This window comes from Rhinoderma darwinii, chromosome 1, assembly GCF_050947455.1.
Source record: "Rhinoderma darwinii isolate aRhiDar2 chromosome 1, aRhiDar2.hap1, whole genome shotgun sequence".
Classification (NCBI taxonomy): domain Eukaryota; kingdom Metazoa; phylum Chordata; class Amphibia; order Anura; family Rhinodermatidae; genus Rhinoderma; species Rhinoderma darwinii.
Window position 1 is genome coordinate 399,178,609 of NC_134687.1, and position 144,179 is coordinate 399,322,787.

The 144,179-nt window shown below is 43.3% G+C and overlaps 1 long non-coding RNA gene across 1 annotated transcript; it reads left to right on the top strand.

The window, feature by feature from the left end:
* Positions 1 to 18,258: 18,258 nt before the first annotated feature.
* LOC142742614 (uncharacterized) lies at positions 18,259 to 119,976 on the top strand. The gene is made up of 3 exons (XR_012881412.1): positions 18,259 to 18,471; positions 83,171 to 83,247; positions 119,762 to 119,976. It is a non-coding gene; the product is annotated as an uncharacterized LOC142742614 (long non-coding RNA).
* The last annotated feature ends 24,203 nt before the right edge of the window (positions 119,977 to 144,179 follow it).

A 144,179-nucleotide genomic window follows, 5' to 3' on the forward strand; every position in this document is an offset into this window, starting at 1 on the left:
TGTAGACCATACCATAAAGTACCGGTAGAAAATAAAGGATAGTGTGGAAAGGAACAAACACTAGAGGATAAACTAAAGGGAGAGGAAAGACATGTGCTGCTGTACCTGTAAGGATATCACTGGTATGGGTTGTCCGCCGGATATTCCCTGTGTGTCTGTGCTATGTGAGTTGCGTCTGTGTTTATACCAGACCAACCGGAACTGATACGTGAGTGCAGTGAATATTCATGAGGTAATTATAGCAAGGGACCGTGAAAAAGAAACCTTATGGGAGTATTGACAGAGCCCTCTAGCTGCTGATATGTGAGTGCAGTGAATATTCATGAGGTAATTATAGTAAGGGACCGGAGAAAGAGAGCAAAGGGACCTAGCAGCTGATGTGAGTGCAGTGAATATTCCTGAGGTTATTATAGTAAGAATGTGTGTTAGTGTGTGTGTATATATGTGAGTGGCATGTAATGAAGGAATGTAACTATATAGAGAAGTATGTTGACAGAAACTGATCGGATGCTATCTAGTTGCCATGACAACGAACCAGAGAAGGAAAGGGACCGTATCAGGGGCGTAACTAGGAAAGACTGGGCCCCATAGCAAACTTTTGACTGGGGGCCCCCCCCTCCCCTGGGTGTCACACAACCCCCCCCCTTGTAGATAGTGCCTTTTTTACAGCCCCCCCCCTGTAGATAACGCCATACAGCCCCCCTCTGTAGATAGCACCATACAGCCCCCTGTAGAGAACGCCATACAGCCCCCCTGTAGAGAACGCCATACAGCCCCCCCTGTAGAGAACGCCATACAGCCCCCCCCCTGTAGAGAACGCCATACAGCACCCCCTGTAGAGAACGCCATACAGCCCCCCCTGTAGACAATGCAGGTTTCAGTTTTTATACACACCTTTTTTGCTATTTTAGAATTTTTATTCATAAAGTTTGAAAATAATAGTAAAAAAATAAGCTTTTTTACATTTCAGCTATTTTTTTTGGGTAATAACATAGTTTTACCCTAAAATAGACCTTTTATTTGTGATTGTCATTGTCTACCGTAAATTTTAATATATTACATGTCTATATTAGGGTAATTGGGTCAGCGCTAGCGTTACAACAATGATTGGCGGGGGGGGAACATTTTTTTTTTTTTGGGGTGGGTATTTTATGTGTATTTATTATTTAATTTTTTTTTGCACTTTACTTTATTATTTTTTATTACTATGGTCTGTCCCCCAAAGGTCAAAAAGACCTTTGGGGAACTTTATATATTTTTTTTCTTTCTTTTACACCATGTTTTTCCACTGTAACTGGGGCTGCACAGCAGCCCCAGTTACAGGGGAAATCAGCCCTCTCATAGTGACGATTGTCACTAATAGGGCTGTGCTGGGTCTAGTAAGACCCAGCAGCAGCCTGCCACTAACGGCACCCGGCGATCATGTGACCAGTCACATGATCACCGGGAGGAATAGAGACAGCGCTGCTGCTGTCTCTATTCCTGTACACAGCGCGCATTCAGCGCTGTGTACAAGTGATCAGAGAAGACAGAAGCAGCGAAAGCTGCTCCTATCTTCTCCTCAGGGTCCCCGGCAGTCACTGACAGCCGGAGACCCGACATTCAGCTGCCCGATCGCGCGGGCAGCAAGTTAAAACACGAGCCGTAGAAAGTCTATGGCTCGGGTTTTAAGGACCCTGACCGCTGGCCGTAAAAATACAGCCAGCGGTCGGGAACCAGTTAATGGCAGAGCGGGGAGATACCTCCCTGCTCTGCCGTAGTGTTCAGTGGCGTCCCGCTGTAGCAGCCATAGCGGCTGCTAGCGGAGCCTCCGGCCATGGTGGGGGCCCGTGCCGGCGGGCGACACGGGCCCCCTCATGCCGCGGGCCCCGTAGCAGCCGCTACTGCTGCTACGGCGGTAGTTACGCCACTGGACCGTATGTCTGAAAGTATAGATGATCTCAGCCCATGTGTATGGGATGTCAATGTAAGGATAGATGTAGGAACGGTATAGAAGGTGATAGTAGTCATGGCAACATATAGAGAAAAGGGAAAATTAGAAAAAATAGAAAAAATAAAAAATAAAATAAAAATCAGAAAAATATATATGTATAAAAATGAAGGAATAAAGATGAGATTTGACAGCCGGTTTTATGGTACTTTTACCTGGTCCATGTGGATGTGTTTTTTTTCTAGCGTGTCTAGAAACAGAAAAGACAACAAGTTAGAATATGCAAGTCAAACAAGATATAGGAACTGGCATTAATACATGAACTGCACAGAAGATAATAGGGTTTCGTATCAATTCATTAGGTCAAATTCCCTATTGAGACCCCTGGGACTTAAGGTTTGTAATGTATGTATCCAGCAGGATTCCCGTTCCTTAAGTAAATGTATGTGGTTGCCACCTCTACGTGGTTGAGGAACGTGTTCAATTATCTGGAACTGAAATTGGGAAAGTTGATGATTAGCCTTACTGAAGTGGTCTGGTAATGGTAGCCAGTTTTTATTACAGCGGATAGTAGATTTGTGGCTTGTTATGCGATCCCTAATGTGTTGTGTGGTTTCGCCCACATATATTAGCCCACACGGGCACTTTACCAGGTATACCACAAAATTGGTATCACAAGTATAGAAGCCTTTTATGGGAAAAGATTTATTTGTGTGGGGATGCTGGAACCGATCACCCTTGATAACGTTGGAGCAGCATGAGCAATGGAGGCATGGGAAAGTTCCATTGTGTCTGGGTCGTAAGAAAGTTTGTCTGGGCAATTTAGTGTTGCTGCCAATGTCTGCTCTAACCAATCTATCCCTGAAATTGGGTGGGCGTTTGAGGCACATCATAGCAGGCGACTTAAATTCTTGAATGGTCGGGTAGGCCGTACTGAGGTGGTGCCAATGTTTTCTAATAATTTGTTGGAATTTTGGAACCAAAGGGTGATATGTATGTACAAACGGGATTCTATTTAGTTTAGTGTCGTTGCGGGTGGTACAAGGTGTGTGATCTTTTTGAATCGTATTATGCAGTTCTTGTTGAAGTATCCGTGAAGGATAACCTCTGTCTTTGAATTTGTCAGTCATTTCTTGTAATCTAGTGTGTCGTGTTGTCTCATCTGTTACAATCCTAGAGATGCGTTTATATTGAGATTTAGGAAGTGAGGTTTTAGTTTTATACGGATGGTTACTCTGGAAATGGAGCAGGCCATTTCTGTCTGTAGGTTTGGTATATAGATCGACAACTAGATGGCCAGTGTTATTTTTCTTAACCAACGTGTCCAGGAAGCTTATCTCCTGTGAACTCAGATTTAATGTAAATTGTAGACCCTCACGTATGGTGTTAATTTCCTGGACAAAATCTATGGCAGATTGTTCAGTACCTTTCCATATGCAAAATATATCATCTATATACCGATGCCAGCAGATTGCATTATCCCTGAATCTAGGATTGGTGTAAATGTGGGTAGATTCGAATTCTGCCATGTAGGCGTTGGCATATGGAGGAGCCATGTTAGAACCCATAGCAGTGCCATTGATCTGTTTATAAAAGTTGTCCCCAAATAAGAAATAATTCTCATTCAGAATTAATTTGAGTAGTTCTAAACATAATGATTTGGAATTCATGGACATATCGGTAGTGTCCAGGAGGCTACTTGTGGCTGCTAGGCCATCTTGATGTGTGATGGATGTGTATAAGCTATTGACATCCAATGTAATTAGGAGGCTAGTAAGCTCAATCTGATGTAGACTTTTAATAATCTGTAAAAAATGGCTGGTGTCCAGGAGAAATGATTTGGTTTTTTTAATGAGGGGAGTCAATATTTTTTCTAAAAAGATGGCTAATGGGGATGAAATAGAGTCGGTGGAGGCAACTATTGGTCGACCAGGGGGATTGATTAAAGACTTGTGAATTTTTGGTAGGACATAAAATACTGGAGTTATTGGAAACGGATTCTGTAAAAATTTGTGTGTTTTGTGATCAATTGTATTAATATCAAGGTGATGATCAATGATGGAGTTGATTTTATGGCGTATATCGGAAATAGGGTCTCTTGGTATTTTGAGGTAGGTGTTACTATCAGTAAGTTGGCGATTGACTTCAGAGACATAATTATTATAATCAAGTATTACAATGGCCCCTCCCTTATCGGCTGGTTTAATTATGATTTCCCGGTTATGTTGTAAATCCCTTAAGGATGTCCTTTCTTCAATGGACACATTTTTTTGATGGGGATAGTAGCCCAAATTATAATCGTGCAAGACGACATCAATGTCTCTTTGTACAAGTTCAATCACCGATTCTGTAGCGTGGTAGATTTTGGGGGGAGCAAAATTGCTTTTGCTACGGAGGCCCAAATTAGAAATAGAAATTTCTGAGCACACGTCTCTAGGTTGTTGGGAAGTGGATAGATCAGTAAGTCCAAAGTGTGCCTTGAGTCGTAATGATCTGTAAAAATAGTTCAATCAACTCCATCATTGATCATCACCTTGATATTAATACAATTGATCACAAAACACACAAATTTTTACAGAATCCGTTTCCAATAACTCCCGTATTTTATGTCCTACCAAAAATTCACAAGTCTTTAATCAATCCCCCTGGTCGACCAATAGTTGCCTCCACCGACTCTATTTCATCCCCATTAGCCATCTTTTTAGAAAAAATATTGACTCCCCTCATTAAAAAAACCAAATCATTTCTCCTGGACACCAGCCATTTTTTACAGATTATTAAAAGTCTACATCAGATTGAGCCTACTATCCTCCTAATTACATTGGATGTCAATAGCTTATACACATCCATCACACATCAAGATGGCCTAGCAGCCACAAGTAGCCTCCTGGACACTACCGATATGTCCATGAATTCCAAATCATTATGTTTAGAACTACTCGAATTAATTCTGAATGAGAATTATTTCTTATTTGGGGACAACTTTTATAAACAGATCAATGGCACTGCTATGGGTTCTAACATGGCTCCTCCATATGCCAATGCCTACATGGCAGAATTCGAATCTACCCACATTTACACCAATCCTAGATTCAGGGATAATGCAATCTGCTGGCATCGATATATAGATGATATATTTTGCATATGGAAAGGTACTGAACAATCTGCCATAGATTTTGTCCAGGAAATTAACACCATACGTGAGGGTCTACAATTTACATTAAATCTGAGTTCACAGGAGATAAGCTTCCTGGACACGTTGGTTAAGAAAAATAACACTGGCCATCTAGTTGTCGATCTATATACCAATCCTACAGACAGAAATGGCCTGCTCCATTTCCAGAGTAACCATCCGTATAAAACTAAAACCTCACTTCCTAAATCTCAATATAAACGCATCTCTAGGATTGTAACAGATGAGACAACACGACACACTAGATTACAAGAAATGACTGACAAATTCAAAGACAGAGGTTGTCCTTCACGGATACTTCAACAAGAACTGCATAATACGATTCAAGAAGATCACACACCTCGTACCACCCGCAACGACACTAAACTAAATAGAATCCCGTTTGTACATACATATCACCCTTTGGTTCTAAAATTCCAACAAATTATTAGAAAACATTGGCACCACCTCAGTACGGCCTACCCGACCATTCAAGAATTTAAGTCGCCTGCTATGATGTGCCTCAAACGCCCACCCAATTTCAGGGATAGATTGGTTAGAGCAGACATTGGCAGCAACACTAAATTGCCCAGACAAACTTTCTTACGACCCAGACACAATGGAACTTTCCCATGCCTCCATTGCTCATGCTGCTCCAACGTTATCAAGGGTGATCGGTTCCAGCATCCCCACACAAATAAATCTTTTCCCATAAAAGGCTTCTATACTTGTGATACCAATTTTGTGGTATACCTGGTAAAGTGCCCGTGTGGGCTAATATATGTGGGCGAAACCACACAACACATTAGGGATCACATAACAAGCCACAAATCTACTATCCGCTGTAATAAAAACTGGCTACCATTACCAGACCACTTCAGTAAGGCTAATCATCAACTTTCCCAATTTCAGTTCCAGATAATTGAACACGTTCCTCAACCACGTAGAGGTGGCAACCACATACATTTACTTAAGGAACGGGAATCCTGCTGGATACATACATTACAAACCTTAAGTCCCAGGGGTCTCAATAGGGAATTTGACCTAATGAATTGATACGAAACCCTATTATCTTCTGTGCAGTTCATGTATTAATGCCAGTTCCTATATCTTGTTTGACTTGCATATTCTAACTTGTTGTCTTTTCTGTTTCTAGACACGCTAGAAAAAAAACACATCCACATGGACCAGGTAAAAGTACCATAAAACCGGCTGTCAAATCTCATCTTTATTCCTTCATTTTTATACATATATATTTTTCTGATTTTTATTTTATTTTTTATTTTTTCTATTTTTTCTAATTTTCCCTTTTCTCTATATGTTGCCATGACTACTATCACCTTCTATACCGTTCCTACATCTATCCTTACATTGACATCCCATACACATGGGCTGAGATCATCTATACTTTCAGACATACGGTCCCTTTCCTTCTCTGGTTCGTTGTCATGGCAACTAGATAGCATCCGATCAGTTTCTGTCAACATACTTCTCTATATAGTTACATTCCTTCATTACATGTCACTCACATATATACACACACACTAACACACATTCTTACTATAATAACCTCAGGAATATTCACTGCACTCACATCAGCTGCTAGGTCCCTTTGCTCTCTTTCTCCGGTCCCTTACTATAATTACCTCATGAATATTCACTGCACTCACATATCAGCAGCTAGAGGGCTCTGTCAATACTCCCATAAGGTTTCTTTTTCACGGTCCCTTGCTATAATTACCTCATGAATATTCACTGCACTCACGTATCAGTTCCGGTTGGTCTGGTATAAACACAGACGCAACTCACATAGCACAGACACACAGGGAATATCCGGCGGACAACCCATACCAGTGATATCCTTACAGGTACAGCAGCACATGTCTTTCCTCTCCCTTTAGTTTATCCTCTAGTGTTTGTTCCTTTCCACACTATCCTTTATTTTCTACCGGTACTTTATGGTATGGTCTACAGTGAGGACTCTTTCCTCTCCCCACCACAATAACAAAACTAAATCAATATATGTAACCTAGGTATTGCATCACCATCAGAGGTTTCCAGATTGTTTATGCCACATACAGTTATATACTGCTAGATCCTCCTTGAGCATATTTAACTTCATTTTTTTCTGACTATTCAGCCCCTAGTCTTGTTTTTTATAGATCATTATGACTTATTCTTTCATAGATGATTATGATTTCCTTAATTCCTGTGTTAAGTGTTCCACTAATTGATCACGCAATTTTCTTTATACAGTTCAGTATTAAAATATTTTTATTTTTCCTTATAATGTATAATAATTGTTCTCTGTGTATATCTGAGGTGACAGCGCTATATAATTTCATGTAAACAGAGATAACTCATCTATATATGTTATCTTCATATTATTTTTCATTTGTTCATACTGTATTTTTGTAAATTGTATTGCCAACTTTGTAAAAGCATTTTATTCTTTATCATTTTAGCGACCGTGACAAAGGCCGAGGTTCGGCCGAAACGTCTTTACCAAGTCGCTTTCCACCTCAACTTTACCATCTTTTGTTACAATAAAACTTTAATTTGTTTGCATCTGGATTTTTTGCGTACCTCTGTGTGTGCTGGGGTTATATATTTCCAATATTGTGGGATTCTCGTCCCTACCTTACTAGCACCACGCCAATTGATTGAGGAGTGCATCCCAATATCTATTTTTGACTGTCCATATTTGGACGGTGAAGTCAGGGACTTCTCCTGGAGTGGATCACCAGCCACAGCGTCGCTCACTGTGGCCGGGGATTCCACTTCAAGAGAAGTGCCTGACGTCACTGTCCATAAATGGACAGCGAAGTCAGGGACTTCTCCTTGAGCGGAACGTGCCTGGCCACAGCTTCGGCATTGCTGTGGCCGGGGATTAGGGATTCCGCTCCTAAAGGGAGCAAAAAATCTCCTCCTCCTCACATGCACTTAGCACTGTGAGGAGAAGAGAGAGAGCTGAAGAAAGCACGGCCTCACTCGGATCACATCCAAGTGACAGCCATGCTTTACACGGCCCCATAAACTTTTATGGGACCTGTGCGGCTGGCCCAAAATAGGGCATGCTTCATTTTTGGAAGGTCCTCTAATAACAAGATACTGCCTCCAGGATGGTAACAATTCAAACAGGCTATTACACGGGTGTGAACTATCCTCTAAGATTTTTGTTGCTCTACTTACACATTACTCCTCATAATTGCTTGATGATCGCACAACATCCCATCGAATAATGGCTCCATCAGTTTAAGCCACGCTACATACCAAATGCCTTTCTTTCACCGATGCCATACCAAACCAAACTGTGATGACGTTAGTCAAAACACTCTCAATGGATGCCAGAAATTTCATTACCACCTTTACTCGATTCCCGCCCATGCTAATGCACAAAATGATCTGTTTCTTTGACTTTTTCACATTAAGGAGCAAATTATTCTCCAGAGATTATTGTGGTAACCTCTGAATCTCAGATCAATTAGATTTTTTATTCCCGTCCGAGATCAGACAAAATCAATGTCATGTTATCTGCATATTTCAACAGGATAGTATTACTAAAACATGTACTACAGTCAGCAGTATAAAAGAAAAAACATGCAGGGCTCAGACACGGACCCTGTGGTACTCCAAAATTCAACTTCCTCGGGGCTGGGAGATGCTGTGCCTTCCATTCTAACCATTGGATGTTAGTAAGTCAAGAAAATTGGCAGTCCCTTGCATAATTCTCATGGCAACCGAAGAATCCCTAGCTTAGCCACAAGAAGCGAGGGCACTACGCAGGGGCGTAACTAGGAAATACTGGGCCCCATAGCAAACTTTTGACTGGGCCCCTACCCTGGGTGCAACACACAGCCCCCAATCTACAGTGCCCCCTGTAGATTGTACCATACAGCCCCCCTGTAGACAGTGCTATACAACTCCCCCTGTAGACAGTGTCACCCCACTTGTAGATAGCTCCCCCCACCTCCACCTTGTAGACAGTGCCATACAGCCCCCCTGTAAATATCGCCAAAGGGCCCCCCTTTATATACCGCCATACAGCTCCCCCTGTATATAGTGCCACACAGCCGCCCTCCCTTGCATATAGTGCCACAGCCCCCCCTTAGTAGATAGTGCCACACAGCCATCCCCTTAGTAGATAGTGCCACACACAGACCCCTGTAGATTGCGCAACACACAGACCCCTGTAGATAGCACCACAGCCCTCCCCCTTGTAAATAGTGCCATACAGCCCCCCTAGTAGATAGTGCCACACAGCCCCCTTTAGTAGTGCCACACAGCCCCCTGTATATAGGGCCACTCAACTCCCCCTTGTGTATAGTGCCACACAACCCCCAAAAAAATATATATTGTACTTATCTTGCCCCGTTCTTGCGACGGACGGAGCGCTGCACAGTATCCGGTCGGGACACATGCACAGACCAACGTGATGCAGTGACGTCATAATGCCGGCCTGCGCAGATAGTCTTCCCAGCACCTTATAGGCTGCAGGCCTAAAGTGGCCTACAGCCTCAGGGCCAATTCAAGCTTTTCTGCTGCCTGAGTCGAAAATTAAAATGGCGCCCCCCACATTTTGATTGACATCCCCCTGGCTGTTTTTCATCACTACCAGCCTCCTCAAACTTTTGCGGATGCGCCATTGCCTGGTACTCCTCTGGCATGCGAGGTGCAGCGATGAAGCCGGGCAGAGTACACCTTGCTGCACGGTGCGTGCCCAAGTAGTACAAGGCAATGGCGCATCTGAGAACGTTGTATCAGCGAGGGGGATGTCAATCAAACATGGAAAGGTGGGTTTGGAGGCAGGACTATGTGACTCTTCAGGATAGTGGCACCGCCCCATGACCCTTTAATGAGTAATCAGCATATAGTGTGCGCCGTTTTAAAAGTTGATTTTATAGATTTTGCTGCATCTGAAAAAGACATACATTTGGAAATATTGTCAGGTCATGTATTACCGCATGGTGGCGGTTTAAGGGGTTAAAACTACCAGACAGGTTCCCATTAAATATACAATGAATTGAAAAAATTCCATCTGCCCTGAAATTTTGTTATTATAAATATATTCTATATAATTACAGTTCCAGAACCAAGCTCAGTACATAAATACAGCCCAAGAACCAAGCTCAGTACATAAATACAGCACCAGCACAAAGCTCAATACATATATACAGCCCAGGAAAAAAGCTTAGTACATATATACAGCACACATGATCACGTTCCCGTGCCGCCCGGCGGCAATGCAGACCTGCTCTCTTCTGCTGGGGCTGAACGATGTAAGTAGCGCGATTATGTCATAGCATCGCGCCGCTAGCATCGTTGAAAGGCGCTGATTGGCAGGGCAGAATGACTTGCCCCGCCAATCAGCGCCTTTCAACAACGGAAGCGGAGCGATGATGTCAATCTGCGTCATTGTAAGGCGCTGAATGCATGTATTTGTATCTGCGTGATATAGACACAGGTACGATTACTGCAGGAGGCGATGGCAGCAGGGGGGCAGCAGCAGCCTATAATGTTTATTTGTATCTACGTCCAGAGGACACAGATACAAGTGAATGTGGATGTCGCTAGCATCAGGGCCCCCACCTGGCATTATGACATGAATGTTAGAGGCCTGGCGGCCGGGGCCCCGTAGTAGCGTCGCTACCGAAGTACCAGCCATAACGGCTGCTAGCGGCGCCACCGGGCATGGGGGAAGCCCCCGTGTCAGCGGGCGGCATGGGCCCCTCATGCCGCGGGCCCCGTAGCAGCCGCTATGGCTGCTACAGCGGTAGTTACGCCACTGGCACTACGATGTTAAAAGTAAGGCTAAAATCCGCAAACAAAACTCTTGCATAGTTTAAACCCGAATTAACATCAACACTGTGGACTTATAGTTCCTATATGCAAATTGAAGGCTATCTTCTCTACCAGCTAATATCTTATTAATGTGTGACAGGACCATTTTTTCAAAGCATTTCATTCCTTCAGTTGTCAGGTCTACAAAGCTTTAAATACCTTAGGTTCCTGAAATAGTCTCTCAGTACCCAAAGCCTCCCACTCTACAGTACCATCTTGCCCTAAAGTTTTAAACTGTAAATAAAAATAATTTTATTGGCCCGTTAACCCTATATTTCCTCACAGAGTTCCCTTTCCATTCCTTACCATTCCATATACCGTCTGTTAAAAAGCGTCTGTGTCCTTAAGATCGCCATGACTACTGATCTAGCTTCTGGGTCAATCTGTTTACTTCCTGAGCCTATCCCACTTCTCTGTCTTCTTCCTGTCAGGTGTTGGGTGGGGTATTTATACCTGGCCTCCTCCCTCTTTCTTTGCTTCTGAATTTTCTCCTTTCTTAGGTGTGGTGATCAAGCTTTCACCTACCCTGTGCCCTAGACTTCTGGACTTCTTGAAAACTGACCTCGGCTTGTCTCTCGTTAACCCCTTGTTTACCGATTTTAATTATCTGCTCCTGGCTGGTTTTGACCTCTGCTGTACACTAGCTCTGTTTTGGACTTTCTGTTTACCCTCTGTCTGCCTGGTTACCTGTTCAGCTATAGCCTGTGTTGCACCCCTTATCCAATGCTGAACTCTGTTAGAACAACCTGGGTTCTGTGCAGCAAAAACCATCCTGCCTTGCGGTGGGCTCTGGCAAATACCTCAGAGTAGCCTTAGATTCTGTAGATCAGAGTTGTGATGGATTTGGGGTTGCGGTTTAATTTGCACGCTTACTCCTGACAGTCTCCAGCAGCCTTTTGGGAATTGCGCAACCAGTGATTCCATAACATATCCACAAGCCCATTTATATAATTTTTTCACTATGGAACCTATGCAAGTGGATTAAATGCATAATCTGACTCAGCTGGTACAAGGTCTGGCTGTACGAATACAGCAGCATTAAACAGCGCATGCCAAAGCAGTCCTCCCAATCGCAACTTTGTTTGAACCAAAGGTGAATTTACCTGATCATTTTTCTGGTGATCGTAAGTCTTTTGTCAATTATCGGGAGAGTTGTAACTTATATTTTCGACTAAAACCTATCTCCTCTGGAATGGAGCAACAGCGAGAGGGTATCGTCATGTCACTCTTGCAGGGCGATCCTCAAACCTGGGCCTTTTCGTTGAGACCTGATGCCCCTGTACTTTCTTCTGTCTTTGGGGACTTGGGTTTAATATATGGAAAACCAGATGTCACTGCAGTGGCTGAGGCCAATCTGTTTTCGCTCCAGCAGGGATGGCGGCCTGTTGAAGATTATTTCTCAGAGTTTAGATGATGGTCCATCTCTTCACAATGGAATGATGCTGCACTCCGATGTCAATTTCGCCGAGGTCTATTAGAAACCTTAAAAGATCTCCTTATAAATTACCCAACACCCTTTTCTCTAGAGTATACTATGACCTTTGTTGTGCGTCTGGACTGACGACTATGAGACCGCAAAAATGAGAGATCGGCAATGATCACCCCCCTTCAATGCACTGAGCTCGCTTCATCTGATGCACAAGAGCCCATGCACTTGGGCTTCACTATGTCGTCTCAAGAACGGAGACTTTTTCGCACATCTGGTGGGAATGTCCATATATCTTAGAATTATGGAGGAAAATAGGACGTTTTCTGTCACAAATATGTGGTTACCCAATTATTCTAGATGCCCCACTATGTCTATTGGCAATTTACGCCGATAAATTTGATCGCACTCATAGGGGAGTTATTCTACACACTATTATAGTGACGAGATTCAAAATAGCAAAATACTGGAAATCCAATAAAATCCCGTCATTGACAGAAATTATTCAGGGAATAAACAACAACTGCTGGTTTGAATCCATGATCACCTCTTCCTTAAATAAAAAAAGAACATTTGACAACATGTGGGATGTTTGGACCTCAAGTCATTACTTTAACGCGATACACTAAATACACAGATCTACACACTTCTTAAACCTATAGTAATGTGCAAATTATCTCTGAGCTCCTTTTGATCTATTCCCTTACACATTGTTCTATTGTACACAAAGCTACGATAATGTATTGATGCCTATGTAAAGTTATTTTTATTTTTACTATGTTATGTTTTCTTAGTAAGCTCTGTTTCTGCTTTACATGTATGTATGATTTGAAAATCTCAATAAAAACAAATGTGATAAAAAAAAAAAAGAACGGAGACTTTTTCAAAAACACAAGGGGCTGTGCTTCTACTGCGGGGACGCTGGTCATACAATCAAGAACTGTTCGAGGCGTCCCGAACATCCAGCTCCAGAAAACTTCAGAGCCTAAATGGTCCCTGGGAATGCCATCTGGGCAGTCAGGTTTTTCCAACATTTAAAAAATAACATTTTTGCCTATTAATGCATGGTTTAATAATATTTATATTTCTGGCCAAGCTTTCGTAGATTGTGGTTCTGTGGCTAATTTCTTGGATTTTCAGGTTGCAAAGAGATTGGCTATCCCCCTTGTTCAGTTAAGTACCCCAATCAAAGTCTCTGCTATTGATAGTACCCCTCTCGCTCAGGGGTCGGTCAAGTTCTCTACTCCGTCTGTTACATTGGAGGTGGGTACTTTCCATACTTTCTTTATTCTAGAAAGTAGAATAAACTACTTATAAATTACTAATAAATTACTTTCTTTATTCTAGTCAACTACGCTATTGATTCCGTAAAAACGACGGAACCCTTGCACAACTGAGACAAATGGAAACCATTGGCACCGGATCCGTCACCATTGAAATCAATGGTGATGGAAACGGAAACCTTCCCCTTTCCGACGGAAAGCTCCGATGGAACGTCGGAACGGGACCCTAGCTCAGATGTGAACAAAGCCTTAAATGCATTATACTGGCAAGTAATAAAACTGACTTTGCTCACTGCTGCTTGCCGTTACCTACAATTTTCTAGATAGCATTGTCTTATTCTATTGATTCTCACAATTAATCTAATTAAAAACCACACACTTAAAAAGTTTATTTTTGTGTAGTTCAATTATTTTTATAATAGAAGATGTTAGTGCTGCATGATGTGAGGTCATTTCCTTGAGTCTGCCATGTCAATGTGATATGGATGTTAAGGTTATTTTTATAAATAAAGATGTGCCTTTAGGGAGCAGTATAATGATTTGCAGCTGCTGTTGGAAATTACGTTCTGAGCAATCTGTGTTAATCGTACAAGAAAAGGAACATTCTTATTAATACATTTTTGCTGATGACACAAAACTTCTCAAAACTCAGCTTGACTGTAAGGTATTACAAAAAAAAAATGGATAAGCTGGCAGCCTGGGCAAGTACATAGCATGACAAAGAGAGAAAATGCAATATACTGGTTACCGGTAAACTAAGCAGCACTCAATGTCAAGTAGCAGCTGCAAAAGCAAACAAGATTTTAGGCTGTATAAAAAGATAGATAAAACCTGAGATAAAAATTTAATCTTGCCCATTTATAAATCTCCTGGTATACTGATCAGGCGTCACCCCTTGTGTTCCTAGCACTGTATATTAATGTACACTTCCTCCTTCCCTGCACAGACTATTATTTCTTCTTCCCTTGTCAGTTATATTGTATTAGCCATTTGTAATGCAACAAGAGTAAGGGTATGTGCACACACACTAATTACGTCCGTAATTGACGGACGTATTTCGGCTGCAAGTCCCGGACCGAACTCAGTGCAGGGAGCCGGGCTCCTAGCATCATAGTTATGTACGACGCTAGGAGTCCCTGCCTCTCTGCAGGACAACTGTCCCGTACTGTAATCATGTTTTCAGTACGGGACAGTAGTTCCACGGAGAGGCAGGGACTCCTAGCATCGTACATAAGTATGATGCTAGGAGCCCGGCTCCCTGCACTGTGTTCGGTCCACTACTTGCGCCAAAATACGTCCGTCAATTCCGGACGTAATTAGTGTGTGTGCACATACCCTTCAGTTCCTTTTAAAGGATCTACGGGTCCTTTTATCCAACTTTACTCAAGCAGTGCTTTATTGACCTACATGCAAAATAATAAATCTTTTTAATTTTCAAATTTTGTAGTCCAAGATGGAGCCTAATGACACCCTGTGAGTAAAGATTTGAAGGCACATGGGCATTTTGCTTGGACAGTCCTGGTAGCAACATTTAGAAACATGTGCAAGGTAAGTAACCAAAAATGACATGTTTCATGTGCATCAGTGTAGGTTTATGTGTTTTTTGTCAAATGCTGCAGTTTTGTTCGAATCATAAGGCAGCAGTTAGCATAAGAAGATCATAGGTTGCCCTAGTACCCCTAGAAAAATAGCATGTGAGGAACAGTAACTATAAAAATAAAAAATAATACTTAGGTATGTTTATTGATCCAAGTTGGGTACATTTAGCAATATCTTTTATTAAATTGTGGGCACCTATTGTTTGAGCCTAAGAATATGCATTTTTAACATGCAAAAGCACCATGTACACTGCAGAGCCATATGGACAGAGACTGTACGGCAGTACACAGTGTGGATCAATATGGCCTCCGTGTGCTACTGGAATGTGAAAATGAGGTTTAAAATAGACATGGCATGGAAAATGTGTGCCTTATGCATGAAGCCATTCTCCCCTAGAACCATTCTAAGAGAGGATACTTTTGTACATACGGTATCCAATAAAACATTCCTCAAAAGGTTCAGTCTTCTTCATGTGGAATCGGAGTGTATGCCTTTATATGAAATCAGAACCATACACTGCATGAGCCCTAAGGCCAAAGTTTAATACTTTTTTTGTAACATTCTGGAAGCTTCAGTGGGCATTTTTGCAATTAAAAGATCTGTTCCCACAATATGATGTATTTAATCTCACGACATACAGACGACATACCGAACCTCTTTCTTAAATCTACACCTCTGCTTCAGCCGTTCTGGCAATAGTGGTTTTCTGTGAGTCAAGTAAAATAACACATGATAAAAGCTCAAAGCCAAAAAAAATAATATACAATCAGAAAGGCATCTGTAGACTTTCCCTTCGTTCTGACCACGGACATATCTGCAAATTTTCTTTGTGTATTAACTACAAAATGATTATTTTCTGCTCCCTCAAGAAATCATTTACCATGCATTTCCATTCATATTAACAAAGATGTTTGGACACCCTTTTGGGATAAAGTCTTATAAAGAGTTCCAAGTATTACATAAGCAGTTTATTATTTTTTGGCATGCTTAACTAAATTTAAAATTACTTTAAGCAGGTCTAAAACTATGTTTAAACACTGGAAATGTCAGATGAAAATTTCCAGTATTCCAGATTCATATGCGGGTTCAGATGTAGATTTCCTCATTTAATTGAAACGGGTGAAAATAATCTCCAATGAATAGGACATGCAACCGTTTTGAAAACCCAGAGCATATCTTAAAACCTGCTGCGATTTTTTTTTTATTTTTTTTCAAAAAAGTCTGAAGGGATTTTTTGAAAGTGTACCCAAATTGGTAAATGGAAAATATTTCATGTTTTTCATTTTATTCAGCTTTAGCAGTGGTTGCAAAACTGTTACATTTTAGGATTCCTTAAGCCCCCTGTACATGGTAGGTAAATACTGCAGATTTTCTGTGTGGATTCATGCACAGAAAATCCACAGCGGATTACAGTACCAGTCATCTGGATGAGATTTGAACAAATCTCAGCCATATGCTGCAGAACATTTACGGCACGTAAATTAAAGCATGCTACAGATTATCAAATCCGCAGCATTCTCATTCTGTTACAGATTTTCACAGCAGATTTTATCCTTTTCTATGTAGAAGGGATGAAATCCACTGTGATTCTGCAGTAAAATCCACACCAATATCCTCATGTAACACTTTTGTATTTTTCTGCAGAAACTCTGCAGATTTGCTGTGAAACATCCACAGCTTGCTCATTCTGTCCTGGATGTTCACTGCGAATTTCACTCTTTTTCAATGTAGAAAGGGTGAAATCCGTAACATTTCATCTCGTTGTTTATCAAGCCAAAAGTTTGTCGGTTTAAGTAATGCTGCACAGTTAGGTCGAGTTCACATAAAGTTTTTTGGCACTGATTTTGACGTGAAAATGGCGTCAGAACCAGCACCAAGAAAAGCACCAAATCCCCCACCATTGATTTCAATTGGAAGCAGAGGCGTTTTGTTCCCGGCTTCTGGCCGCTCACGGAAAAAAAAAGGCAACATGCTCTTTCTTCGAGCGGTTTCCGCCTCTGATCTTCCATTGAAATCAATGGGACGCAGAAAAAAACTGCGGCTCATTTACAGCATTTTTTGCAGTGGTTTAGGCCCGTGGTTTTTGCATTAGAGTCAACGGCCGCAGGCAAAAAATGCCAAAAAAAACATGAAAAAAAGCATCTAACACTGGCAAGTCAAAATCTGCCTCAAAATTCCTTCAAGATTTTTTTCTGCCTCTCAAAAAACTCAGTGTGAACTAGGCCTTAAAAGGGTGCTCAATGAGTTAAAATTTTACTCCATCAACTGTATAGTAATTCCAATAAATTACAAACAAATACAGGAAAGACAAGCTCAGCACAACCACTAAAAAAATGCATGCTCATAAAATGGAAATTGCATTAGATATTGGCCTGTAAAACAATATACCGTAACAAAAAGTCAATGCAGTTAAAATTCTGAAGCATTGTGTCAGCTAAACTCAAGTAAACAGAAGTTCCATGATGGTATAGTTTTACAGATGTGTCTTTCCTTTTCTCTGATCTTAAAATATCCTGAGAAATATGGCACGAGATAACCAGCTTATGAAAAAAAACATAATTTTGTGATATCCTGTCACGAGATGTTTATGCTATATGTGTAACCATCCAGTGGTTGTGATGTTTATTGCAGTCTGTCAAGGGTTTTTCTGGTATTTTGCAATATTGTGCTGAATTAATTTCAGCAGAAATTGGAGTCCTTAACCAAATTCAACAAAGGTAAGGGTGGACATATCTGTATAACTTATTTAAAGAAAGCAGCCATTACTGCACTTTATTATCACAAATGTATTATATATTTTTGTAAGTTTGTGTGAAGCCCAATTTTTCATTGGTTTAAAATGGATCACGTCATCTGTAAGCCATAACAACCAATCAGATCGCTGCTTGGATTTTTATTACCTGCTTTGGAAATTATAAAAGCTTACCTGATTGGCTGCTGGCAGGGATGTAACAACCAGAGTGATGTCACACTGCTGCTGCTGACATCATAATCTGCCTCCCGGTACATTATTCAGAGACCAGACACACATATAATACACTGCCTGCTGCCACCAGACTCCACATCCAGGAGAGGACGCACAATATTCCTCACAAGACCGTACTCCATCTCCTGCTACAAAGAGAAGCCATCTCTGTTGTGTTTTCCTGGGACATGATCAGAACAACTTCCTACAGGTAACATGGGAGACATCACAATCCTTCTACTATACTGGATAAAGGTTAGTATATATAGGCAGGTTATGTATTTTGGTATATTTGCCAACAACCCCATTTTGTGTGAAACAGTCCAGCAAGCCGGGTTAGGAAAGGTGGTGTTTATGCAAATTTGTGTTTTCAGGCAGAAAGTGGGCGAGTCATCAATGCTTTGCTACTATGGATTTGGGTTGATTGGTAATGATAAATAGTACGGGGGATGGGTATGAGTGAGATTATAACCTATTTGTTCATCCACACACTAACGCTCTGTGCATTAACGGGACGTCTCTGTAATGGAAATGTCTCTAGATTTATTATTGACACAATCCATTATAACGTTCATTTTTATATCCATGTTACAGACAATTCTTTTGGTTATTGATATAAATTAGACTTTCAATGTTAGTGTTTACTGAAAATTACAATGTTATATATGTCTGATAATGAGAGCCACTGTAGTTTATATGAGAAGAATGTGTTGTGCTGGTTACTATGGTGATAGCAGTCATCTTGGGGCTTATGTCAGAAGAATGCATTGTGCTGGTTGCTATGGTGATACCAGCCATCTTGTGCCTTATATGAGAACAATGTGTTGTGCTAGTTGCAATGGCAGACATCTTGGAACTTATGGGAGAAGATTGAACCTCATTTAACACAACTGTCTAATAGAAAAACTGGATTTGTTGACCATAGCAACCAACCAATCACAGTGAAGCTTTCATATTTCCAGCTCAGTGGAAAAAAACATTAAAGCTGAGCTTTGATTGGTTGCTATCGGCCACAGGATATGTTTTTCTATTAAACAGTTTTGATAAATGCGACTCAATGTGCTGTGCTGGTTACTATGGTGACGGCAGCCATCTTGTTACAGTCAAAGGCAGTTGGTGCGAGCAGCCTGATACTGGATAGAACTATATAAAGTTTGTTTTGTTTGAAGCCCGATCAGGGAATAGCTGTTTTTGATTGGACATTGAACAAAGTTTGCCTCCTTTTGTGATTTTTGATTGGATTAAAAATCGCTTATACTTAAAGTCACTTTTACTGAAATTTACTTTTCACTGCCATTCACTTTTCAATTTGCATCGAAGTACACACTTGCCTGATCTGGCTGAAGGAGAAGATCCGACCAAAACAGATCGATTCTGTCATTAGTGCAGAGATTCAGTTCGGAATTTTGAGGCAGATTTTCCTCTGCCTACATGCCGATTGTCGTGGCGTTTTTTGCCCGCGGCTGTTGAGCGCCGCGGGCATAAAACGCAGCGAAATACACTTTCTCTGCCTCCCATTGATGATAATGGGAGGTCAGAGATGTAAACGCCCCGAAGATGGGGCATGTCCATTCTTTTTCCCGCGAGCCAGTTTTTACGTTCCTGGGAACAAACGCCTCCACCTCCCATTGAAATCAATGGGAGGCGTATTCGGCCGTTTTTTGGCGCGTTTTGCGGTGCGATTTCCCGTAAAAAACCTCGTAAAAAAACTCAGTGTGAACTCCCCCTAAGGGGTTCTGCCCCATCTAGGATCCCTAATGTAGCAGATTTCTCTACATGCTGACAGCTGACTGGCCTGTATCTGATACTACAGCTCAGCCCTATTCAAGTGAATTGGGCAGAGCAGCACTTCCAGGCACAGCTCATGAACGGGACTGGAGAAAATGCAGACTTTTTTTTCCTAATCTCAGACAACTTTAAACTAATTCAGAGGCAGGACACCCCTAGACTTGTTTGCTTCTAAGTAAACTTTGCAAATAATAGTAAAAAGTCTCATTGGGACAAAAAAGAGACACAAATACTTTTATGAGAATAACATGTCAAAACTCTTTACTATAATCTATTATTTTAGCATTAAAAGGTAACAAGATATAATAAAAAAATGAATTTTCAGCAGTTTTTCTCAAATAGCTTTTTAATATATATTCAAAACGCCTAGCAAAATGCTTGTAGAAAATGTCACAATTAATCAAACGCCATAAAAACAGTTGTTTTTTTGACATATTTTAAAAAGCAGAAAATCCTGTGTGAACACGGCACTAAACCTACAAAAACTTCTGACATGTCAGAATTTCTGATCCGTGAGGGTCTGAGTACTGAGACCCCCACCGATCGCTAAAACGAAGCGACGGAGCGCTAAGCCGCATAGTTTCTGATCTGCTTTTTTCGGAAAGCCGATGTAGCGTAGTACGGGCCCATAGGCTTTCTATTGAGTCTGTACTCCGCTACATCGGCTTTCCGAAAAAAGTTGATCAGAAACCAAGGGGTTCAGCGCTTACCCGAGCGCTTCTGCCACTTCGTTACAGCGATTGATGGGGATCTCAGTGCTGGGGCCCTCACCCATCAAAACTTCTAACATGTCACTATGACATGTCAGAAATTTGTTGAAAGTTTAGTTACCCTTTAAGATTATTTTACATTTATCGAAATGCTGGTTCTTTTGCAATATTGGGTTTAAAAAGTATTTTACAATGAGAAACCAGCTAAAGTCTATGCGTCAGAGGGCTATCCGTTTCTCATCCTGTCTTGACTCTGAACTTTGTGACTACATCTGTGTGGCGGTCACAAAGTATAAGAAGCTGGTGGGAAGAACATATTTGTAATCGACAGTGGGTGGTTTTCTCCAGAGAATTGTTGTTACTCAGCTACATGTTTCTTTACTGAAGGGTACTTTACTTTCCCAAGAAACGGATAAAACACAGCTGTCCTACTGATGTAGCCTTTTGGAATCTTTTCAAGACTTTACTTTCCATATGGTTTTGTTTGTTATAGAATATTCTATCAATGCTAAAATACATAATTTATTAAGTCATCATCAACTTTTAAATTGAATATTGATAAATTTATGTTTAATAAAAATCACTATTGAAGTAGTAATTTAAAAATAGTTTAGCCTTATGTTCCATATGTCTTTAGATAAATAAAAAATGATTTAACTTTGCTATACACAATACTAAACTATATTTGAATTACCTGAGAGGTCTGAGAAAAATGATTATTCTATTAAATTTAATTTTTTTTACTTTATGTCTTAGGAACGTAACAACTCTAGATAAGATAATCATCTCTTGGGGTCATGTATCATTTACCACCACTTTGCATCACTTACCTGGCGTAATTGCAATGATAGGAATTCATATGTTTGAAGTTCCCCTCCCACTTTACCGATACAAACAACTTTTCATTTGTGTTTGTGTGCAACTGACTTGCTACATATTCGGTGACATTTGTCTTTTTAAAAATGAGGCAGTGGACAATGATGAGACTTGCATTGTTTAGGCTTCATTCACATCTGCGTCAGGGCTCCATTCCGTCGGAATGGAGCCCTTGCACGACGGAGACAAACTGAAACCATTGGCACCAGATCCGTCACCATTGAAATCAATACTAATGAAAACGGATTCCTTTGGTTTCAGTGTGTGTCAGTCAGTGCTCCGTTCCGATGGAAAGCTCCAACGGAATGTCGGAACGGAGCCCTGATGCAGATGTGAACGAAGCCTTAATCATTAAATTAAAATTGTCCTACATGTATATGTGTCAGTATGTCAATCTTTATAAATGACCTTTTCTGTCTTTTTGCATGATGTTTTTATAATTTTCTCACAACCTTATTGTTATGTATTGATTGTCATATTTTGGATGTCTATAAGTGCCCTAAAATCCTCTTTAGTTGGCTATTAGACGGCGCTGTTGCTGGATGTTTGTAAAGCTATTTCCGTCATTGGTAAGTTCTTTTTGTCATATATTTAAGCTTTTATTAAACATTGTAATAAGACTTAAGTTACAGAATTAGACTTAAAGAGGCTCTGTCACCAGATTTTCAAACCCCTATCTCGTATTGCAGCAGATCGGCGCTGCAATGTAGATTACAGTAACGTTTATTTTTCTTTCAAAAATGAGCATTTTTGGCCAAGTTATGAGCATTTTTATATTTATGCAAATGAGCCTTTCTTAAGTACAACTGGGCGTGTTTAAAGTTAAGTCCAAGTGGGCGTGTATTGTTTGTGTACATCTGGGCGTTTTTACTTGTTTTACTAGCTGGGCGTTGTGAATAGAAGTGTATGATGCTGACGAATCAGCATCATCCACTTCTCTTCGTTAACACCCAGCTTCTGGCAGTGCACAGACACACAGCATGTTCTCGAGAGATCACGCTGTGACATCACTTCCTGCCCCAGGTCCTGCATCGTGTCGGACGAGCGAGGACACATCGGCACCAGGCGACAGAGGCTACATCGACTTACCTGTAAACGCCGATGCTGCTGCAGAATCAACTGTAGCCTCTGTCGCCTGGTGCCGATGTGTCCTCGCTCGTCCGACACGATGCAGGACCTGGGGCAGGAAGTGATGTCACAGCGTGATCTCTCAAACACGCTGTGTGTCTGTCCACTGCCAGAAGCTGGGTGTTAACGAAGAGAAGTGGATGATGCTGATTCGTCAGCATCATACACTTCTATTCACAACGCCCAGCTAGTAAAACAAGTAAAAACGCCCAGATGTACACACACAATACACGCCCACTTGGACTTAACTTTAAACACGCCCAGTTGTACTTAAGAAAGGCTCATTTGCATAAATATAAAAATGCTCACAACTTGGCCAAAAATGCTCGTTTTTAAAAAAAAAAACGTTACTGTAATCTACATTGCAGCGCCGATCTGCTGCAATACGAGATAGGGGTTTGAAAATCTGGTGACAGAGCCTCTTTAACCCCTATCCGCACCAGGATGTAACTGTCTGTCCTCGCGGGAGGTTACTTCCCGCACGAGGACGTACAGTTACTGAGTTTTTCCCGGTGCACACTGTCGGCGACAGTGTGCACCGGGAACCGGGAGGTCAGCTGTCGCCGACAGCTGACACTCCCCTCTTGCCGGCCAGCGGTCCTTTGCCGCTGATTTCGGCGAATTAACCCCTTAAATTCGGCAATCGGGTGCAATCGCCGAATTTTAGGGGTTTCTAGCATATCGGCAGACCCCCGTCCGAAATCGCGGGGTCTGCTGATAGTTAGTATGGCAAACGGAAGCCAAGCAATGGCTTCCGGGTCTGCCATGGACGGAAGCCCATCAGGACCAACCTTCGGCTGGTCCTGATAGGCTTCCTGTAATGTGTCGTTCCCGATGCACACTGTCGGCGACAGTGTGCATCGGGAACTTGGAGATCAGCTGTCCCCGACAGCTGACGCTCTCCAGTGTTGCCGATCAGCGGCTCATCGCCGCTGATTTCGGCAATTAACCCGTTGTTACATGCGGGGCTCTATTGCGATCTCCGCATGTAGCAGGTTTGTAGCGCATCAGCAGCCCCCATGCAATCGTGGGGGCTTCTGATGCTTGTAATGGCACCCAGGGGCCAGACAACGGCCCCCAAGTCTGCCATGTATGTCAGCCTATGAGGATCAGCCTCTGCTGATCCTCATAGACCAACTGTCAGAGTGACTGTGACGTCACACTGACAGTTGGAATACATTACACTACCTAGGTAGTGTAATGTATTCTAGCAGCGATCAAAGCTGCAGGTCAAAAAAAGAAAGTGTAAAAAGTAAAAAAAAAGTGAATAAAAATGTTTTATAAAAGTGTAAAAATAAAAGGTTTTGTTTTCCTATAATAAGTCATTTATTATAGGGAAAAAATGAAAACGTTAAAAAAAGTACACATATTTGGCATCGCCGCGTTCGTAACAACCCAATCTATGAAACTATAATGTTAATTTTTCCGCACGGTGAAAAAATGCTCACTATACCCCTAGAAAAATTACTTGAGGGGTGTAAATTCTAAAATGGGGTCACTTTTGGGGGGTTTCCACTGTTTTGGTCCCTCTGGGGCGTTGCAAACCCGACACATGGCACTGAAAACCAATCCAGCAAAATCTGCGCTCCAAAATCCAAAAGGCGCTCCTTCCCTCCTGAGCCTTGCTGTGGGTCCAAACATCAGTTTATGACCACATATTTGGTATTGCCGTAATCGGGAGAAATTGCTTTACAAATGTTGGGTGGCTTTTTCTCCTTTATTCCTTGTAAAAATGAAAAAATTCCATGTTTCCACAGAAAAATAGGTGATTTTCATCTTCACAGACTAATTCCACTAAATTCTGCGAAAAAACTGTTAGGTCAATATGCTAACTATACCCCTAGAAAAATGCCTTGAGAGGTGTAGTTTCCAAAATGGGGTCACTTTGGGGGGGTTTCAACTGTTTAGGTACCACAAGACTTCCTCAAACCTGACATGGTGCCTAAAATATATTCCTAAAAAAAGTAGGCCCCAAAATCCACTAGGTGCTCCTTTGCTTCTGAGGCCTGTGTTTCAGTCCATTAGGACACTAGGGCCACATGTTGGATATTTCTAAAATCTGCAGAATCTGGGCAATAAATATTGAGTTGTGTTTCCCTGGTAAAACCTTCTGTGTTACAGATTTTTTTTTATTACAAATGAATTTCGGCAAAAAAAATGAAATTTGTAAATTTCACCTCTACTTTGCCTTAATTCCTGTGAAACGCCTAAAGGGTTAAAATACTTTCTGAATGTGGTTTTGAATACCTTGAGGGGTACCGTTTTCAAAATGGGGTGATTTATGGGGACTTTCTTATCTATAAGGCCCTCATAGCCACTTCAGAATTGAACTGGTCCCTGAAAAAAATAGCCTTTTGACATTTTATTGAAAATATGAGAAATTGCTGCTAAAGTTCTAAGCCTCGTAACGTCCTAGAAAAATAAAAGTACGTGAAAAAAAATGATGCAAACATAAAGTAGACATATGGGGGATGTTAACTAGTAACTATTTTGTGTGGTATTACTATCTGTTTCACAAGCAAATACATTTAAATTTAGAAAAATGCTAATTTTTTCAAATTTTTGCTAAAATTTTACGTTTTTCACAAATAAATATTGAATTTATCGACCAAATTTTTTCACTAACATAAAGTACAATATGTCACGAGAAAATAATATCAGAATCGCTTGGATAGGTAAAAGCATTCCGGAGTTATTACCATATAAAGTGACACGTCAGATTTGAAAAAATCATCTGTGTCCACAAGGCCAAAACAGGCTGTGTCCTAAAGGGGTTAAGGTAGAAAGTGTACAATTCCCATATAAGCAGAGAGTACACCACACACAGGTCATGTTGGATCAGGGAGTTTTTCATCCAAACAACTTGCTGGTTATCTCATATAGAAAAGAGAGAGAGTCTTTTCAAAAAGTCCCAAATAAGTAAGGGCAATCAACAATGTCCACAAAGTATAGTCTAAGAGCATATTCTAAGATACCTATCCACTTATCAGAAGAAGGTGTGGATCTATTATCATATTAATGCATAAAAAGAAACAAATATAACATAAAAGAAAACTGTTTTCAATGACTGAATGGATGGGGATGATGTAATGAAAAGATTTGGGTGACTGCCACCTGAACAGCCAAATGAGATTATATATCATATTGTAAAGGTCTATACATAGGCCCATAAGATAATGTTTGGCATAATACATGTAATAAAATAAAGTACATTCATTACAGAAGTAATTCAGGTCCTCCCAGACGTGTTCAACCACGGTTGCTGGTTTGCCATGAAACTATGTCTGTTTTTGTTTTCCCAACCAGCCGATTATTCCAGTCTACAGATTTGGTGTAATTTTAGTAGCCACTGATTGGTTATATGGGCCAACTTCTACCTCCATTTCATCGGGATAAGTAGTTTAGCAGCAGAGATCATAAAGTTTTGAAGGTTTTGGTGTGAGGGTTTGATCCAGTTGCGGGAGCTATAGTAAGATTAGTACTGCTGTTATTTTATATTAGTGGAGCAGACCCTATTTATATTGGTTTTACCAGTATTGTTTCACTAAGAGGCAATTCCACCAGACGTGTATTGGTGCCAGGGCTATTCCCAAATCTCCATCAAGTATCTGTAAGAGAAAGGCCAATCTTGGTTGGGAAGACTTAGGGCCCATTCACACGAGCGTGATTCTCGTACGTTTGCTGTGTGTTGAAACAACGGCACAACACATGGCCCTATTGATTTCAATGGGGCCATTCACACATGCGTGAGTTTTCACGCAGCGAGAGTCCGTTGCGTGAAACTCACTGCATGTCCTATATTGGTGGGTTTTCACGCACTTACGTACTCATTGAAGTCAATAAGCACGTGAAAACCATGCACTGCACATGAATGCACATCTGTGTGCTGTGTGTGATTTTCGCATCAATTCCATTGGAAAAAAAGAAGAGCTTTGCGAATGCGTGAAAAACACATGCCACTCGCAAAGCACACTCATGCATAACGCAGCGCAGAGATTTACGCGCGTTACTTACGCGTGTAAATCTGTCACGCTCGTGTGAATGTAGCCTTAGGTACTATTCCATCTGGAAGTGGTTTTATATGAGTTTTCTTGCAGGCAAAATTACTCCTGGAAAATCCATGTGAATGATGTAAAGGACCAGTGAAGTTTACATTCCCACTCCGCTATGTATTTAGGCGGGGGCATGGTACGATCTAGGAGAAGCTTTGGATAGGATCTTTGGGGCGGAGATGTTAACAGTGTGTAACTTTTTTAACCACAGGGTCAGGATATGGATTTTGCTGGAATTTCTTAAATTTCTGGCAAGTGGTTATAAAATCATAAGTTTGCAAGTTATTGGGCTAAACCTTGGTTGGAAGGATACCCTTAGATATGTAAAGTGTCTGGGTTTGCTGATAGACCCTCAGCATACCCCTACTTCAGGTCACTAATTAGAGTATCCTTTCCCGGTAAGGGAGATTTTACCCATACAAGATGCCGTAGCTGATCGCTCATAAGCTTAAGTTCTATATCGACATAAGGAGCTGTCATGTGTGGATTAGCTAGTTGTGTCCATTTTAATTAATTGATTGACTTTAGAGCATGTGGCCAGGAAGTGCTATTCCACCTTCAATTTATTCCATGTCAAAAGGGAGAATACTAACCTAGGGTGCTTTTCATTCCTTAGAAATCGAGTGAAAAGACTTTTAAACTTAGAGAAATATCTATTGGGGATGCTTATGGGGAAAGCCTGGATCGTAAATAGAACCTGCGGGAGGCTATACGTAGTAAACAAATTCTTCCTACCCAACGAGGAGATTTTGAATCTTGAGTTTAGAGACACAATAGCATACTTTGTTAAATAATGGGGAGAAATTTTATTTAAAGAGGAGTGTAGGGTCAACTGAAAGCATAATACCTAGGTACATAATTGCGATGGGGGGCTATTTGAAAGAGGAAGCAGTGTTGAGACAAGAAATTTGAAGTGGATTGACAGAGAGATTTAAAGCCTCAGACATTTCAAAGTTAATTTTAAAGTTTGATATATAACCATAAGAGTCCAATATCACTAGTGCGAGACTAGACATGGACCGCACATCCACAATACTAGTCCTTCTCAATTAATTAGAATATCATCAAAAAGTTAATTTATTTCAGTAATTCAATTAAAAAAGTGAAACTCATATATTATATAGAGTCATTACACACATAATCATCAACATTAAAGCAAAAAAAATGCTGGAAATAGATCACTCTGTGTGTAATGACTCTATATAATATATGAGTTTCACTTTTTGAATTGAATTACTGAAATAAATTAACTTCTTGATGATATTCTAATTAATTGAGAAGGACTAGTATATACTTTGATCTATAGCTGCTAGGCAAAATTTATAAACCTGAACATGAGGTTCTTTGTTAACATTTTGATCAAAGTGTATATAAGCCCACTTGCTATTTCAAGGTGACCTCTTTAACCTCTTCGTTCGCACATCGCTCGCGCTCCATGACGGAATATTACGGCACATACAGGAGCTGTGACAACTGCTGTGTCATACAACAGTTGCCGCAGCTCCTTCGGGGGGAACGATCGCAGTGTCCCCGCTGATTAACCCCTTAGAATCGGCGTTCAATAGCGATTGCGGCTTCTTAGGGGTTAAACCAACATTGACAGCCCGCTACATGATAGCGGCCGGCAATGGTTGCTATGGCAACCGGAGGCCTAACAATGGGCTCCGGCTATGCCATCTATGGAAGCTTAGTGGGTCCTGACAAAGTCAGGACCCACTATGCTTGCTGTCAGCAAGTAGCTGACGGCTCTAATACACTGCACTACGCATGCAGTGCAGTGTATTAGATTTGCGATCAGGGCCTCCTGCCCTCAAGTCCCCTAGTGGGACAAAATAAAAAAGTTTAAAAAAAGATGTGTAAAAATAAAAAAATAAAAGTTTGAAAGTAATAAAAGTAAAAATCCCGCCTTTTTCCCTTTTTCAGTCCTTTTATTATTAAAAAACAAAGAAATAAACAAATAAACTATACATAATTGGTATTGCCGCGTCCATAGCAGCCTGAACTAAAAAAGTATTTTGATATTTATCCCACGCGGTGAACGCCATAAAAGAAAACAATAATAAACCATACCAGAGTCACAATTGTTTGGTCACTTCACCTCCCACGAATGGAATAAAAAGAGATTAAAAAGTGGCATGCACCTAAAAATGCTTCTGATCAAAACTACAGTTCGTTACACAAAGAAAAAGTCCTCACACAGCTTTTTTGATGGAAAAATAAAAAAGTTATGGCTCTTAGAATAAAGCGACACAAAAAGTAAATGATTTTTTATAAAAAGTATTTTATTGGGCAAACGCCATAAGACTTAAAAAAAACTATAAACATATGGTATTGTCGTAATCGTATCGACCCACAAAATAAAGTGAATATGTAATTTATAGCGCACAGTGAATGCTGTAAAAAAAATTGAATAAAAAACAATAGTAGAATTGCTGTTTTTTAGTCACCATGCCTCTTAAAAATAGAATAAAAACTGATCAAAAAGTCGTATGCACCCCATGAAAACAATGAATTCCTCAAGAGGTCTAGTTTCCAAAATGGGGTCACGTTTAAGGGGTTTCCCCTGTACTGGTACCTCAGAAGCTCTGCAAATACGACATTGCGCCCAGAAACCAATCCAGCAAAATCTACATGCCAAAGAGCGCTCCTGCCTTTCTGAGCCCTGCCGTTTTTCCAACCAGCAGTTTATGACCACATATCGGGTATTGCCGTAATCGGGAGAAATTGCTTTACAAATGTTGGGTTGCTTTTTCTCCTTTATTCCTTGTCAAAACTAAAAATTTGTACCTTTTATCGGAAAAATTAGATTTTCAATTGCAGAGCCTAATTCTACAAAATGCAGCATTAAACCTGTGGGGTCCTCGATATGTTCCTTGAGGGGTGTCGTTTGCTTAATAGGTTCACTTTTGGGGGGTTTCCACTGTTTTGGCACCACAAGACCTCTTCAAACCTGACATAATGCCTAATAAAAAGGAATCCTCAAAATCCACTAGGTGCACCTTTGCTTCGGAGGCCGGTGCTTCAGTCCATTAGTACACTAGGGCCACATGTGGGATATTTCTATAAACTGCAGAATTGGGCAATAAAAATTGAGTTGCGTTTCTCTGGTAAAACCTTCTGTTTTAAAGGAAAAAATGGAATAAAAAAGATTTTCTGACAAAAAAAAGAAATCTGTAAATGTCATCTCTACTTTGCCTTAAATTGCCGTGAAAAACCTAAAGGGTTGATAAACTTTCTAAATGCTGTTTTGAATACTTTGAGGGGTCTAGTTTCTAAAATGGGGTGTTTTCAGGGGGTTTCTAATATATAGTCCTATCAAAGCCACTTCAGAACTGAACTGGTACCTAAAAAAAAGAGGCTTTTGAACTTTTATTCAAAATATGAGAAAATGATGCCAACATATTGTAGACATATGGGAAATGTGAACTATTAACTATTTAGGGTGGTACCGTATAACCATCTGTCTTACAAGCAGATACATTTAAATTCAGAAAAATGCTATTTTTTCTAAATTGTCAAAACATTTTGCTATTTTTCACAAATAAACACTTAATATGTAGACAAAATTTTACCACTAACATAAAGAAAACAATCTCAGAATCGCTTGGATAGGTTTAAGCATTCTGAAGTTATTACCACATAAAGTGAAATATGTCAGATTTGAAAAATTGGCTCTGAGCCTTAAAGCCAAAACTAGGCTGCGTCCTTAAGGGGTTAAAGTGGGTCCCTACTCTATCGGTTGCAGCACCGCATAGTAGCCACTGCCACTGCAGCATCGTACCTGCAGAGGGAGCAACCCAGAGGCCCAAAAGCACCCATGCTGTCAGGACATGCCAAGCCTCCTTGGCTCTGGGCCACGTCCCCCTTCAAGTGCAGCACTACAGCAACAGACGCCACCCCACAGTACCGCAACATATGAACAGATTGAACAAGCTCACCTTACCATGCGCTCCCAGTAACCATCTGAGAGCACAAGTACATTTTGCTGTATCCATATGACAAATGCATGGCACCGGTTCAGAAGCTGAGTCGGTGCCATCATCACCGGATGTCAGCGATGTATTACACTGACATCCGGCTGTAATGGTGGGGACCGAAATTGGCTTTGATCCCCCCCCATTAACCTCTTAAATGCAGCGGTCAAAAGCGATCTCTGCATTTAAGGTGTTTGCAGCTCATAAGCACCCCAGCAATGAAATTGCCGTGGTTCCGGTGGCTGCAATGGCAACCAGAGGCCTAATACTGGCCTCCCGGTCTGCCTAGCAGGGAAGCCGTTCAGGCCCCACACGGAGGCAGGGCCTGAAAGGCCTCCGTAAAAAAACTAAAAATCTATACCAGAATTTCTGATTTTTGGTTCCCTTTGCCCTACAAATATTGGAATAAAAAATGATAAAAAAGTCGCATGTATCCAAAAATGTTGCCTATATAAACTATATCATACAGCTCCGTCAACTAAAAAATTAAAACATTATGGTTCTCACAACATGGCGACAGAAAAAATACATTCTACATAAAAAAGAGCTATAAATTTTGTATCGCCGGAATCGGACTGACCCGCGGAATAAAGTTAACATGTAATTTATAGCGCATGGTGAGTGCCGTATAAAAAAAAATAAAAAAAAATGCCAGAATTGCAGTTTTTTGATCACCTGGACTCGCAAAAAATAGGATAAAAAGTGATCAAAATGTCGCATTTACCACAAAATGGTACCAATAAAAACTACACAGCATCCCGCAAAAAAACAGCCCTTATACCACTACGTCTATTAAAAAATTAAATTTAGTTAAGAATCCAATAAGCCAGGAAAGAAAAAATATGCAGTTGTGCAGCCCGAGGGGAAAATTTCTTCTGTTTCAAGGGGCGAATTATCAAGGCCATAAAATTATGGAACCAAGAAGGGGCGGGCCAAAACATATCTGCTGGAAGCGAGGGTGCCCGTATTATACCAGGACAACACTTCCCAGAAAAATTCCCCAAAACTGCAAAGGTGCGGAGTGTGGACCAAAAGGTGGAAAAGGAAGAGCATTTATCAGTGTGACACTGGCCTGTGCATAAAAGATTGCTTCTCAGCGTAACACACATTTATGGATTATTTTATTTATTTTTTTACCCCATTATTATACCACCTGACTATGCCCCTGATGTACTCTGCCCAGCTTACATTTCCCCCCACATTATAAACCAAAATACCAGTAATACTCAAACAAAACTACTACCAAGTAAAGTCCGTGCTCCACAAGCCAAATGGCTATCCCTCCCCTCTGAACCCTAAAGCGTGCCCAAACAGCATGTAATGGCAGGAAGGTGAAGGGAAAGTGAGCCCTAATCTACCCACCGCCCTGTCCCTGCCTACTTGCAACGACCCGCCCTAGGCGACGAGGTACAACTGGGCGGCGGTCCCTACGCTGTCTAAGTGCACGGGAAAACAAACAGGGAACACGCAAGGGAAGGGGCAGTAGCCACGGAACGCCACGAGGAAACGGAGCGGCGAACGAACAGTCAGGACCAGGACGAAGTGAGTACACCCAAGCGGGCACGGAGACAGAAGCAAGCCAGGGGCAAAGCAAAGCAGGTCAAGCAGAACTGCAGCAAGGCAGAAGCACGGCAGAAGCAGGCTGGAGCAAGCAGCAGAGGCCAGGAATCCAAAAGAATTACAAGCACTGGGGAAGAGAACAGGGCAGGTAATAAAGGACAGGGGGCGGAGCTAACTCCGACAGACCAGGCCGCGATAGGCTATCCCACTCCTGAGCCTGCCACCCATGTTGGTGGGAGATGGTGTCAGTCGAACAGGTCTGGCCTCAGGTGTGGATTGATTAATCCCAGGAGTATACCTAGACGTAGTACCTGGCAGATCCCTAACAGTACTCCCCCTTTTATGAGGGGCCACCGGACCCTTACTAAGAGGACCCGGTTTAGTGGGGAAGAGAAGGTGGAACCTCCTGATCAATACCCCAGCGTGAACATCACGGGCAGGTACCCAAGTCCTCTCCTCCGGCCCGTATCCTCTCCAATGGACCAGGTACTGGAGGGAGCCCTGGACTATCCTACTGTCCATAATCTTGGCCACCTCGAATTCCACCCCCTCAGGGGTGAGAACGGGAACAGGAGGTATCCTCGAGGGGGACCAGGACGGGGAGCAGCGTTTAAGGAGGGAGGCATGGAAGACGTCATGTATGCGAAAGGATGGGGGGAGCTCCAGACGGAAGGATACAGGGTTGAGGACTTCAATGATCTTATAAGGTCCAATAAATCGGGGAGCAAACTTCCTGGACGGGACCTTAAGGCGCAAGTTCCTGGACGACAACCAGACCAAATCCCCGACGACAAACCGGGGGTTAGCAGAACGTCTACTATCCGCCTGAATCTTTTGTGCGCTCTGGGACGCCTCTAGGTTCTTCTGAACCTGGGCCCAGACGGTGCACAGTTCCCGATGAACATCCTCTACCTCAGGATTATTGGAACAACCAGGGGAGACGGAGGAGAACCTTGGGTTAAACCCGAAATTACAGAAAAACGGGGAGACCCCTGACGAGTTACTGACCCGGTTATTCAGGGAAAATTCAGCAAGGGGAAGGAATGAGACCCAATCGAATTGACAGTCAGAGATGAAACACCTTAAATATTGTTCCAGGGATTGGTTAGTCCTTTCCGTTTGGCCATTAGTTTCGGGATGGAAGGCGGAGGAGAAGGACAGATCAATCTCCAACTTTTTACAAAAAGCTCTCCAAAATAAGGAAACAAATTGTACCCCTCTGTCAGAAACGATATTGACTGGGGCCCCATGGAGACGCAGGATGTGTTTCACAAACAAAGAAGCTAACGTCTTGGCGTTAGGTAGCTTCTTAAGGGGCACAAAGTGGCACATCTTGCTGAAGCGGTCGACTACCACCCACACCACCGACTTGCCCTGAGATGGAGGCAAATCGGTGATAAAATCCATGGAGATATGGGTCCAAGGTCTCTGGGGAATGGGCAAGGAACGTAGTAGGCCCGCAGGTCGGGACCTAGGGGTTTTGGACCTAGCGCAAACCTCACAAGCGGCGACGTAAGCCCTAACGTCTTTAGGCAACCCAGGCCACCAATAGTTTCTGGTAATGAGGTGTTTGGTGCCCAAGATGCCAGGATGACCAGATAGAGCGGAGTCATGGTTTTCCCTGAGTACCCTCAGCCGGTATTGCAGGGGAACAAACAGTTTGTCCCCAGGGACGTTCCCGGGAGCTGCACCCTGATCAGCCGCGATATCAGAAGCTAAATCAGAATCCGTGGCAGAGACGATTATACCAGGGGGTAAAATACAAGCAGGATCCTTCTCGGAAGGAGGATTGGCCATGAAACTACGTGACAGAGCATCAGCCTTAATATTCTTGGACCCAGCCCTATAGGTAACCAAGAAATTAAATCTTGTAAAGAATAGTGCCCACCGAGCTTGTCTAGGATTAAGCCTCCGGGCCGATTCTAGGAAAACCAGATTCTTGTGATCCGTAAGGACCGTTACCTGGTGTCTGGCCCCCTCCAGGAAGTGCCGCCACTCCTCAAAAGCCCATTTAATGGCTAGAAGTTTGCGGTTGCCAATATCATAGTTACTCTCCGTGGGCGAAAACTTCCTAGAGAAGTAAGCACAGGGGCGGAGATGGGTGAGGGAGCTGGTACCCTGGGACAAGACGGCCCCCACTCCCACCTCGGATGCGTCAACCTCCACAATAAATGGCTCCTCTTGGTTGGGCTGAATCAGCATGGGGGCCGAGATAAAGCACTTCTTGAGGGTCTCAAAGGCCTGGACGGCCTCAGGGGGCCAATGGAGGACATCGGCACCCTTGCGGGTAAGGTCCGTAAGAGGCTTAGCGACGACCGAGAAGTTGGCAATAAATCTCCGGTAATAGTTGGCGAACCCTAAAAAACACTGTAACGCCTTAAGGGAGGCAGGTTGGACCCATTCCGCCACAGCCTGAACCTTGGCAGGGTCCATGCGGAATTCATGAGGAGTGAGGATTTGCCCTAAAAATGGTATCTCCTGTACCCCAAAGACACATTTTTCAGTCTTAGCAAACAGATTATTCTCCCGAAGGACCTGGAGCACCTTCCTGACATGCTCCACGTGGGAGGACCAGTCCTTGGAAAACACCAGTATGTCATCAAGGTACACAACAAGAAAATTACCCAGGTACTCTCTCAGGATTTCATTAATAAAATTCTGGAAGACGGCAGGGGCATTACACAACCCAAAGGGCATGACCAGGTATTCGAAATGACCCTCGGGTGTGTTGAACGCAGTTTTCCACTCATCCCCCTCTTTGATGCGGATAAGGTTATATGCCCCCCGTAGATCGAACTTAGAAAACCATTGGGCTCCCTGAACCTGATTAAAAAGATCCGGAATCAAAGGAAGTGGGTACTGGTTCCTTACGGTGACTTTATTCAGGTTACGATAATCAATGCATGGCCTAAGACCACCATCCTTCTTCCCCACGAAGAAGAAGCCAGCACCTACAGGAGAAGTCGAGGGGCGAATGAAACCCTTGGCCAGGCATTCTTGGATATACACCCTCATAGCTTTACGTTCAGGACATGAAAGATTAAATATCCTACCCTTAGGAAGCTTGGCACCAGGCACCAAATCGATAGCGCAATCGTAATCTCTATGGGGGGGCAACACCTCGGAGGCCTCCTTAGAAAACACATCGGCGAAGTCCTGAACAAACTCAGGAAGCGTGTTTACCTCCTCCCGGGGAGAAATAGAGTTAACAGAAAGACATGACATAAGACATTCATTACCCCATTTGGTGAGATCCCCAGTATTCCAATCAAACGTGGGATTATGCAACTGCAACCAGGGAAGGCCTAAAACCAGATCAGATGATAATCCCTGCATCACCAGTACAGAGCACTGCTCCAAATGCATGGAGCCAACCAGAAGTTCAAAAACAGGAGTATGCTGAGTAAAATAACCATTAGCAAGGGGAGTTGAGTCGATTCCTACTACAGGGATAGGATAAGGTAAATCAATACAAGGCATCTTTAGAGACATAGCAAATTCCACAGACATGATATTAGCAGATGAGCCAGAATCCACGAAAGCACTGCCCGTGGCAGACCGGCCAGCAAACGAGACCTGAAAGGGAAGCAAAATTTTATTGCGTTTCACATTAACGGGAAATACCTGTGCGCCCAAGTGACCTCCCCGATGATCACTTAGGCGCGGAAGTTTTCCGGCTTCTTATTCTTGCGCCTGGGACAGGTGTTCAGTAGATGCTTGTCGTCCCCACAGTAGAAGCAGAGACCATTCATTCTGCGAAACTCCCTACGTTGTCGAGGGGACATGGAGGCCCCGAGTTGCATAGGTACCTCCGAGTCCTCCGTGGAGGGGCGAGGAGACGGGACCTCGGGGGGGATCGCAGAAAAGTCAGAGGGGAGCACATTGAAGCGTTCTAGCTGACGTTCCCTGAGACGTCGGTCAAGTCGTACTGCTAGGGCCATAACCTGGTCAAGGGAGTCAGACGAGGGGTAGCTAACCAGCAGATCCTTCAGGGCGTCAGATAATCCTAACCTAAACTGGCACCTTAGGGCCGGATCGTTCCATTGAGAAGCTACGCACCACTTCCTAAAATCAGAACAGTATTCCTCAACCGGTCTCCTACCCTGACGTAAGGTCACCAGCTGACTCTCGGCTAAAGCAGTCCTGTCAGTCTCGTCGTAAATGAGTCCGAGGGCAGAGAAAAAACGATCAACAGAGGAAAGTTCAGGGGCGTCAGGAGCCAAGGAGAAGGCCCACTCTTGGGGCCCTTCCTGGAGTCGGGATATGATGATACCCACCCGCTGGTTCTCGGAACCTGAGGAGTGGGGCTTTAGGCGGAAATACAGTCTGCAACTCTCCCGGAAGGAGAGAAACTTCTTACGGTCCCCTGAGAACCGGTCAGGTAACTTGAGGTCGGGTTCTAGAGGTGAGGTGAGGGGTACTACTAAAGCAGCGTCACCCTGATTGACCCTTTGGGCCAGGGCCTGGACCTTTAGGGAGAGGCCCTGCATCTGCTGGGTCAGGGTCTCAAGGGGGTCCATGATAGCGTCAGCGTAGGAGAAATGGTAGACTAGGTTCGGGGCTTGTAATTATGTAATGGCAGGAAGGAGGTGAAGGGAAAGTGAGCCCTAATCTACCCACCGCCCTGTCCCTGCCTACTTGCAACGACCCGCCCTAGGCGACGAGGTACAACTGGGCGGCGGTCCCTACGCTGTCTAAGTGCACGGGAAAACAAACAGGGAACACGCAAGGGAAGGGGCAGTAGCCACGGAACGCCACGAGGAAACGGAGCGGCGAACGAACAGTCAGGACCAGGACGAAGTGAGTACACCCAAGCGGGCACGGAGACAGAAGCAAGCCAGGGGCAAAGCAAAGCAGGTCAAGCAGAACTGCAGCAAGGCAGAAGCACGGCAGAAGCAGGCTGGAGCAAGCAGCAGAGGCCAGGAATCCATAAGAATTACAAGCACTGGGGAAGAGAACAGGGCAGGTAATAAAGGACAGGGGGCGGAGCTAACTCCGACAGACCAGGCCGCGATAGGCTCTCCCACTCCTGAGCCTGCCACCCTGGTTGGTGGGAGATGGTGTCAGTCGAACAGGTCTGGCCTCAGGTGTGGATTGATTAATCCCAGGAGTATACCTAGACGTAGTACCTGGCAGATCCCTAACACAGCAGTTTACTTCCACATATATGGTATCACGATACCCGGGAGAACCCTCTTAACAATTTTTTGGGGGGGTGTGTCTCCAGTGGCACAAGCTGGGCACGACATATTTGCCACTGAAATGGCATATCTAGGGAAAAATTTAAATTTTTACTTTGCACCTTTGGACCTGGGGATGAAAAGGCTCTCTACACCCCTTAATAAATGCCTTAAGGGGTGTAGTTTCCAAAATGGGGTCGCTTCTCAGGGGTTTCTGTTATTACTTCACATCAGAGCCCTGCAATTGTGAACCAATACTTTGTAAATCGCCAAATTAGGCCTCAATTTCGCATGGTGCACTTTCCCTCTTGAGCCTGGACGAATGTCCATGCAAAAGATTAGGGCCACATGTAGGGTGTTTCTAAAACCTGGAAACACAGCATAATAATAATAAGAGAGTTGTCTTGTTATGGTGGCACAAGCTGGGTACCACATATTGGCATATTTAAGGAAAAAAAAACATTTTCACTCTGCAACATCGAGTGCACACTAATTTCTGCAAAACACCTGCGGGGTTAACATGCTCACTACACCCCTAGGTGAATACCTTGAGGGGTAGAGTTTCCAAAATAGGGTCACTTCTGGGAGGGTTTCCACAGTTTTGTTCCCACAGGGGCTTTGCAAATGCGGCATAGCGACCAGAAACCAATCCAGCAAAATCTACACTCCAAAAGCCAAATGGCACTCCTTCCCTTCTGAGCCCTGCCGTGTGCCCAAAATGCAGTTTATGACCACAAATGAGTTATTGCCATACTCGGGAGATATTGCTTTACAAATATTGGGGTTCTTTTTTTCCTTTTATTTGTTGTGAAAATGAAAAATTTTGAGCTAAATCTACGTCTTATTGAAGAAAAGGGATTGTTTTTATTTTCACTGCCCAATTGTAATAAATTCTATGAAACACCTGTGGAGTCAAATGCTCACTACACCACTAGATGAATTTCTCAAGGGGTGTAGTTTCCTAAATGGGGTCACTTGTGGGGGGTTTCCACTGTTTTGCCCCTCAGGGGCTTTGCAAATGTGACAAGGCCTCCGCAAACCATTCCTCCTAAATTTGAGCTCCAAAAGCCAAATGGCGCTCTTTCCCTTCTAAGCCCTGCTGTATGTCCAAACAGCCATTTATGATCACATGTGGGGTATTGTTTTACTCGGGAGAAATTTCTTTACAAAAGTTGTGGTGCTTTTTTCTCCTTTTAGTCCTTGTGGAAATGAGAAAAAATCAGCTAAACCTACATTTTCTTTGAAAGAATGTAGATTTTAATTTTCACTGCCTAATTCCAATAATTTCTGCAATAAAGCTGTGGCGTCAAAATGCTCACTATACCCCTAGATAATTTCCTCAGGGGGTGTCGTTTCCAAAATGGGGTCACTTGTGTGGGGTTTCCACTGTTTTGTCCCCTCAGGGGCTTTACAAACGCGACATGATCTCCGCAAACCATTCCTCCTAAATTTGAGCTCCTAAAGCCAAATGGCGCTCTTTCCCTTCTAAGCCCTGCTGTTTGTCCAAACAGCCATTTATGACCACATGTGGGATGTTCTTTTACTAAGGAGAAATTGCTTTACAAATGTGGTGGTGCTTTTTCTCCTTTAGCCCTTGTGGAAATGAGAAAAAATCAGCTAAACCTACATTTTCTTTGAAAGAATGTAGATTTTCATTTTCACGGCCTACTTCCAATCATTTCTGCAATAAACCTGTGGGGTCAAAATGCCCACTATACCCCTAGATAATTTCAATGAGGCGTCTAGTTTCCCTAATTGGGTCACTTTTTGGGGATTTCCACTGTTTTGGTACCGCAAGAGCCCTTCAAACCTGACGTGGTGCCTAGAATATTTTCTAAAAAAAAGGAGGCTCAAAACCCACTAGGTACTCCTTTGATTCTGAGGCCTGTGCTTCAGTCCATAAGAACACTAGGACCACATGTGGGATTTTTCTAAAAACTGCAGAATCTGGGCAATAAATACTGAGTTGCATTTCTTTAGTAAAACTTTCTGTGTTACAAAAAATGTATTAAAAATGAATTTCTGCAAAAAAATATGAAATTTGTAAATTTCACCTCTAATTTTCATTAATTCCTGTGAAACGTCTAAAGGTTTAAGACACTTTCTAAATACTGTTTTAAATACATTGAGGGGTGAAGTTTTTAAAATCGGGGGACTTGTTGGGAGTTTCTAATATATAACGCCCTAAAAGCCACTTCACAACTGAACTGGTCCCTGGAAAAAAAAGCCTTTTGACGTTTTCTTGAAAATGTGAGAAATTGCTGCTGAAGTTCTAAGTCTTGTAACGTCCTAGAAAAATAAAAGGATATTCAAAAAACGATGCCAATCTAAAGTAGACATATGGGGGATGTTAATTAGCAACAATTTTGTGTGGTATAATTGCCTGTCTTACAAGCAGATACATTTAAATTTAGAAAAATGCAATTTTGGTGTCTTTCACAATTACATACTGAATGTGTCGAGCAATTTTTGCCAGTAACATAAAGTCTAATGTGTCACGAGAAAACAATCTCAGAATCGCTCCGATAGGTAAAAGCATTCCGAAGTTATTACCACATAAAGTGAAACATGTCAGATTTGAAAAATGAGGCTCTGTCAGAAAGGTCAAAAGTGGCCAAAGCGGGAAGGGGTTAAAGGAGCCTTCTCAGCTGGCAGCGAATGAGACTCCTAAGGCAGCCCAAACCCTGGACTGTCCTCGATGGATTGGAACTTTTCCACTCCAGCAACCCATACCTTTTTCCAAGTTTCCTACATAATAAATAGACCCTCTCTATAGTAACTCCTCATGAGCACTGAGGAGTTTCATTAATGATAAGAAAATGGGGCGGGCATTGAGGCATAAACACAGAATTCAACGGAGCGGGCATTGAGGAGGCTGTGAACTAATAGGATGCCTCAAACCCAGGTATACGTCAGAAGTCCCGGGTTTGAGGCATTCTATTGGTCCACAGCCTCCTCAATGTCCGCTCCGTTCATTCTTTGCTTCTACAGGGTGGGCCATTTATATGGATACACCTAAATAAAATGGGAATGGTTGGTGATATTAACTTCCTGTTTGTGGCACATTAGTATATGGGAGGGGGGAACTTTTCAAGCTGGATGTTGACCATGGTGGCCATTTTGAAGTCGGCCATTTTGTATCCAACTTTAGTTTTTTCAATGGGAAGAGGGTCATGTGACACATCAAACTTATCGAGAATTTCACAAGAAAAACAATTGTGTGCTTGGTTTTAACGTTACTTTATTCTTTCATGAGTTATTTACAAGTTTCTGACCACTTATAAAATGTGTTCAAAGTGCTGCCTATTGTGTTGGATTGTCAATGCAACCCTCTTCTCCCACTCTTCACACACTGATAGCAACACCGCAGAAGAAATGCTAGCACAGGCTTCCAGTATCCGTAGTTTCATTTGCTGCACATCTCGTATCTTCACAGCATAGACAATTGCCTCAGTGCTCATGCGCTGCCCGTCTGGAAAAAAATTGTGTCCATGGAAAACCCCTTTAAATACAGTTTAGCAAGAAAATTTAACTTGACTTTTTCAATGGCTTTTCAATGGCTTTTGTTGTGTGAAATCAGGCTGAAGCAAGTTATCAGAGTCAAGATAAGCTGTCATGATTTGTGGGTATGTGAACCCACTGGGCCATACCGCCGTAGCGGGATAGCAGCTGGCCAAACAGTGTACCAAGTCAATATCTTTATAGTCCAAGCACAAGGGTACCTGTAGCAGTTCAGACAGTAGTAACGGCTAGGCTCAGATGGGACCTTGGCAGCAGACACCAGGCATGGTGTAACACAGCAGGCGTGACCGATGGTACAAAATGAATCCAACTTTCTAAGTTACAGGAACAACAGTAGCACGGGATACAGGATACAGGTAGCAGGTACGGGAAAACTGGGAACAGGATAACACTAAGGGACCATTTGCAAGACTAATACGGGTAAACACAACAACGCTCAGGCAATGAGTGAAAGGGCAGAGCCTTTTTATAGTCCAGGGTGATCATGGGTTAATTCAGGGGTCTCAAACTCAGCCGGGTAAGTGGGCCGCATATTGAAAAAATGGGAAGTTGACGGGCCGCATTACTTTCGAATTTGATACAATACAAAATTATTGTTAATCAATTAGTTATTTTAACTACTATAACACTATATTACTATAATAATACTACATCACTACATTACTCTAATAATAGTACATTACTATTATAATACCGCTAGGTTTAAAACTTGAGATATTTGTCCACGTGCTTATTTCAACAATCCAATTTTCCAGTTTAAGTGTCGCTAAATGCAGTCCGGCGGCTCAGTTAGCAGCGTTTGGCAGACACACATGTCAAGATTGGGCAGCCCCTTTTTAGATAGTGCCACAGTGCCCTCTGTGGATGCTGCCGAAGTGCCCTCTGTGGATGCTGCCGCAGTGCCCTCTGTGGATGCTTCCGCAGTGCCCTCTCTGGATGCTGCTGCAGTGCCCTCTGTAGATGCTGCCCCGGAGTCCCCTATAGATGCTGCCACAGTGCCCTCTGTAGATGCTGCCACAGTGCCCTCTGTAGATGCTGCCACAGTGCCCTCTGTAGATAATGCCACAGTGCCCTCTGCAGATGCTGCCATAGTGCCCTCCGCAGATGCTGCCACAGTGCCCTCCGCAGCTGCTGCCACAGTGCCCTCCGCAGCTGCTGCCACAGTGATGTCAGGGGCTTGCCCAGAGCTGGAGTCCCGGAGCAGAGCCGCTTCTAGCACTCTGCCTGGGATTCCAGCTCTGCTCCTGACATCACTGTCCACATATGGACAGAGATGTCAGGGGCAACCCCAGAGCTGGAGTCCCGGGCAGAGCGCTAGTAGGCTCTTTTTGGGACTCCAGCTGTGCTCCTGAAATCACTGGGACTCCTGCTCTGGGGAAGCCCCTGACATCATTGTCGATGTATGGATACCGATGTCAGGGATACTAGCACTCTGCCCAGGTCTCCGCTCTGGGGAAGACCCTGACACACTGTCCATATATGGACAGCGATGTCAGGGAATTCCACAGAGTCCCGGAGCAGAGCCTATACTAGTGTTCTGCACGGGACTCCTCTCTGGGGAAGCCCCAGACATCGTGTGTCCAAACATGGATACCAATGTCAGGGAATTCCACAGAGTCACGGAGCAGAGCCAATACTAGCGCTTTGCCCGGGACTACAGCTCTGGGGAAGCCCCAGACATCGCTGTCCATATGTGGACAGCGATGTCAGAAGATTCCACAGAATCCCGGAGCAGAGCCTACACTAGCACTCTGCCCGGGACTCCGCTCTGGGGAAGACCGTGACACACTGTCCACATATGGACAGCGATGTCAGGGAATTAGACATAGTCTCAGAGCAGAGCTGATACTAGCACCCTGCACGGGACTCCAGCTCTGGGGAAGCCCTAGACATCGCTGTTCATATGTGGACAGCGATGTCAGGGAATTCCAGAGTCTCGGAGCAGAGCCTATACTAGCAGCTCTGTGTCCCACGGGCCACAGATAACAGCCCCAGGGGCCGCATGCGGCAGGCGGGCCGCGTGCTTGAGACCCCTGGGTTAATTGATGATTATTTTCATGTGCGCACGCTGGCCCTTTAAGGCTGGGCACGAGCGTGCGCGAGCACCCTACGGGACACAGTAGAACGGAGCAGAAGTGAGCGCAGATCCATGGATGCGGCCGTCGGGGGTGTGAGTAATCCCGTGGGTCCTCTTACGCCCCCTCTTCTTGGGACCAGAGCGAGAGAGGAAATTTTTATTGAGAGCAGGAGCATTGAGGTTCTCTTCTGGCTCCCAGGACCCTTCCTCTGGACCAAACCCCTTCCAATCCACCAAATAAAAAGTTTTTTCTCCTACTTTTTTGAAGTACAGCATCTCCTTAACCCCGAATACATCGGAAGAACTGCTAAGAGCAACGACAGGGCTAGGCGTTTTTGTGTAGCAGTTCAGGACCACAAGCTTCAGGAGGGACACATGAAAGGAGTTGGGGATCCTGAGGGTAGACAGAATTTATTTGTTGCAAGATCTCAAAGGGTTCGAGGAACCTGGGAGCAAACTTGTATGACAGCACCCTTAGCCGGATATTCCTTGAGGATAGTCAGACTTTGGTACCTGGAAGATACAGAGGTGGCTCTCTTCTCTTAACATCTGCTTTTCGCTTCATGCGATCGACTACCTGCAGAATAGAGGACTGGGTTTGCAGCCAGACCTGGATGTTGGCCGCAGACAATGTAGAATGGTGTGGAGGTGGTGGACTCACTTGTGTGGTTGTTGTACGAGAACTCGGCCCATGGAAGAAGCTGTACCCAATTATCATGCTGCATGGAGATGAAGTGGCGAAGATAATTCTCCATGATTTGGTTAATCCTCTCGACTTGGCCATTGGACTGGGGATGATAGGTTGAAGAAAAGTCCAACTTCACATCTAGGAGTTTACAGAGGGCTCTCCAGAATTTCGAGGTGAACTGAACCCCCCGATCAGACACGATATGAAGAGGCAAACCATGCAAACGGAAGATGTGCTGGATGAAGAGATTCGCCAACCGAGGAGAAGATGGTAGGCCGGTCAGCATGATAAAATGAGTCATCTTCGAGAATCGGTCCACCACCACCCAGACTGTATTGCATCCTGCAGAGGAAGGAAGGTCAGTGACAAAGTCCATTGCTTTATGCTGCCAGGGAGCATTGGACACAGGAAGAGGTTGGAGCAAACCGGCAGGCTTGGTGTGAGCAACTTTGTTGGAAGCCCACACAGTGCAGGATGAGACAAAGTCCACAATATCTTTAGGCAGCGTGGGCCACTAGAAACGACGGGCAATAATATCTCGGGTCTTACGAGCACCCGCATGCCCAGCCGGAATTGCAGGGGAACAAACAGCTTGTTCTCAGGAAGGTTCCCGGGGGCTGAACCTTGATCAGCCGCAATTTCGGAGACTAAATCAGAATCAATAGAGGAAATGATTATACCTGAAGGCAAAATGCAAGCAGGATCTTCCTCCGAAGGAGGGCTGGCCATGAAGCTACGCGACAGTGCATCAGCCTTAATATTTATAGACCCAGCCCTATAGGTAACCAAAAAATTGAATCTGTTAAAAAATAACGCCCATCGAGCTTGTCTCGGGTTTAGACTCCGGGCAGATTCTAGAAAAACCAGATTCTTGTGGTCGGTAAGGACCGTTACCTGGTGCCTAGCCTCCTCCAGGAAGTGGCGCCACTCTTCAAATGCCCATTTAATGGCTAAGAGTTCGCGGTTGCCAATATCATAGTTACTCTCAGTGGGCGAAAACTTCCTGGAGAAGTAGGCACAGGGACGGAGATGGGTGAGGGACCTGGTACCCTGGGACAAGACAGCCCCCACTCCCACCTCGGACGCGTCAACCTCCACGATAAATGGCTACATTTGGTTGAGCTGAACCAACTCCGGGGCCGAGATAAAGCACTTCTTAAGGACCTCAAAAGCCTGGACAGCCTCAGGAGGCCAGCGGAGGAGATCAGCACCCTTGCGAGTGAGGTCGGTAAGAGGCTTAGCGATGACCGAGAAGTTAGCAATAAATCTCCTGTAATAATTAGCGAACCCCAAGAAGCACTGTAACGCCTTCAGGGAGGCAGGTTGGACCCATTCCGCCACAGCCTGGACCTTGGCGGGGTCCATGCGGAATTCATGAGGAGTGAGGATTTGACCCAAAAATGGTATCTCCTGCAACCCAAACACACATTTTTCGGTCTTCACAAACAGCTTGTTTTCCCGAAGGACCTGGAGCACCTTCCTGACATGCTCAATGTGGGAGGACCAGTCCTTGGAAAACACAAGTATATCATCAAGGTACACTACAAGAAATACCCCCAGGTAATCTCTTAAAATCTCATTTATGAAATTCTGGAAGACCGCGGGAGCATTACACAACCCAAAGGGCATGACGAGGTATTCGAAATGACCTTCGGGCGTGTTAAACGCAGTCTTCCACTCATCCCCCTCTTTGATGCGGATAAGGTTATATGCCCCCCGTAGATCAAACTTAGAGAACCATTGGGCCCCCTGAACCTGATTAATAAGATCAGGAATCAAAGGAAGGGGATACTGGTTCCTTACAGTGACCTTATTCAAGTTACGGTAGTCAATGCATGGCCTAAGACCACCATCCTTCTTCCCTACGAAGAAGAAGCCAGCACCTACCGGAGAAGTAGAGGGGCGAATGTAACCCTTGGCCAGGCATTCCTGGATATACTCTCTCATGGCTTCACGTTCGGGACAAGAGAGATTAAATATCCTACCCTTAGTGAGCTTAGCTCCTGGTACCAAATCGATAGCGCAATCGTATTCTCTATGAGGAGGTAACACTTCGGAGGCCTCCTTAGAGAAAACATCAGCGAAGTCCTGAACAAACTCAGGTAGCATGTTCACCTCCTTAGGGGGAGAAATAGAATTAACAGAAAAAACATGACGTCAAGCATTCATTACCCCATTTGGTAAGATCCCCAGTATTCCAGTCAAATGTGGGATTATGCAACTGCCACCAGGGAAGGCCTAAAACCAAATCGGACGATAATCCCTGCATCAACCGTACAGAGCACTGCTCCAAATGCATGGAGCCAACAAGGAGTTCAAAAACAGGGGTATGCTGTGTAAAATAACCATTAGCAAGAGTGGAGTTGATACCCACTACCGGGACAGGTTTAGGCAAATCAATCAAAGGCATAGCTAGAGACATAGCAAATTCCACAGACATGATATTAGCAGACGACCCTGAATCCACGAAGGCACTGCCGGTAGCAGACCTACCACCAAAAGAGACCTGAAAGGGAAGCAAGATTTTATTGACCTCCCCGATGATCACTTAGGCGCGAAAGTTTTCTGGCTGCTTATTCTTACGCCTAGGACAGGTGTTCACTTGATGCTTGTCATCCCCACAATAGAGACCATTCTTCCTGCGGAACTCTCTACGTTGTTGGGGGGACACGGAGGCCCCGAGTTGCATAGGTACCTCCGAGTCTTCCGTGGAAGAATGAAGCAACGGAACCTCGGGAGGCATCATGGGGGAGTCAGAGGAGAAAACACAAAAACATTCACGTTGTCGTTCCCTGAGACGTCGGTCAAGTCGTACCGCTAAAGCCATAACCTGGTCGAAGGAGTCAGAAGAGGGATAGCTAACTAGCAGGTCTTTCAGGGCGTTCGACAGACCCAACCTAAACTGGCACCTTAAGGCAGGGTCATTTCACCGAGAAGCTACGCACCACTTCCTAAAGTCAGAGCAATACTCCTCAACAGGTCTCTTACCCTGACGTAAGGTCACCAGCTGACTCTCGGCAAAGGCAGTCCTGTCAGTCTCGTCATAAATGAGTCCGAGAGCAGAAAAGAAAAGATCAACGGAGGAAAGTTCAGGGGCGTCAGGAGCCAAGGAGAAGGCCCATTCTTGGGGCCCTTCCTGGAGCCGGGACATAATTATACCCACCCGCTGGCTCTCAGAACCTGAGGAATGTGGGGCTTTAAACGAAAATAGAGAGTACAACTCTCCCGAAAGGAGAAAAAAGTCTTCCGGTCCCCTGAGAACCGGTCAGGCAACTTGAGGTGGGGTTCAAGAGGTGAGGTGAGGAACACTACCATGGTAGCATCAGGCTGGTTGACCCTCTGAGCCAGGGCCTGGACCTGTAGGGAGAGACACTGCATTTGCTGAACCAGGGTCTCAAGGGGGTCCATAGTAGTGTGAGGGACCAGGGTAGAGTAGGTATATGGGCTTGTGATTATGTAATGATGGGGGTAAGGAAACAGACAAGTGAGCCCTAATCTACCTGCCACTCAGTCCCTGCCTACTTGCAACGACCCACCCTAGGCGACGGGGTACAACTGGGCGACTGTCCCTACGCTCAATAAGTGCACGACAGACAAACAGACAAGGGTACACAGAAGCAATGGAAAAGGGGCAGTTGCCCACGGCAACACCATGAGCAACAAGAGAGGTGAACGAGTCGAGTCAAACCAGGAGTGTACGAGGTACCAAACGCAGAGCAGGAGAGTAGTGAACAAGCCGAGTCAAACCAGGAGTGTACGAGGTACCAAACGCAGAGCATGAGAGTAGTCAGTAAGCCAGGGTCAATATGAAGCAGGGTCAAATGGTACAAGAAGCTGCAGCAGGGCCAGGAAACAAAACGAGAAGAATCACAAGCAAGGAGGAACAGGAAAGGCAGGTATAAATAGACAGAGGGCGGGAGCTAGCTCCGTCTGGCCAGGCTGTGATAGGCTCTCCCACTCCTCAGCCTGCCATCCTGAGTGGTGGAAGATGGAGTCAGTCTCGCAGACATAGAAGCAGGTGCAGACTGATTACCTATGGGCCTGGATACAGAAGCTGTGCCTGGCATATCCTTAACACAGGCCCAGTAGGACAGGTTTGACGGCTTTAGGCAAAAACAAAATAAGTTCAGTATGAAGAGCTCCAACTTGTAGCTTAAACGGCTTGGTTTCAGATACAATCGGGTCGGGCAGAGGCAGTCCATTCACCGAGGCAACAGCCAAAGACATCTCCAGAGGTACTTTGGGTAACTGGAGAAGATCCACTAGGTCTTTTTGGATGAAGTTTGCTGAAGACCCAAAGTCCAGATAGGCAGAGACCCAGTGCGTCTTCTTGCCGGACACTATGGTCACAGGGATAGACAGTTTTGAAGAGAATTTTTTTTTAGTCAGCGCCGTTCCACCTAGGGTTGTCTCTCCAACCAATCCTAGGCATTGGAGTTTCTTTTGCTTCTGAGGGCACAAATGCACAACATGGCCTCCGAGACCGCAATACAGACAAAGTCCCGAAGTGCGTCTTCGTTGTTTCTCCTGGGCTGACAATTTGAGCCAGTCCACCTCCATTCAGTTTCGCTCCTCTGGTGGAACAACTGGTGAGGGCAACAGGGATAGCTGGAAAGTAGGAGCCAGCTCCCGGATCCTCACGTCAATCTGGGTGGCAAGAAGAATGAGGTCATCCAGGGTAGGTGGCTGATCACGGGTGGCAAGTTCGTTTTTAATCTCGAAAGGCAGTCCCTGCCAGAATGTAGCCACAAAGGCCTCGTTGTTCCAGGACAGCTCTGCCGCCAGGGTGCGAAACTGAATGGCGTACTCGCCCATAGAGATGTCTCCCTGGCGAAGGGTCAGCAGAGATGCAGCTGATGACGAGACTCGTCCAGGTTCCTCAAATACAGTGCGAAAAGTCTGTAGGAAACACTGGAAGTCACAGGCTTCTGGTTCCTGACGTTCCCAGCTAGGATTCGCCCATGCTAGGGTCTTGCCAGTAAGAAGAGAGATGATGAAAGTGATCCTTGCGCCATCGGAAGGAAATGCTCTGGCATGTAGACTGAAGTGGATCTGGCACTGGTTCAGAAATCCCCTGCAGGTACTCGCGTCTCCATCGTAGCGAGAAATGTAGCGGCAGCGAAAATCGGGAGTCGGCACCGGTACTGACAGGAGGTGTACAAGGAGGAACAGCCAAACCAACAGGAACAGGTGCCTTAATGGCTGCAGCTTGCGCATCCAGTCGCTGTGTTCACTGCCAGGAGGAGTTGGTCTTGTCGTGACTGAAGGTCTCGCAGGTCTGTCTGCATGACTTGTGACGTCATCATGGTCTTGGGTTGACCAGCGGGGTCCATGGCCTGAGCGTACTCTCATGATCCATGGGTATTTGGACCCACTAAGCCGCACTGCCATAGCGGAATAGCAGCTGGCCAAACAACAGTCCTAGTACAAGAGTACCTATGATAGTCCAGTCAGTAACGGAGGCTCGGCATAGATGAACTTGCAGACACCAGACGTGGTGTATATCAGCAGGATACAGGTAGCAGGGCACGGGAACAACGGGAACAGGATAACACTAAGGAACCATTTGCTAAGACTAACATGGGTAAACACAACAATGCTCAGGCAAAGAGTGAAAACGCAGAGCCCTTTATATAGTCCAGGGTGATCATGGCCTAATTACAGAATTTACTCATGTGTGTGCACTGGTCCTTTAAGGCTGGACGCCAGCACGCGCGCACCCTACGGGAACCAGTGCAGCGATGCGGAAATGAGTGCTGGCGTCTCTCAGGAGGTAGATGCCGCCCGGCACTTAATCGTCCATGGCCGCAGCCGTCGGGGGGCAGGTAAGAATGACGGTCCGTGGCTGTGGACATTATACAATGTGCCATTCAGTTTATACTGCGTGCTCCTTTCTTCCAATCTGATGAGGCCAAGGTAGCAGTCATCATTTCTCTTCTCGCTGGCAAGGCCCTGACTTGGGTGAATCCCATCTTGGAACGGGAAGGCCTGGAATTCTCGGATCTATCATTATTTTTAGAGACTTTTCGTACTGTGTTTGAGGAGCCGGGTCGAACATCCTCTTTAGCTGCCACTCTGCTAATCCTCAAGCAAGGAGAGTAGACAGTAGGAGAGTATGCAATCTCCTTCCATACACTGGCGACCTTTTGGCACGTACTGACCACGCACATCAAAGATGAGCTAGCAGCTCGCGATCTTTCTTCCACACTGGATGCTCTTATCCTGTTGACAAGCCAGGTCGACATGAGGATCCAGGAACATGCTCAGGAGGTTCAGTGAGAGAGACATTCCCACAGACTGGCTCCCTCGTTCCAGAGAACACTATTGCCTTCCACTGTAATTCCACCTGAAGAGCAAATGCAGGTGAACAGAATCAAATTGTTCGAGTAGGAGAAACAGCGCAGACACTCTTCAGGTTTGTGTCTGTACTGTAACCTCAAAGGCCATTTTTTTGCGTCAATGTCCACAAAAGCCAGGAAACTCCAGCACCCAGGGTTGGTTGGAGAGACAACACTAGGTGAAACTACGCCAAACACCAAATCCTCTCCCAAATTATCTATTCCGGTAACCATATGGAGAGAGATCACACATTTCCTCTGCCTATCTGGATTCCGGAGCAGCTGCAAATTTTATCCAGCAGGATCTACTAGATCGCCTGCATCTACCCACGGTTCCTCTGGAGAGACCCCTAGCTGTTGACTCTGTGAATGGATTACCATTGCCCGATCCTATTGTGTCCATCACTGATCCGCTGACACTACAAGTCAGAGTTCTACACTCGGAGCAGCTTTGCTTTCTCGTCTTGCCAAAAGCTATCAACTCTATTCTGCTGGGACTGCCTTGCCTTCATCTACATGCTCCGGTTCTCGACCGGAGTTCCGGGGCAGTCCTCCAATAGGGATCCAAGTGCCTTCATCACTGCCTACCACAGGTTTTGTCCTGTTTTGCCTCCACTGCCTCAGTCACTCTCCGATCTACCCTCACATTATTCCAGTTTTGCGGACGTCTTTAGGAAGGAGTCAGAGACTCTTCCTCCCCATCGCACCTACGATTGACCTGTAGAATTGCGTCCTGACATCTCACCACCTCGTGGACGAGTTTAACCTCTCTCCCTACCGGAGACCATGGTGGTGTCTGCTCAGGTTAAAGTGAACCTTGAGAGAGGGGTCATCCAGAAGTTTTACTCCGCGTCCGGAACTGGATTCTTATTCGTGAAGAAGAAAAATGGATCACTTTGTCCTTGTATCGACTACCGAGATTTGAACCAAATCACGGTCAAAAACAAGTACCCCTTGCTGCTCATCTCAGAGCTCTTCGACAGAATTCGTGGGGCCAAGGTGTTCACAAAGTTGGATCTACGCAGGGCTTATAACTTGATCCGTATCTGCAAAGGTGACGAGTGGAAAACCGCATTCAACACCTGAGACGGTCACTATGAATATCACGTGATGCCCTTTGGACTGTGTAACACTTGAGCTGTGTTCCAGGCAAGACTGTGGCATGTAGCTTCTTTTCAAAATTATTCTCTGCTGCAGAGCGCAACTATTCCATCGGGGATCAGGAGTTGCTGGCCATCAAGTTGGCCTTAGAGGAGTGGAGACACGTGCAGGAGGGCGCTATTCACCCTATTATCATTTATACGGATCACAAGAACCTAACTTAAGTACAGTTGGCACAACGACTAAATCCTCGCCAAGCCAGATGGTTGCTGCCCTTTTGTACGATTTCAATTCTTGCTTCACTTTCGTCCTGCAGACAAGAATGTGAGGGCTGATGCCTTGTCTCAATCTTTTGAAACTAATGACTCTGAGGAAATTCCTCAATATATCATAGATCCTTCTAGGATTATTGTCGCTAACCCTCTGCAAATACGTACAGACTTTTGTTCGCCTTGCAGACAGGAAGATAATTCTATGCTGGGGAAACAGCTGGTGTCCGAAAGACACAGGACATCACAGCTCATCATTACTGGTGGCCCACGCTGCCTTGAGATGTTGTGGACTATGTTTCCTCATGTACGAACTGTGCCTCGAACAAGTCTACACGCTCCAAACCTGTTGGCATGCTCCTACCCCTGCCTGTCCCTGATGCTCCTTGGCAACATTTCACTTTGGACTTTATTACAGACCTTCTTCCTTCAGCTGGATGTACTACGGTCTGGGTAGTTGTGGACCGTTTCTCTAAAATGGCACATTTTATTCCTTTGACTGGCCTTCCATCTGCTCCTCGTCTGGCAAATCTATTTATTCTACGGATCTCCCGTCTGCATGGACTTCCTCTGTATATTGTCTCGGATTGGGGTGTACAGTTTAAGTCCAAATTCTGGAGAGCCCTATGCAACCTGCTAGATGTAAAGATGGACTTCTCTTCTGCCCATCACCCACAGTCCAATGGTCAAGTGGACAGGACCAATCAAATTTTAGAGAATTACCTTCGTCATTTTGTTTCCGCCCAACATGACAATTGGGTACAACTTCTGCCTTGGGCTGAAGTCTCTTACAATAATACAAGTGAGTCTACTGCCTCTTCTCCTTTCTACATTGTGTACAGCCAACATCCACGAGTTCCTCTTCCTGTGCCAGCCATGACTCAAGTACCGGCAGCTAACACTTCTTTTGGGATTTTTATTCACATCTGGCAGCAAACTAAGTCTGCGATCCTTCAGGCAGGGGACTGCATGAGAAAGCATGCCTATATAAAAAGAAAGGTTCCTCCTCAATTCTCTCCTGGAGTCAATGTCAGGCTATCCTCGAGAAACATTCGTCTCAAGATGCCCTCTCACAAATTCGCTCCTCGGTCTTTTCGAAGTTTTGCAACGTATAACCCTGTGTCCTATAAACTTTGGCTGCCCCCTACGCTCAGTATTCCCAACTCATTCCATGTGTCCCTCCTTAAGCCTGTGGTTCTAAACCGCTACAGTACGGTTCTTCTGGTGTGTTCGAGGTGAAGGAGATTCTGGACTACAGGAGAGTAAGAGGAAGGACTTTCTATTTAGTGGACTGGGAAGGGTTTGGTCCTGAGGAGAGGTCCTGGGAGCCAGAAGAGAATCTTAATGCTCCTATCCTCATTAAAAATTCCTCTTACGCTCTGGACCCAAGAAGAGGGGGTCTAAGGGGGGTACTGTAAAAGCTGCAGTCGTAGACCATTGCCGTTCCCCACCGTCTGAAGGCCGCGACTGCAGACTCCTGGACTTTTTTACAGTACTTTAGAGAAAAAAATCGGAAAAGCCTTTTTTTTTTAACTTGTCATATTTTTTTTTTTCTTACATTACTAAAAACGTTTAACTTATTTTTCCACATTTTATTAGTCCCCCTAGGGGACATAAATCAGTGATCGTTAGATCGCTGGTACAGTACACTATAATACTACTGTATTTCAGTATATTGTCATTTTTAACAGAGGCAGGTCTTAACAGGAGATGAAGAAAGGCAGTCCTTAGGCCCCTGGACTGCCATGATAACCATCGGCAACCCTCCCGATCACGTTGTGGGGGGACGATGAGTTATTGGAGGGGGTTACCCCCCTCTTTCTAACATCTTAGATGCTGCGATCGTGGTTGATCGCAGCATTTATGGGGTTAAACGGCCAGGAATAGCGTGACCGCTGTTCCTGGCCATCAGTCCCTGTTGACACCCACAGCATATGGAGAGGGCTCAGCGGGTGAGCCCGCTCCAAACATCACCCCTCGCACCATGACATGCTATTACGTCGGTTAATATAATTACTGTGGGTACTATAGGTAGGTATATATGCCTATGTAATAATATACATAGTGTGGCAATCCAGTTAAATATTCTGGACAGGAAGCCGGACAAGTTTGGAAAGTTTATAAGGATATTGATATTACTGATACATACAAAAAAAATAATTTATATTTTAGATTAATATATAGTATTTGAAATATTGTCATTTTTTAATTTGATTATTAGAGCAGGAATCATTTTCTATAGCGCACTATACCGCGCCACCGACTTCTGCGGCATTTATATTTTTTTCAGTCATGGAGGAAACCTATTGTTAAAAATGTTAATCCCACACCAAGTCGGTAAGCCTACAGCAGGGGTGGAGGTGGCCGTTATAGCCACCATAGCGCAGAAGTAGTTATTTTTGAATGTTCATTATGCTGTACCTAGCTCTGTACAGCATCTCTGTTTTGATGCTGCAAGGGCTTTCTGTGGATGGGATAGACATGTAAAGGACTCCAGCACCCATGATTCCTTTCCACTCTCACAGACATTGCCTATATTTACATCTGTCTGCATGCCCCTTTATTACACTGTGTAAAGTAGTGCTGTAAATGCTCACTGTCTGCTACTAAGACACAGCTCTATACAAATTCAAAGAAGCTTTATTGGCAGAACCAAATACACATTAGCATTGCCAAAGCAAGTAAGAAGTAAGGGAATGAGGGATAGGGACACATCTAGGGTGGGTATACACAGGGCCGGCCTTAGGATAGATGGCGCCCCGTGCGAAATTATCTTTCGGCGCCACACCCCCATCATGAAAAAAAATGCTCCATAAAAAAGTATTGTAACAGCTGCCGCGCCATTCCCCGCTGCTTCCACAGCCTCTGCTCCGGTTCCTGTACCCTCCATTCCCTCATGCTCGTCCCGAGCTCCACTCACCTAATCCGGACGCTCTGCTGGCTCTGGGCAGCATCAGGTAAGTGCATCTCCCACCTCCCTCCACGGCCATCATCCACGATGTGCGTCTACAGCCACTAGAGGGCGCACACGCTGACTCTTCCCTTCTTAAAGGGCCGGCATGTGCCAAAATTCTAAGACTTCCTATTTAAGGATCCTCCTCCCTCAGATCCTTGCTTGTTCAACCAAGTTATCCCTGTGAGCTTCCCTGTTCCCAGTTTTCCCTGTTACCTTGCCTTCTGCCTTTGTCTGGATTTCCCGTTATGACCTCTGCCTGAACTTGTACTATCCTTGACTGCCGCCTGCCTTGACCTATTGCTATCCATACCCGTAACGATGTCTGCTGCCTGTCCTGACTTCTGGCCTATTCAGCTGACTGCCTCTAAACCTGCTGTGCCAGGCATTGCCCGGGGTTACAAGCATCGTCTCCCAGATGACACAGAGGATCCACAAACAAACCGGTGAGAACCGTTATAAGTATAATGCGCCCCACAGTATAATGCCCTATATAGTGCCCCACACAGTATAATGCCCTATATAGTGCCCCACACAGTATAATATCCCCATTTAGTGCCCCACACACAGTATAATCCTTGCGTAGACCGGCATGATCCAGTGATGCTGAACGGCCTGTAGCTTAGTACAGACTTTCCCAACCTTTTCGGACTCGAGGCACACCGGGAAAATTTTTTCCTTAGGGCACCCCTACCAGAAATTGTTTAGAGAAAGACAGAAAATGGCTAAAAACAAGTGCTACACTCTTGGGGTATGTTCACACGGTGTTTTTTGTAAGGCAGAAAAATCTGCCTCAAAATTCCTTTGAATTAATTTTGAATTGACAGCGTTATTTGCCTTTTTCTTTTGCAATTTTTTTAAGCCGTTGAAGCTAATGCAATAGATGCAGGCAAAAAAGCAGTCCAAACGAGCACCGCAGGTATTTTCTGCTTTCTATTAATTTCAATTGGAGGTCAGAGGTGAAAACCACTTGAAGGCCATCAGCCCACCCCCACAGTAAAATCCCCATCAGCCCATCATTCACAGAAAAATCCCCATCAGCCCACCACTCTCACTAAAATGACCATCAACCTGCCACTCACAGATGCACCCTTGTAGGTAGTGCCACACAGCACCCTTGTAGGTAGTGCCACACAGCATCCTTGTAAGTAGTGCAACACAGCCCCCTTATAGATAGTGCCACACAGCCCACTTGTAGGTAGTGCCACACAGCACCCTTGTAGGTGAATGCCACACAGCCCCATTGTAAATAGCACCCCCCTTCCTGTAGAAAGTGCCACTGTAGCTCCCTGAAGGAGCGGAATCCCCCTGTGGCCGGGGATTCCGCTCCTGGATGGAGCCCTTGATGTCTCTGTCCATATATGGAAAGTGACATCAGGGGCAACTCCTGAAGCGGAATCCCTGTCCACAGAGTTGCCGACGCTGTGACCGGGGATTCCACTCCAGGAGAAGCCCCTGATGTCTCTGTCCATTTATGGACAGTGACGTCAGGGGCTTCTCCTGGAGCCGAATCACTGGCCACTGCGCCGGCAACGCTATGTACGGGGATTCCGCTTCAGGAGTTGCACCTGATGTCACTGTCCATATACGGATATATGGAATATGGATATATGGAAATGTATTCACCCACAGGTGTGACGTTTCAGTCCAACAGGACCTTTCTCCAGTTTTCTTGGATTTGCTGCCTTGCTACTTTTTTCTTGGATTCCATTTGTGAAACTCTGGATCAGGTCCCTTTGAGGCTTGCACTCACTATATTGCATATTGCTTTGGGTCTCCATTGCTGTGATTTTCTCCTTCTGTCTTTCCATATATGGACAGAGACATCAAGGGCTCTGTCCAGGAGCAGAAAACCCAGCCACAGGGGGATTCCAATACTTCAGGGAGCTACAGTGGCTCTATGCACAGGAATGGTGGGGGGAGCCATCTACGCATGTGGGGGTGCTATCAGCAAGGGGGCTGCAAAAAATCTCGTGCTCCTCAAATGCACTTTACGCTGTAAGGAGGAGGAGAGAAAGCACGGCCGTGGTTCAGAGGAGTGTAGCGGCACCCCTAAAAGGCTTCTCACGGCACCCAGGGTGCTGAGGCACCATGGTTGGGAACCACTGGCCCAGTACATTTCAGATAAGGGATATACCTCCCTGCTCTGCTATAGTGTCCAATAATATCTGCGTCCTAAGGGAGCAGATACTATTAATTGTGGCGTCGCTACCACTGTAGCAGTCACAGCGTATGCTAGCGGCACCGCAAGCGATGTGGGGGCTCATCCCGGCGGGCCGCACAGGCGCCCTCATACTCAGTGTCGCCGCTAGCAGCCGGTACGGCTGCTACAGTGGTAGTGACGCCACTGAGAGTAGAAGCACCCATGCGGAAAGGCAGCTGCTGAGTCGCCGGGCCCGGATGCTTCTGAAATACAAGCAGGGGAAGGGAGCCAATGCAGCACCCCCTTCCACCTGCTGGAGTGATGCGCTTTGTGCAATGGCACAGGTCGCACACCCTTAAGGCCGGCCCTGGGTATAAAAGTCCATGGCTTATCACGTCTGTCTCAGTCTATGGCATGCAGTGACATATTGGGCTGCTATGCCCGCTATGTTTTCCACTTCACACAGCAGGATGTATCGTTTATCTTCCTCTTCCATGGAGCTGAAATAGAATCCGGAAATAGATCAGAGAGTCTCCAGAAGTGAGTGTCCCTGATTGGTAGAAGGAGGGGTCACTCGATCAGACTTAGGAGCAGGTGCATACTGACTAACCACAGGCGTCAACGCAGAAGCTGTATCTGGCAGATCCTTTACAGTACCCCCCCTTTTATGAGGGGCCACTGGACCCTTTCTAGGTGGACCTGGCTTATTGGGGAACCGAAGATGGAACCTCCTGAGCAATACTGCAGCATGAACATCCCGGGCGGGTACACAAGTCCTCTCCACAGGCCCGTATCCTCTCCAATGGACCAGGTACTGGAGAGAGCCTTGGACCATCCTGCTGTCCACAATCTTGGCCACCTCGAAATCTACCCCTTCAGGGGTGAGAACAGGGACCGGAGGTTTCCTCGAGGGAGCCAAGTACGGGGAGCAGCGTTTCAGGAGGGAGGCATGAAACACGTTGTGTATTCGAAAAGACGGGGGTAACTCCAGTCGGAAGGAGACAGGGTTAAGGACTTCAATGACCTTGTACGGCCCTATACACCAGGGAGCAAACTTTTTGGACGGGACTTTAAGGTGCAAATTTTTTGAAGACAGCCACACCAGATCCCGACCACAAACAAGGGGTTAGCAGAACGTCTTCTATCTGCCTGAGTCTTTTGTATGCACTGGGACGCCTCTAGATTCTTCTGAACCTGGGCCCAGACTATGCACAGTTCCCGATGAACGACATCTACCTCAGGATTGTTGGAACCACCAGGTGAAACGGAGGCGAACCGTGGATTAAACCCAAAATTACAGAAAAAGGGGAGACCCCTGACGAGTTACTGACCCGGTTATTAAGGGAAAATTCGGCAAGGGAAATGAAGGAGACCCAATCATATTTACAGTCAGAGATAAAACACCTTAAATATTGTTCTAGAGACTGATTAGTCCTCTCCGTTTGGCCATTAGTTTCAGGATGGAAGGCTGAGGAGAAGGAGAGATCAATCTTCAACTTTTTACAGAAGGCTCTCCAAAACAATGAAACAAATTGTACCCCTCTGTCAGAAACAATATTGACATGAACCCCATGGAGACGCAGGATGTGTTTGACTAACAAGGTAGCTAACGTCTTGGCATTGGGTAGTTTCTTGAGGGGCACAAAGTGGCACATCTTACTGAAGCAGTCTACTACAACCCACACCACCGACTTGCCTTGATATGGAGGCAAAATGGTGATAAAATCCATGGAGATATGGATCCAAGGTCTCTGAGGAATGGGCAAAGAACATAGTAAGCCCACTGGTCGGGACCTGGGAGTCTTGGACCTAGCACAAATTTCACAAGCGGCGACGTAGGCCTTAACGTCTCTAAGCAACCCAGGCCACCAATAGTTTCTGGCAATGAGATGCTTGGTACCCAGGATGCCTGGATGGCCAGATAGTGCAGAGTCATGATTTTCCCTGAGTACCCTTAGCCGGAATTGCAGGGGAACAAACAGCTTGTTCTCAGGAAGGTTCCCGGGAGCTGAACCTTGATCAGCCGCAATTTCGGAAACTAAGTCAGAATCAACAGAGGAAATGATTATACCTGGAGGCAAAACACATGCAGGATCTTCCTCCGAAGGACGACTGGCCATGAAGCTACGCGACAGTGCATCAGCCTTAATATTTTTAGACCCAGCCCTATAGGTGACCAAAAAGTTGAATCTAGTAAAAAATAACGCCCATCGAGCTTGTCTCGGGTTAAGCCTCCGGGCAGATTCTAGGAAAACCAGATTCTTGTGGTCGGTAAGGACCGTTACCTGGTGCCTAGCCCCCTCCAGGAAGTGGCGCCACTCTTCAAATACCCATTTAATGGCTAAGAGTTCGCGGTTGCCAATATCATAGTTACTCTCAGTGGGCGAGAACTTCCTGGAGAAGTAGGCACAGGGACGGAGATGGGTGAGTGACCTGGTACCCTGGGACAAGACAGCACCCACTTCCACCTCGGAGGCATCAACCTCCACGATGAATGGCTCCATTTGGTTGGGCTGAATCAGCACTGGGGCCGAGATAAAGCACTTCTTAAGGACCTCAAAAGCCTGGACCGCCTCTGGAGGCCAGTGGAGGAGATTAGCACCTTTGCAAGTAAGAGGCTTAGCGATGACCGAGAAGTTAGCAATAAATCTCCTGTAATAATTAGCAAACCCCAGGAAGCACTGTAACGCCTTCAGGGAGGCAGGTTGGACCCATTCAGCCACAGCCTGAACCTTGGCAGGGTCCATGCGGAATTCATGAGGAGTGAGGATTTGACCCAAAAATCTCCTGCACCCCAAACACACATTTTTCGGTTTAAGCAAACAGCTTGTTTTCCCGAAGGGCCTGGAGCACCTTCCTGACATGCTCAATGTGGGAGGACCAGTCCTTGGAAAACACAAGTATGTCATCAAGGTACACTACAAGAAATACCCCCAGGTAGTCTCTTAAAATCTCGTCTATAAAATTCTGGAAGACCGCGGGAGAATTACACAACCCAAAGGGCATGAAGAGGTATTCGAAATGACCTTCGGGCGTGTTAAACGCAGTCTTCCACTCATCCCCCTCTTTGATACGGATAAGGTTATAAGCCCCCCTGTAAATCAAACTTAGAGAACCATTGGGCCCCCTGAACCTGATTGAAGAGATCAGGAATCAAAGGAAGGGGATACTGGTTCCTTACAGTGACCTTATTCAAGTTTCGGTAGTCAATGCACGGCCTAAGACCACCATCCTTCTTCCCTACGAAGAAGAAGCCAGCACCTACAGGAGAAGTAGAGGGGCAAATGTAACCCTTGGCCAGGCATTCCTGGATATACTCTCTCATGGCCTCACGTTCGGGACAAGAGAGATTAAATATCCTACCCTTAGGGAGCTTAGCTCCTGGTACCAAATAGATTGCGCAATCGTATTCTCTATGAGGAGGTAACACTTCGGAGGCCTTTTTAGAAAAAACATCAGCGAAGTCCTGAATAAACTCAGGTAGAGTGTTCACCTCCTCAGGGAGAGAAATTAAATTAACAGAAAAACATAACGTCATGCATTCATTACCCCATTTGGTAAGATCCCCAGTATTCCAATTATACGTGGGATTATGCATCTGCAACCAGGGAAGGCCTAAAACCAAATTGGACGATAATCCCTGCATCACCAGTACAAAGCACTGCTCCAAATGCATGGAGCCAACAAGGAGTTCAAAAACAGGGGAATGCTGCTTAAAATAACCATTAGCAAGAGGAGTGGAGTCGATACCCACTACCGGGACAAGTTTAGGCAAGTCAATCAATGGCATAGCTAGAGACATAGCAAATTCCACAGACATAATATTAGCAGAAGACCCTGAATCCACAAAGGCACTGCCGGTAGCAGACCTACCACCAAAAGAGGCCTGAAAGGGAAGCAAGATTAAATTAGGTTTCATATTTACGGGAAATACCTGTGCGCCCAAGTGACCTCCCCGATGATCACTTAGGCGCTGAAGTTTTCCGGCTGCTTATTCTTACGCCTAGGACAGTTGTTCACTTGATGCTTGTCATCCCCACAGTAGAAGCAGAGACCATTCTTCCTGCGGAACTCTCTACGTTGTTGGGGAGACACGGAGGCCCCGAGTTGCATAGGTTCATCCGAGTTTTCTGTGGAAGAACGAAGCAACGGAACCTCGGGAGCCATCATGGGGGGTCAGAGGAGAAGGCACCAAAACGTTCAAGTCGTCGCTCCCTGAGACGTCGGTCAAGACGCACCGCTAAAGCCATAACCTGATCTAGGGAGTCAGAAGAGGGATAGGTAACTAACAGGTCTTTCAGGGCGTTCGACAGACCCAATGTAAACTGGCACCTCAAGGCAGGGTCATTCCACCGAGAAGCTACACACCACTTCCTAAAATCAGAACAGTACTCCTCAACGGGTCTCTTACCCTGACGTAAGATCACCAGCTGACTCTCGCAAAGGCAGTCTTGTCAGTCTCGTCATATATGAGCACGAGAGCAGAAAACAAAAGATCAACAGAGGAAAGTTCAGGGGCGTCAGGTGCCAAGGAGAAGGCCCATTCTTGGGGCCCGTCCTGGAGCAGGGACATAATTATACCCACTCACTGGCTCTCAGAACCTGAGGAGTGGGGCTTTAAACGGAAATAGAGCCTACAACTCTCCCGAAAGGAGAAAAAAGTCTTCCGGTCCCCTGAGAACCGGTCAGGCAACTTGAGGTGGGGTTCAAGAGGTGAGGTGGGGGGCACTACCAGGGTAGCATCATGCTGGCTGCCCCTCTGAGCCAGGGCTTGGACCTGTAGGGAGAGGCCCTGCATTTGCTGAGCCAGGGACTCAAGGGGGTCCATAGTTGTGTCAGGGACCAGGGTAGAAAAGGTATATGGGCCTGTGATTATGTAATGACGGGGAAGGGAGACAGACAGGTGAGCCCTAATCTACCCGCCACTCAGTCCCTGCCTACTTGCAATGGCCCGTCCTAGGCGACGGCGTACAACTGGGCGACGGTCCCTACGCTCAATAAGTGCACGACAGACAAACAGACATGGGTACACAGAAGCTAAGGGAAATGGGGCAGTTGCCCACGGCAACACCGTGAGCAACAAGAGAAGTGAACGAGCCGAGTCAAACCAGGAGTGTACGAGGTACCAAACGCAGAGCAGGAGAGTAGTGAACGAGCCGAGTCAAACCAGGAGTGTACGAGGTACCAAACGCAGAGCAGGAGAGTAGTCGGTAAGCCAGGGTCAATATGAAGCAGGGACAAATAGTTCAAGCAGCAGCAGCAGAGGCAGGAAACAGGAGAATCACAGGCAAAGGAGGAGCAGGGAGTGAAGGTATAAATAGACAGAGGGCGGGAGCTAGCTCCATCTGGCCAGGCTGTGATAGGCTCTCCCACTCCTCAGTCTCCAAGCCTGATTGGTAGAAGGATGGGTCACTCGATCAGACTTAGGAGCAGGTGCAGACTGACTAACCATGGGCGTCGACACAGAAGCTGTATCTGGCAGATCCTTTACAAGTGTAACAGGAAGTGGGTCTCATTCTCCTTGGCCTCCTGGTCGCACTGTTAGCACAGTCTGCTCTCCCCCCTGGGCTTGTAGGTCTGTCTGTGCCAGCCTGATTCGATGACTAGATTGTGGGCACTCAGTCTATACCGCCTCCGGATCTGTCTGTCTCTCTGGCTTGGCAGTTTCTCCAGATATGGCGCCAGTTTGTATTCTCTTTGTAGACTCTGGTATATTTTCAGTTTCTGTGATGTTTCCATGTCATTCCTCCAGTCACTGATATACTCCTCTTGGCCCTTGTTTATTATTTTCTTAATTTCAGATTTTGTGAGGCATTGCTGAGTGACATTTTGGTCAAGCTGGGTCAGGGTGAATTGTTCCAGGGGCCTGGTTTACCTGGGACCCCATGGTGTAGCAAGGCTTTTAAGTGATAGGAACTGTAATGTCAGGGTAGGGAGACAGGTGAGCCCTAATCTACCCGCCATTCAGTCCCTGCCTACTTGCACGGCCCATCCTAGGCGACGGCGTACAACTGGGCGACGGTCCCTACGCTCAATAAGAGCACGACGGACAAACAGACGAGGGTACACAGAAGCTAAAAGAAATGGGGCAGTTGCCCACGGCAACACCGTGAGCAATAAGAGTAGTGAACGAGCCGAGTCAAACCAGGAGTGTACGAGGTACCAAACGCAGAGCAGGAGAGTAGTCAGTAAAGCCAGTGTCAAATTGAAGCAGAGATCAATAGTACTAGCAGGAACAGCAGAGCCAGGAAACCAGACAGAATCACAAGCAAAGGAAAAGCAGGAAATGAAGGTATAAATAGACCGAGGGCAGGAGCTAGGAGTCTGGCCAGGCTGTGATAGGTTCTCCCACTCCTCAGCCTACCAGCCTGAGTGGTAGCAGATCGAGTCACTCTATCAGACCTAGGAGAAGATGCAAACTGATTAATCACGGGCGTCGACACAGAAGCTGTGTCTGGTAAATCCTTTACAGGAACTTTGACTGCTGCTATGTAGGTGGGCCCAGAATGATAGTGCCCTCATCTGGATTGTGAGGTGTAGTGGGAGTCTGCCCAGTTCTGTTCGACAGGCACTATTTAAGGTACTCCAATGGACTTGGAGAAGGTGTTTGCAGAATTCCAGGTGGAATATTTCTGTTGGGCTAGAATCCTACATTGATCAATCTGGGTATGTGTCCGAACCCCAGACTTCACTGCCATACAGAAGGATTGGGGAGATGATGCAGTCAACGATTTTAAGCCAGACCGTCACTGGTGGTTTGAGATGGTACAGTTTTCTACTGATGGCATAGAAGGTTTTGCACACCTTGTCTTTCAGCATCTCTACGGCTTGTTTAAAGCTTCCTGATTGGTTGAGTTCTAGACACAGGTAGGTGTACCTGTCGGTCGCTGCACTATACTATCTGCTGCCCAGCATGTGAAAAAGGATCCCTCCAGAGACAGTGATAAAGTGGGAAAAGCAAGGAGCAGTGGAGATAAGAGACATGTAATGTGTGATATCCCATGCACTACAGGGAGTGGGAGAGGGTGAATCAGTGTACGGAACATCATACAAACTTGAGATAAACATCATCTACAGACAGTATATTAGTACATGATCAGTGGGGGTCCGACACTCAGAACCCCACACCGATCAGTTGCTCCGACTGCCTCCAAGCACCGTATGTCCATGCCGTAATCAAATGGCTCCGATCACAGTATAGCAGCAGTGATTACTGCATCTCTGCTCCTATTCAAGTCAATAGGAGCAGAGTTGCAGTTCTGAAGCACTGCAGTGTACGGAGCCATCTGCTTCCTGCACTCTGGGCACTGAACACTGCATAACATCCGGTGCCCCAAGGCAGCAGGAAGAGCTGATCGGTGCGGAGTCCGGGTGTTGGATCCCCACCGATCATATACTGATGACCTATACTGTGGATAAGTCATCAGCATGAAAAAAAGTGCTGTGTCGCCTTTGGACAACCCCTTTAAACCATCTGTACTCAATTTATAAAGACCGGAAATCCCTTTTAAAATAGCACGGGCCAAGCTCATATAAGAGAAAGAGGAAAGTTAGGGAGCACACAAACTATTTTTTCATCAGAATATTTTTTATATATCTTAATGGGGCTTGTAATAGTATATTAATTATATAAAATGTATATGTTATATTACTTCTAAATTTGGCTTTTGCCCAAGTTCTCACACAAAGTATGACATCTGGGCACAAGCTGCAGCATTACATAAATGTTTATTATATAATTAAATCTGTCTGAAAACCAGCAGACCTTGTGAAATTTTTGTCATATGTCAGCATTTTATTTTCATTCTAAATATAGGACAGAATTTGTAAGCCTTGAGAAATTATTTACTCATATCCCATATGCCAAAAATTCTCATGCTCTATACCAAGATTGATAGTGACTAATTAGTAAAATTAATTTGTATGATTTTAAAATATAAATTTTGTAAGTCTTTTTTAGTGGAAAATGGTCAGGAACAGAAAAAAATACAGTTGTTTCAAAATTTTTTTTTTTGCTACATTTTAAGATCGTTTGTTCAATTATTAATATTTAAATAAGAAAATTATTATTTAATTCTTCCGCACATAGCAATGTCAAACCTGTGTACATTGTATAATATATGACGTCACTAAAGAGACGAAAACAAAAACACTATTTTAGCTTTAACCCCGTGGCAAGACCTGACATGTATACCGTACGTACGTATATTTCTGCCACAAAGGTGTTAGCAGATCCCGCTGTACAGTTAAGGAGAGCTGATGGTGCAGGCACAGAGTCTGAGCTTGCGCCATCACCAGCGGGTGTTAGCTGTTTACTCCAGCGGACAGACTGCTGTAATGGCCGAAATTGGAGCAGGCTCTGATCCTGGCCATTTATCCCTTAAGATGCCATTTTAAATAGCGACCAAGGCATCTAATAGGTTAGAACCTCATCGCCGCCCACCGGCGAGGTGATATCAGGGTGACCATAGTTGCTATAGCAACTGGAGGCCTAACATTGTCTTAAAGATCTGCCATCTACGAAAGCCACGGCCTAATAGACTGCCTTTCAGTGTAAAACTAACAGGCATAAAATGCTACAATACAGAAGTATTGCAGTGTATTATACCAGAAATCAGGGAGTCGGATCTTTAAGTCTAAAAAAAAGAAGTTAGTGAAATGTAAAAAGAAATTGTTTAAAAAAGAATCAGGTTAAAAAACAAAAAATAGTCTTTTTTCCCCCCATAATAAGTCTTCTATTATTGTAAAAAAATAAAACTATACACAATTGGATTTGCTGCGTCGGTAACAATCCAAACTGTAAAACAATCATGTTATTTATCCAGCATGGTGGTGAACACTGCAAAAAAATAAAAATAAAAAGCAATGCCAGAATTCTTGTTTTTTCGTCATCTTGCCTCCCCAAAAACTTTTATAATAAGGGATCAAAAATTTGCTCAAACCCCAAAATGGAACCACTTAAAATGAAAGCACATCGCGCAAAAAAAACAACCTCTCACTATTGTAATTCTCACTTTGCATCATCCGCTGCGCATTAATTTCTGGAAAACACCTGTGCCTTTAGGGGTGTAATTTGCAAAATGGGGTCACTTCTCAGGGGTTTCTTTTATTATTTTCACCCCTGAGCCCTGTCGTATCCAGTTTGCTATTGCTATGTGTTGTCAGCCTGTATCCTGTTTCCGATAGCAGCCTGTATCCTGTTCGCTATTGCTGTTTGCTGTCAGCCTCTATCCAGTTATTTGCTGTCTCCGTGTCCAGCTATATGTCATCAGCCAGGATCCAGTTACCTGCCTTTGTTCAGCCACCCGCTACCTGCCTGTGTCTAGCAATCCGATATCCGCTTCCATCCAGCTGCCTGCTTTCAGTCTGCCTCCTACTGTCAGTGACAAGCCTGAAGCTTCCATTCACCAAAGTACCATCTGCCAGTGCCTGTTCCTGGTCCGCTGGGCCAGCAGCTACTACGCCGGGACCACCTCAAAAGATAGTGACCAGGTATCCTATCTGCATCAAAAACCAAAGCCCTGTATAGGGGATAAAGGGTGAAGACTGAGGAGGCTAACGAATACTGTGTTCCTTAATGGCATCATAGAGTGCCTGTACTGGAGGTTTCGGATTGCCAACGGAGTCCCTGACCGGAGCAAACATGACACCATTAAGGACCACAGCAGTCATCAGGATCAAATGCTGCAATATATGAATTCCCTGGCTGCACAGCAAGGGTTAACCCACCTCGAGTATCATTACTCTGCTACAGGTATTCATTCACCTGCCGCTGCCAACTATGATGGGGACCCCAAGGCATGCCGTGGTTTCATCAATCAAGACAATATCCATTTCCGGCTTCATGCTCACTACTTCCCCACTGACCAGACCAAAATCGCATTCATGGTCTCTCTCCTATCAAGCCAAGCATTGGCATGGGCCAATGTTATATGGGAGCATCAGGGACCAGAGACCTCGATTCTGCATATTTTTCTGGAAACAATCAGGACTGTGTTTGAGGAGCCTGGCCGAACCTCATCAGCATCAGCTGCTATCCTGAATATCCGCCAGGGCAGTTCTATGGTGGGCCAACACACAGTACAATTTCAGAGTCTTGCTGCAGAGTTGGCATGGAATAATGAGGCTCTGGTCGCAGCCTTTTGGCAGGGGTTGGCTGACCAAAAAAAGGACTAGGCGTAGAGATTATTCCCCCTTAACGAGTGGAAAACCACATTCAACTCCAGAGACGGCCACTACGAATATCTTGTAATGCCCTTTGGACTGTGTAATGCTCCAGCTGTGTTCCAGGAATTCGTGAACGTCATATTCCGGGATCTACTGTATGTCTGTGTGGTGGTGTATCTGGATGATATCTTAATCTACTCACCAGTTCTGACTACTCACTAAAAGCATATCCGCCAAGTCCTGCCACGGTTAAAGGAAGGCTGTCGCGAAAAAAAAAATTCTTATATCAATTTGCTTTTAGTGTTTTATTTTAAAAAAATATATTTATTTTTGTGTTTGTGTTTAACTTTTTTTTATTTTCTAACTTTTTCTTCTCTATGGGGGCTGCCATTTTTTTTTTTTCATCTCTGTATGTGTCGATTAACGACACATACAGACATGGAATACGGCACATACAGCCCCATAGAGAATGCGAATGGGAGCCGTTGCATTCACTATGCTGTACGCCCTCTCTGTGGGAACGGCGAATGCGCCGCTCCCACACAGTCCAAATGGAAGGTCTTCGGCCGAGCGACATCCAGCGCCATTTCGGTCGCGGCTTCCGGACATGTGTTCTGAAGCAAGCACTAGGAGCGGAGGGAGCGGACGGACGGGAGGGAGCGGCGACAGCAGGAGCAGGTAAGTTATGTCTGTGTTAGTTCGTGTTTTGCTGTGTGTTTACTACTGTATGTAAGCCTACTACACTGTGTATTCGCTCAAAAAATGGCGGCACACAGTGTAGGAGGCTTGAACATTCAATCCCCTCCTTTCTCCTGGCACTAGCCAGGATAAAGGATGGGGGATTGTTTGAGGACGCTAGAGCGAGTGTGTCTTCTCAAATTTTGCAGCATAAAGCAATGTGGTTGCTTTACCACATGCCAATGCTGCAATTTTGGGAATTGCTCCCTCTAGTGACCAGCACAGGTAAATGTTATAAATTAGGATCTAATTTATAATATTTCCTGACTCGTGAAAAAATAAAAAAAATTAGAACACTGTTTAATCATTTATACACTAATTGTTTAACTAAAAAAAAAAAAAATTCTAGCGACACATTCCCTTTAAGGGGAAATAATCCCTACGCCAAATTAGAAAAGTGCGTATTCTAAAATAAATCCTTACCCTTTCTGGGGTGTATAGTTTCTGATCGAGGACTCCAGATGGATCCGGAAAAGGTAAAGATCAATCTTAGTTTGGCCTCGTCCTCAAGGTCTTTGTGCCATAGAAAGATTTTTGGGCTTTGCAAACTTCTATCGCCAGTTTATCCCAAACTTTTCATCACTCACTGCTCCTATCTCTGCTCTCACCAAAAAGGGGATGAACGCTAAAGATGGACCCCTGAAGCAAAATCTGCATTCACTAATCTCAATAGGGCCTTCACTTCTGCCCATTGGTGGATTAAGTAGACCATGGGCCCTGGGCTATTACCCAAACTCTGGCCCCCCTTCTCCACCGCCGTTCTGCCGCGCCGTAACTACAGGTACATTTTTGTGAAAGCATTAACAAATGGGTGTTACGATTCCCCTTGTCAAAGGGCTGTGTCCCTACATACTCACAGTATCACACTGTGCAGGGACACATCCTCCTGACAAGGGGAATGGTAAAAACCATTTTCTATCAGTCCTGAACTGCATAAAGACTTTTTGTGAAATACAAGGATTTCCTATAATAAAGATGTCAGGAGAGGTCACTGATTCTCTATAAATCTACAGATTTATAGAATCACAGGTAAATCCAAATCTATAGACTCACATGTGACGACTTCTCAGATTCTAGTAGTTTTTTCTTCTTTTTTTCTCCATCCGGTCCAGAATTAATGAAGACTTCTCTCGGCCATGACCCATTCTGCAGAATTTGCCACACAGATGTCTTCGGCTCCTTTTCCAGAATTTCGACACCTATAAACTAAGATAAAATTATCATGGTGTCACACACTTTGCTCCTAAATATAATAGCATCATACACTGCGCCCCTGAATAAAATATTACCAAACACTGTGCCCCTCAATATAATTGTGTCAAACTCTGTAAAGTAAAGCATCAGATACACACAGCCCCCTCTAGGTAGCGCCACACACAGCCCTTGTAGATAGCGCCACACAAACCCTGTAGATATTGCCACATACAGCCCCTGTAGATAGCGTCACACACAGCCCCTGTAGATAGCACCACACACAGACCCTGTGTCATGTGTCATGTCCATGGCCGCGGGCCATCAGGCTCACTCATCTCCTGACTGCCGCAGCCATGGGTCTGCGGGCGCTGGCCCCGGTCTCCTCCTCAGGAGATGCCAGCGCTCACTTCAGCTCACCTCGGCCAGGTCCCATATGGTGCACGTTCACGCTTGTGCCCGCTCTTAAAGGGACAGCGTGCGCACCAGACTTTAAAGTAAAATTAGCCCATGAGTACCCTGGACTATAAGAAGGGCCCAGCCCCTTCCTCCCATGCCTGAGCATTGTTGTCGTACCCAAAGTTTGTCTATGCAAATAGTCTCCTAGTGTTTTCCAGTTCCCAGTGTTTCCCGTACCTGTATCCTGTATCCCGTGCTATCCGGGTCAAGTGCCGTGCTGAGCTGTAGTCAGGGGTGAACCTAGCCTCTCTGCTGCCTGAGGCGAACTATAAAAAGACGCCCCCCCCCCCAAATCTATCTGAGTTTTTCTCATTACTAGCTTTACACAACAAACACGCAATATATAAATTTTTTAAATAGGAAAACATTTGTTGTTTTTTGTTAAAGTGCTGTTTGAAGTATAGAAAAGATTTAAAGAATTCTTCTTACTGTATTACTTTAGTATCATAGATCAACAACGCAGCATTATCACTGAAAATGGTTTAACACATCTTCTTGCCAGGTGAAACTTCAAGGCCTGTTTTGAAGCGGCCAGCCTGGGCTGGTTTCTTTGCTCTACCTGCTGTATTGTAGTGGTCTGCCTGTGCTGGCTCGAGGCCAGTGGTGGATTAATATGATCTTAGGCCCTGGGCTGTGCATAAGTTATCTACCCACACCCTACACTTAAGTCTCACCTACATGTCAAAGTGCATCACATGCCACTCTGCAGACTGTCTCTTAGCCTGATCATCTGCTGGCACACTCACACTTCCCCACAGCCCCCACCACAGTAATGTACATAGATTGTAAGACCAACATTACAAATAATACCGCCATACTGTTACTGAATAATACCCCATACTGTTACTGAATAATACCCCCATACTGTTACTGGATAATACCCCCATACTGATACTGAATAATACCTCCATACTGTTACTGAATAATACCTCCATACTGATACTGAATAATACCTCCATACTGTTACTGAATAATACCTTTATACTGTTACTGAATAATACCTTTATACTGTTACTGAATAATACCCCCATACTGTTACTGAATAATACCTCCATACTGTTACTGAATAATACATCCAAACTGTTACTGAATACCTTTATACTGTTACTGAATAATACCCCCATACTGTTACTGAATAATACCTCCATACTGTTACTGAATAATACCTCTATACTGTTACTGAATAATACCTTTATACTGTTACTGAATAATACCTCCATACAGTTACTGAATAATACCTCCATACAGTTACTGAATAATATCTCCATACTGTTACTGAATAATACCTCTATACTGTTACTGAATAATACCTTTATACTGTACTAAATAATATCCCCATACTGTTACTGAATAATACGTCCATACTGTTACTGAATAATACCTCCATACTGTTACTGAATAATACCTCCAAACTGTTACTGAATAATACCTTTTATACTGTTACTGAATAGTACCCCCATACTGTTACTGAATAATACTTCCATACTGTTACTGAATAATACCTCCATACTGTTAGTGAATAATACCTTTATACTGTTACTGAATAATACCTCCATACTGTTACTGAATAATACCTCCATACTGTTACTGAATAATACCTTTATACTATTACTGAATAATACCTCCATACTGTTACTGAATAATAACTCCATACTGTTACTGAAAAAAACTACCAAATCATGATCACATATTACTACAACATAGTGTCAGAAAAAACCCACTATACTGTTAGTGAATAAAACCCACTATATATAGACCAATATTACCACTATACAGTGACCTTATAGAGGTAGATGCCAGTTATACACAAGATATCTGCAGACCATATAAGTGATTACAGTGTAGTTATATCGAGTGACTCATAGGTGACGTCTTCACAGATTGAAGTCGCTCACTTTCACCTTTTCTTCTTTATCCAGCCAAGACCGCAATGACAACTTCTCCCGGACACGATTTCCTACGCCCTGCAGAATATGACACAGATATCTTTGACTCCTTGCTTTTCTAGCGCACTCCCTAACTATTCCCTACCTCTACACAAACTCCCTATACATACTATACTAGGTGCCCCACACAGTAATAGTACACACACCCTTTTGTTCCCCCAAAGGCCCCACACAGTAAGTGCTACTTTTGTTCCCCTACACAGTGTTAGTGTCCCTTTTATAACTTACTCAGTGATAGAGCCACTTTTAGGGCCCTCATACAGTAATAGAATTCCCACTCAGTACTAATACCCCTTTATGTCCCCACAGAAATAATGTCTCTACTCAGTAGTAATGCGGCCTTTTATGCCCCCATTCAGTACTAATGCCACTTTTTCTGCCACACTCAAATGCCTGCTTTATGCCCCCACAATAAGGATGCCCCCTTTTGTATGCCACTTTTTTATGCCCCCTTTTTATTACCTAATAGACTTATGAATTTTAACTGAGTTCCGTGGCCCGGCGTGGATAGCATGATGCAGTAATGTCATCAAGCCGGGCAGTTGACGTCATCAGCATGCTCCCGATCTCTTGTAGGCCTCAGGTCTAAACTAGGCTGTGGCCTACAAGAGCAAACGGCGGAGCAGGGAGCCAATGGCCAGGGGTTGGCTGGCAAATTTTAGTCTGCGGGGCAAGCACACAGCACTGCCCCAAGAGTAGCAGCCCATTCTGGGGGCACTGGGCAATTGGCGAGTTTGCCCCCCCCCCCTAACACCGCTGCGGAAGAACTCTGCTACCTGTCAATGGAAAAATCATCCACCAGGAGGAAAAATGTTTCTTGATGGCGGAGTACTAGAAAGCCTGACCTGGGAATTAGACTTTCTTGTACTGCACCATGGGAAAATATTTTTCCCTCTGGCGGATGACTTTTCAGTTGAAAGGAAGCAGTTACATGAAGGGGAGTTATTTTTCCTTGACCTCTAGTTTCTATTGTGGCAAATTTACGTTTTTTAAATTTTTATACTGCTTTTTTTTGGTAGGTTCCGCTGGAGCGTTTGGACTACGTCGTAGATTCATTGGACTACTTCGATGATCTACTTTTAAAAAAAAACTAAAATGGTGAAAGAGGGTTGCATGGGGGAGTTTAGATTTCAATAAAAAAGTTTTTCTTATGTCTGTTTTTTTAATACTTTATTATGGCCTTAGTAATGGCTGCTGTCGGATTGAGAGTGTCCATTACTAAGAAGGGGCTTAGTGTTAGCCAGTAAAAAGGCTATCACTAACCCCTATTATTACCCCGGTTCTCACTGCCGCGAGGGGAGTACGATCCAGTACCCGACCATCTGAAGCAACGGTAAGGCAGGGTGGCCACAGGCTGGTTTTACCAGGCTGGGAAGGGATAAAAAATGTGGCCCTTCCCACGCTGGTGATGCTAGGCTGCAGCTGCTTTATTGTATCTGGCTGGTTATGAAAAATAGCGGGAACGTGGGGTCTTTTAAAAAAAAATAATAATAGAAAAAAAATTACGTGAGATCCCCTCCATTTTTCATAACCAGCCAGATACAATAAAGCAGCAGCAGCCTAGCATTACCAGGGTGGGAAGGGCCTTGGTTTTTGGCCATTCCCAGCCTGATATTACCAGCCTGTGGCCACCCCAGTACCCGCCCTACTCTTCAGACGGTCGGGTGCTGGATCATACCCAGCTCTTCCCGGTACTCCTGGTGGCGGTGGGTACCGGGGTAATAATAGGGGTTAGTGATGGCCTTATTACTGGCTAACACTAAGCCCCTTCTTAGTAATGGACGCTCTCAATCAGACAGCAGCCATTACTAAGGCGGTAATGAAGTATTAAAAAGCAGAGACATAAAGAAATTTATTTTATTGAAATTACAACTCTTCCACACAATCCACTTTAACCATTTTATTAAAAAAAAGAAATAAAGCTTAAATCAGCGAAGTAGTCCAACGAATCTACGATGTAGTTCAAATGGTCCAGCAGAACCTGCAAAACAAAAATTAGCAGTATGAAAAATAAAAATAAAGATGGCTGCCCCCACAGACGTACAAACATATGAATAAATAGCTACCTTCGGAAACATATTAAAATAATTAGAAAAATTAGGCCCATAAAATAAAACATATCAAATTTAAAAAAAATTATTATAACACCTTTCTTTTAAAGAGAACCTTTCACCTCCCCATACATGTGCAGCTGAGTTCAGCATGTAATGGGGAGGGCAGCACAAACTCTGGGGCACTTAAAAAAAAAATTCCTAGCCTCCTTCGTTATTTAGATATCAGTGCTGTAATATTTGGCGCCCGATATTTAAATAACCCCATGAACTGTCAATGGGGAGGTAATTGGCAAGGGGGCGTGTAACATCGCTGTGACACTGTCCAATCAGCTACGGTCAGCATTACAGCAAGAGCTGGAGAGAGAGCACATGCGCGCAGCTCCGCCACCACTAAGGAACACAAGAGGAGAAGAAGAGTGAATTCTTCTTCTTCTGTTTCATGGCATCGGAGCTATGCGCGCACGCACGCTCTCACTCTTTAGCTCTCGGCAGACAAGGATGACAAGACTGATCTCTCACCTGAGATCACAGTCTTGTACTTGCCTGCTGAGAACTGAAGAGTGAGAGCGTGTGCACGCGCACATGATCTCCTCTCTCCAGCTCTTGCTGTTGACATTGTCCGTAGCGGATTGGGCAGTGTCACAGCGATGCGATGCCGGATTGGGCAGTGTCCCCATGCCAATTACCGCCCCATTGGCAGTTCATGGGGTTATTTAAATATCGGGCACAAAATATTACAGCACCGATATCTAAGTAAGGAAAGAGGGTAGGAAAAAATATATAAAGTGCCCCAGAGTTTGTGCAGCCCTCCCCATTACATGCTGCACTCAAATGCAAATCTGTGGGCAGGTGAAAGATTCTCTTTAAAGTGTAACAACTTTTTTAAAAACTTTTGACATGTCAGCAGTTTTGATCAGTGGGGTCCGAACACTGAGACCCCCCACTAGTTGCTAAAACGAAGCAGCAGAAGTGCTCGGGTGAGCGGTGTGCCGCTTCAATTCTGTTTGGCTTTCGTTGGAGCAGTGTACGGGCTCAATAGAAAGTCTAGGAGTCCGTACACCGCTCACTCGGCTGAAAGTCGATCATAAATGAAGCGGCACAGCGCTCACCCGAGCACTTCTGCTGCTTCGTTTTCGATCGGTGGGGGCCTCAGTGCTCGGTCCCCCACCGATGAAAACTTCGGACATGTCACTATGATATATAAAGATATCTATTAATGCGATTGGTGCAAGTTTTAATTACTTTTTATTGAAAATGATTTGCACTTTTTGAGATACAGCTGCTTTGTATCCTGTATACAGAGCAGCTGTATATAGCGCTGAGACCTGAATCCATTAGGTCGCCTATTACCGATCACATCTAAATTATGAACTTAGATGTGATCGGTAACAGCTCGATCCTGCAGGACTCGCTGACACTGAATCAGTCAGTCCCGCTGACCTGACGGATACAGAATACAGCGCTATATACATTATATAATATATTTATTTTAATTAGTGGGGGCAGGTTTATGGGGAAGGATTAGGGCCTGTACACATCAGCGTTGGCTTTCCATTCCGGGGTTCCGTGGGAGGTTTCCGTCGGGTGAACCCCGCAACGGAAAGTCAAACTGAAACCACAGCTTCCGTTTCAGTCACCATTGAAATCAATGGTGACGGAAACATTGCTAATGGTTTTCGTTCGTCACCATTCCGGCAGGTTTCCGTTTTTGTGACGGAATCAATAGCGCAGTCGACTGCGCTAATGGTGACGGAAACCGAAGCTGTGGTTTCAGTTTGACTTTCCGTTGCGGGGTTACCTCCGACGGAACCCCAGAACGGAAAGCCAACGCTGATGTGAACAGGCCCTAAGGCTTCTTTCACACTAGCATTAATATACGTTTACCTCTCTTCCGTCAGAGGAAGAGAGGACCGATATGTTAAACGGAAAGCAACGGTTCCATTAGAATTACCATTGCTTTCAATGGTAATTCTTTTGTATTAGTTGCTTTCCGTTTGTCTCCGTTCGCTAGGTTTCCGTTTCTTTTAAAGGAAACAAAAGTGCAGTCTGCAGAACTTTTATTTCCGTTCAAGAGAACGGAAACCTAGCGAACGGAGACAAGCGGAAAGCAACTGATACAAAAGAATTGGTAATTCTAATGGAGCCGTTGCTTTCCGTTTATCGTATCGATCCTCTATTCCTCTCACGGAAGAGAGGTAAACGTATATTAATGCTAGTGTGAACAAAGCCCAATACAAGTAAGATATTAATAATATTTAAAAATGTAAGGCAGACAAGCTGACCACTACACTACAGAAGCCGTCATAGTCAATGCCTGTGAAACTGTAGTAGTTGAGGGTTTATTCAATAACGACAGGCACTATCAGTCTACCCTGTCTGTCTGTTGCGTGTGGGTGGTGACTGGTCAGAGACTCAGTCAGACTGGTGGCCGCTGCTGCCGCCTGCAGTGTGCACTGGGAGTGACTGTGAGACTCACCAGTCAGAGCCCCGCTTGTAGCTTTCCCACGCTAATTAAGCACAGGAAAGCTACAAAGCCCTTATACTGCGCTCAGCTTCCTGCCCCTACTAATTTAAAGGGGTCGGCCAACGCTGGGGGGCCAGGAGTATACGGCAGGGGGGGGGGGGTCTGGGCGTTTTACTGACAGCAGAGGGCTCTATAGGGGGGAATTATCCCCCCACCATAGAGCCCTGACTAGTTACTATATTGAAAGGTTAGGGGGGTATGAGCATCTGACTGACTGCTCTAAAGGGGGGCAGAATCCCCCCCCTATAGAGCTCTAAGCAGTAAGTCAGACAGTCAGATGCTCAGACCATCCCCCACCCACACTAATCCTTCCATTATAGTGATGTTAGGGCTCTATGGGGTGGATTATTCCAGCCCCATAGAGCCCTTTGCTGTCGGTAAAATGCCCAGACTCCCCCTTGCAGTATACTGACGGGTCCCGGTCCCAGCAAGGCAGGAACTTACCTCGTGTTTCTCGTCGCTCGTCGCTCGACCGCTCCTCCTGCAGACTTGCTCCTCTCTGGCGGCATGTGCTGCGTACAGCGTCAGAGAGGAGGAGGAGTGTTTCAGACGCTCGGCACGTCTGCAATGTGCGTCTGCATGGCCCCTCCCCCCTGGTCTAGTCCGTCCCGGGCTGAAAATGCCGCCCCCCGTTTGGGTAGGTGGTGCCGCCTGAGGCTGTCGGCTCACCTGGCCTCATGGCAGGTGCGGCACTGGCTGTAGTCGTGCTGTGCTGTATTCCACGCCTGTCCTGCTACACCATGCCTGACATCTGCCTGCTGCCTATTCCTAGCCGAGCCTGTCATTGCTTCTGTCCCAGTTGCCGCAGGTACACTATACGAACTATAGACTGTGACCTGCGTCCTGTTGGCCAGCTGCCATACCGTCAAGGCAGTACGGCCCAGTGGGTCCACGCACCCGACATGACACCCTGTAGATAGCATTACACATAGCCCCCTATAGATAGTGTCACACAGACCCCCTGTAGATAGAGCCACACAGACCCCCTGTAGATAGCGCCACACAGACCCCCTGTAGATAGCGCCACACAGACCCCTTGTAAGATAGCGCCACACACAGACCCCTGTAGATAGCACCACACAGCCCTCCCCCTCTTGTAAATAGTGCCCTTGTATATAGTGCCATACAGCCCCCCTGGTATAGATAGCGCCACACACAACCCCTGTAGATAGCACCACACACAGCCCCTGTAGATAGCATTACACACAGCCACCTATAGATAGTGCCACACAGCACCCTGTAGATAGCGCCACACAGACCCCTGTAGATAGCACCACGCAGCCCTCCCCCTCTTGTAAATAGTGCCACACAGCTCCCCTTGTATATAGTGCCACACAGCCCCCCTTGTATGTAGTGCCACACAGCCCCTCTCTTGTAAATAGTGCCACACAGCCCCCTTGTATATAGTGCCACACAGACCCCCTTGTATATACTGTATATACTGCCACACAGCCCCCTTGTATATAGTGCCACACAACCACCCTTGTATATAGTGCCACACAGCCCCCCTTTAGTATAGTTCCACACAGCCCCTTTGTATATAGTGCCACACAGCCTCCACTTTTGTATATAGTGCCACACAGCTGCCCCCCATGTATATAGTGCAACACAGCAATCCCCCTGTGTATATTGCCACATAGCCCCCCACAAACAAAATATTGTACTTACCTTGCCCCGTTCCCGTGACTGACGGAGCGCTGTACAGTGACGTCATCATGCTGGCCTTCCCAGCGCCCTATAGGCTGCAGGCCTAACGTGGCCTGCAGCCTATAGTATTCATTTGTATTATATAGTATTCATTTGTATCTTCGTCCTGAGGATGCAGATACAAGTGAATGTGGCTGTCGCTACCAACGCCACTGGGCATAATGGGCCTCCTGGGAACCTTGGGCCCCGGGCAGCCGCCTGAACAGCCCTCATGATAATCCGCCACTGCTTCTGCCTAAGTTCTTCACCATCCTGATGTGTCTTGGCAGTTCTTGTTGGAGGTTGATGCCTCTTCCATTGGTGCTGGAACACTTTTCTTTTAGAAAAACTCCAAGGGTAATTCTGTCTCCTGTGGCTTCTTCTCAAAACGCTTCTCAACAACCAAAAGTAACTACTCGATTAGGGACCGTGAGCTACTGACCGTGGAGACATTGACTAGAGGGTTCCGCTCACCCAATTGTCATTTAAACTGATCACAAGGATCTTACTTATTTACATTCTGCACAACGTCTGAACCCACATCAAGCCAGATGGTCACTTTATTTTGCCAGATCCAACTCCATTTCCGTCCTGCTGACAAAAATGTCAAGGCTGATGCACTGCCTCGTTCATTTGAGACAGATCAAAGACATTCCCCCTGGGAATTGTTTGCCCAATTGACAAGAAAAAAATTCTCATCTGGGGTCATAACTCCAAGTTGGCAGGCCGCTTGTGCATTCGCAAGACTCTGTACTTTATCTCTCGCCACTATTGGTGGGCCACATTGCCCAAAGATGTTATAGACTGTGTCTCCTCTTGCAGTAAGTGTGCTCAAAATAAAATTATTCACTCCAGGCCTGGAGCTTTACACCAGCCCTTGCCAAAGCCCTTGGCAACACATAGCCATGGACTTTATTACAGATCTTCCTCTCTCTGATGGATGTTCCACCAATTGGGTTGTTGTGGAGTATTTTTGCAAGATGGCACATTTTGTTCCTCTGTCTGGTCTTCCCCCAGCTTCCCGTCTGGCAAGTCTATTTGTTCAACATGTTTTTCATCTGCACGGATTGCCCCTCCATATCGTGCCTTATCGGGGCGTGCAATTCACGTCCAAATTCTGGAGAGACCTGTGCAATGTGAAATTGGACTTTTCATCTGCATACCACCCGCAATCCAACGACCAAGTTGTAAGAATTAACCAAGGGCACCATTTTGATCTGCTCAATACGACAATGGGTGCATTTCCTTCCATGGGCCGAATTCTCTTATAATAATCACACGAATAAATTTACTGTTACATCTCTATTTTTCATTGTTTACAGCCAACATCCACGTGTACCTCTTCCTGTACCTGCTAAAGCTCAAGTGCCTGCAGCTAATGTTTCTTTTGGAAGTTTTCTCCAGATCTGGCAGCGAACCAAGTCTTGTGGATCGCATTAAGAAGTATGCTGATAAGAAAAGAAGGCCGCCTCCTGAGTTCCTTCCAGGAGTTAAGGTTTGGTTATCTTCTAAGAATATACACCTGAAAATTCCCTCCTACAAATTTGCCCCTAGGTTTCTCGATCCCTTTTGAAATCTTGCAACAGATTAATCCAGTGTTCTACAAGTTACATTTAACTCTTCCCAATTCCTTCCATGTATCTCTCCTGAAACCTGTGATCCTCAACCGGTACAAGTCCTCTAATTCTACTACTGCCCCAAGGGGTTTAGCTGTTTCCTGTCTTGTAACCCACCAAACCCATGATCCCTTGCTGCATCTTAGGAGACAGCTTACATCCCCACTTCCTCCCTCCACAGCAGGGTAGCAAGGTGGCTCAGTGGCACTGTTGCCTTGCAGCACTGGGTTCAAATCCAACCAAGGACAACATCTGCATGGAATTTGTATGTTCTCCCTCCCACACCCCGAAAAAGCATACCAATAAGGAATTTAGATTGTGAGCCCCAATGGGGACAGTAAAAGAGGACCCTCTGTACAGCGCTGCGTAACGATATGTTGGCGCTATATAAGTAACTGAAATAAATAATAAATATTTGCATACTGCTACGCCCCTGTCATTACCTGCTCTAATTACAGTCACCCAGGTCCCTGCACTGTCACACACACCGAGTAATTATCATACAGGGGGATGGGGGTTATGTCTGTTATGTCTGTTATATACAGGAATGTGGGGGTAATATACAGGCATAATGAGGTAATACACAGGGATCACAGGGTATATTCATACACAGGGATGATATAACCCCATGGGGTTATGCCGGGAGGATGGCAGTTATATACAGGAATGATGGGGGTAATAGGGATGTTGAGGGTAATACACAAGGATGATGGTGTTCACATACAGGGATGATGGGGGTCATGTAACCCCATCAGCCCTGTCTTTCTGTAACCATCGGGGCACGTGGAGATTGAGGAATAACGCCACCCCCCCTCCTTCTACATCAGAGAGTAGAAGGAGCAGGGGCGTGTACTAGGAGACTTTGACTTTGTCTTTGTCTTTGATCAGCCAGAAATTCCGGCTGAACAGAGGCACGGCGCTTCATCAACTACCTTTACAGGCAGTGCGGGAGCTCGAGGATGGGGCGTGTACTATGATTGATGACGTTCCGTGTCTTTGCTCAGCCTGCACTTCCGGCTGAGTAGAGGCACGTCGCGTCATCAACTATGTTTACAGGTGGCGGGACCAGAGGAGGCGGAGCTCTGAAGAGCTCATGAAACATTCGCCTGGCCCACTCACTGCCTGTAAATGTATTTGATGATGCACCTTTCTTCAGCTGGAAATGCTGGTTGAGCAAAGACACGGCACGTCACAGGAAATAAATTTTTTTACCCTAGGTGCGGTTACGTAACCGCAAATCAGAACCAAGTAACGAAGCCAGATATAAACAAAGAACATTATATTAGAAAGTTTCCTATAAGTTAAGTTTCCTATAAGTTAAGTTTCCAGTTAAGTTAAAATATAAATAAAATGTATTCCTGGACAACCCCTTTAACCCCTTAATGACAACCCCTTTAAGCCCTTAATGACCAGGCCATTTTGCACGTTAATGAACAAGGATTATTTTTTGTTTTTTCATGGTCGCATTCAAAGAGTCGTAACTTTTTTTTTATTCCGTCGACATAGCCGTATAAGGGCTTGTTTTTTGCAGGACGAGTTGTATTTTGTAATTGTACCATTTTTAGATGCTTATAACATATTGATTAACTTTTATTAACTTTATTTTAGGAGAGAATTGAAAATAAGCAGCTATTCCAGCATTGATTTTGACGTTATAAATTTACGCCGTTTACTATGCAGCGTAAATAACATTAAATAACATGTTAACTTTATTCTATGGGTCGGCACGATTACGGGGATACCAAATATGTAAAGGTTTTATATGTTTTCCTACGTTTGCACAATAAAAATCCTTTTAGAAAAAAATTACTTGTTTTTGCATCGCCGCATTCCATGAGCCGTAATATTTTTATTTTTCCGTCAATGTGGCCGTATGTGGGCTTGATTTTTGCAGGCCAATGTGTAGTTTTCATTAGTGGTATTTTGAGGTACATAGAACTTATAGATTAAGTTTTATTGAATTTTTTATGGGGGGAATGGGAGAAAAGAGAGAATTTTGCAGTTGTTTTTTGCGTTTTTTTTGGACACCGTTCATCCGGTGGTTTAATTAATGTGTTCATTTTATTGTTCAAGTTGTTACGATCGCGGGGATACCATATATGTGTATGTGTTATTTGTTTTGACACTTTTACTAAATAAAACCAGTTTTTGGGCAAAAAAAGTTTTATTTGATTTTCACTGTAATTTTAATTTATTTTTCACAAACTTTATTTAACTGATTTACATTTTTTTTTTAGTCCCACCAGGGGACTTCCCTATGCGATCTGCTGATCGCATATATAATGCTTTGGTATACTTAGTATACCTAATCTGTTAGGTCATGCCTAACAGGCAGATGCTGAAGGCAGACCTGGGGGTCTTTGTTAGGCCCCCGGCTGTCATGGAAACCCGACGGCGACCCGCGATTTCTTTGCGGGGGCGCCGATGGGGTGACAGAGGGAGCTCCCTCCCTCTGTCAAACACATTAGATGCCGCTGTCACTATTGACAGCGGCATTTAATGGGTTCAACTGATGGAATCGGAGCACGCTTCGATTCCGGCAGTTGCAGCAGGAGCCAGGCTGTGTATAACAGCCGTGCTCCTGCCGCTGATCGCGTGGTTACAGTGTCAGTACCCGCGCGATCACAGCACGAATATATCCGTCCTCCTGCGCGAACTAGCAGCTGCTGAGGACGGATATATCTGTATATAATCATCCTGGGCTTCCATAACACCTCAGCAGTGCCACCGGCTGATCGCCTCCATGCCACACCGCATTGATGCAGTAATTCATGCAGAGTCGGAGCCCTGACCAAGTATTGAGTGCGTATACTGTACATACTTTTCAGTAATCCTACATTTCGTTCTAACATTTTTTTTTAAATTGGGTTTATATAATACTCTAATTTTCTGAGACTAAATTTTGGGTTTTCATTAACTCTTAGCCATAATCATAAACATTAAAATAAAAAAATACTGGGAAACGATCACTCTGTTTGTAATGAATCTATATAATATATGAATTTCACTTTTTGAATTGAATTACTGAAATAAATTGACTTTTTGATGATATTCTAATTCATTGAGAAGGACTAGTATATCTAAGAAAGATTGTGCCTAAAAACATCCCCTTATTCTATTCAAATTTTTTTTCTTAACAGCCAGGGGATATCCTGTGAAGCATATTTATCTTATGATTACCAAAAAAATTATATTTTTGCAAAAAGGTTCCTGTCTGCACAAACCACAAGTATTATTCTTGGTCATACAATGTGTAAAATATTATCAAGAGACTAAATTAAAGGTAGAAAGAATTAGAAGTAGCTGTATTGGTAATATTGGTGTTTGGCAATAACATTTTTCATTATAACCTGATGCTGCTTGCCATCTTGGTTCCAAATTTAGATTTTACTATGTATATAGTCTCCTTCAGCAACGTTTTAATTCTGAGGAGGGCCAACCAGCTGTAACAAAGTAGACAAAACTAATACAATTCAGCAGAAACCTATCTTTTATCTGTGCAATTATCTGTTAAGCTGATAAATGTCACTTGGACCATCAGTTTTGGATCTACTATCGACAATCTATTTTATATGGGGGCAGACAGTCCTTCAACGTTAGCTATTAGAAGAAACAATCATACGGTAGGTATGTTGCATTGTAACGTTTCTATGTAGATAATACACCTCTGGCAGCAACTTATCATTGGTTAGTAAACATGCAAGCTTAAGGCCCTTTTACAGTGGGCGATTATCGGGCGGATAAGCGTTCATAACATACTCGTTGCCGATAATTGCCCTGTGTAAACAGGGCAGCGATCAGCAGATGAATGAGCTCGATCATCTACTGATCGTATAGTTTTAAAAAAGTTAAATATTATCGTTGTCGGCAGCACATCTCCCTGTGTTGCCGACAAGATAATAATGTATGGGGATGAGCGATTGGAGTAACGACTGCTCGTCCCCATCCATAGCTCTGTGTGACAGGAGCAAGCAAACGCAGATCAATGATGTTTCGTTGATCGGCGCTCGCCGCACCGACCGCTTATCGGCCGGTGTAAAAGGCCCTTTTGCCACTCCATGTATGTATGTTTACAGTGAGTCATGGGAGTTAGCTGTGGGCAAATAGCTATCTTACATGTATAGGCAGCTTTAAATTTTTTCTGCAGTGGTGCCCTGCATGATGTGAAACAAACAACTGCATACAAATAATTTAGCGTTTCCCAATACATCTAGAAACAGAGAAGTCAGTTACCAGAAGATTCTCCTGGTTTTGCTATGGTGTACAAAGAAAAGAAACAATAATTATTAAGGTAAAGTACAAAAACTGTGTTTAACACTATTCTGTATAAATATGTAGAAGTGAGCCTACAGTTTAAAGCTTTTGAAAAAATAAAATAAATATTAATTGCTCAATTAAATCAACAATATTTTCTTGTATATTTAATCTTTACAATTTATACACATGATAATTGCCCTTTTGTGGAGATTAAGTTACACTATGTTGCGTGCTGATTTCTGTATTTTTTTTATTTTAATAACATGCATTTTCTGACATGCTTGCTTGTGGATCTGCAATTTAAGAGTTCAGTGTTTGTTCCTTCCCTTCTATCAGTGTTCTAGCCCATATGCCTGTGCCATCTGCTCTTTAAGGGTATGTTCACACGGCAGCGTTCGTAACGGCTGAAATTACGGGGCTGTTTTCAGGAGAAAACAGCCCCGTCATTTCAGCCGTAACGGCATGTGCAGGCGCTTGAACGCCGCATCCATTACGGACGTTATTGGCGCTGCTTTTCATTGGAGTCAATGAATAACGGCTCCAATTATGCCCCAAGAAGTGACAGGTCACTTCTTTGACGCGGGCGTCTATTTACGCGCCGTCATTTGACAGCGGCGCGTAAATATACGCCTCGTGTGAACAGACAAACGTCAGCCCATTGCTTTCAATTCGGGGCAAAAACGCCCGAATTACGTCCGTAATTAGTGTGTGAACATACCCTAACACTGACATGGCTTAACAAGCTGTGATTTCTGTGAGAAAATGCAGCTCAAAGGTTCCTCAGGAATATGTAATAAGCTGCATGTGAATAATAATGACTTGCTCTGTGCACAGGCGCCGCTATATGGCTTAGGAGTTGAATCAAGCTGATGCACATAGGTCTGCATATTTATTGTAGACATAAAATGATTAAAAAGGATATTTTTTTCTATCAAGACTATTTGCAAACTTAATTGTTTTTATTTTATATTCATTGGAACAAAGAAATATTTACAAAGGTGCAAACTTTACTGTGAATCTAGAAGATGCTTATGGTATTTTGCCTCAGTTGGAGCCATAGTGAAGTTCAAAAGTGAGCAATATATGCTAATTAGGCCATTTCCTGGCCTAGTTGGCCAAGAGGAACCATGTGGTGAAACAAAAGTCGTGGCTTCAACCACGTGGTGCCCCTTGGCCAATCAGGCTGGGAGGAGCTTTGGTTTTCATATGGTGCATGGTTTTGAAATGTGACCTGAACAAGAGAACAATACCATAAGCAACTTATAAAATAATGTTAGATGCCCTTTAAGGTAACAACCATCCACATTGAATTTCCAAATTAATAACCTCAAAATTGGTTGCTGTTTCTTCCAAGAAAGTATTACAATATACATTAGTAATAATGAGTTGAGGAAAGATCAATATCACAATAACGCTGAACAAAAATGTATGCACTAATGATATAAGAATATGGAAAGATATCTTTAGTATAGTAACATAATGGGAATACTATATCTCAGTTTATTGATTATATGAGGACACCTTATCTGCTTTACTGTGAAATTATGGAAACATTGTTTAACCCCTTAACGACATCCAAAGTATGGGTACGTCGTTGTCGTTAGGTACTTAATGCAATCCAACGTATGGGTACGTTGGAGCGTTAAGTGGTCACTGTGTCTAAAGACACGGTGACAGAGTATAGATAGCTGCTGTCCCTGACAGCAGGCCATCTATACACATGGCACAGGGGGGTGGCACGACCGCCTACAACCCCCCCCCCAATCGGCGATCGCCGTGATTGGTCGGTCAGTTCAGACCAGCCAATCGCGGCTTTTTGCGGCTATAACCTATCACTGTGCCGCAGGGCACAGTGATACGGTGGGGATTGGTGCTGTCTTGGACGGCACCAATCCCTGCCATGTACTTGTAAGGCAGTAGTGATGGTGCCACCCCCCTATCGCTACCAGTGGTCGGTCTGCATAGACCGACCAATCGCAGGCATGGCAAGCTTTTCAAACACCCTGCACCAGCTCTGCCCACCTAATTCCGGTTAGGAACGGTGAGCAGAGCTGGTGTGTGAGACTGTGAACCGAATACTTACCGTTGCTGAGGCCTTCTGTGCTGCGATCGTCATCTTCTGCATTTTTCTGTGTGATCACTGACTGTGATCATCATCATCAACTGTGCTGCTGCTGATTTTTTTTTTTTAGCAGCAGCACTAGTGATTCCTGAATTTTCCTTTCCCAGTCCCTTATACTACTGTTTTTTTCTAAAATACAGTGCTACATTTAGTGTCAGTGGTTACTGTAGCTTAAGGCCTCATGCACATGACCGTAGCCATGTGCACGGCGGTGATTTTCAGGTCGGCCGGCCGGCCACGGAGTGTCAGCCGCGAGCCGCCCGTAAATCGCGGGCTGTGCACATGGCTGCGGCCATTATTTTCAATGAGCCCGGACCGCAGAACACGGCCGTAATAAGGCTCGCCCGTTCTTTCTGCGGTCCGGGCTCCAGGGCCTTGCACGGACTGTGGAAACCACGGTTGTGTGCATGGCCCCATAGGAATGAATGGGGTCGCAATTCTCCTGTGTATTTTTGGGGGAATTGCGGCGGCAAAAGCACATTCGTGTGCATTGGGCCTTATAGTTTTAGTCTAAATTGACTGCGGTATAATTTTTATACTACCGTTTTTTTAGCACTAATATATAACGTTACAGATTTAGTGTCCGTTAGTGATGGACATTCAGTTTTTAATGCTGAAGTTCGTTCACTAAATTTGACATAGCGTAGCTTTATAGTTTTAGCCTAAATTTAATGCAGTAGTTTTTATACTACATTTTTTGTTTAGCAAACTCAACGTCACTAAATTTTAGTTGGAGTCAGGTAGTCAGGAAATTCTTTACAGTTTCGTTGCCAGAATTTTTTGTTACTGAAGTTTTTCAGTACAGTTTTTATACTTCATTTTTTTTCTAAACTTTTTCCTTCTTTCTTTCTTTTTTTCTTTCTTTCTTTCTTTCTTTCTTCTCCTCTCTTCTTTTTTTTTTTTTTTTATTCAGCAATTTTGAAATACACGTGTAAAAGCACAACACACACAACCCCTGTGTAAAAATAAAGTCTACACTACACACTCCCCTATTAAAAATGTCCCAATCTTCCCAAAGGGTCTATTCAGCAGAGGCATATGCCATCCTGGCCTCTGACACTGATTCCGCCAGCAAGGGAGAAGATGAATTCGCCCCACACATCTTGGACCTCCTCCTCTTCATCATCATTTCAAGAAGCGTATACCCCCCCAAAAGAACATTGTAATAGGCGAGTCCATTGTACTTTTAAGGGTAGGCTAAAATTGCGCCAATACCTGCTCAGTAACAGTGCAAGGTATGGGATAAAAATTTACAAACTATGCGAGAGTAGCTTAGGGTACACCTACAGGTTTCAGGTTTATGAAGGGCAGGACTCCAGGATGGAACCCCCAGAATGACTCCCCCCCCCCCCCGTCCTGGGAGTTAGTGGGGAAATTAGTGTGAGGGTGAGAGCAGGGCACTATGCAGCGAGATCGTGTTGTTAGTCAAGTATAAGGACAAGAGGGATGTCCTTCTCTTGACCACAATACATGGGAACGGCAGCGCCCATGTCCTTGTACGGGGTACCACAACAGTAACCCACAAGCCAAATTGCATCGTGGGCTATAACAAGTACATGGGAGGGGTTGATCTCTCAGATCAAGTGCTAAAGCCTTATAGTGCCATGAGAAAAACAAGGGTGTGGTACAAAAAGGCCGTGCACATGGTACAGATGGCAATGTATAACGCTTACGTGCTATCCAAATATGCAGGCCGGACAGGGTCATTCCTTAATTTTCAGGAGGAGATTATCAAGGTGCTTGTGTTTGAAAACCAGGCCGGGGAAATTCCCAAGCACATCTGCTGAAAGTGAGGGCACCCGTATTGTACCAGGGCAACACTTTTCCGGCATCGTTCCCCAAACTACAAAGAAGGGAAGATCCCAAAAAAGGGATAAGAAGGGACACCACTTATCAGTGCGACACCTGCCCCGAAAAACCTGGCCTGTGCATAAAGGATTGTTTCAAGGCTTACCACACATATATGAATTATTAATTTTATTATTCATGTACCCTTTTATTATACTCTGATTTGCTCTTCACAACTTACACATGCCCCCACATTATATATTGAAATACCAGTAAATATGGCCTAATTCAAATAAATCCAGACAAAAAAACCTGTGCAGTCAAAATGCTAACTATACCCTTCGATAAATTCCTTGAGGGGTGTATTTTCCTAAATGGGATCACTTTTGGGGTGTTCCCACTGTTTTGGTCCCTCAGAGGCTTGCAAAGGCGACATGGCCTCCACAAACCAATCCAGCAAAATCTGAATGCCAAATAACTTCTTCCCTTCCGAGACCTGCCGTGTGCCTAAACCGCCGCTTATGACCCCAAATGGGGTATTGTTTTACTCAGGAGAAACTGATCTACAAATTTTTGGGTGCTTTTTCTGCTTTAGTTCTTGCGGAAATGAAAAACAATTAGCTAAACCTACATTTTATTGAAAAAAATGTAGATTTTCATTTTCACGGCCTACTTCCAATAATTTCTGCGAAAAACCTGTGTGGTCAAAATGCTAACTATACCCTTAGATAAGTTCCTTGAGGGTGTAGTTTCCTAAATGGGATCACTTTTGGGGTGTCCCCACTGTGTTGGTGCCTCAGGGGCTTTGCAAAGGCGACATGGCCTCCACAAACCAATCCAGCAAAATCTGAATGCCAAATAGCACTTCTTCCCTTCTAAGCCTTTCCGTGTGGCCAAACAGCCGTTTATGACCACATATGGGGTATTGTTTTACTCAGGAGAAACTGATCTACAAATGTTGTGCTTTAGTTCTTCCAGAAATGAAAAATAATTAGCTAAATCGACATTTTATAAAAAAAAATTTAGATTTTCATTTCCACGGCCTACTTCCAGTAATTTATGCAAAAAAGCTGCGGGGTAAAAATGCTAACTATACCCTTAGATAAGTTCCTTGAGGGGTGTAGTTTCCTAAATGGGGTCACTTTTTGGGGGTTTCTACTGTTTTGTCCCCTCAGGGGCTTTGCAAATGTGAAATGGCCTCCGCAAACCATTCCAGCTAAATTTTGAGCTCCAAAAGTCAATAATTTCTGTAAAAAACCTGTGGGGTCAAAATGCTAACTATACCCTTAGATAAGTTCCTTGAGGGGTGCATCTTCCGAAATGAGGTCACTTTTGGGGGGTTACTACTGTTTTGGCACCACAAGACCTCTTCAAACCTGACGTGGTGCCTAAATATATTCTAATAAAAAGGAGGCCCCAAATTCACTAAGTGCTCATTTGATTCTGAGGCCTGTGTTTCAGTTCATTACCACTCTAGGGCCACATGTGAGATATTTCTAAAAATTGCAGAACCTGGGCAATAAATATTGAGTAATGTTTCCCTGGTAAAACCTTCTGTGTTACATAAAATATGGATTACAACTGATTTTCTGCAAAAAAAATGAAATTTGTAAATTTCAGTCCACTTTGCTGTAATTCCTGGGAAGCACTTAAAGGGTTAAGAAACTTTATAAAAGCTGTTTTTAATACTTTGAGGGGTTAGGTTTTTAAAATGGGATGATTTATGGGGGGTTTCTAATATATAGTGCCCTCAAAGTCACTTTAGAACTGAACTTGTCCCTAAAAAAATTGCCTTTTGAAATTTTCTTGAAATTGTGAGGAATTGCTGCTAAAGTTCTAAGCCTTGTAACGCCTTAGAAAAATAAAAGAATGTTCAAAAAATGATGCCAACATAAAGTAGACATATGGGATATGTGAACTAATAACTATTTTGTGTGGTATTACTATCTGTCTTACAAGCAGATACATTTAAATTTAGAAAAATGCTAATTTTTACAAATTTTCTCTAAATGTTTTTTTTTACAAATAAACACTGAATGTATCGACCAAATTTTATCACTAACTTAAAGGAACAGTGTCATCACAAATTATTTTTTTATATGTTAAAGATGTTAGTGCTTTATTAAAAACGTTTATATTTATTTGTGTGTTTGTGTTTGACTTTTTCTTATTTTTACACTTTTTCTTCCCTATGGGGGCTGCCATTTTTTGTTCCATTTCTGTATGTGTCGATTAACGACACATACAGACATGGAATACGGCAGCCACAGTCCCATAGGGACTGCGAACGGCTCCCGTCCCATTGACTTCAGTGTACGGCGTCTGTGTGGGAACTGCGCATGCGCCGCTCCCACACAGTCCAATTCGAAATTGGCGCCGTCCGGCGCCATTTTCCTGTGGACCGGAAGTCGCGGCCGGACAGTAATATTACTACTTCCGGTCGCGGCTTCCGGATTTGTGCACTTGGACCAGCGGCAGCAAACGGAGCGGACGGGCCGGAGGGAGCCGCGGCGGCAGGAGCAGGTAAGAGATTTCAATGTATGTTCGTGTTTGTGTATGTTTACTACTGTATGTAAACCTACTACACTGTGTGTTAGCTCAAAAAATGGCGACACACAGTGTAGGAGGTTACACCGTTCAAACCCCTCGTTTATCCCGGCACTAGCCAGGATAAAGGAGGGGGGGATGCTGAGAGCTCACTAGAGCGAGGGCTTTTTACCCAATTTTGCAATGCTGCAATTTTGGGAATAGCTCCATCTAGTGACCAAAAATGGGTAATATTATAAATTAGAATTAATTTATAATATTTCCTGACTCGTGAAAAAAATAAAAAAAAATTTGAACAATGTTTAATCACCCACACACTAAATGTTTAATTTTTTAAAAAAAAACATGTTTTTCTGGCAACACATTCCCTTTAAAGTCCAATGTGTCATGAGAAAACAATCTCAGAATTGCTTGGATAGGTGAAAGCATTCCGAAGTTATTACCACACAAATTGACTCGTCAGTTTTGAATAAAATGGCCTGGTCCATAAGGCGAAAACAGGCTGTGTCCTTAAGGGGTTAAAAGAGAATATGGTTTACTGATTTAGTAGATTCAAAAGTTTTTTATTTATAATATATTCAGTATTTGTTATAATTTTGAATTAAGTTTTTTTTCCATTGAGCTGGTCTTAGGTATCTGAAACATGACAGCTTTAGTCACTGCACCATTAATCAATTCAGTCATTTGATGTTACAGCAAGAGAGCTGTAATTTACCTTCACCTGGATTTCCATGTATCAATGAACATAAAGACCTAAAATTGAAGCTCCTAAAATTCATATTCTTCCACTGTCTACATAGTTAAAGGGGTTGTCATATGAGGACAATCACTTTCCATTAGTTATATTAGAGCATAACTACATTAAAGAGGGGATTCTATTAGCCAGAGTAGAAATAGATAAGAAATTACATGGTTGGCCATTTATATGAGTGGCCAGCATGTAAACTACACACATGTGGACAGTCGTAGTGAGTTTCTGAAACCAGACACATAGTGATCACCTGATCGCCAGGTTATTTTCTTTTAATAATTCTTAAATTAATTCTTTATGTTTAGAGTTTACCCTCCGTCAAAAATGAAAACTTTGTTATACTCCTAAATCATGTGCAGAAAGTGGATTTATGTTTATCTGGTGAGCACAACCATTTCTGGCCCTGAATGACACTACTAGGGGGAGTTCACTGCATATGAAGTTATTATTGAGTTCATTGAGAGCTGTAAGCATTGTCACTAGCTCCTGCTAGTGGCAACTGCAGGAAGACAGCATTATATCATGTTACACTATGGAAGGGTGAAGGGAACCAGGAGATTTGGGGCTCTTTATAAAAAAAAATCCTGACCTTTATTCTTATAAATTCTGGACCTATGTATCAAGCTAAATTAAATTATAGATACACTTTACATATATATATATATATATACATACATACATACATACATACACATCACAGACACACATGAGTATGCACATTATACACATATAAAGTACACATTGTAAACACACATGCACTTACCTTTTATGTAGGATATTTGTGAAGGGCGTTCAGCAGGTTGATGTGGTGGGAGTCTTTACTCAGCATTTCTCCTGCTCACAGCCCGACACAGAGCCCGCCGACAGTCTCCCCTCCCCCATGTCCCGACTGCTAGCAGCAGGAAGAGAGATGTGTAGAGCAGGGAAGGGGGGCTGGAGGGGGAGTTTCAACACAGACCACGGCTGCTAAGTAGGACAGAAGCTCACCTCGCCTCATGACAGGTGCGGCCCTGGCACCGGGGCTCCCTCCGGTGCTAGCGACGCCACCGGGCATGAGGGGGTTCAGGCGGCCATGGGCCCACTGGGAGCCTTGGGCCCCGGGCGGCCGCCCGAACCGCCCTAATGATGAACCGCCACTGTCCCTCAGTGTTATCCTGTTCCCATGTGTTCCAGTGCCCTACTACCTGTTCCTGTGCTGTGTTGGTTCCTGAGTCCTATCGAGTGTTGGAGTCGTGTTCTGCCATCGGTCACGCCTGGTGTCATCTGCCACGCCTCTTATCCTCCGCCACGTTTGGCAACCTTTACCGCCAAAGTTCCATCTGTGCCTAGGCACTGCGACTGTCTGGACTATTCAGGCACCCTTGTGTTGGACTTTGTATTGATTGGGTACTCTGATGTTTGGCCAGCTGCCTCCCCGCTATGGCGGTGCGGCCTAGTGGGTCCACATACCCACAGATCGTGACACAAGCATTTTGAAATGATTGAATTGCAAAACCAATTTCTGGATGTGCATGGCTCAGTTGCAGATTTAAATTCAACTACCATCAAAGTTCAGTGGTGCTTGTCACCATTACTGAAGTTTTTCTTAATCCATGCCGCATATATTTTCAAATGCAACCTACTGCAGTTACCAGTGAAAAGAACAAAGTATTGTTTATAATCAATCTTCTGAAAGTTGAAGCTCTAGCATGGGCCACTCCTTATGTAGAAAAGAATAATAATTTAATGATTTGGATGACTTTTTGACTGCTAGAAATCAAGTTTTTGATAATCCTAATCCTAAAAGCTAAACTGCATAATATGTAGCAAGGAAATATTGAAGCTGTGTAGCTAATACCATCTATTGACCCATAAAAGCTAATTTCGGCAAGGGCTTTCAGAGCATGTGAAGGATGAACTTACCAGAGTGGATACCCCAGTTGAATTTTAAAGGAGTTCATTCAATTGTGCATTCAAATTGATTAGAGATTTACTGAAAGAAGGGAAAGACTGTGGGGCCCCTTCAGTCAATCAACACTGAATACCCAGCAAAATGCTGAATCTTTCTCTGAACCTATTCAAATTGATGTTATTCAAAAACCCCTTTCGAGAGCAGAAAAAAATTGATAACATACAAAAAATGTTAGTCTTTCTTGCGGGGGTTAAGGACGTCTGGCCATGAAGCTACGCGACAGTGCATCAGCCTTAATATTTTTAGACCCAGCCCTATAGGTGACCAAAAAGTTGAATCTAGTAAAAAATAACGCCCATCGAGCTTGTCTCGGGTTTAGCCTCCGGCCAGATTCTAAGAAAACCAGATTCTTGTGGTCGGTAAGGACTGTTACCTGGTGCCTAGCCCCCTACAGGAAGTGGCGGCACTCTTCAAATGCCCATTTAATGGCTAAGAGTTCACTGTTGCCAATATCATAGTTACTCTCAGTGGGCGAGAACTTCCTGGAGAAGTAGGCACAGGGACGGAGATGGGTGAGGGACCTGGTACCCTGGGACAAGACAGCACCCACTCCCACCTCGGAGGCGTCAACCTCCACGATGAATGGCTCCATTTGGTTAGGCTGAATCAGCACAGGGGCCGAGATAAAGCACTTCTTAAGGACAGAAGTGTAAAGAAAGTTGATCCAGCGCTGCAGGTATGTTGTTAAAAAGGAACGTAGTCCCAATTTTATTGTATCAAAAAGTTTTAAAATTCGATGTCAGGTGCATGTAGGCATCAAGGCAGAAATGGGTAGGTATTTCAGCGCCTACGCGTTTCAAGCACGGCAAGTGCTCTTAGTCATGGCATCCATTCACTCACTAGAACCCAAGACTATGAGTCTATATATTCGATTTTGCAGGGTGGAGCTGGGAAGCCTTTCAGATTAATTAATTGCTAGCAGCTTGTACATTTTTAAACCAACAGAAAAATGGGCTGTCCTGCCTCTTGTTCTCTGGGTGTAATGTTTTCTGCTTAGAGTAAAAAAACTCTTGATATTATATACAGGAACCATGATATAAACTGTATTCTTTTGTTCTCTGTATCAAACATTTTGTTATTTGTTTGCTATGTTAAGTTTCAGTTTAAAGGTCCCCTCAGATGTATTAAGCAGACTTCTAGATAGCTGCGGCTTCCCAAAGAACCGCGTTAGAACCGCGATTTCAATAATCCACATTGGATATAAGTACTATTTGACTCCCGTTGGGCTTGTGTGCCTGTGTGTGAATGGCTCCTAGGCTAGAACCTATGTTACATCTTGTTTTGAAATAAGAAAGTAATATATAAAAAATATAAACATTCAAAAGGAACAAAAGAGAGACATTTAAAATCGGGCTTGCAAGGTCCAACACATGATCGGTTGAAATCTAATCATGTCTGACATAATAAAAAAGAATAAATCTTAAATATTGCAACTAAGAATGTAAAATAAGCAATTAGATTTATGTTGTGTTGTAACAACATTATTCTCTCTAGAAGGAGGTGGAAAATAGTATACATACATATATTTTAATACATTTTGGGTAAGAGATATTACTAATTCTGTCCTCATGGTTGAAGGAAAGGGTAATGTTATGCACAAGTATAAACATAGCTGCTGTATCACTGACATGCATTTGGTGTTTGTGCCTGAATATTCATGTATAAACATTATTTGGTAAATTATCATATATATACCCTATTTTGACTGTCACTTATCCTCGCGGAATTTGTGTATTAATGTACTCACAACTTAAACGCATTTGGTAGAAATATGAAACCAATATTTTGAACTACAATTATAATGAAGATAGAACCGGACGGATTGACAATCCCCCATTGGATAGAAGTATTTCAACTTGAATCTTACTTCATATAATAGTGTACACCGATGTAAATTGTTGTAGCCTAGTTGGAATATATTCATTATATAATATATAGCTGATAATAGGCTCATGCATAGCAATATATATCATGCACTGATCGTATTTGATTCAAAGCTATATAGGTGAATCTGTCGGTATTTTTAAGTGGAAAAGTTTTTATTGTTTGGGGGGAGAATTATTTGATATAAGTCCCTGTAAGATGTTGACAGATTTTATTCTCTCTGTGTGTTATAGAAGATGCTTTTGAGCACCTTATTTCTCCAAACGGGAATTTAGATTAACTCCCAGCAAATTAATATAAAAACATTAATTCCCTTCTTAGATTGAGTCCGTGCGGAAACCTTGTTTTAAGATTGAATATCCAAAAGGCCTCTCTAGTCAGGAGTGGCTTCTTGAGATCTCCTCCACGTACAGTATTTTTGATTCTTTCAATAGCATATGTCTTCAAATATGTGGTGTTTCTATCGTGGCAAGTGATAAAATGTCGTGCGGCATTGGATATGTTAGTAATTGTCGGGTTCCTAATGTAACCAAGATGTTCTAAAATTCTTGTTTTAAACTTTCTAGAAGTACTCCCTACATATTTCAGGTTGCAACTGGTACATTCTATTATATATATTACAAAGTCGCTGTTACAGTTAATGTATGACTTTATAGGATAACTTTGCTGGCCACTAGAATCATCAAATCTCTTTACCATTTTAGTGTAGTTACATATTTTGCATGGGTGAGATCCACACTTATAAAAGCCCAGCTGCTCTAGCCATGTTGTTTTAGTTATATTGGGTGGTAATAATGAGGGGGATAATGTATTCCCTATAGTTGACCCTCTGCGTGCTACTATTCTAAATCCATGTTTTAATATGTCTTCCAATTTGTTATCTTCATACAGTAGTGGAATATATCTCTGTACCATATTTTTAATGGTGGAAAATTGATTGCTATATTGCAAGCTTAGTGTAGGGATTTCTTTGCTTATTTTATTGGTGTTAATTTTGTTTATAGTTGCATTCTGTTTGTCCAACAGTAAATTCTGTCTGTCTTTGGTCTTCACTATTTCTTTAGCCCTATTCAACATCCATTTCTTGTACCCCCGTTTACTCAGTTTTTCGCTCATATTTTGTTGTTCTTTTTCAAAACTTTGTGCTGTACTACAGTTTCTTTTTGCTCTTATGAATTCACCTACCGGTATTGATGTAATTGTGTGTTTGGGATGGTTTGAACTAGCGTGTAATATGGTATTACCTGTAATCGGTTTTTGGTAAATTTCTGAGTGTATTACTTCATTTGTTTTGGCAACAAGCTTTAAATCTAGAAAGTTGATACCATCCTTTTCTGTTTTGTGTGTGAATCTCAGATTGAATTCATTAGTATTGAGATATGTGAGGAAATCCTGTATGGCAGATACATCTCCCTCCCATATGAGTAGGAGGTCATCGATGTATCTGCCATACCAGTGTATATATTTGTTGAAAGGATTGGAATTGGAAAAAATAGTGATCTCCTCCCACCAAGCCATTACGAGGTTAGCTAATGATGGTGAAAATTTAGCCCCCATAGAAACTCCTCGTTTCTGAAGATAATATTGACCATTAAATTTGAAGTAGTTGTGAGACATAAGGAAAGTAAGGGCATTATTAGCGAAATTTTGTAGGTGCTTATCATATGTGCCATATTTTGATATATGAAAGTTTAAGGCTTTAACCGCAATTGTGTGCGGTATACTCGTATATAATGCGATCACATCACAACTAAGCCAGCTGAAACTATCTGTCCACATTTTTTTAGAAAATATTTGGAGGACGTCTTTTGTGTCCCTAAGGTGGCCTGGAACCCTCTGCACCAAGGGTTGTAATAAAAGATCGAGCCATTCGGAGAGTCTCTCTGTGAGAGACCCAATACCCGACACTATTGGGCGCATGGGGGGTGGCACTATGCCCTTGTGGGTTTTGGGCAGTGCATGAAAAATTGGTATAGTAGGATGCTCGATTAGTATGTAATCTAATTCTTTTTGTGAAATAACTCCATTATATAAGCCGGTGTTAAGTAGATCTTTTAATTTTAACTGGTAATTTTGGGTTGGATTGTGATCTAATTTTATGTATGTTTCTGCATCCATGAGCAATTCCATAATCTGTTTGTCGTATGTGTCCCTATCTAAGACTGTCACGCTGCCCCCTTTGTCAGACATACGTATGACTAAGTCCCTGTTATCTTGTAATGTCTTAATGGCTTTTTTCTGTGCAGAGGATAAATTGTGTTTGTGTTGACCCTCTCTATTGGATTCTTGTAGATGTTGTAATTCCCTTTCCATAGTGGCCTGAAATTTGTCCATGGACTCAGTTCTCGAATTGATGGGATAAAATGTTGGGTTAGATGTCGTAAAGTCCTTCAACTTTGAGATTGATTCTCTCTCTATGTTTACTGTCAGTTCTTCCAAATTGATGAGCGTCATCTGTTCCTGGAACATAAATTGTCGATATTCATTCTGGTTCTTCTCAGTTTGTGACATGTCCATAACCGCCGATAGTGTATTTGTATCTGTCTGAGGTAAGAAATGTCTTTTGATTGTCAAATTCCTAATGAATTTGTTTATATCCAATAATGTAGAAAAAATGTCGAAATCCTTGGTTGGCACGAAATTCAGCCCGAGCTTCAATACCTCCGTTTGGGCTTGTGTTAGTATAGTCGAGGACAAGTTGATAACGTCCATATTTGTGGGATTCAGTACCTCTGGTTCCTCAATTTTCGAGGTAGTATGTTTTCGGCTGGATTTGTGTTTCCTGCCCCCCCTTTTTCCCCGTTTTTTGACATGTTTCGTGTTTCTCTATAGTTGAATCTCTGTGTGAGGGAACTTGTTGGAAAATCCATATCCGATCCTCCTGTGGCTTCGTCCGAGGTTTCCAGTTCCGTTGAGCTGAAGCTCACTCTGTGGGGACTGAAGTTACGTCTTTTAAACCTCCTTGGTTTTTTGAGAATGGATTTTGTTCCTTGTCTGTTACTCTCACGTTGATTCCAATTATACACTTCATTTTTGGTATAATCGTTCATATCTCTCATAAATTTGTTTTTTTTGGACTCGGCTATCGATTTGTCTAGTTGTTCCAAATATTTTGATGTTCTCATTTCCAGATTCTTGAAATCTGGTAAAGTGGAAGATTTTTGTATTTCCTCCTTTAGTGTTTGGATGTCCACCTGTAATTCTGCTAGTTTGTGTTCCTCTTGTTCAATAATGAGACTCATCAAACTCAGAGAGCACTTCGATAATGTATTATTCCACTCCACTATAAAATTGGGGGAATATGCAAATGTTGGTATTTTCTTTAAACGCAGTCCTCGTGGGATCATTTCCTTAATGACGTAATTTCGTAATGTAGTGAGATCCCACCAAATTTTGGTCTCTTGCGTCGACACTTTTTCTAGTTCTCTAAATAGGTTTTGTAGTGATGTGTCCACATTATATTTATCACCATTGTCTGAGAAGACCGAGGCTGCTAATTCCGCTCTCGAGCTCTGCTGGTTTTGTGACATGATAGTTGGTATTACTATTTCCACTTGATTGACTTGAATAGTAGCCAAATGACTTTAGTTTTCTTTGTTTCAAGTTACTCGATATAACATGAGAAATACTGCCTTGAATAGTAACTGTGATTGCCTGCTGTTCAGCTGAACAATATACGCTACATTCAGTTACTCTTGTTGTATAGACTGGTAAGCACGAGAGATATGACCGCAGTATACAAGAAAGGGGGGAGGAAACCTCCAGCTCACCAGTTCACCGCCTGACACCTTGGCCTCGCTCGCTTCTTAAGGACCTCAAAAGCCTGGACCGCCTCTGGAGGCCAGTGGAGGAGGTCAGTACCTTTGCGAGTAAGATCCGTAAGAGGCTTAGCGATGACCGAGAAGTTAGCAATAAATCTCCTTTAATAATTAGCAAACCCCAGGAAGCACTGTAACGCCTTCAGGGAGGCAGGTTGGACCCATTCAGCCACAGTTTGAACCTTGGCAGGGTCCATGCGGAATTCATGAGGAGTGAGGATTTGACCCAAAAATTGTATCTCCTGCACCCCAAACACACATTTTTCAGTTTTAGTAAACAGTTTGTTTTCCCGAAGGGCATGGAGCACCTTCCTGACATGCTCAATGTGGGAGGACCAGTCCTTGGAAAACACAAGTATGTCATCAAGGTACACTACAAGAAATACCCCCAGGTAGTCTCTTAAGATCTAATTTATGAAATTCTGGAAAACCGCGGGAGCATTACACAACCCAAAGGGCATGACGAGGTATTCGAAATGACCTTCGGGCGTGTGTAATGCAGTCTTCCACTCATCCCCCTCTTTGATGCGGATAAGGTTATAAGCCCCCCGTAGATCAAACTTAGAGAACCATTGGGCCCCCTGAACCTGATTGAAGAGATCAGGAATCAAAGGAAGGGGATACTGGTTCCTTACAGTGACCTTATTCAAGTTTCGGTAGTCAATGCACGGCCTAAGACCACCATCCTTCTTCCCTACGAAGAAGAAGCCAGCACCTACCGGAGAAGTAGAGGGGCGAATGTAACCCTTGGCCAGGCATTCCTGGATATACTCTCTCATGGCTTCACGTTCGGGACAAGAGAGATTAAATATCCTACCCTTAGGGAGCTTAGCTCCTGGTACCAAATCGATTGCGCAATCGTACTCTCTATGAGGAGGTAACACTTCGGAGGCCTTTTTAGAAAAAACATCAGCGAAGTCCTGAATAAACTCAGGTAGAGTGTTCTCCTCCTCAGGGAGAGAGATAAAATTAACAGAAAAACATGACGTCATGCATTCATTACCCCTTTTGGTAAGATCCCCAGTATTCCAGTTAAACGTGGGATTATGCATCTGCAACCAGGGAAGGCCTAAAACTAAATCGGATGATAATCCCTGCATCACCAGTACAGAGCACTGCTCCATATGCATGGAGCCAACAAGGAGTTCAAAAACAGGGGTATGCTGTGTAAAATAACCATTAGCAAGAGGAGTGGAGTCGATACCCACTACCGGGACAGGTTTAGGCAAGTCAATCAATGGCATAGCTAGAGACATAGCAAATTCCACAGACATAATATTAGCAGAAGACCCTGAATCCACGAAGGCACTGCCGGTGGCAGACCTACCCTCAAAAGAGACCTGAAAGGGAAGCAAGATCTTATTAGGTTTCATATATACGGGAAATACCTGTGCGCCCAAATGACCTCCCCGATGGTCACTTAGGCGCGCAAGTACTTCCGACTGATTATTCTTACGCCTAGGACAGTTGTTCACTTGATGCTTGTCATCCCCACAGTAGAAGCAGAGACCATTCTTCCTGCGGAACTCTCTACGTTGTTGGTGAGAGACGGAGGCCCCGAGTTGCATAGGTTCATCCGAGTTTTCCGTGGAAAAATGAAGCAGCGGAACCTCGGGAGCCATCATGGGGGGGGTCAGAGGGGAAGGCACAAAAACGTTCCAGTCGTCGTTCCCTGAGACGTCGGTCAAGACGTACCGCTAAAGCCATAACCTGATCTAGGGAGTCAGAAGAGGGATAGCTAACTAACAGGTCTTTCAGGGCGTTCGACAGACCCAATCTAAAGTGGCACCTTAAGGCAGGGTCATTCCACCGAGAAGCTACACACCAAGCTCTGTGGCTTGAAAAAACAACTTCCTTCCTGCTGAATAGCTGAGTAAGGGGGAGGGGTTAGCTGGTCCCAGGTGCTATAAATCAGGCCTCAGTACTCTGTAGAGCCTGCTCTGTGGCTTGAAAAAACAAGTGGTTTGTAGATCAAGTGGAGTTCCAAAAACCGGAGTTCAAAAGAGGAGTTAAAGCCCCAGTAAGTACTCTTCTACTTCTTTTTCTTTTTGATTAACACCTGTTCGCAGTTTTTTTTTTTGTAACTTGGATAATGGATAGCAAGATTGGAGGTTTTCTTCAGTGCACAGTTTGCCATATGTATGCACGACTGGAGCCGGAGTTCCAGGGTGAATATCTCTGTGGCAGATGTGAGCATGTTGTTCACCTGGAAGCTCGTATTAGAGATCTGGAGGAGCAGAATGCAACACTGAGGAGGATAGACAATCTTGAGCTGAGCTTGCTGCTCACGGAGCATGCAGTTAGTGGGTTACAACTGGAGGGTGAAGACATGGGTGAGCAGGATCAGGTAAGTAGCTGAGTTAATGTAGTTAGGGGCAGTAGAAAGGGGTCAAAGAAAAGGAAGGCCGATCCGGTTTCTGACATTCCAGGCAAAATTGCCAAGTTGGGTGATGATGCGAGGGTGTCGGTCTCAGAAATGGCAGCCCTAGTGGATACTGATCTCCCTAACAGCCGGGAGAACAGCCCAGCTAGTAGTCGGCGGGATGGTAATGCAAATAAGCCAAGACAATTTATAGTCGTAGGGGATTCTATAATCAGGAAGACGGATAGAATAATTTGTCGCCAAGACCACCTCAACCGAATGGTTTGCTGTCTCCCTGGTGCCAGGGTTCGGCATGTGGTGGAACGGGTGGACAAATTGCTGGGAGGGGCTGGTGATGATCCAGCTGTCGTGGTCCATGTCGGTACCAACGACAGAATAAATGGTAGGTGGAGGAGCCTTAAGAATAATTTTAAAGAACTAGGCTACAAGCTGAAGGGAAGGACCTCCAAAGTAGTATTCTCAGGAATACTGCCTGTGCTATGCGCATCTCAGGAAAGACAGCGGGTGCTCAGGGAGTTAAATGCATGGCTTAAGTCTTGGTGTAGAGGAGAAGGATTTGGGTTCCTAGAGCACTGGGCTGACTTTTCATTGGGGTACAAACTGTATTCTGCAGATGATTTGCACCTAAATGGAAGGGGGTCCGCTGTGCTGGGGGAGAGAATTCTAGCTGGGGTGGCGGAGTATTTAAACTAGGGCTGAGGAGGGAGGTCAATGTAGAAAAAAAAGGGGTAGCCAGGTTAGAGAGGGGTCAGACTATATTGGTGGGGGGAGAAACAGAATGTGGGGAGAGGACTAGACAACAAGATAAGGAGATCCTTTCGTTACAAAACATCAGTGTAAATAAAAGGGCCCGATTAATGTCAAATCACATTTCTAATAATAAAAGTGAAAAACTGACAGGCAAGTTAAAGTGTATGTTCACAAATGCCAGAAGTCTAGCAAGCAAAATGGGGGAGCTGGAGGCCTTGATACTGGAAGAAAATATAGATATAGTTGGTGTTGCTGAAACATGGCTGGACTCTTCACATGACTGGGCTGTAAATCTACAGGGTTTTACACTTTTTCGGAAAGACAGGACAAATAGGAAAGGTGGTGGTGTATGTCTGTATGTGAGAAGTGATATGAAGGCGAGTGTGAAAGAGACAATAGTGGGTGAATACTGTGAGGAGGTTGAAACCTTGTGGGTGGAACTAGAAAGGGAGGTAAACACTGAAAAAATTACTTTTGGTGTAATCTATAGACCCCCCAATATAACTGAGGAGATGGATGTTCAGCTATATAAACAGATGGAGCGGGCTGCACAGGCGGGTACTGTAGTGATAATGGGAGATTTTAATTTCCGGGATATTAATTGGTGTCATGGTTCAGCTTCAACTGCAAAGGGGAGACATTTCCTCAACCTGTTGCAGGAAAATTTTATGGGCCAGTTTGTGGAAGACCCGACTAGAGGTGAAGCTCTGTTGGATCTGGTCATTTCTAATAATGCAGATAGTGTTGGGAATGTCAATGTTCGTGAAAACCTCGGTAACAGTGATCACAATATAGTTAAATTTTACCTATACTGTAAAAAACAAACGCAGGCTGGGAGGGCAAAACATTTAATTTTAAGAAAGCCAATTTCCCCAGGATGAAGGCTGCAATTCAGGACATAGACTGGGAAGAACTAATGTCAAATAATGGAACAAATGATAAATGGGAGATTTTCAAATCTACTTTGAGTTATTATAGTGCAAAATTTATTCCTATAGGTAACAAGTATAAACGACTCAAATTAAACCCCACATGGCTTATACCTTCTGTGAAAGGGGCAATACATGACAAAAAAAGGGCATTTAAAAAATACAAATCTGAGGGTACAGCTGTAGCCTTTGTAAAATATAAAGAGCTTAATAAAATCTGTAAAAATGTAATAAAATTAGCAAAAATATAAAATGAAAGGCAGCTGGCCAAGGATAGTAAAACAAATTCCAAAAAATTCTTCAAGCATATAAATGCTAAAAAGCCAAGGTCTGAACATGTAGGACCCCTAGATAATGGTAATGGGGAGTTGATCACAGGGGATCAAGAGAAGGCAGAGTTACTAAATGGGTTCTTTAGCTCTGTATATACAACTGAAGAAAGAGCAGCTGATGTAGCCGCTGCCAGTGCTGTTAATATATCAGTTGATATACTGAATTGGATGAATGTAGATATGGTCCAAGCTAAATTAAATAAAATAAATGTGCACAAGGCCCCGGGACCAGATGGGTTACACCCTAGAATTCTTAAAGAGCTTAGTTCAGTTATTTCTGTCCCCCTTTTCATAATATTCAGAGAATCTCTAGCGACTGGTATAGTGCCAAGGGACTGGCGCAGTGCAAATGTGGTGCCTATTTTCAAAAAGGGCTCTAGGTCTTCCCCGGGTAATTATAGACCAGTAAGCTTAACATCCATCGTGGGGAAGATGTTTGAGGGGCTATTGAGGGACTATATACAGGATTATGTGACAATAAATAGCATTATAAGTGACAGCCAGCACGGTTTTACTAAGGACAGAAGTTGTCAAACTAACCTAATCTGTTTTTATGAAGAGGTGAGCAGAAGTCTAGACAGAGGGGCCGCTGTGGATTTAGTGTTTTTGGACTTTGCAAAGGCATTTGACACTGTCCCCCATAGACGCCTAATGGGTAAATTAAGGACTATAGGTTTAGAAAATAAAGTTTGTAATTGGATTGAGAATTGGCTCAAGGACCGTATCCAGAGGGTTGTGGTCAATGATTCCTTCTCTGAATGGTCCCCAGTTATAAGTGGTGTACCCCAGGGTTCAGTGCTGGGGCCACTATTATTCAACTTATTTATTAATGATATAGAGGATGGGATTAATAGCACTATTTCTATTTTTGCAGATGACACCAAGCTATGCAATATAGTTCAGACTATGGAAGATGTTCATGAATTGCAGGCAGATTTAAACAAACTAAGTGTTTGGGCGTCCACTTGGCAGATGAAGTTTAATGTAGATAAATGTAAAGTTATGCATCTGGGTACCAACAACCTGCATGTATCATATGTCCTAGGGGGAGCTACACTGGCGGATTCACTTGTTGAGAAGGATCTGGGTGTACTTGTAAATCATAAACTCAATAACAGCATGCAGTGTCAATCAGCTGCTTCAAAGGCTAGCAGGATATTGTCGTGTATTAAAAGAGGCATGGACTCGCGGGACAGGGATGCAATATTACCACTATACAAAGCATTAGTGAGGCCTCATCTAGAATATGCAGTTCAGTTCTGGGCTCCAGTTCATAGAAAGGATGCCCTGGAGTTGGAAAAAATACAAAGAAGAGCAACGAAGCTAATTAGGGGCATGGAGAATTTAAGTTATGAGGAAAGATTGAAAGAACTAAACCTATTTAGCCTTGAAAAAAGACGACTAAGGGGGGACATGATTAACTTATATAAATATATTAATGGCACATACAAAAAATATGGTGAAATCCTGTTCCTTGTAAAACCCCCTCAAAAAACAAGGGGGCACTCCCTCCGTCTGGAGAAAAAAAGGTTCAAGCTGCAGAGGCGACAAGGCTTCTTTACAGTGAGAACTGTGAATCTATGGAATAGCCTACCGCAGGAGCTGGTCACAGCAGGGACAGTAGATGGCTTTAAAAAAGGGTTAGATAATTTCCTAGAACAAAAAAATATTAGCTCCTATGTGTAGAAATTTTTCCTTCCCTTTTCCCTTCCCTTGGTTGAACTTGATGGACATGTGTCTTTTTTCAGCCGTACTAACTATGTAACTATGTAACTTCCTAAAGTCAGAACAGTACTCCTCAACGGGTCTCTTACCCTGACGTAAAGTCACCAGCTGACTCTCGGCAAAGGCAGTCTTGTCAGTCTCGTCATATATGAGCTCGAGAGCGGAAAAAAAAAGATCAACAGAGGAAAGTTCAGGGGCGTCAGGAGCCAAGGAGAAGGCCCATTCTTGGGGCCCGTCCTGGAGCCGGGCCATAATTATACCCACTCGCTGGCTCTCAGAACCTGAGGAGTGGGGCTTTAAACGGAAATAGAGCCTACAACTCTCCCGAAAGGAGAAAAAAGTATTTTGGTCCCCTGACAACCAGTCAGGCAACTTGAGGTGGGGTTCAAGAGGTGAGGTGGGGGGCACTACCAGGGTAGCATCATGCTGGTTGCCCTTCTGAGCCAGGGCTTGGACCTGTAGGGAGAGGCCCTGCATTTGCTGAGCCAGGGTCTCAAGGGGGTCCATAGTTGTGTCAGGGACCAGGGTAGAAAAGGTATATGGGCCTGTGATTATGTAATGACGGGGTAGGGAGACAGACAGGTGAGCCCTAATCTACCCACCACTCAGTCCCTGCCTACTTGCAACGGCCCGTTCTAGGCGACGGCGTACAACTGGGCGACAGTCCCTACGCTCAATAAGTGCACGACAGACAAACAGACAAGGGTACACAGAAGCTAAGGGGAATGGGGCAGTTGCCCACGGCAACACAGGGAGCAACAAGAGAAGTGAACGAGGTACAAATCGCAGAGCAGGAGCGTAGTCAGTAAAGCCAGGGTCAAAAATGAAGCAAGGTCAATAATCATAGCAGGAGCAGCAGAGCCAGGGAACAGAAAAGAATCACAGGCAAAGGAGGAGCAGGAAATGCAGGTATAAATAGACAGAGGGCGGGAGCTAGCTCCATCTGGCTAGGCTGTGATAGGTTCTCACACTCCTCAGCCTCCCAGCCTGACTGGTAGAAGATCGTGTCACTCTCTCAGACTTAGGAGCAGGTGCAGACTGATTACCCAAGGGCATCAACACAGAAGCTGTGTCTGGCAGATCCTTTACAAGTATATAATCTTGTTCAAATTTGTCCTGGGAATGAATAAAAGACTGCCTACAGGATACGGTTTGGACCCTTTGAGTCTCTTGTAATGTCTTTCGGAGTTTGAAATGCCCCGATGACTTTCTAACATTTTATCAATGATGTTTTCAGGGACTTATTGTATAGATTTGTAATAGACTATCTGGATGATTTCATAATTTCAGACAATCTTGAGGAGCATCGCAAACATGTCAGCACCGTACAACAACTACTTCAAAAACATTGCGTATACATCAAGACTGTTAGTCTGTGTTCACACAGGGTGGACACACTATGTAATAGCACGCAGCGCATCGGGCTTGTGCGCCGCAGAGAATTCCAAGCGAAAAAGCGCACCAAACTGTGGTGCAGTTTTTCACCTGGAATGTCCGTTGCGGAAAACTGCAGCACTTAGCCGGCCTGCTAACCTGTGATTGGCTGCATCCGCATGGGATGAAGCGTCATCCGAGGAGGCCGGCCCTCTAACGTCATCGAAGCCGGCCTCCTGGGATAATGTGATAATGAGGGAGGAACACAGGCTTCTCGGTAAGTATGAGATTTTTTTTTTTCCTAATTTGCATTTTTTGCAGCGGAATCGCAACTGCTATTGCGGGATTTACCTCCCCATTAAATTCAATGGGGAAAACCTGCAACAAATAAGCAGCGTTTACGCAAATACAATTGACATGCTGCGGAATAAAATTACGCACCGCAGGTCAATTTATTAGCGATTTTTCTGTTTAGTATTTACGCAGCCTGTGGATGACATTTGTATTATCTCATCCACTTTGCTGCTACTGTATATTTGCTGTGGATTTTCCGCGACTAAATCCATTGCAGAAAAAACGCAGTATTTACGCAACGTGTGAACTTACCGTTATTGTTTGGCCAATACCAAAAAATGAAAAAGAATACAGAGATTGATTGATTGAATTTGATAAGTTTAACACAAAGTTAATTTGAGACCTTTCCAAGATAATTGCACCAATTACTCAAATGAAGAATGTTGGCTTTAATTGGACAACTGACACTCAGGATGCTTTCAATAAATTAAAGACTCTATCTACATCAGCGCCCAAATGAATTCATCCAACTCCAGAGTAATTTTTAACTGTGGAGGTTGATGCATCTGATTCTGCAGTGGGGGAAGTCTTGTCTCGGTAGGGTAGAGACAAGATGTTGCGGCACCCTTGTTCTTATTCTTCTCGTCAAATGTCCTCATCTGAAAGAACTATGATATTGGAAATAAAGAACTGCTAGCCATAAAAAATGCATGAGAGACATCTTTTGGAGGGAACTGCTAATCCTGTGACTGTATTTACTGTTTATAGAATTATGGAATTCCTCCGTCATGCTAAAAGATTATCCTTAAGACAAGCAAAATGGAGTTTATACTTTTTAAAATTTAATCTTGTGAAAACTTATCCTAAATCAAAAAATGGTAACAGCAGTGTGACTGCAGTAGGGGCCACTTAATCAAAAGATAAAAATGAAAATGACAGATTGCTCAGTCATCCTTCAAAGAATGTCAATCTCTTCTTCAAAGATGGATCCTGGATGCAACTGTATTGTTTCTATTCAACGGAAACAGCACAACTTAATGTTCTAAAATTAGTACATGATTCTAATGTGGCTGGAAATTGAAAGAGGCTCTGTCGCCAGATTATAAGTGACAATTTATGAACAATTTTAGATTTATGCTAATTAGTTCTTAACTGGTTCCCGACCGCTGGCTGTGTATTTTCACGTCAGCGGTCAGGGTCCTTAAAACCCGCGCCATAGACTATTTACGGCGCGGGTTTTAACTTGCTGCCTGAGCGATCGGGCAGCTGAATGTCGGGTCTCCGGCTGTCAGTGACCCTGAGGAGAGGATAGAAGCAGCTTTCGCTGCTTCTGTCTTCTCCGATCTCTTCTACGCAGCGTTCAATGAGCGCTGTGTATAGGAATAGAGGCAGCGGCCGCGATATTGGTCCCGGTGATCATGTGACTGGTCACATGATCGCCGGGTGCCGTTAAAGGCAGACTGCTGCTGGGTCTTGCTAGACCCAGCACAGCACTATTAGTGACAATAGTCACTATGAGAGGGCTGATTTCCACTGTAACTAGGGCTGTTGTGCCCTAGTTATAGTAAAAAGCTATAAATGGGGGGGAGCTCACGTCCTTTTGAAATTATTATTTTTTTTAAAAAACAATGGCCAGATATAACATAGCAGCAGCAGCCGCCTAGCATTACCAGGGTGGGAAGGCCCTCGGTTTATGGCCCTTTGTCAGCCTAATAATACCAGCCTGCGGCCGCCCCAGTGCCCATCCATCACAACAGATGGTTGGGTACTGGATTGTACCCGGCTCTTACCGATACCCCTGTTGGCGGTGGGTACCGTGGTAATAATGTGGGTTAGTGCTAGCTTTTTACTGGCTAACACGAAGTCCAGCCTTACTAATGGACGTTGTCAAACAGACAACTGGTATTACTAAGGCGCTAATAAAGTATTAAAAAAACAGAAGACATAAGAAAATATTTTTATTGAAATAAAAACTCCCCCACACAACCCTCGTTAACCATTTTATTAAAAACAAAAAACCGTAGTTCATCGCAGTAGTCCAATGAATCTACGACGTAGTCCAATAGGTCCAGCGGAACCTGCAAAACAGAAAAAATAAAGTTAGTGATATGAAAAATATAAACACTTATACTCACCTACAGCGACTTCTATCTTCTCCCCACAGTAACTACTAGAGGAGCCTGCACGCACCCCCCTACACACACATCCCCACGCAAGTCATCACACAACCCCCCACAAGCACCCTGCACACAACCCCCCCCCCACAGACAACCCCCAACAGCACCCTGCATGCACTCCCCCACACACACATGCCCATGCAAACCATCACACAACCCCCCCACAAGCACCCTGCACACAACCCCTCCACAGACACCCCCCAACAGCACCCTGCATATACCCCCCACACACACGCCCACCATCACACAACCCCCCCACAAGCACCCTGCACACAACCTCCCCCACACAGTGGTGGGAGTTGTGTGTGGCGTGGTTGCATGCTTGGGGGGTATGTGTGTGTGTGTGCGTGTGTGTGTGTATGAACACACTACACACAGCTCTGCTGCGAGGCCGCAAACACAGCTCTGCTGCGCGGCCGCACACCCAGCTCTGCTGCGTGGCCGCACACACTCTGCTACGCGGCCGCACATAGCTCTGCTACACACACACACAAACACACAGCTCTGCTACTCGGCCACACATAGCTCTGCTACACACACACACAGCCCTGCTACACACATACACAGCTCTGCTACACACACAGCTATGCTACTCACACACACAGCTCTGCTACACACACACAGCGCTCTGCTACACACACAACGCTCTGCTACACACACATACAGCTCTACTACACACACAGCTCTACTACACACACACAGCTCTTCTACACACACAGCGCTCTGCTACACACATACAGCGCTCTGCTACACACACACAGTGCTCTGCTACACACACACAATTCTCTGCTACACACACACAGCTCTGCTACACACACACACACACACACACAGCTCTGCTAAACACACATACACACACACAATTACAGCAGGTGTGCAAGGGGGCCACGAGGGGGGCACGAGGGGGATCACGGGGGGCCGTGAGGGGGGTCGCGGGGTGTTCGTTGCAAGAGGGGCTGCACGAGGGGGGCCGCGAGAGAGAGAGACAGACATACACACACCTTGGAAGTGAACAATGATGGTGTATCCAGCACTCGGTATAAAAGTTAAATGGTTTATTTGGTCATGTTAAAACAAAAGATTTAAAACAAAAATCAAATAAACCATTTAACTTTTATACCGAGTGCTAGATACACCATCATTGTTCACTTCCATAGCCTTGCATACCTGCTGTCGACACAGGACTACGCTGGGGGTATTTTTAAGCACCTGCAGCATTTGGATGAAATCAACTTGCATCATATAACGCATTGAAAACGCATTGGAAACGTGGTGAGCAAACTTTCTGTAATACACACTTTCTCTTTCTAATACACACACCTTACCTGCAGTGTGGCCGGCCTTCAAAATGGCGCTGGCTTTCCCCCAACAAACCAGCTTCTATGCTGGGTTGCTCTGAAGTGCACCTGCGCAGAACAGAGTGAGATAGCAGAAGCGCAGGACGCAATGAACAGGAGCTGTTCATTATGTCCTATGCCCTGTAGCTGCCGTATTCCATCTGTGTATGTGTCGTTAAGAGACATATACACAGATGACAAAAAACATGGTAGCCCCCAGTAAAGTAAGAAAGTGTTAATCAAAAAAACATTTCATGTGAAAAAATAAATAAAGTCAATATAATATTTTATTAAATAAAAGCACAAAAATGTATAAAAAAAAAAAAAAACTCATGACACCTTTCCTTTAAGAAGGATATCCAAAAATATGTTTCTTCATGTGTGCATAAGCTCAAAATAAAACTCCACGCTTTTCTCCTTTATGTTTGGTACAGCCATTACCCATTCCATCTTGCCTTAGGGGCTCAATGTCTATGGATTTTGTTGTTGACCTTCCTCTTTCCAATTAAATGAACCCTCTTCTGGTTGTCGTAGACTGTTTCCCAAAGATGGCTGATTTTACCCCAATCAAGGGTCTACTTACTTTGGGACAAACTGTTGAACTGATGATTCAGTTAATATTCAAATGATATGGAATTTCTGTTGTGGTCTCTGGTCGAGGGATACAGTTCACTTCTAAATTCTGGAAAAGTTTTTGCTCAGCTCTTGGAAAAGTACATGTGTCTTCTGTCTTACATCGAATTAGAGAGGAGTAGAAGAGGGGGTTGGGGAAAGGGGGTTTAACATTAAAATATAACTTTTAGTAAATTGACTAAGATATCACAGAGTACACAAAATAAATAAAATAGAGTAATATTATTACCCTTCGGAATCATAGGTTGGATATCCCTAATTTGTCAACCAACGTAAATTAAGAAGACTTCTTTTAAGATCCAAAAATTCTTATTCATTATTGTAGTCCCAATGTGTACCACCTTTAGTGGATTATTTTTAGAAGGAAGGGGAACATTAGAGAAATAAATATAGGGTCAAAATTTACTAGTAGCCCGGCTGTAGTGGGTATGGTTTACCATACAGGAATAGGATGAATGGGCCCTTTAAGAACACCCTATCTAACTTGTCAGATCCAGGTGACTGATGTTATATTATTTTGACATTTTTTTTATAACTTGCCAAGTGGGAATGAGGAGGGATAGTAGATTACATAGCTTGGAATCAGATGTTAATTATGTGGGAACTTAAATATTATCAGTGATGTTTGTGACTTAGGGTTGGTGAAATAACTGTTTAGGTTTGGGTCTCTATCGTTCATCTCCTAAGGTGCTGCTGAGAGCGGGCTCATTCAAGCCTACCTATGTACTGGGTAGCAGTCACGGCAAAATCAGTTGTCCCGCTGTGGGAGTGGTGGTAGATCATACCACTTTCTCCCTCTGCATATTTGTGAATAGGCATGCCGATTAACTGCCGGGTTAACATGCAGCTGTCATGCACATCTATGGTTCAGTCAGAGCGGCGTGGCTCACCGCCGTTCGACTGAACTATCTCCCCAAGCGGTCACTAAGTAGACCGAATTGGGGAATAGTTGGCTAACCTCTAGGAACGTATTCTAAGCTATCCCTCAATTCATCTGTCCCTGTTCTACAGCCGAGGCTCGCCGAGGCTGATTCGGCTTCTTTTAGGGGCCTTACATTCAAAATAAGATGGACAAACTGAAAGAATTGATCATACTCTTGAACATTACCTTTGATGTTTCATTAGTTATCTTCAGGATTAGAGATGAGCGAACCGGGACAACCGAACCCGGTTTCGGTCCGAACTTCCGGTAAAGTTCGGTTCGCAGCGAATCCGAACTTCACCGGGTTCGGCCGAACCCGTTTTGACCGAACCCGGTCAAAAACATTATACAAATCGGGAGCCACTTATCTCTATCAATCACTGATAGAGAAAAGAGGCTGCTGATTAAAAATAAAATAAAAAGCATTTCATACGTACCCGGTCGTTGTCTTGTTGACGAGTCCCTCTTCTTCCTCCAGTCCGACCTTTTCTGACGCGGCAGCCTGTGATTGGCTGCAGAGGCCTCTGCAGCCTGTGATTGGCTGCAGAGGCCGCGGCAGCCTGTGATTGGCTGCAGCGCTCACAAGGCTGCATCGTCATCAAGGAATGTCGGGCCGGATGTCGAGAGGGACGCGTCACCAAGGCAACGGCCAGGAGACCGGACTGGAGGAAGCAGAAAGTTCTCGGTAAGTATGAACGTCTTTTTTTTTACAGGTACTGTGATCGGTAGTCACTGTCCAGGGTACTGAAACAGTTACTGCCGATCAGTTAACTCTTTCAGCACCCTGAACAGTGACTATTTAGTGTATGTGCACACACACTAATTACGTCCGTAAATGACGGACGTATTTCGGCCGCAAGTACCGGACCGAACACAGTGCAGGGAGCCGGGCTCCTAGCATCATACTTATGTACGATGCTAGGAGTCCCTGCCTCTCTGCAGGACAACTGTCCCGTACTGTAATCATGTTTTCAGTACGGGACAGTAGTTCCACGGAGAGGCAGGGACTCCTAGCATCGTACATAAATATGATGCTAGGAGCCCGGCTCCCTGCAGGGTGTTCGGTCCGGTACTTGCGGCCGAAATACGTCCGTCAATTACGGACGTAATTAGTGTGTGTGCACATACCCTTACTGACGTCGCCTAGCAACGCTGCCGTAATGACGGGTGCACACCTGTAGCCACCCATCATTACGGGGCCTCATGCACACGACCATAAAAACACCCGTTATCACGGGTCGTAATTACGACCCGAAATAGCGGGCCCATAGACTTCTGTTAGCCACGGGTACCTTCCCGTTTTCTCACGGGAAGGTGCCCGTGCCGTTAAAAAGATAGAACATGTTCTATTTTTTTATTTTACGGGCCGTGCTCGTAATTACGACTCGTAAGTACGAGCACGGCCGGCCGGCCACGGGCAGCTGGCCGCTTTTGCGAACCGTGCTGTCATTATAATTATAGCAGCACGGCCCGTAAAATAGAACATGTTCTATTTTTTTAACGGCACGGGCACCTTCCCGTGAGAATACGGAAAGGTACCCGTGGGTAACAGAAGTCTATGAGCCCGTTATTGCGGGTCGTAATTACGACCCGCAATAACGGGTGTTTTTACGGTCGTGTGCATGATGGGAGCACGGCTCGGAAAAACGAACGGCTGCCCGTGCTCATCTCCTGAAATAATCTGTGCTGCCTTAAACTCTGTGGACAGGTCAGGATCCTGTTTCTTTTAAATGCTGCTAGGGAACCCGCTCGATCCACTATATAAGGCTACGCTACAGTGCAGCATTTAAAAGAAACAGGATCCTGACCTGTCCACAGAGTTTAAGGCAGCACAGAGTATTTCAGGAGATGAGCGTGCAGATTCAGTGCTGTTGTGAACTCTGCTCTTACCATTACGTAGCTCTCAGTCTGTTATCTCTCCTCCACTCCTGTCCTCAAGAACACCTTCACATGATTGGCAAGTCACCACGTAATGGTAAGAGCAGAGTTCACAGCAGCACAGAGTATTTCAGGAGATGAGCGTGCGGATCTTGTGCGTGGTGGTGACTTGCCAATCATGTGAACGTGTTATAGAGGACAGGAGTGGAGGAGATGTAACAGACTGAGCTACGTAATGGTAAGAACAGAGTTCACAGCAGCACAGAGTATTTCAGGAGAGGAGCGTGCAGATTCAGTGCTGCTGTGAACTCTGCTCTTACCATTACGTAGCTCAGTCTGTTACCTCTCCTCCACTCCTGTCCTCAATAACACCTTCACGTGATTGGCAAGTCACCACCCCGCACAAGATCCGCACGCTCATCTCCTGAAATACTCTGTGCTGCTGTGAACTCTGCTCTTACCATTACGTGGTGACTTGCCAATCATGTGAAGGTGTTCTGGAGGACAGGAGTGGAGGAGAGGTAACAGACTGAGAGCTACGTAATGGTAAGAGCAGAGTTCGCAGCAGCACTGAATCTGCACGCTCATCTCCTGAAATACTCTGTGCTGCCTTAAACTCTATGGACAGGTCAGGATCCTGTTTCTTTTAAATGCTGCACTGTAGCGCAGCCGTATATAGTGGATCGAGCGGGTTCCCCAGCAGCATTTAAAAGAAACCGTGTTTGTGTATGTGTGTGTTTGTGTATATATGTGTGTTTGGGTATGTGACTTTGTCTGTTTTTGTTTTTATATGTGTGTGTGTATATATGGGTGTGTTTGTGTATATGTGTTTTGTGTATATGTTTGTGTATATATGGGTGTATTTGTGTATATGTTTGTGTGTAGATGTTTGTGTGTGTTTTTGTATATGTGTATATGTGTGTATATGGGTGTGTGTTTGTGTGTATATATGGGTGTGTTTGTGTATATGTGTTTGTGTATATGTGTGTTTGGGTATGTGTGTTTTTGTTTGTATATGTGTTCGTGTATGTGTGTATAACTGTGTGTGTGTGTGTTTGGATATGTGTGTTTTTGTTTGTATATGTGTGAGTTCGTGTATATGTGTGTGTTTGTCTGTTTATGTGTGTGTGTATATCTTGTTGTGTTTGTGTATATATGTGTGTGTCTGTGTATGGTTGTTTGTTTGTGTGTGCGTGTATATATGTGTGTAGGTGAGTAGAAGTATTGGTATTGTTCACATTGATAACTGTTTTTTTATGTTGTTGCAGATTTTGATGTACCGATTGGACTACATCTACGATTCGTTGGACTACTGCGTAGATCTGCGTTTTTTCAAATTTTAATAAAATGGTTAACGAGGGTTTTGTTGGGGATTTCTTATTTCAATAAAAAAGAATTGTCTTTGTGTTTTTTTTTTCAAACTTTATTAGTGCCTAGATAATGGCAGTTGGCTGATTGACAGCGTCCATTATTAAGGCGGTACTTAGTGTTAGCCGGTGCAGAGGCTAGCACTAACCACCCATTATTACCCCGGTACCCACCACCACCAGGGGTGCCGGGAAGAGCTTGGTACGATCCAGTACCCAACCATCTGTTGTGATGGTCGGGTACTGGGGCGGCCGTAGGCTGGTATTATGAGGCTGGGAAGGGCCAAAATCAGTGGACCTTCCCACCCTTGTAATGCTAGGCTGCTGCTGCTGTGTTGTATCGGGCTGGTTATAAAAATGGGGGGGACCCCCACGTCGTTTTTTTTTGGAATTTAACAAATTTAGCAATAGACGGGTCCCCCACATTTTTAATAACCAGCCATATACAAGGCCGCAGCAGTCTGGCATTACATGGGTGGGAAGGGCCACTGGTTTTGTCCATTCCCAGGCTAATAACACTGTGTTGTATGTGGCTGGTTATGATAAATTGGGTGGAACCCCATGTCTTTTTTTAAAAAAAAATGTAAATAAATAAATAATTTAAAAAAATGACGTGGGGTCCCCCCCCACTTTTATAACCAGCCAGATACAACACAGCAGCAGCAGCCTAGCATTACAAGGGTGGGAAGGTCCACTGTTTTTGGCCCTTCCCAGCCTCATAATACCAGCCTGCGGACGCCCCAGGGCCCGACCATCACAACAGATGGTCGGGTACTGGATCGTACCTGGCTCTTCCCGGCACCCCTGGTGGTTTTGGGTACCGGGGTAATAATGGTGGTTAGTGTTAGCCTCTGCACCGGCTAACACTAAGCCTCGCATTAGTAATGGATGTTGTCACTCAGACAGCGGCCATTACTAAAGTGGTAATAATAAAATTTGAAAAGAAAAAGACAAAGATATAGATAAAATATTTTATTGAAATAAAGCACCCCCAACACAACCCTCATTAACCATTTTATTGTAGAAAAAAAACCGTCATCGAAGTAGTCCTCGAAACCGACGTAGTCCAAACACCAAACCTGTAAAAAAATAAAATAATGAAATAAAACATGTTGTAGGCTTAGATTCAGTTTAATGTGTGATACTGACTGTTATACCATGTATAGAAGCCTGCCGCGAAGTTGACTTAGATACAGGGCGCCAGCAGACAGTATCATACATGGCCATACATACATATATACATGCAAACTATCATACATACATGCATACACACACACATGAAAACATACATACATACAAACAAACATGCAAAGATACATACATACATATATACAAGCATGCACAAATATACATGCAAACATAAATACATGCAAACATAATTACATACATGCACATATATAAACATACATGCAAACATACATGCAAAAATAAAAACATGCAAACATACATACATGCACATATATACATACATACATGACAACATACATACAAACATACATGACAACATACATACATGCAAACATACATACATGCAAACATACATACACACATGCAAACATATATACATGCAAATATACATACAAACATGCACATGTATACATACATGCCAACATACATGCAAACATACATGCACATATATACATACATACATGACAACATACATACATGCAAATATACATACATACACACATGCACATATATACATACCAACATACATGCACATATATACATACATGACAACATACATACATACATGACAACATACATACATATATATATATATATATATACACACATGCAAATATACATACATTCATGCAAACATACATGCAAACATACATACAAATATACATACACACATGCACATATATACATACATGACTACATACATACATACATACATACATGACAACATACATGCAAAAATACATACATGCAAATATATACATGCAAATATACATACAAACATGCACATATATACATACATGCCAACATACATGCAAACATACATGCACAGATATACATACATACATACATGCCAACATACATACATGCCAAAAAATAATAATAATACGTTCATACTTACTTTCCTCCTGTCCGGCCTCCAGCGATGACGTTTCATTCATGTCGCCGCTGCAGCCTGTGATTGGCTGCAGAGGCGGTCACGTGGGATGAAGCGTCATCCTGACGTGCGTGACCGCCACTACAGCCTGTGATTGGCTGCAGCGGCGAAAGGGATGAAACGTCATCGCTGGAGGCCGGACAGGAGGAAAGTAAGTACGAACGTATAATTTTTATTTTTTTATTACATTTAAATGGTATTTTCCGCGCGCCGAGCATGTACTGTGAAGGTTGCTGAAAGAGTTAGTGCAGCCCATTAACTCTATCAGCACCCTGGACAGTAGCATGCTCGGCGCACGTAAGTGACAGGTTCGGTCAGAACTAGTTCGGTCCGAACCGAACTTTTTTGTGAAATTCGGCGAACTAGCCGAACCGAACTTTTGATAAGTTCGCTCATCTCTATTCAGGATGTCTGGTTGAATTACTTACTCACAACTGAGTTTGCATATAACAAAGTCATTTCTATACTAATAAAGGCCTTCGCCCACTTTTCATTCCTGATTTACCAAATTCAACCTCCCTTTCAGCAGTGATTGGACCTTTGATTAAATACAACAGGTTAAAAAAAAGATTGTTGAGCACTTGCACAAAGCTAAAAATAAAATGGAAATAGGGCGCTGACAAGCACCGGAAAGTAACTTCTGCTTTTCATGTTGGGGATAAAGTGTGACTGTCACAAACAGCGCTGATTGCGCTGTTACTCATCTCTCCATACTCTGGCCTCCTTCTCACGGTTACATGCATAGGCGACCAGTGCATGCCGCTGGTATCACTAATAAAACACCATCTGACCCTGCTGGAATCCTTTACTGTTATGCTTCTTTAAAGTCCTTGGGCTTGTGAACACACCTTATTGGTTTAACTCTCTAAGGGCACATACAGTTGAATTCGGCTACGGACAGTCCACAGTGGAATTTTGCAGCAGTCGGTTTTTACATTTGTTTCTATAAATTTTTAGGAAACAGACGTTGCGGAAAATAACTGTGCGGAAATTAGACAGTGTTGCAGAATTGTCCCTCTGCAGCATGCTCCTTACATTGCGGAGAAAGCAGAATTTCACTGCAGATTTCAGCCTTTGCAATGCAAAAATTGAAATCTGTGGCAAGTCCGCTGTGATATCTGCAACGTCTGCATTACCTGTCAAATATGCAAATGTTGGTGCAGATTCGTTGCGTAATTGCGACGAATCTGCACAAACATTTGCAGCGGAAAAATTCTGCCACGTCTGAACATGGCCTAATGGTTCAACCTTGCTTCACCTTCATCATACAGCTTTCCCAGGCTACTTTAGGGACTCTCCTTATTCACTTTGGGCCAGACCAATTTAGTTTGTGTGTTACTTGTGATGTGAATTGAAGTATTACTGTTTTGGATTTTCTAATATTGACCTGACCTGCTTCCTGACTTTGATTATTGACCTTCTGCCAGTTCCCTGTATTGACCAAGCTCTGCCTGCCCAGACCTTTGCTGGCCTGTCAATAATAACCGTCTTCTGTGAAGTTATCACATATTGGAGTCTTCATTTCTGTACACGTCAGCCGTTGCTAATGGAGATCACTCCAGGGTAGCGACCCAGAGATTCTCATCAATGAAGTACAGATCCCTGTAGTGGGGTAAAAGGGTGAAAACCTGGAAATCCCTTAGACTATGCTCCCTGGATTATCCCCAATCCAAATGAGGGTTCACAACTCCCTCCTTTTGCTTCGTGACAGGGGCTTCCCACAAAAACTGTAAAACTGCAAGTACCTTGTTAAAAATTGGGCCAAAAATATATTGGGCCATTTCAAATTTCTGCTCAAATTAATGAAGTCACTTTCCGTTTAAAACTTCCTTAGACTATGAAGGTACATCCTGTGAAGGGGAAAACTGCACAGAGTTTGTATAATCCTGGATGTTAACCCCTTCCTGCTGCAGCCACTGTTGACCTTCCTGACAGAGCCTCATTTTTCAAATCAGACAGGAAAAATTAGCTTGATACATTCATTGCTTATTTGTGAAAATTTGCATTTTTCTCAATTTAAATGTAAGACAGATAGTTATTCCACACAAAATAGTCACTAATTAACATTTCCCATATGTCTTTTTTTTATGGTGGCATTGTTTTTTAAACATCCTTTTATTTTTCAAGAACGTTATAAGGCTTATAAGTTGTTGTTTTTTTTTGTTTTGTATTTTAGTCTTTAAATAATTTATTTCAATAAAATGAATAACAGAAAAAACAATGATTTCAATATAAGGTCACAGGGATACATATTCTGTGATCCCTGACCCTAATTAGAATACATTGAACCCTCCCTTTTTTGGGCGCACAGAAAAAAAAAATCAAAATACATATTGTGGTTTTAATCGAAAAAATTATAGCTGTCTTGTTTAGCAAATAAACACTTCATCAGTTTTCCCCATGGTTTCCTCTGAACTCCTTCCCTCTGATAAATATGTAGCCATTCAAATGTAGTAAAAAACTTTAAAGGTAATGTGTCGCTAGAATTTTTTTTATTTTTTTGTTAAACAGTTAGTATATATATGATTAGACATTGTTCTATTTTTTTTAAACATTTTTTCACAAGTCAGGAAATATTATAAATTAGATTCTAATTTATAACATTTCCATGTGCTGGTCACTAGAGGGAGCAATTCCCCAAATTGCAGCATTGGCATGTGGTAAAGCAACCTCATTGCTTTATGCTGCAAAATTGGAAAAGACACACTCGCTCTAGTGTGCTCAATTAATCCCCCTCCTTTATCCTGGCTAGTGCCAGGAGAAATGAGGGGGTTGATTGTTCAAACCTCCTACACTGTGTGCCGCCATTTTTTGAGCGAATGCACAGTGTAGTAGGCTTACATACAGTGGTAATCACACAGTAAAACACGAACATACACAAACATAACTTACCTGCTCCTGCCGCCGCTCCCTCTGCTCCGTCCGCTCCCTCCACTACTAGTCCTTGCTTCTGTCCGGAAGCCGCGACCGGAAGTAGTCATCTTACTGTCCGGCCGCGGCTTCTGGTCCACATGAAAATGGCGCCGGATGTCGCTCGGCTGAAGACCTTCCTTTTGGACTGTGTGGGAGCGGCGCATGCGCCGTTCCCACACAGACGGCATACACCATAGTGAATGGAACGGCTCCCGTTCGCATTCTCTATGGGGATGTATGTGCCGTATTCCATCTCTGTATGTGTCGATAATCGACACATACAGAGATGAAAAAAAAATGGCAGCCCCCATAGTGAAGTAAAAGTTAGAAAAAAGAAAAAAGTAAAACACAAACACACAAATAAATAAAATGTATTTTAATAACACACTAAAAGCAAATTTCTATTAAAATTTTTTTTTCCGCGACACCTGTCCTTTAACAGATTTAATAACTCATTATAGGCTGGTTTGTGGGGTTTTAGCCAAGCATTCAAGATGGTCTTTTTCACTGTCAATATTAATAGCACAATAATTCTCTTTATTTCTATTTAGTTTGACTCAGCATTGAAGATGAAATCCACGGATTCATAACTAAGGACTTGTCTACTACAGTATTAATAAGTGAGACTACTTGGTTCCAAAAGATCTGAATCTGTGGACACTCCCACAAAGAATGTTATAGTCCAGCTTTGAGAAGTGAGCATTTTGGACATGCATCAGTTGGACTTTGTTGGTCTCGGGATTTTGACAGCTCAATTTTCTTGCGTTCGAACCCCACATTAAAAGCAGTATAAACTCTAAAACTTATTTTTCATTGAAGTTCTCTTAATGTCTGTGTAATGATGGGGGTAGGGAAACGGACAAGTGAGCCCTAATCTACCCACCACTCTGTCCCTGCCTACTTGAAACGACCCGCCCTAGGCGACGGGGTACAACTGGGCAGCGGTCCCTACGCTCAGTAAGTGCACGAGACAAACAGACAATGGTAAACAAAGCTAAGGGGAAAGGGGAAGTTGCCCACGGAAACACCGTGAGCAACAAGAGTGGTGAACGAGCCGAGTCAAACCAGGAGTGTACGAGGTACCAAACGCAGAGCAGGAGAGTAGTCAGTAAGCCAGGGTCAGTATGGAGCAGGACCAAATAGTCAGAAGCTGTAGCTGGGCCAGGAAACCACACGAGAAGAATCACAAGCAAAAGAAGAACAGGAAAGGCAGGTATAAATAGACAGAGGGCGGGAGCTAGCTCCGTCTGGCCAGGCTGTGATAGGCTCTCCCACTCCTAAGCCTGCCAGCCTGAGTGGTGGAAGCTGGAGTCAGTCTCAGAGTCATAGACTCAAGTGCAGACTGATTGCCTATGGGCGTATACACAGAAGTTGTGCCTGGCAGATCCTTTACAGTCTGAGATTTTACCGCTATATTGGTATTTTTCCAACCCTTATATATTTTTCCCTGGATCTCAAGTGGTGATATTTTAATATCTGGGAGAGTTTCTTTTGCCCATTTTTCAAAACAATTAGAATTTAACTCTTTATAATTTCTCTTAGAGATATGTAATATGTGATAGATACGAGATATTGAGGTTTTAACTCCTGCATTTGGTATTATTTTATGAAAATCTGATTGATTCCAGAGATTAGGATGGTCTCTACACAACTGATACATTAAGTCTCTCCACTGGTAATAATATAATCAGTCTTTATTTGAGATTGAAAATTCATCTAGCATTTCACGGAAAGTGTAAATCATTCCATTTTCTTGATGAATCACTTGAATTATAGATTTCAACCCGCATTGTTGCCATTTTAAAATGACTCTTTTGGGCATAATAGTCACTAATACAGGATGCTCTCCTATTATGGAAAACCTAGTAATGTGGGGTGAAATTTTATTTCTTTGTTTTTTATTATGAAAGGTATCATTTGGAATGTATATAAGATTTTCGGAAGTAGTACCATTTTCACCAATGACATTCTTCCAAACAGAGAGAGTGGCAAGTCCCTCCATATTAGTAAAGATTTTCCAACGTTGGATAATAACGTCTGTATATTGTTTTTGTAGATAAATTCTTCAGATCGTCCCATCCTAACTCCTAAATATTTTATTTCTTGTTTGGCAATTTTTAATCCCTGTTTCTGAAGTTCCGGATGTTCCCTATTATTTTGTGCTTCATCAAGGAACAGTACCTCCGTTTTTTAATAGTTAATTTTAAAGCCTGATAGGGGGCTATATTTATTAAGAATATTCATAACTCTACGAAGGTCTTTATCTACATTATGTAAAAAAAAAAAAGGTCATCAGCAAACATTGCCACTTTAACTTCGTAGTTGTTCATTTTAATTCCCTGTATATAATCATTTTGTATGATAGATCTATCTATAGGCTCTGTACATAAATTAAATAATAAAGGAGATAGTGGGCATCCCTGTCTGGTTCCTCTTGATAATTTGAAGCTCGGTGTAATAAGCCCTGGAATAGATATATGAGCTGTAGGAGAATGATATATTGCTTGTATCATATTGACAAATTGCCTGTAATACAGTTTTTTATAAGCACCAAGTTGAGCAGAGGCGTAGCTAGGTTCTCCAGCACCCGGGGCAAAGATTCAGTTTGGCGCCCCCCCCCCCCCAACCTCTTTCCCGACATCTCCTTCCCCCTCGCCGTGTTTGTTTTCTCTACCAATCGACGTGTCAGTTCTTTTCCACATTTCTTTTTATGTAACGCGAGCATAAAAACATTTGTACATTTTACAAGCAATATGGTTCTATACACAACACCAGAACCAAGCTCAGTACATATATACAACACCAGCACAAATACAGCTCAATTTAGTGCAACCCCTGCTGTAAAACTACAGCTCCCAGCATGGCCCAAACAATGGTAAGGATATGCTGGGAGATGCTGTTTCACAAAAAATAAATCATTTCATAATCATACCACCCATCATCTCGCTGCAGATCATACAGTGACTACAGTGCTGATTAGAGGCAGAATAAACACTTAGGGTATGTTCACACGAGGTCATTACGTCCGTAATTGACGGATGTATTTCGGCCGCAAGTACCGGACCGAACATAGTGCAGGGAGCCGGGCTCCTAGCATCATAGTTATGTACGACGCTAGGAGTCCCTGCTTCGCTGCCGGACAACTGTCCCGTACTGTAATCATGTTTTCAGTACGGGACAGTTGTCCGGCAGCGAGGCAGGGACTCCTAGCGTCGTACATAACTATGATGCTAGGAGCCCGGCTCCCTGCACTGTGTTCGGTCCGGTACTTACGGACGTAATGACCTTGTGTGAACATACCCTTACATTAAGTGACTCACCAGTGACGTCTCAGATTCTAGTTCTTTTTCTCCATCCGGTCCAGACCTCTATGATGAATTCTCCCGGTCACAGCCCATTTCTGCCGTTTGCCGCTCACATGTCTTCAGCTTCTCACTTTTCCAACATTTCTGCACCTATAAATAAATATAAAGTTATCATTATACCACACACTACGCCTCTAAATATAATAGCGCCATACACTGCACCTCTAATTATAATAGCACCATACACCGTGTCCCACACACACACACTGTGCCCCCTGTAGATAGTGCCTGCCATAGAGCCCCCTGTAGATAGTGCGCCAATATAGCCCACCCCTGTATATAGTGTCCCACAAATAACTCCCCCTATAGTGCTCTACAGATACCCCACCCCTGTATATAGCCCCCTGTAGATAAAGCCCACCCCTGTATATAGTGCTCTACAGATAGCCCACCCCTGTATATAGCCCCCCTGTAGATATAGCCCACCCCTGTATGTAGCCCCCTGTAGATATAGCCCACCCCTGTATATAGTGCTCGACATATAGTCCACCCCTGTATATAGTGCTCCACATATAGTCCACCCCTGTATATAGGGTTTCACAGATAGCCCACCCCTGTATATAGCCCCCCTGTACATATAGTCCACCCCTGTATATAGTGCTCCACTAGATAGTCCACCCCTATATATAGTGCTCCACAGATAGCCCACCCCTGTATATAGCCCCCCTGTACATATAGTCCACCCCTGTATATAGTGCTCCACTAGATAGTCCACCCCTATATACAGTGCTCCACAGATAGCCCACCCCTGTATACAGGGGTGGGCTATCTGTGGAGCACTATATACAGGGTTGGACTATATGTATAAGGGGGCTATATACAGGGGTGGGCTATCTGTGGAGCACTATATACAGGGGTGGACTATATGTACAAGGGGGCTATATACAGGGGTGGGCTTTCTGTGGAGCACTATAGGGGAGCTATTTATGGGATACTATATACAGGGGTGGGCTATATCTACAGGGGGACTATATCTACAGGGGGACTATATCTACAGGCGGGCTATATCCAGGGGTGGGCTATATCCAGGGGTGGGCTATATCCAGGGGTGGGCTATATCTACAGGGGGACTATATACAGGGGTGGGCTATATCTACTGCGGGACTATATCTACAGGGGGGCTATATCTATAGGGGGCTATATCCAAGGGTGGACTATATCTACAGGGGTGGACTATATCTACAGGGGTGGGCTATATCTACAGGGTTGTGCTATATCTACAGGGGTGGGCTATATCTACAGGGGGGCTATATACAGGGGTGGGTTATATCTAAAGGGGGCTATATCCTATATAGCCCCCCCTGTAGCTATAGCCCACCCCTGTATATGGTGCTCCATAGATACCCCAACCCAGTATATAGCCCCCCCTGTAGATAGACACCCCCTGTAGATAAAGCCCCCCTCGGGTAGATAAAGCCCCCTGCGTGTAGATAAAGCCCCCCCGTGTAGATAAAGCCCCCCCATAGATAAAGCCCCCCATAGATAAAATCCCCCCCCGTGTAGATAAAGTCCCCCCCCGTGTAGACAAAGTCCCCCCGTAGATAAAGTCCCCCTTGTAGATACAGCCACACACTTTCATTACAATTTAAAAAAAACTAAAAAAACAATATTTAAACTCACCTTAATCCCGCTCCCACGCCGTCCAGGAAGCCATGGAGACCTGCTCTCTTCTGTGCAGCTCTCCTGGTGGTTGAACGCAGCGTCTATGAAAGGCGCTGATTGGCTGGGCAGGATGGCTTTCCCTGTCAGTCAGCGCCTTTCATCGACGGAAGCTTCACTGGTACAAAAGGTACCAGTCGCTTTACCCGTGGAAAGGCGCTGAATGGCCTATAGACACAGGTACAATTATAGTGCAGGAGGAGGTGGCGCTGGCGCCCCCCTCTAAGCTGCGCCCGGGGCACATGCCCCGCTTGCCCCCCCCCCCTAGCTACGCCCCTGAGTTGAGCCAGGGCCAGGCCACTCTATCAAAGGCTTTTTTTGCATCGAATGTAATTATTCCAGCCCTTGAATACGATTGTGGCCTGACCCTGGCCCAATCATGGGCTGACAATATTTTCCTTATATTTCTCACCCCATTCCTTCCTTTTATAAAGCCATTTTGATGTGGTCCTATCAGACTCTATATCACTTTTGATAACCTAGTTGCCATTAATTTAGTATAGATTTTGATATCGGCATTGATGAGTGAAATCGGGCAATAAGATTTTGGCTCTCTCAATAACTTAAAGAGACTCTGTCACCACATTATAAGTGCCCTATCTCCTACATAAGAAGATGGGCGCTGTAATGTAGGTGACAGCAGTGCATTTTATTTAGAAAAACTATCTATTTTTACCACATTAGGAGCGATTTTTGCTTTATGCTAATTAGTTTCTTAATGTCCAAGTGGGCGTGTTTTTACTTTAGACAAAGTGGGCGTTGTACAGAGGAGTGTATGACGCTGACCAATCAGCGTCATGCACTTCTCTCCATTCATTTAGACAGCGCATAGTGACACTGCGTTATTCACTATGTGCTGTCTTAGGGGGGTTTCACACGAGCGTGTATTGGGTCCGTGCGGGCCGCGTGGTTTTCACACGCCACGCACAGACCAATACAAGTCTATGGGGCAGTACAGACAGTCCGTGCTTTTTGCGCAGCATTTGTCAGCTGCGCAAAAAGCGTGACATGTTCAATATCTTCGCGTATTTCGCGCATCACGCACCCATTGAAGTCAATGGGTGCGTGAAAACCACGCAGGTCGCACGGAAGCACTTCCGTGCGAACCGACTGAAACAGCGCACCGGCTGTCAAAAGGATGAATGTAAACAGAAAATCACCACGTGCTTTTCTGTTTCCAAACATCCAAACGAAGTGTCTTTGAGATGAGCGAACCCGGACAACCGAACCGAACTTCACCGGGTTCGGCCGAACTCGTTTTGGCCGAACCCGGCACAAAAATTTCCGGTACGCGACGTCAGGAGATAGTCACTGTCCAGGGTGCTGAAAGAGTTAAACTGTTTCAGCACCATGGACAGTTACTTCCGATCCCAATATACATGAACCTGTAAAAAAAAAACGAAGTTCTGACTTACCGATAACTCCCGGCTTCTTCCTCCAGTCTGACCTCCCGGGATGACAATTCAGTCCAAGTGACAGCTCCAGCCAATCACAGGCCAAGCACAGGCTGCAGCGGTCACATGGACTGCCGCGTCATCGAGGGAGGTGGGGCCCGATGTCAAGAGAGGCGCGTCACCAAGGACGCGTCACCAAGGCAACGGCCGGGAGGGAAGTTCTCGGTAAGTACGAACTTTTTCTTTTTTTTTAACAGGTTTCTCGATATTGTGTTCGGCATTCACTGTCGAGGGTGCTGAAAGAGTTACAGCCGATCAGTTAGCTCTTTCAGCACCTTGGACAGTGACGGGCGTCGACTAGCCTCATCTCTATGATGGCAGCTGCGCGAAAATCACGCAGCCGCGCATCATACACGGATGACACACGCAGCTGTCAAGTGGTTTTTGCGCGCGCAAAACGCCGCGTTTTTTGCGCGCGCAAAAACGCAACGTTCGTCTGAATCTGCCCTTATACTGACATATTAATGTTACTGAAGTGTTTAGACCGTGACTAGACATTCCTTCCAGACAGGACGGGATGTCTATTCACAATCCCTGCACTTCGCTAATGTTTCTGTGGTACTTACAGCAGAGCAAGCGTAATCTCGCTGTAACCTGTCATTTACAGCGAGATCTCGCGAGATTACGCTTTGCTGTAAGTACCAAACACTCCTCTGTACAACGCCCACTTGGTCTAAAGTAAAAACACGCCCACTTGGGCATTAAGAAACGAATTAGCATAAAGCTAAAATCGCTCCTAACGTGGTGAAAATAGATCGTTTTTCTAAATAAAATAGATAGGGCACTTATAATGTGGTGACAGAGTCTCTTTAATATGATTTGTTTTACGTACCCCTTTAGTTAAGTTAGAGAGATATATATACCCACTTTATTACCATATCTATACAATTCATAGTCTTTTTTTGTAAATTGTGCCATCCTATGTAAATAGTATTCATATAAATCTTTTTTATCCAGCATTACAATTTTGTTTGTTAAGTTGTTGTGAGCCTTATATGTTTCATATGCAGCTTGATACTTTTCCCTGACTTTTGTCAATTCCTGCGTTATCTTTTTCCTTTTAACTCCTTAATGACCGGGCATGTTTGTACCTTAATGACCAAGCCAGATATGTCAAATCTGGTATGTCTGACTTTATCAGAGAATAACTCTGTGAAAGTTTTGAATATCCAAGTAATTCTGACATTGTTTTTTCGTCACATGTTGTACTTTATTTTAGTGGTAAAAGTAGACGGATACGATTTGCGGAAATTAATTAAAAAATAGAGAAATTGAAGAAATTTTGTAAAAATTATCATTTTTCCCTATTTTTAACTGCAATATGTCAAATATGTACATACATACTGCACAATTTTTTTAATTAAATATATATTTCCATCTCTTTACTTTTGAAGTACTTTTGCAGCACTTTTGAAAAAATATTTTTTTTTTTTGAGCAATTTGGAAGACTTACAAATTTAGTAATCATTTTATACATTTTGAAGTACATTTTGTTTTCCTGCACCAAGCCAGGTTTTCAGAGGCTCATAGGTGTCAGAATGGTGGAAACTCCCACAAGTGACCCCATTTTGAAAACTACACCCCTTAAGGTATTTATTAAGGGGTGTTGTAAGTATTTTGACCCTACAGTTTTTTTGTAAGAGTTCATGCAAAGCAGGCGTAAAAAAATATAATTTCACTTTTTTCATAAAAGTATCACTTTGAAGACCGATTTCTGTGTAAAGTGACCATGAGAATGAAGAAACACACCCCAAAATATATCACCCTGTGTCTCCTGTTTTCAAAAATGCCCCCATTGCGACCCTAATGCATTTCTTGGACACACGACAGGGCCCGAAAGGGAGGGAGCACCCGGAGGCTTTCAGGACTCATATTTTGCTTGAAAATGTTTTAGGCCCCACTGTACATTTGGAGAGGTTTTGAGCTACCAGAGCGATAGAATCTCCCCATAAACGACCCCATTTAGAAAACTAGACCCCTTAAGGTATTTATCTAGGGGTGTAGTGCGTACTTTGACCCCACAGTTTTTTGCTAAATTTAATGCATAGCAGGTGAAAAAAAAAAACAAAACACTTTTTTCATAAAAGTATCACTTTGAAGACCGATTTCTGTGTAAAGTGACCATGAGAATGAAGAAACACACCCCAAAATATATCACCCTGTTTCTCCTGTTTTCAAAAATGCCCCCATTGTGACCCTAATGCATTGCTTGGACACACGACAGGGCCCGAAAGGGAGGGAGCACCCGGAGGCTTTCAGGACTCATATTTTGCTTGAAAATGTTTTAGGCCCCACTTTACATTTGGAGAGGTTTTGAGCTACCAGAGCGATAGAATCTCCCCATAAACGACCCCATATAGAAAACTAGACCCCTTAAGGTATTTATCTAGGAGTGTAGTGCGTACTTTGACCCCACAGTTTTTTGCTAAATTTAATGCATAGCAGGTGAAAAAAAAACAAAAAACACTTTTTTCATAAAAGTATCACTTTGAAGACCGATTTCTGTGTAAAGCGACCATGAGAATGAAGAAACACACCCCAAAATATATCACCCTGTTTCTCCTGTTTTCAAAAATGCCCCCATTGTGACCCTAATGCATTGCTTGGACACACGACAGGGCCCGAAAGGGAGGGAGCACCTGGAGGCTTTCAGGACTCATATTTTGCTTGAAAATGTTTTAGGCCCCACTGTACATTTGGAGAGGTTTTGAGCTACCAGAGCGATAGAATCTCCCCATAAACGACCCCATTTAGAAAACTAGACCCCTTAAGTTATTTATCTAGGGGTGTAGTGCGTACTTTGACCACACAGTTTTTTGCTAAATTTAATGCATAGCAGGTGAAAAAAAAACAAAAAACACTTTTTTCATAAAAGTATCACTTTGAAGACCGATTTCTGTGTAAAGCGACCATGAGAATGAAGAAACACACCCCAAAATATATCACCCTGTTTCTCCTGTTTTCAAAAATGCCCCCATTGTGACCCTAATGCATTGCTTGGACACACGACAGGGCCCGAAAGGGAGGGAGCACCTGGAGGCTTTCAGGACTCATATTTTGCTTGAAAATGTTTTAGGCCCCACTGTACATTTGGAGAGGTTTTGAGCTACCAGAGCGATAGAATCTCCCCATAAACGACCCCATTTAGAAAACTAGACCCCTTAAGTTATTTATCTAGGGGTGTAGTGCGTACTTTGACCACACAGTTTTTTGCTAAATTTAATGCATAGCAGGTGAAAAAAAAAAAAAAAAAACTTTTTTCATAAAAGTATCACTTTGAAGACCGATTTCTGTGTAAAGTGACCATGAGAATGAAGAAACACACCCCAAAATATATCACCCTGTTTCTCCTGTTTTCAAAAATGCCCCCATTGTGACACTAATGCATTGCTTGGACACACGACAGGGCCCGAAAGGGAGGGAGCACCCGGAGGCTTTCAGGACTCATATTTTGCTTGAAAATGTTTTAGGCCCCACTTTACATTTGGAGAGGTTTTGAGCTACCAGAGCGATAGAATCTCCCCATAAACGACCCCATATAGAAAACTAGACCCCTTTAAGGTATTTATCTAGGAGTGTAGTGCGTACTTTGACCCCACAGTTTTTTGCTAAATTTAATGCATAGCAGGTGAAAAAAAAACAAAAAACACTTTTTTCATAAAAGTATCACTTTGAAGACCGATTTCTGTGTAAAGCGACCATGAGAATGAAGAAACACACCCCAAAATATATCACCCTGTTTCTCCTGTTTTCAAAAATGCCCCCATTGTGACCCTAATGCATTGCTTGGACACACGACAGGGCCCGAAAGGGAGGGAGCACCTGGAGGCTTTCAGGACTCATATTTTGCTTGAAAATGTTTTAGGCCCCACTGTACATTTGGAGAGGTTTTGAGCTACCAGAGCGATAGAATCTCCCCATAAACGACCCCATTTAGAAAACTAGACCCCTTAAGGTATTTATCTAGGGGTGTAGTGCGTACTTTGACCCCACAGTTTTTTGCTAAATTTAATGCATAGCAGGTGAAAAAAAAACAAAAAACACTTTTTTCATAAAAGTATCACTTTGAAGACCGATTTCTGTGTAAAGTGACCATGAGAATGAAGAAACACACCCCAAAATATATCACCCTGTTTCTCCTGTTTTCAAAAATGCCCCATTGTGACCCTAATGCATTGCTTGGACACACGACAGGGCCCGAAAGGGAGGGAGCACCCGGAGGCTTTCAGGACTCATATTTTGCTTGAAAATGTTTTAGGCCCCACTGTACATTTGGAGAGGTTTTGAGCTACCAGAGCGATAGAATCTCCCCATAAACGACCCCATATAGAAAACTAGACCCCTTAAGGTATTTATCTAGGGGTGTAGTGCGTAATTTGACCCCACAGTTTTTTGCTAAATTTAATGCATAGCAGGTGAAAAAAAAACAAAAAACACTTTTTTCATAAAAGTATCACTTTGAAGACCGATTTCTGTGTAAAGCGACCATGAGAATGAAGAAACACACCCCAAAATATATCACCCTGTTTCTCCTGTTTTCAAAAATGCCCCCATTGTGACCCTAATGCATTGCTTGGACACACGACAGGGCCCGAAAGGGAGGGAGCACCTGGAGGCTTTCAGGACTCATATTTTGCTTGAAAATGTTTTAGGCCCCACTGTACATTTGGAGAGGTTTTGAGCTACCAGAGCGATAGAATCTCCCCATAAACGACCCCATTTAGAAAACTAGACCCCTTAAGGTATTTATCTAGGGGTGTAGTGCGTACTTTGACCCCACAGTTTTTTGCTAAATTTAATGCATAGCAGGTGAAAAAAAAACAAAAAACACTTTTTTCATAAAAGTATCACTTTGAAGACCGATTTCTGTGTAAAGTGACCATGAGAATGAAGAAACACACCCCAAAATATATCACCCTGTTTCTCCTGTTTTCAAAAATGCCCCCATTGTGACCCTAATGCATTGCTTGGACACACGACAGGGCCCGAAAGGGAGGGAGCACCCGGAGGCTTTCAGGACTCATATTTTGCTTGAAAATGTTTTAGGCCCCACTGTACATTTGGAGAGGTTTTGAGCTACCAGAGCGATAGAATCTCCCCATAAACGACCCCATATAGAAAACTAGACCCCTTAAGGTATTTATCTAGGGGTGTAGTGCGTAATTTGACCCCACAGTTTTTTGCTAAATTTAATGCATAGCAGGTGAAAAAAAAACAAAAAACACTTTTTTCATAAAAGTATCACTTTGAAGACCGATTTCTGTGTAAAGCGACCATGAGAATGAAGAAACACACCCCAAAATATATCACCCTGTTTCTCCTGTTTTCAAAAATGCCCCCATTGTGACCCTAATGCATTGCTTGGACACACGACAGGGCCCGAAAGGGAGGGAGCACCCGGAGGCTTTCAGGACTCATATTTTGCTTCAAAATGTTTTAGGCCCCACTGTACATTTGGAGAGGCTTTGAGCTGCCAGAACGATAGAAACGCCCCATAAATGACCCCATTTAGAAAACTAGACCCCATAAGGTATTTATTTAGGGGTATAGTAAGTATTTTGACCCCACAGTTTTTTGCTAAATTTAATGCAGAACAGGTGAAAAAAAAATTATTTCACTTTTTTCATAAAAGTATCAGTTTGAAGACCGATTTCTTTGTAAAGCGAACATGAGAATGAAGAAACACACCACAAAATCTATCACCCTGTTTCTCCTGTTTTCAAAAATATCCACATTGTGGCCCTAATGCGCTGCCTGGACACACGGCAGGGCCCAAAAGGAAGGGAGCACCCGGAGGCTTTCAGGACTCATATTTTGCTTGAAAATGTTTTATTCCCCACTGTACATTTGGAGAGGCTTTGAGCTGCCAGAACGATAGAAACTCCCCATAAACTACCCCATTTCGAAAACTAGACCCCATAACGTAATTATTTAGGTGTATAGTAATTATTTTGACCCCACAGTTCTTTGCTAAATTTAATGCATATCAGGTGAAAAAAATAATAATTTCACTTTTTTCATAAAAGTATTTGTTTGAAGACCGATTTCTTTGTAAAGCGAATATGAAAATGAAGAAACACACCCAAAAATCTATCACCCTCTTTCTCCTGTTTTCAAAAATACCCACATTGTGGCCCTAATGCGTTGTTTGGACACACGGCAGGGCCCCAAAGGAAGGGAGCACCCGGAGGCTTTCAGGACTCATATTTTGCTTGAAAATGTTTTAGGCCCCACTGTACATTTGGAGAAGCTTTGAGCTGCCAGAACAATAGAAACTGCCCATAAACGACCCCATTTCGAAAACTAGACCCCTTAAGGTATTTATCTAGGGGTATAGTTAGCATTTTGACCACACAGGTTTTTCGCTAAATATATTGGAATTAGTCTGTAAAAATTAAAATGTACTTTTTTTCTGAAACAACATAGAAATTTTTATTATTTACAAGGAATAACGAAGAAAATGCACCCCAACATTTGTAAAGCAATGTCTCCCGATTACGACAATACCCCATATGTGGTAATAAACTGCTGTTTGGACCCACAGCAGGGCTCAGAAGGGAAGGAGCGCCATTTGGATTTATGATTTTGCTGGAATGGTTTTCGGTGCCATGTCGCATTTGCAATGCACTGGAGGGACCAAAACAGTGGAAACCCCGCAAAAGTGACCCCATTTTGGAAAAATCTTCAAGGAATTTTTCTAGGGGTATAGTGAGCATTTACACCCCACGGGTCTTTTGCAGAGTTTATTAGAATTAGGGCGCGAAAATTAATATCAACATTTTTTCCACTAAAATGTTGCATTTTCTCATTTTCACAAGGGATAAAGGAGGAAAAAAACAACCATTTTTTATAAAGCAATTTCTCCCAAGTACGGAAATACCCCACATGGGGTCATACGTTTTTTTCATTAGAAATGAATTAACCCTTTCAGGACTGATCCATTTTTTGCTTTCATATTTTAGATTTTCACTCCCCGCCTTCCAAGAGCCATAACTTTTTTATTTTTCCATCAATAGAGCGGTGTGAGGGCTTATTTCTTGCGGGAGGAGCTGCAGTTCTTATTGGTACCATTTTTTGGTACATAAAAAGTGATTCAAAATTTGTATTACATTTTTTTTTTAGAGCGAAGGTGACAAAAAAAAAAACTGCGATTTTGGCGGTTTCAATTATTAATTTTTTTTAAGGTGTGCACTGTGCAAATTAAATAATGGTATATTGTAATAGTTCGGACTTTTACGGACGTAGCGATACCAATTTTGTTCATTTTTTTACATTACTTTAGAAGAAAAATGCGAAAAGGTGTTTTGTTTTTTTAACTTAAAAAAAAAATTCTCACTACTAATAACTATAATTCTTCTACACATTTTATTAATCAATCCCCTTAGGGGACTTGATCCAGCGATCATTGGATCACTGGTACAATACACTGCAATACTAATGTATTGCAGTATATTGTTATTCTTACAGGCTTCTGTAACAGAGCGATCGCTGTTCCTGTCCGTTAGTACCGAGGGGGCCTGCTGTAATACACAGCCGACACCCGCAGCGTATGGAGCGGGCTCAGCACGTGAGCCGGCTCCATACATCAACCGCCGCACCATGACGGGCAATTAAGTCATAGTGCGCAAAGGGGTTAATGCACAGCGGATGGTTCAAAGTGAAAATTGCAATTTTCCACCGATACGCCATTTTAGTGCATAATATGTTGTGCCCAGTGTGTGCCACAGATGACAAATACCTCATAAAACGTTAAGCGGGTTCTCTCGGGTATGGCGACACCGTATGTATGGGCGCAAACTGCTGCTTGGGCACGCTGCAGTGCTCAGAAGGGAGGGAGCGCCATTTTGCTTTTGGAGCGCAGATTTTGCTTGGTAGTTTTTCTGTTTTGGGTTTCGCTTGTATTTCAGTTTATAATGTGGGGGGCATATGTAATCTGTGCGGGGTACATCAGGGTATAATAAGAGGGTATAATAATGGGGTAAATAAATAATAATTCATAGATATGTGACTGGTGTCACACTGATAAATGGCGCCCGATCTTATCCGCTTTTGGAACATTTTGCATCGCCATATTCTGAGAGCCAGAACTTTTTTATTTTTTCACCACCGGAGTCATGTGAGGGCTTATTTGTTGCGGGACAATCTGTAGTTTTCATTGGTACCATTTTGGGGTACATGCGATTTTTTTTTTTTTTTATCACTTTTTGTTCAATTTTTTTGCAATCCTGAGCAAAAAACAGGAATTCTGACACCATTTTTTAGGTTTTCTTTTTGCGGCGTTCACCGTACGCTATAAATTACATTTTTACTTTATTCTGCGGGTCGGTACGATTACGGCGATACCATATGTATATAGGTTTGGTTCTTTTTTTTAGCGTTTGCACAATAACATGACTTATTTATAAACCAAAAAAATTTCTGTGTCACCATATTCAGAGAGCCATAATTTTTTTATTTTTTAGTCAAAAAAGCGGTGTAAGAGCTTGTTTTTTGCGGGACAGATAGAAGTTTTTATTGGTACTATTTTTGGGAACATGCGACTTTTTGATCACTTTTTATTCTTTATTTAGAGAGCGGTGGTGACCAAAAAAATTGTGATTCTGTCGTCGTTTTTTATTGCTTTTTTTTGGGGTGTTCATCGTGTGGGAAAAATAACATTATAGTGTTATAGTTGGGGTCGTTACGAACGCGGTGATACAAAATATGTGTACTTTTTTAACGTGTTCATTTTTTTTCTATAATAAAAGTCTTATTATAGGAAAAAAAGCATTTCGTGTTTATAGAACTTATAACTTTTATTTTTACACTTTTTTTGAAACATTTTTATTACTTTTTTTTACTTTTTTTACTTGTCCCACTAGGGGACACTTAGTCTTGCAGCGTTGATCGCTCCTAGAGTACATTACACTACACACGTAGTGTGATGTACTCTAACTGTCATTGTGACGTGACTGTCACACTGACAGGAAGCAGAGGAGGAACGGCCGGAGGCTGTTCCTCCGAGGCTTCCGTACATGGCAACCCGGAGGTCATTATCTGACCTCCGATTGCCGTGACCAGCATCGGTAGCACCCACGATCACTTCGTGGGGGCTGCCGATGTGCTTCAAACCACTTAAATGCGGCGACGGCAATCCGTCGCCGCACTTAAGGGGTTAACTGCCGAAAGCAGCGGCGATGGTCCGCTGTCCGGCGAGACTGATGTCTCAGCTGTCTAGGACAGCTGTCAGCGCGGGTCTGTCACTCTGTGTTTACACAGAGTGACAGTTTGAATTGCGGACGAAAATGCACGTCCTGGTGCGGGAACTAGCAGCCGACTAGGATGTGCATTTTCGTCCTTGGTCGTGAAAGGGTTAAAGGCTACATAAGAGATTATACTATCCCTCATCACAGATAAAGGGCCTGTTCACATCAGCGTTGCCCTTCCGTTGAGGGGTTCCGGCTGAGGTTTCCGTCGGGTTAACTCCTCAACGGAAAGGCAACTGGAAACCTAAACTTCCGTTTGCATCACCATTGATATCAATGGTGACGGAAACATTGCTAAAGGTTTCCGTTGGTCACCATTGTGACAGGGTTCCGTTGTTCTTGACTCAACCAGTAGCGCAGTCGACTCCGCTATAGATTTTGTCAAAACAAATCGATGATAATTAAGATCTCAAATTTGTATTAATTAAAATAGTAACACCTTTTTTTTGTTTAGATATTCCTTTACCTACTGTATAGCTTCTCCCACCCATTTGCTTTCAAGTTTCTTAATTTCACTTGGACCTAGATATGTCTCTTGGAGTAGCGCTATATCGGTTTTCAAATCTTGGAGATGTTTAAGTATTTTAGTTCTCTTTATAGGATTTGTAATTCCCCTGACATTCCAACTGAGAATATTAATCATGGTGGTTTATTTTGAACAATGTTTACTTTAGACCACAAGATAAGAATAAACAAAAAAAAAAGAATAAATAGAAAGCCATTATAACCCCATTTATTAATTACATTTAAAAAAAATGAAAAATTCTGTGCGCTCAAAATCCCACACATTTACCTCTAACAACATTTTAGGCTACCTAGTTCACAATGGTGAGCACTATTGAACCTTCCTATCTTCGGAAAGATCAAAAAAAATATTCACTCCTTAAACTCAGCTAACAAAACATTAGCATTAATGTAATTTTAAAAAAAACAGCAAAAAAAATAAATAATAATAATAATATAGAATATGCAATTATCAGTTATCACCCTCTCAAATTAACATCAAATGTAAGTGTTTGCAAGAAAAAAAGGGGAAGGGAATAAAAAAAAAAAAAAAAGTCAGATTTTATATCTCTTCCTCTCTTCCTCTGGATCTGTAAACGTAGAAATAGCTCCACCTTCTTCAAAGATTTTTAAGATTGCTGGATAAACAAGTCTGAGCGATTTTTTCATTTCCGTTAGTCCCGCACAGATCGGAACAAACAACCGCCTTTTTTTGCTAATCTCAGGTGAAAAGTGCAGAGTTTGTTTGTTTTTTATAGGTTTAGAAATTTATATAGGTTTTTTATGTTTTACAACTTTTTGTGCAATAAAATAACTTTTTTGTAAAAAGAATGTATTTTTTCTGTCGCTATGTTCTGAGAACCATAACTTTTTAATTTTTTAGTTGACGGAGGTGTATGAGGGCTTGTTTTCTGCGAGATGAGCTGTGATTTTTATTGGTACCATTTTTGAACACATGCGATTTTTTTTGCTTTTTATTCCAATTTTTGGAAGGCAAGGTGACCAAAAAGCCAGCAATTCTGATATTGTGTTTTAGGTTGTTTTTTTTTTTACGCCGTTCACAATGCGGGATAAATAATATATACCAATTACATATAGTTTATTGTTTTTTTTTATTTATTTTTTCCAATAATAAAGGACTTGATAAGGGAAAAATGTTGGCCTCATGTGATCGGGATACTATCTTAAGAAAAATGAGAGAGCTTAAAGATGTGGCTTTTGATGGTTTTAAAATTATGGAGTTCGCAGATTACTCAGCTGAGACACAGAAAAGGCATGAAAGCTTTGTTGAAATCAAAAAGAGACTAAGACAAGCCAGCATTTGCTGATGGAGCCTCTAAATGGCTGGATTCTATTGGTGTGCCATAGTGGCGGGTAACGTAGAGGCATGGAGAAGGTTTTTTTTCTTCTTTTTTTTCTTATCTTGAGTACTGGTACTTCAACGACAGCATCACAATATCTGGGTAAGATTCAGTATACCTCTCGTGGTTTGTCTGATCATAACCCATTAAGATTCTCTTTGAGAACCAATAGTTCTGGCTCTATTAGGCAATTTAGATTCAATCCAGTCTGGTTTTATATGTTTGGTGAGTGCGATGATCTGAAATGCAGATTACTGAATTTTTTTAACTAAACATAGGGTCGACTGCACCAAAAATATGGTGGGATGCTTTTAAAGCTTTTCTTAGAGGTATTCTTCAGAAAAAAAGTTTAAATATATCATCTCAATAAAAAATGAGAACTTAGGCCCTGTTCACACAGAGTTTTTTTGCAGGCAAAGAAATCTTGAGGCAGATTTTGACCTGACTGCAATTCATTGCTGCGTTTTTTTGTGGAACGCTTTTTCTGCCCCCCATTGATTTCAAAGGGAGGTCAGAGGCGGAACCGCTGCAAGAAAGAGCATGCAGCTTTATTTTACCGCCAGTGGCTAAAAGCAGGCGCAGGAAAAAAAACGCCTCCGCCTCCCATTGAAATCAATGGCAGGCGGTTTCAGGCGTTTATTGGAGCTGATTCCAACTCGGTTTCCGCATCAAAATCAGCGCCAAACAACTCAGTGTGAGCTGGGCCTTAATCTCAGAATTAAATTGTCTGAATATGAAAAACCTTTCTTGAAAATCCTTCTACAGACACTAGAAGAAAGTTTGAAGAAATTCAGGGTACTGTTAATGCAGAACATCTCCAAAGGGCACAAAAGTTCATTGTGTTAAAGGGAACCTGTCACCAGTATTTCACCTATTGAACTTTACTTATCCCTCACTGGCCGCTGCTATCAAAAGTTCATTGCCGTTATCCCCTCTCCTAAACTCCTCCTCCGACTGGAAATAACGCTCTGCAAACATTTTGTGTTTTTTATCGTAATAATCCAGTGTCCCATTGTGCGCACACACCAGAAGAGGACATCAATGCACAAGTGCAGGGTTTTGTGTGCTGGGGGGAGGGGAGGAGCTGTCAATCAAAAGTAAGGAGGCGGGGTAAACTCGGAAAGGCTTGAGGAATGAAGATATGACTCTTTTCAAACGAAGATTTGACTCTTTTCAAATGAAGATATAACACTTTTATGCTCATTAGCATACAGTGCAGGGACACTAAAACACGGACTACTAAAGCTACAGAGCCGACTAAGAGGACAATTATAGGTTATATAGAAATTATTTTTCACCCACTACCACCACGTATTGCTGGTTTAATAGGTGAAATGCTGGTGACAGGTTCCCTTTAAATATTCCGACAGCCTTCCTTGAGGGTTCAAGGTCTGGTAAAATGTTGGCCAATATGGTAAAAAAAAAACTCTAACACACCTTTGAATAGTGAAGCTATTCGTGTCTCAACTATCGGTATTGTTAGCGATCAGTCAGTAATAATAGAAGAATTTGAAAGTATTTCAGGGAATTGTATTGCTCTAAAGTTAACTATGCAGTATGTGAGCTAGTAGTGTTTCTTGATCAGTTATATCTCCCTATAGCTAGGTGGTCCCTGCCCATATGCACTCTATTTGTTAAGTTGTAAGTAGAATATGGGAGTTTGAGCTGTTTTGTTACCAGCTATTAAAAACCAATGTCTTTGGCACTACAGAAGAATTACCATCACAATGTGGTAGTACCGATGTGCATAGCAGCTAGAGGGACTGCATTAGAGAGGAGGTGGGACTATAAGGCAAGTCTCTGGTAGCTGGGGTGTGCTGCTCTCATTCACATCCTACAGAGCGGCCAGAGTGAATCCCATCCTAGGTCTGAGAACTCCTCTGAAAGGTGGATAAAGTCATCCTTGTGATCCTTCCTCATCTATATGATCACCACTCTTCCAGGGGAATGTGTCAGCCTGGAATTATTTACTAAGTCATTTTGGAAAATTGCATCCTTAGATCTAGTGAAAGCATTACACACCAGGTGAGTCATTGAACTATACATCTCTCTCTCTCTCTCTCTCTTCTTATTATATATCCATCTGCCTATATTCTATATGCGTTCATACACTTTTTGTATATTTTGTATGCTTCTGTGTATATGCTGCATACCGTCTATATATTTCTGTGTATATACTGTATACTACCATAATGTTTTGTATAAATTTGGCATACTACTGTAGACTTCTGGGTATATATGATATACATGATATAATGCTATATGCTAGTGTGTATGCCATACACTGTTATTCATATTCTGCATACTTTCATACATATATACACACGTCTAAATACCTCTGCTTATAGTCCATATTATATTTGTCTGTGTATGTTATGTATACTTATGAGTATTCTGTGTAATATATCTTTATCGATAGATAGATAGATAGATAGATAGATAGATAGATGGATGGATGGATGGATGGATGGATGGATGGATGGATGGATGGATGGATGGATGGATGGATGGATGGATGGATGGATGGATAGATAGATAGATAGATAGATAGATAGATAGATAGATAGATAGATAGATAGATAGATAGATAGATAGATAGATAGATAGATAGATAGATAGATAGATAATATTAGTAATGATGCCCTTGAATTAGTATATCATAATTTTAATGACTATTTGCTGTAGGTTTCTGCAGTGTATTAAAAACGTATTTTAGATAAATGTAGCTTCTTGATATTATGGGCTATAGAAGTACCGTAAAAAGAAAATCCATCAGACAGAAGTGGCAAAATATAGGTTGATAGCATAAGACTGTGGATGCCAATGCAAATGACAGACTATAGTCTCAGCCTGACTGTACATAATGTAGTAAAATGTTAACATTTCCAGTAAAAAGCCCTAAGAATTTGTTTACATCATTTGGTTTTTTATAGTTGTTTATATAAAATGTTCTTCTCCAGCACATGTCCCTGTACAGCTTGTTGGGTGATTTGTAGGACCCTTTTAGTACTTTATCAGACATTTGCTTTAATAAGAGACAGCTTGATGTAAATCATTGAAAACGGAGCTGCCTCACTGGATATATTATTTTAAAGTGCTTTGTTTCTACAGTTCATGAAAGGGCCGCTGTGTTCCTATCTGTGTGGAGCTAGTCATACTATTTGGTCGTACTATTTAGAAATCTGGAATAAAAAGCTCTCTAGGTCAGATACAGAACGTGTTAGGTTAACCCTAGAAATGAAATATGCAAGGACTTAGGCTGTGTACACATCTACATCGGAGGTTCCATTTTGTCCAGATAAACAATGAACATCATGAGTGAAACTTGACAGAAATAATTAAAGGGTAACTAAATGTTCAACAAACTTCTACCATGTCACAGTGACATGTCAGATGTTTTGATTGGAGGGGATCCGAGCACTGAGACCCCCACCAATCGCTAAAACGAAACGGCAGAAGTGTTCGTGTGTAAGCGCTGTGTCACTTCGTTTCTGTTCGGCTTTTTCCGGAAAGCCGATGTACTGGAGTACGGGCTCATAGACTTTCTATTGAGTCCATACACCGATACATTTATTTACGGAAAAAGCCGAACAGAAACGAAGTGACACAGCGCTCACACGAGCACTTCTGCCGTTTCGTTTTAGCGATTGGTGGGGGTCTCAGTGCTCGAACCATCGCCAATCAAAAGTTCTGACATGTCACTATGATATGTCAGAAGTTTGTTGAACGTTTAGTTACCCTTTAAACTTAATCGGTGCCGTTGGTGTCTGTCATGCGACAGTTCTGGCGCTTCCATTTTCTTTCAATGTTCTGCTCTTCTGAGGGAACAGAAAAACGAAAAAGTGAGCACAGATGTGACTGAATACTAAGGCTTCTTTCACACTATTGTTAGTAAATGTTTACCTCTCTTCCGTCAGAGGAAGAGGGGATCGAAAGATTAAACGGAAAGCAACGGTTCTGTTAGAAATACCATTGATTTCAATGGTAATTCTTTTGTTTCAGTTGCTTTCCGTTTGTCTTCGTTCGCTAGGTGGGTGGATGGATGGATGGATGGATGGATGGAGGGAGGGAGGGAGGGAGGGAGGGATGGATGGATGGATGGATGGATGGATGGATGGATGGATGGATGGATAGATAGATAGATAGATAGATAGATAGATAGATAGATAGATAGATAGATAGATAGATAGATAGATAGATAGATAGATAGATAGATAGATAGATAGATAGATAGATAGATATTTGTTCTACTTGAATTGAAGTTTTGACAATGAGCATGGACTTACCTTACATGACATACAGTACTGTACTATTGCCTTCTACTTTAGGAGGTTGCAATAATATACTAAGCTAGATTCAGATATCATAAACAATGATTTACTCAATATATATTTACTCTGCAAGAATATGGCTTGCAGTATTGCAGCAAGGTGAGAATATTCTGGAAAAAAGTGAAGTATAATCTAACTTGGTCAGACAGATATATTGCTCGTTACTGAGTATGTAAAGAAAAGCATTGCACACAATAAGTTCAATTGTACGGTTTTAGGGGGGAAACAAACCCTAATATCCTATGTGTTTTATTCTATTTGCTAGTGAATTGGGCATGCATTCTTTTGAGGAAAGGGATCTACCTATTATATACTAAATTAAAATGTATATGGCAACTATATATATATATATATATATATATATATATACATTTAGACACACACACACAATTGATTTGGAGTGCTTTATAGAATGACTATAGGATATATATTGTTATTATAGATAATATTGTTTATGTGCACGCCATTATTGAACACAAGCAACTTGATATAGATATATAATAACCCTTAAAGGAACAGTGTCATCACAAATTATTTTTTTATATGTTAAAGATGTTAGTGCTTTATTAAAAACGTTTATATTCATTTGTGTGTTTGTGTTTTACTTTTTCTTATTTTTACACTTTTTCTTCCCTATGGGGGCTGCCATTTTTTGTTCCATTTCTGTCTGTGTCGATTAACGACACATACAGACATGGAATACGGCAGCCACAGTCCCATAGGGACTGCGAACGGCTCCCGTCCCATTGACTTCAGTGTACGGCGTCTGTGTGGGAACTGCGCATGCGCCGCTCCCACACAGTCCAATTCGAAATTGGCGCCGTCCGGCGCCATTTTCCTGTGGACCGGAAGTCACGGCCGGACAGTAATATTACTACTTCCGGTCGCGGCTTCCGGATTTGTGCACTTGGACCAGCGGCAGCAAACGGAGCGGACGGGCCGGAGGGAGCCGCGGCGGCAGGAGCAGGTAAGAGATTTCAATGTATGTTCGTGTTTGTGTGTGTTTACTACTGTATGTAAACCTACTACACTGTGTGTTAGCTCAAAAAATGGCGACACACAGTGTAGGAGGTTACACCGTTCAAACCCCTCGTTTATCCCGGCACTAGCCAGGATAAAGGAGGGGGGGATGCTGAGAGCTCACTAGAGCGAGGGCTTTTAACCCAATGTTGCAATGCTGCAATTTTGGGAATAGCTCCATCTAGTGACCAAAAATGGGTAGTATTATAAATTAGAATTAATTTATAATATTTCCTGACTCGTGAAAAAAATAAAAAAAATTTGAACAATGTTTAATCACCCACACACTAAATGTTTAATTTAAAAAAAAAAAACATGTTTTTCTGGCAACACATTCCCTTTAAGACAAGTTCTGCATATGGATTTTTACTTCTAAATGTATTCCTTAAAATCGATGTGATCTATCATAGTGGTGTTAAACTTTCCAGAAAACATGAGCCATTGATTAAAGTGAACACTGCCCCCTGTGGACTATTTATCATTAATCATGGTTTAGTACTGTACATGCTTGACTACAGATGTAAAGTCGAATTAGTAACCCCCATACATATGGGTTCAACTTTTAAAGACATAAATGCATACTAAAATAAAACGTCGAGGAACTCTGATGTGTATGTGCCTAAGATAAATAAGCGCTTGCAGCTTTGACAAATGTGATAAATTATTTGATTTATTTTTTTTTGCCAAGAAAAACGACAAAGACCATTTAAAAAAAAAATTGCTACATTAGTGTACTATGGGAATTGGATAGAGTGGAATCCCACTGCTTTTAGTTCTATGTGCGAGATATACACGTTCAGAGCTTTGTATTGAAACCTTGAGAAACATGCTCACAATTTGATCAATACTTTATGTGATAGTTTTCCATGAGGTTGGAAAATATAATACAAATAGCTGCACTCTTATTCCAGATAATTTGTATTGTGTATAGCATAAAGTGACATGTATCCGCTAAATCCAAAGATCATTAAAGGGGTTTAGGCAAAGAATTGAAGTAGTAAAATGAAACACTGGTCCCTTAAGGCCAGGATCACACAGACAATTTTGATGCAGATTTTGTGGCCGTTTTTGGCTCCGTTTTTTTCAACAAAGTCAGAAATGTATCCAAAAGGAAAAAAGGGTATATAAAAAAAGATTGATGCATCGCCTTTCTTTTGTGTCCACTTCTGTGTTTGGCTAATAAAAAGAGTTAGGGCACGTTCAGACGTGGTGGAATTGCTATTGAATTCCACTGCGAACAGTCCGCAGTGGAATTCTGCAGCAGCCGTTTTTTACATTTCTTTCTATACATTTTTAGGAAACTTAGTTCAGACGTTGCAGAAAATAACTGTGCGGAAATCAGGCTGCGGTGCAGATTTTTCCCTCCGCAGCATGCTCATAACGTTGCGGAGAAGAAGCGGAATTTCACTGCGGATTTCAGCCTTTGCATTGCAAAAACTGAAATCTGTGGCAAGTCCGCTGTGATATCTACAACGTCTGAATTACCTGTCAAATATGCAATTATTGGTGCAGTTTCATTGCGTAATTGCCCCGAATCTGCACCAACATGTGCAGCGGAAAAATTCCACCACGTCTGAACGTGCCCTAAAAACAATTCCACAAAAACTGCATCAAAACTGTGTGTGTGATCCAGGCCTAAAAGGTGGTGAGAATGGAATTTGCTCTAGAGGAAGTAGTTACAGCAAAGTCACCAGGGGAATGTGAGATGAAATAGGATAGGTTCCATGAGAAAAGTCTCAAAGCTATAGGAATCTGGAGGTCATGTTAGGGTTCTCTATCAATAAACATATTATCTCCAGGGCCCATTAAGGCAGTCCCGCTTGTCTGAACACGGAAAGTGAACAGAAAACAGCACATTTGGTTTTTGTTTTAGGAAATCACTCCGTTCTATTCACATACAATGTGTCGGTCATATGTACATTTTACAGGAAACAGTCTTTAATCAGTAAGATGTTTCTTGAACTTGTCCTTAAAAACCCAGGACGGGTTTTAAGTATGACCATAATGACAGCATTAAAATGAAATAGTTG